This window comes from Peromyscus californicus, unplaced genomic scaffold (genome assembly GCF_007827085.1).
Source record: "Peromyscus californicus insignis strain IS unplaced genomic scaffold, ASM782708v3 Scaffold_10__1_contigs__length_136768540, whole genome shotgun sequence".
Taxonomy (NCBI): Eukaryota; Metazoa; Chordata; class Mammalia; order Rodentia; family Cricetidae; genus Peromyscus; species Peromyscus californicus.
In genome coordinates this window covers 23,328,432-23,472,610 of record NW_026294391.1, presented here as the reverse complement: position 1 = coordinate 23,472,610, position 144,179 = coordinate 23,328,432, and the positions used below count along the sequence as shown (strand labels likewise).

Here is a 144,179-nt window from a genome sequence, read left to right as displayed (position 1 = left end):
CATCTGCATTCCACAAAAGGTCAAGGCGGTTTCCGCTAAAAACCAATTCATTCAGGGACATGCTTTTCAGCTCTTTGTCCTCTGTGAGGGTGTAAATGCCATTGTAGCTCAGGTTTAACACCTTGAGGCTTATTAAGTTCTGGATAAATCCTAGACGGTGTGTTACCCCTGCAATACTGAAATAGTGTGCATTGTGACTCAGGTCAAGCACTTCTAGGTTGTGAAGTTCACTGAAAGCCTTGTTATCATCAAAGTCTAATCTGTTGTTGGATAAATCCAAATATTTGATGTGGGGCATGGCTGAGAATTCTGTGCCATTCAACACTTGATTGTTGGCATTGAAGGACAGATTTAAGCAGGCAATGTCCTGAAAACCTTCAAACTGATTTTTCCCAATAAAGAAAATATTGTTCAAACTTAAATCCAAGGCCTTTCCATAATTAGTACACTGCTTTTTTATTAAAGGTTTGGTGCTATGATAAAAATTCGAGTGTGGATCAAACTCAGGGACTGTTGAGCGAGGTTTAAGAATATGATTTGGCAAAGAGATGCTGTTTGTACAATCTGCTGGAGGTGATATACGGTTTCCTGACAAGTAAATAACTTTCAGGTTGCGAAAATCTTGGAAAACTTTAAAATCAATTTTTGTAATAAAGTTAATGCCCAAGTTGATAGTCGTTAAGTTTGGAAGACTCTGGAGGGGCTTGAAATGTTCCCGTTTAAGTTCTCGGAACACAAAGCCCTTTAAGTGCAATTTCTTGAGAGAATGAAGCATAGAGAAGTTTGGGGAAATAGTAATAGACTGTAAATGTTTTTCATGTTGAAAGTTGAAAGACAGATCAAGGATTTGTAAACTGGGTAGTTTTGTTAAGAATTCCCCTGAGGCAATTTCTTGCACTAAATAGTTGAATTCAAGATAGAGTTCCTTCAGATTTGTCAGATTGTCGAACCAGGTGGAAGGAATCGACTGGAGGGAAGTGCTGGAGAGGTTTAGATAGCGAAGTTGGGTGAGACTTCGAAAAGCAAGACGATGTATGTTGAGGGACGAGTTTATCCTGCAAGGTGTACAATTAAATGGGGCATTGAAACACATCGGACAGTTTCCACTCAAATCTAGTACTATTAATTGTTCCAGTCCCTTGAAGTCTTCCTCAGTTATATTCATGATCTTGGCATTGCTCAGAAAAAGTTTTGTTAGGGAGCTTGGTAGTTTGGGAGGCACGTGAACAAGACTGTTGAAAGATAATGAGAGCTCTTTCAAGTGTGTAAGGTTTTGAAATGCCCCATCTTCCACAATAAAGTTTTGATTACAATAAAAATAGCAGTTCCAACCCAAATAGAGTCTTTCCAAGTTCCTAAGCCCCAGAGTGTTGTTTTTAGTTACCATAATTATATTGTTTTGAATCAGGCTAAGTTCTGTCAAAGACTCAGGCAGGCCAGCAGGCATAGCATCTAACTGGTTGTCTTCAAGCAGTAACACCTTTAGATTACTTAGGTTAAGGAATGCCCCATCTGTAATATTCATACCATTTTTATTTTCATTTGGGTGCTGTTGATTGGCATTGCGGTTCAGATTTATTTTAGTGAGGTTTTGCAGCTCTTGAAAGGACTCGCTTGTTATGTGCGTGATGAAATTGTCAGACAAGTCTATTTCTGTCACGTATTTGCCTATAGTTTGGGGAACTTCTTGTAGTCGACGTTCATTGCATTCTGCAATCACAAGGGCCTTATGTCTTTTCTCATCACAGGGATAGCTTCTGGAATAATTTGCTTTGAAGAAGGACCCACTGGTTCCAGAGGTGAGCAGGCAAAAGTAGGTCAGAATCCATGGCTGAAGGGACATGTTCTAAGGAAAACCAAAAGCGGAAGTACAGTATTAGAGTGGCAACAGTTGCTAGGCATTTCTTGGTGAAATTAGCACTGCTCCATCATATTCATATGAGCTTTGGGGTGTGAAATGCTACTGATAGTTTAATACATTATATCAAATGAGTTTCAGAATATTTGTATTTTTTTACCTTCCAGGGGGCTAAAAACGTTAAAGATGAAACTCTTTGAGATATGACAGGAAACTTTTGAAGAGGTATTAATCAAGATGCCCCCACCACATTGGGTCTGAGATGAAGCATGGTTGTGGGTAATACAAAGTCTATAGCATGGCATGGCATATATTTTTTTAGCAACAAACTAGTGGTATAATCATTTTTTTGCATATGTAGTATGTATGCACGTGTGTGGGTGCATGTATGTGGACATGTGTGTATTAGTGTCCATGCATGCATGTGGAAGCCAGATATTGACACAAATTTTCTTCCTTTATCACTTCCCACTTTACTTACTGAAGTGAGATCTCTCATGAAACACAAAGCTTACTAATTTGACTAGTCTAGCTAGGCAGCTTGCCTCAGAGATCCAGTGTGTCTGTCTCCCGAGAGCTGGGATTACAGGTAGGCCACCACACTTGCTCAGCTTATATGTGGCTTCTGGGGGCTCGGAACTAGGGTCCTCACACTACACAGTAAGTGCTTTATCCACTGAATTGTTTCTCCAGCCCTATTTGGCATAACTCTTGATAAAACTTTGTCCAGTTCCCAAGAAGAACTCAAGTCTAGCATCCATAACAGTACCATCCAGGACACTTAAGTCGAAGTCATCACCTGCTTTCCATAGTTTTTTAGTTATTTCCTCTGCTGTTTTTGTTCATCTGTGGTGATGACACATATCATTTTTCATAGTTCTTTACATTGCTAGAAACAACAATTGCTAGAACAGCAATTTTCCTAACACTTTTCCCTGTTAAATTAATGATTTCATTTTCTCACATTAAAATAACTTACCCCACTAAAACTCTTTTGGCATTAAGTGTGAGAGGTAAACTCTTATTCTTTTCTTGTTTTGAGATAAGGTTTTTCTGTGTAGCCCTGGCTGTCTTGGAATTTGCTCTGTAGACCAGGTTGGCATTGAACTCAGAGATCCATCTGCCTCTGCTTCCCAAGTGCCAGGATTAAAGGCATGCGCCACCACCACTCGGCAAATTATTCTTCTCTAAATGGAGTGCCAGTTGTCTCAGAATCACTTGCTGAATCACCTGACCCCTGCTTTGCTATGCTCAATGTTCCACATACAACTTTCTTGCACATTTGGATCCGTTTCCAGACTCTCTGATCTGTTTCATCTGTCCATTTATATTAAAAACTAAAATGTGAGTAGGTGTTTATGTGTATAGACGTTTTATCTGCATGTATGTCTGTGCATCATGTGTGCCTGGTATCCTTAGAGGCCAGAAAAGGGTATTGGGCCCCCTGGAACTAGAGCTAGTGACAGTGGTGAGCCACCATGTAGGTGCTGGGAATTGAACCTGGGTGCTCTGGAAGAGTTCTGTCAACCACCGAGCCATCTCTCCCACCCTTGTGAATACTTCTTAAGCAGAGAAAAACATATTCAGCCTCACTCAAAAAATTACACTGATCCCAGTTTTAAACCAAATCTATTGTGCAGATGGACCTGTTATGAAACAGGAACTCTCATATTTTGCTGGTAGAAATACAAGTTAATGCTACCTCTAGGATGGACAGTAGTTTTTAACACCTTTCAAAAACTAGAAGTATATACCTGGAATCAGCAATTTCAATTCTAGAAGTAGATCCTGAAGACATAGCTACACATGCCAATGTCTACGTAGAAAGATGTTCTAAGCAAAACTTTATCAATAGCAAAAGATTGAAAACAATCTAAATTTCTATGGATAGAGGTCTGGTTGAAGTCCTATCACAGAATACTGTATAGAAATGGAAAAAATATATAACAATTTTTATATTCATTCATTCAGCAAATATTTATTGGGTGTGTATTTCATTTCAGGAACTGTTTTCAAACTCAACACTGAAAAAAAAATAATGCCTGCCTATTTGATGTCTATACTGAAAGTTAGAAAGTTAGGTAGAAGATTAGATGGAAGATAGTAAAGATGAGAAGGCAGAGGGATACGTAGAAGGTCCTTCAGTTGTACTTACATGACATTTTTGTTATGATTAGACTGAGGTTATAGGTTTTGGAAGAAAGACAACATTGAAATACAGTGTGTCATTCTAATAAGACTACATGCTATCAACATGACTTTCCCAGTTGATGCAGACCTTGATCATCTCACTGAGAGAGTTTTGGTAAGCTTCCTATTACAACTTGTAACTACAAAATTTAAAAAAACATTATTTTTTAAAGAGGACTATGGGAAACATGTGTCATGGTAAAATCGTATCCCAGACATTTTCCTTTGCAAACTAATAAAGCTTTTGATAGGTAACACATCCTTGGTGAATCAAGAGAACAGGCTCCATCTATTGTGGCCCCACTTCCTTCAAATTAAGATTTCCATACCTAGTTTCAAATACAGTTATCTATTTCATACAAAGCAGAGCAATTGAGCATGAAAAGCACTAGGAACCATTTGCCACCAACAGAGGAGTCTATGGAGAGTTGCTCAAAGTTCCTTCAGGATGAAACCAGTTTCTCACACAGTCTAAAGCAACTGGGTATGAGTTGTGGGTCATGGAAAAAAAGAACTGAGTAAATAGCCTGAAGTTTCTAACACTAGGTTCTCAAAAGGCACCGAGAAAAAACATGAGTGGACAAATTCCAAATAGCTGAAATTTGAAAAGTGCATCGAATGGTGAGCAGTGGAGAGCAAGAAAGTTGAGGAGAAATGGTTGATTGACCAGTTGATGCCTTGACACTCCACACAGGCCCTCACAGAGTTTCTGTTCATTGTTGTCTTAGTTACTGTCTCTTGCTGTGAAGAGAAACCATGACCAAGGCAGCCTATATAACAAAAGGCCATCTAGTTGGAGGCTTGCTTACAGTTTCAGAGGGTTGGTCCATGATTACCACAGTGAGGAGCATGGCAGCAGGCAGGCGGGCATGATCCTGGGGCAGTACAGTAGCTGAGAGCTTACATCTGATACAAAGTTGTAGGCAGAAATAGGGGGAGATTGGACCTGGTGCGGGCTTTTGAAACTTCAAAGTCCACCCCTAGAGACACACCACTTTCAAGAAGGCCACACCTCTTAATCCTTCCTAAATAGTTTACCAACTGGGAATCAAACATTCAAATTTATGAGGCTATGGGGCCTATTCTCATTCAAACCACCACAATTGCTAATTGCAAGGTACTCAGCTGAAGTCCAGGGAACATCATCAAATACTCCCTGGCAAAGCAGTACCATATCCATCTGGATTTTAGAGGGGCAGAGAGCATAGACACCAAAATAACCTAGCAAAGGCTGCATTTCTTCAGTAAAGTGTTACTGTAAGGGTAGCAAATGGAAGCTGAACACCAGATGAAGTAAGGTAGACTTCTTTTTCCTCTTCCTCCTTTCCTCTCTCTCCTCTCCTGTCCTCTTTCTCTCCTCCTTCCATCTTCCTTTTCTTCCTAGACTCTTTGATCCATTTCATCTGACTATTTGTGCTTGATATATACTTAGTATGTAGAGCCCTCTTATGAACACAGCCTAGTAGAACACGGACCAAAATCTATCTTCTTTTTCCTGTTCCTCTTCTTTCTCTCCTTATTCCCCTCACCTCTTTCCCTCCTTCAGTTCTCTTCTCTCTCTTCTTCTTCCTCCTTCTTCTCTTCTCTTCCTTAATCCTTTCTTCTCTCCTCTCCTCCTCACCCTTCACTCTCCTTCCCTCCTTGACATGTTAGAGATGGAATTTAGGACCTTACACATGCTGGGGCAAGTGCTCTACCACAAATTCATGTTCACCATAGTATAAAACACATATGAAATGATAACTATGAGAATAAAATAGAAAAGCAGCAACTTTTCCAATAAAACACAGAAATGCAATAATGAAAATAAAATATATAGAAGCAGACAGACAGAGACAGACACATACAGAGATGGGAAAATTCCATGGAATAATTTTCACCATAGAAACCTGGGAAGGTTTGGAAGCTGGGAAGCAAAGGTATCTCAGGGGAGGCAGACCAGTGGATTGGTTAAGAGTATGAATAAGAAGTTAGACTGGGGAGTGGAGAAAGGACCCAGTGGTTAAGAACACTGGCTGCTCTTCTAGAGGACCTGGGTTAAATACCCAGCACGCACATGGCAGCTTATAACTGTTTCTAACTCCAGTTGCAGGGGATCCAACACCCTCCTCTGGCTTCTATAGACACTGAATGGAAGTGATGGGCAGACATACAAGCAGGTATAACACCCCCATATAATATATATATATATATATATATATATATATATATATATATAATGTTATGTATATATTATGTCATGACATACATTTTATGTTAGATTGTCCTCATTCCACCCCTTACCAAGACTTACAGTCTGGAATGGTGAAATCCAGGAGTCTTAGACAGAAGTCAAGGCCAGTATGAGCTACTGGAGAGAGAACAGGAAGAGATAGAGGGTTAAAGAATGCTCTGCCAGTAGAGTACAGGACACCATACTCATTCCATGCTCAGCTCTGGGAACTCTGGCATCTGTCTCAGTGATGAACATCCACTTCAGCAGCCCGGGCAGGAAGCTGCATGGACTCACTTTGGGGAAGTAGGGTCTGGATCAAGATGAGGCTAGGGAGACACATGTCATAACTACAAAATGATAGGGAACCTTGAAAACAAAATGTGGTCAATGAAAATCCATGATGGACAAAAAAGCATCTTTAATAAGGGCAAGGCCTCATTTGCTCCCCTCACCTTGGCTCCAGTTCCAATAGAACATTCTACACACAAACAGGTATGGGTTGAGGGCTGAGGCTTGCTGAGATTTTTTATTTTCTTTTTTGTTTTGAGATAGGTTCTCAGTCTGTAGCCCAGACTGGCCTTGAACTCATGATCCTCCTTAGATTCATGAATGCCAGGATTACACGTGCATGTCATCACACCTGGTCTGATTTGTAATTTCTTTCTTTTTATGAAAGATTTGTTTTTATTTTAAATTGTGTATACGTGTGTGTGTGTGTGTGTGTGTGTGTGTGTGTGTGTGTGTGTGTCTGTCTGTCTGTCTGTCTGTGTGTGTCTGTGTGTGTCTGTGTGTCTGTGTGTGTGGGGGGTATGTGCATGTGAGTACAGGTGATCCTGGAGGCCAGAACAGAATATCAGATATCCTAGAACTCGTGTTACAGGTGGTTGTGAGCCACCCTACTTGGGTGCTGGGAACTGAACTCTCGATCCTCTACAAGAGCAATGCATGCTTTTAACTGCTGGTTTGTTTTTAATGATAGCACAAAGAGATTATTTATCTTGAATATTGAGCTTCCTGGTGCCCCGTCCTTTCTTAGAGTTCTCTTCAGAGCCCCCACAAAGGATTTCAGTCTGACTATATCACGTGGATTTTGGACTTGTGGTAAAATAGTGAAAGCATCTATTTCTGCTGTTTCAGCACTCACATTTGTGACACTTTGTTATACATTGAAGTGATAATGGGTAAAAAAAACCAAAAAAACAAAAAACCAGTGGTTCAGTGGACCCCACTACAGGATAACTGGTTCAAAAAGCTCTACACAGTCATGCTCTTGAGCTGACAGCCTAAAATCCCTGCAGAGGAGAACGGAGCCGCAAGGCTCAAAGGATTTACTGGGTGTTACCTTGGTCAACCAGAGAAAACCGAAACTCATTTATTTCAAGAACACCCATGAATCATAAACAGCAACCAAAAAAGTAACAACAGAAAGAAAGAAGACTGCTTAACTTCCTCCTGTCTACCGAAAAACAGCTGCCACCACTCTGGACGTAGTTTCATAGCTTTCTTTTTTTCTGTGCATGATCTGCACACTGATTGCATCCATGGTGCACAGCCTTCGGTTCTCTCGAAGCCATCAATCAACCCAAGGAGCTGTACCTCTGTCACCCCACACAAATCTTTCTTTTCCTCCTGTACCCTGATGGACACCTTTGGAAACACTGGTGTATGAAAAGAGCAGTTCAAAAAGTGCCCCCTAGCTGATTAGGGGTAGGCTGGGAGCCACCTTGTACCTGTTGGTCCAGTGGTCTTCAGACAGGAAAACTCTAGGTGCATGAATACTAGAACCATAGCACCTCTAGGTGAGGCAGAAATGAACCCCACACAATCCACAGTGCAGGTGGGCGGCAGGGTGTAGAGTTACATCCTTTTTGCTCGCCTCTTAGGGTTCAAGCAGTCATTTTACACAGATAACCCCTTCCTTTTCCCTCTTCAAGGCTCCTTCAAGACAAGTTTAGCTCATAGGCGAGGGAATTGTGAGGTCAAGACCAACCCGAGTCACCTGGTGAGATCCTGTCCTAAAAACTAAAAAATAAAAACCAAAACCAAACCAACAAACAAAACAAAAAAAGAATATGGTAATGTAGCTTAGCAGTTGAGTGTCCACCTAGCATGCCAGGGGTCCTGAATTCTTCCCTCTAGCAATGCAAGAAAAATAAGTTTGGTTTTCCTTTAACATGGTGTAATTTACCTTAGACCAGCTGTACCCCTTTCTGGAAATGGTCCTGCTTAGGCTTAGGACTTTAGGACCTTTAGGACTCCAAAGGGTCCAAAAATCCTATTGGTCATTATATACAAATTGAATCACTTAGCTATTCTGGCACCATGTGGATGGAATCAAGCAGTGCTGAAAATTTGCTAGCCTGAAGCTCTGCCTTACTTTTAATGGCTTCAGATTAGTTTTTATTTGATAATATTGATCACTGATTTGTTATGCCAGTTTACTAATTAAGGCATAGATATACAGGGGGCTTAAGAGATGGCTCAGTGCTTAAGAGCACCTACTGCTCTTGCAGAGGATCCTGATTCAGAGCAACCTGTAATTCCAGTTCCAGGGGATCTTACACTGTCTCCAATGGCACCAGCCATGCATGTGGTATGCTTCCATACATGCAGGCAAACACTTATATACACAAAATAAAATATAAATATTAAAAATAAATAGATATACAAATATTATTTACCTTCTTAGTTGAAATTAATAGTAGATTCTTCATTTTGTCTACCCTAAATCTGATGGATTCATGCACTGCTTTGGAGAACAAGAGAAAACCTGATGCCAATCAAATGTACTTGATGCTGAAGAGATGGCTCCTGACTCAACATATTTAAGGATATGCAAAAAATATGCCTTTTGGATTGTGGAGGGGTTTGCCATAAGGCGAGTACAGTGCATGTATCTGTTTATTTCATCCTCATAACAATCAGCAAGGTAAGTGGTATCATAAGCCTCTGTTGCCCAGACTTTGAACCTGATACTTTGAGAGGTTAATTTATTCAAGTTTGCCCCCATAGTAGGTAACCAAATGGAAACAGAGCATAAATATGCTCAGATGGTTTAATGAGCTAGGGCTGGAACCTAAGGAGCAAATTGACAATTGTCTGGTTACAGTGATGAGCACATCATAGCTAGGGGCTGGATAGATGGCTTAGTAGTTAAGAGGCTTATTGTCTTTGCAGAAGACCTGGGTTCTGTTCTCAGGACATATTTGTTGAGTCACAACCATCTATAACTCCAGCTCCGGGCAATCTGGCACCATTTTTTGACACCTATGGGTACCAGGCACACACATGGTATAATAAACACATGCAAGCAAAACAGTCAAACAAATAACAAATAAACAAGTCTCAAAAATAATAAACCATCATACATTTCAAATCTACATGATACAAACACTGGGGGCAGATATTCTTCTTTGCCTTTCTGTGCTGATTAGGCCACTACAGAGAGCATCCCTGACTTTACCGATCCTCTGAAATTCAATAGGATGACACCAAAGCTACTGAGGTTAGATAGAGGTATCAATGAGCAGCTTTCAAATCACCTGAAAAGAATGCACAACTTGGATTTGCTAATGCCCACCCAGAACCACAGGCTTTGTATTAAAATAAACACTTTGTTTATATTTCTGAATAATCATGTTTGCATCCATAGTTTAAAAATAGTAAAATCTCAGCCGAGGCTACACAGAAAACTCCTGTCTCAAAAAAAAAAATCTATAAAAAAAATAGTAAAAATCTGGCTGGGGATATGGCTCTGTTGATAAAATGCTTGCTTTGAAAGCACGGGGAACTGATTTTGACCTCCAGAACCACATTAGAAAGGAGTGGGGTCGGGGAGGAAGGAAGAAAAAGAATAGAAAAGAAAACCTAGGTACAGTTGCTGGAAAGGCAGGGATAGGTATATTAATGGGGCTCAGTGATCACCCACCATAGCCTATTTGGCAAGTTCCAGCCAAGCAAGGAACCCTGTTTGAAACATTAAACATTAAAGTGAACAGTCTAAAGGATGACACATATGCATTTCCTCCTGAACACACACGTGCATACACACACACACACACACACACACACACACACACACACACACGTAAAAACAGCAAACCTTTCAACTCCATTAAATATCCCAGTTAAACTCAGAAAGGCATTCCTTCAGAATGGCGATGTCCAGAATAGACCCAGTGGCTGTCATAACTGTGTACCTAGAGTTATTATTTAACTAATTATGGTTAATGACCTCCTCTGCCATGACATTCTCTCTGAGTCTGAGCTTCCCACAAGCCTGTCTTCTCTCCCATCAAATTCTGCTGGTTTTAGGATTATCAAGTGGAAAGATAAGAAGCAGTGATTGAAGGAGAAAGAACTCTATGGTGGACAACATAACTGTGTCATAAGAAAGTAGAATATAGAACAGTGAGAGAAAGTAGTCTTGTAAAACTACCTACCTCATTCCCTTTGATGACAAGTGGATGTCAAGGACCTCTTGTACAAGTAAGAATCATGGAGAGAATCTTGGGGGTCAGCATACTCAGGCTGAACTCCAGTCATAATACTAGTATCTTGGGTTGTATCTGGGTACTCAACTGCCATCATATTTATCCATGACCTCACCTTGTCAGAGAAGTAGATCTGGAACTTCTACTTTGCTCTGTGAAATCAAGCCATGGTGGCTAGTAAACAAGCTTCAGGGCTTTCCAGAATCTTCTCTCCCATTCCCAAGAAAATACTGTTCATTAATGGAGAGACCAAACCCTTCATTTGTCACAGAAAATGGTTTTTAACTGTGGCTTCACATTGGAGACACAAGGGGGCTTCAAAAGCTACCAGTGCCTAGTTAGACATAACCCTTTTATCCCCTTAAGATTCTCTCCATGGTTCTAATTTGTACCAAGAGGTTCTTGACTTCTACCTGTCACCAATGGAACTGAGGTGGGTAGTTGTAAAAGCTTACTTTGATTCTGTTACTAGTCTATACTCTACTTTCTAATGTCACAGCTATGTTGACCATCATAGCAATTTACCATCTGGAGACTGGACAAGTTCAATTGCAATGTCACATGTGCTATTGGTCTGTTTGAACCAATCTCATATAACCCACTGAAGTCATTTATAACATTTAATGCAAAATAAGTTGATATCCAAGATCCATAATGGACCTTAAGTGAGCATCAAAATTAACTTCTAATAAGTTAAATAAACATTAAATTATTGTCAAAAAGCACACCAAGGACTTTAATAAGCACTAATGGCTGGGGAAAACATATACGGTCAATTTTGGATAAGATTCTTTTCGGTTTTTTTTTTGTTGTTGTTGTTTTTTGTTTTTCGAGACAGGGTTTCTCTGTGTAGCTTTGCGCCTTTCCTGGGACTCACTTGGTAGCTCAGGCTGGGCTCGAACTCACAGAGATCCTCCTGGCTCTGCCTCCCAAATGCTGGGATTAAAGGCGTGCGCCGCCGCCGCCGCCACCACCACCACCACCCGGCGATTTTGGATAAGATTCTTTTCAAGTCAGACTTTCCAAGTGCTCTCCAAACTCCCCTGAATCTTCTACAAAATACATCATTCAGAAGGACTTGTAGTTTGTTTGCTTTTCAATCTGATACTTTTTGACACTGATGAAAGCAGACCACTTACTGTATCTAGACAATGTAGAGCAAGAGGGGCAGAGGCAGTGAGATGTGTGTTTTGAAGCTCCAAACAGGAAAAGTAGATGTTGCTACTGAAATTCAAGCTTTTAGGAGTTAAGTCCAGCCATCACTAAGCTGCAGAGACTGATCTGTGTCTGTAAAGCAGTGGTTCTCAACCTATGGGTTACAACCCTTTGTGGGTCACCTAAGACCGTTGGAAAACACAGATTTTTACATTACGATTCATAATAGTAGCAAAATTACACTTATGAAGTATCAACGAAAATAATTTTATGATTGGGGGAGTCACAACATGAGGAACTGTATTAAAGGGTCACAGCCTTAGGAAGGTTGAGAACCACTGCTGTAAAGGGAGGGAACTTACCATGTTCCACAGCCAAAGGAAGATAAAAACGTTTGTCTCCCTATCATCTCCAACCCTGTCATTCCAGAAGAAAATATGCTCTTTAGCAGGGCCAGAAAATAATAGACCAGCTCAAATTCTGTCTTGGAAGGGTCTTGCTTTCCTGTTTAAAATAATATGATTTTCACTGCATTGGGCTTTCAAAGTTTACTCTCTAATTAGTTTATACTAACATCCACACATGCTCATCAGACAGGTAATCCTCCCGACATGCAATGTGTGCTGCTGAATTCCTTTGGCTTCTGCCACTGCTTTGCTCAGTTAGTACTTTCTTTGTTCACATCAGTAGTCACCAACCCAGATTTCTAGGTAGGAAACCATGTTTTGCAGGAGATCGTTGAGACACGATCAGGCTCTGCTTACCTCTTTCTGGTTGCTGTCCCTTCACGGTTCTCTTTCAATAGCTTGCAGTAGCAGCAAGTGTGGTTCCTTGTGTACAGTAGGTGTGCAGAGAGAAGACATTGGCTAACTTCTGAAATTTGGTCTCTTTAGCATCAGCGGAACCTAGCATGGGATTTGCAGAAGTTTATATGGGAAGACAGGAACTTGTGATTTCCTAACTGTTGCCAAATCACTTATTGGCCGTACCTCAAAATTTCGCAACTTAAATCAGAGGAAAAGTCATTTATAAAATTATTTTCATATAACCCACACAGCATACTTTTGTGAGTTGATATGTATTTATGTCTATGGATATCTTAGGGTTTTGGAGAGCAGGATTGGGGGAAACAGGTGATAAAACACGGAGAAAATATCATTTCAGTGAAAAAAAGATGTCATGTATTCTTTAAAAACACTTTTGCCATGAATTAGTATTGAATTTGGAATTTCTGAAACTCATGTTTAGTTATTTAAGTCACAAATGCTTCTGCTTTGTTGCACACATTTTATGAAGGCTGCCACACTGTATAGGTGGCTAGGGGGTTGCTCACTGACCCATGGCTGGGGTCCTTCTACTTCATGTAGCACCTGGCATGCAATGTAAGCTCAATAAATGTTCATTCAAAGAATAAAATGAATGTTCATTGAGTGAATGAATGAGTGAGTAGACAATGAGCATTCTAAAAGCTGAGGATTTTTCCTTCTCGGATTTGGTTGGATAAATTTGGTCTTAAAGCTTCCAGGGCCAGGGCCGCATCAAGTTTTCCCCTGGAAAGGTGTCCACAAGTCCACAATCAAGAACCTTGGAACCAAATCTGGCCCAGAAGTCAAAATGAAATTTTACACAGGAACATTTGGCAATTTGACATGCTGATTAAGACTACCAGCTTTGATCTCTAATTATAAAAATATTATTGCGCTCAAAAAGTAATTTTATTTTTTCTCATCACTAAGTAGATAGTACAAAACTGCCCTCAACTGTTATTTGGTTTTGAATTTTGTAAATGAAATAGCTGTGGGAGATTGTTTTTCTGTCACTATATGAGGACATACATGATTTGCCTCTTGTCCTGAAAAGCCAACTCTTTCCAGAAAGAGCTTGCTGGCCTCTGGAGAAAAAAATAGGTCTGAGTGAGATGATTTGTCCTATAGTACCCTCTCCCACCAAATAAGAAGTAACCACACTGGGGTGACATTCATTTATGTGAACCATAGAAGGCCTGGTTATGAAGGAATGCCTTGCAAAGTCACAGAATGGCATGGGTGATCATTCCTAGACTGACCTCTGAGGACCAGTCCTTGAGGATTTCAAGATTTGGCCATGGCTGGGAAAAGCTTTCCAGGACCCAGGTCATCAAGGAACATAGATAGCGCAGGCATTTGTGACATAACCAGCCTTTTTTTTTTTTAAGAGAGGAAAGATTTATTTTTTGCTTTCATTTGCTTTCAGCCTGAGAAATGATACAGTCCATCAGCACAAGGAAAGCATGGCCTCAGGAGTACCAGTAAGGCCTCAGAAATCATAGACTTCATTTGTATACCTCTCACTTTCTTGGTTTCGCTTGAAACACTGTTTAGAAGTTCTAGCCAAGTAGGATGATGGACACTTGTAATCTGAGCACTTGCAATGTAGAGGTGGGATGATCACCACACATCTGAGAACAGCTTGGTCTCCATAGTGAGTTCCAGGTCAGCAACGGCTTCACACTGAGATCCTGTTTCAGAAAACCAACACTCTAAACAATAACAGCACCAATAGAAAAGCAGCAAGGTGGCTGAGCAGGATATCTTGGACTAGATACTAGACACTAGAATGTGACTCTTGTGGTCTGGGTTCAAAGGCTCAAAATACCAATGAATTATAGAACAGTTAATTGGAATCTTCTAAAATATGATTACACACACACACACACACACACACACACACACACACACACACACGCACATGCACAGGCTTTATCTGCCAGGCAAATGCATAAAATAATCTGTTACTGTTCCCAACCAATGATGAGAATGAAAAGAGAATCGACAGGAGGGCAGGTAGGACTCTGAAAAGAAGAACTTTCATCCAACACACAGAGTGGTCAGCTAATCCTGTCCTCTGGTCAAGCCCAAGAGTTAGCATTGGTAACTGTTGGGCTTTCTCTGCATTCCCTGCCTGCCCTGTCCTGTCCTGGCAGGTATAAAGCTATTGGGTACCTCCTGAACACATATTTCCCTTTTCTCTACCAAGCCATTTACCCTTGACTCATTCCCAGCCTCCGTGGTTGTTTTCCATTTGTATACCCATTCCTCACTTCAACTCCTAGCTCGAAGTATTTATCTATACAACTCCACAGTGCTCCTTAGGAACTGATGGGCTCTCTGGACAGACAAGTTAGCCAGAGGCACTCTTCTACATGAGTTGATATAGTTCCAAATCAGTGAACAGAGCTAGGTAAGAGGAAGGAGGGCTTAAATGACAGGCTTATTTGACCGTATGGTTGAGTAAGTAGGCTTGCAGAGGACAACCTTTGTAACTGTGCACAATAGTGCATTTGACCGTGATGGAGGGGCCTGTCTCCTTCCAATGGTTAGTATAACTGCACAGAAAGAGAAGGCAAGATCCCCACAGTCCTCTATAAGTTTTTTCTTGAGTTCTATAGCTAAAGAATAATTACCTGAAAACTCTGTTCTTCCCCCCAGTTCCCATTCTTTTCTGCATTTGCTTAAGCCAGACTTTTCCAAATACTGACCTGTAATCCCACAAGTAAGCAGAGAAGTTAAGAGCTAAAAAGGGTCCTCAAATCTTATGAGTAAGGGAACTGAACCCAAAGGCCAAGGGTTCAATAGTGGGAAAGCAGGTATCAAACTCTTACCACTCAAGTCCCACGCTAATGCATTTCAAAGTCTCTCTTCATGCATGTCCCAAATGAAAAGTTGGATGGCATCGAATATTCTGTCACTGTTTTGAGGAAAGGGTAGTAATGCATTTTCCATCTCTTTCAACCAGTGTCCTGTCCTTACTTCCTAGCTCTTTTATAAAAATCCCATCATAACCACCCAATTTCTCTGCTTTCATGTACAAATATTTTAGGATTTTAAAATTACACCTAGTACATTAGTATGTGTGTGTGTGTGTGTGTGTGTGTGTGTGTGTGTGTGTGTGTGTGTGTGTAGGATGCACTATGGCTTACATGTGGAGGTCAGAGGACAGCTTTCAGAGGTTGTTTGTTGTTTGTGTGGGTTCCAGGGTTCAAACTCCTGTCGTTAGGCTTGGCAGCAATGACCTTTACTCACTGAGTCATCTTGATGGCCCTATATAGAGATATTTCAAAATATTTGTTACTTTTGTTTGTGTGTGTACAATGTATATGTGTGCATGCATGTGGTTGTGTGTGTGTGTGTGTGTGTGTGTGTGTGTGTGTGTGTGTGTGTGTGTGTGTGAAGAAGATCTTATTCATGCCACGGTGCGTATGTGAAGGTTAGAATACAACCTTGGGTGTTGGTCCTTACTTTCCACGTTGTCTGGTACAGAGTTTCTTTGACTTTAGTCTAACTAGCCGATGAGCTCCTGGAGATTGTTCTAGCTCCACCTCCCATCTCCTGGTAAGAGGTCTGAGATTAAAGGTCCTTATGCCACCATGTTGTGCTTTTACATAGGTTCTGGTGGTTTCAACGCAGGCTCTCATGTTAGCATGGCAAGTGATTTTGCCCACTGAACCATCTCTCCAGCCCTCATCACAACCATCTAGTTCATTTCTCTAGTGACGGACTAGATATTTTTTTTTTCTGGTGATCATTTCTATGCTTCTGGGTCCACCAAAGAAAACTGAGGCGTGGATAAATATTCCCAACCTAAATGGATTTATGAATCTGACAATCATTATAGGGAGTCTACGTATGCCTCTAAGTATGCCCTCCACCATGATATCTCTAACTCCACAAATAGACTGCTGGGAGTAAGGTGGGACACTCAGTAGATTTAAACAAAAGAGAGCAATTTCTAAAGGTAGACACTATATGAAAACTATACAAGAAGTAATTAGTGTACCATTCCATAGGCAGGATGGATTGGCAATGCTCTGGAGAAAATGGGCTGCAAAGAGAAACAAAAGAGGGAAAGATCTGTTTTGTATCTCAACGGAGAGGTGGGCCAATGATTAGGAGTTCAAGATCAGAGGGAACTTAGAAACCCTGGGTAAGTTGTGAGACTCAGAACAAGAGGAACTGGTTACTTCACAGCCCATTTGAGTCTAAGAAACAATAGTATCTGGAATTTTCCTCACCACCACCGAGTGGGAGCAGAGAAGGCCCAAGATTGCTACTCCGGGTTGTCCTAAGTCCCAGAATATCATAACATGGACAGACTTTGGAGAAAGAGTAAAGGTTTGCTGCAAGATTGAATTCCAGATCCAGTCAGGTCAGGGACCTGTGAATGGCAGCAAGGACTGAGGGCCCCAGCAAATAGGCTGGTTGACAAAGCAAGGCCATTCGGTAGATTGTTGTTGTATCTGAAGTCATGTGGAAATGCTTTATAGCTTATTCCGTTTTAATCACCAGCTTTCATTATCCATAGGTAACGGGTGGGAGGAGATGTCTTTCTAGAGTTGAGAGGCACCAACAGCAAGTGCAGCCCACGGGGATCAGTGGCCACAGGACAGGGCCAGGGCTCCAGCATCAGGAGGCCATATGACCGGCAGTTCTGAGGGCCCTTTGGTCTGTGCTGGATTCTAACAGCCAGCCTGTTCCCCTGGGACTCTGCACATGTTAGGTGCTTGTAGACCATGCCTCCTCTTCCTCACAATGCCCCCTCAGGGAAGGCATTCCTCTTGGTTACATGGCCCTGACTCCTCACAGTTATTTCCTGTACATAAAACATTTCACAGGGGATTTTTGATATGTTTCTAAGTTCTAGATGACATGGACAAGAGGTGTTGACTCAGGATTTCCCTGGGAACCAAGATATGTGGCTTTTGCTTCTCACCTTCTTCATGGAAACTACATTTGGGGGTCAACATGAAGGATTGTTTACGGAAGGGTGATCACAGATAGGAAGGCTTCGGGGACAGGAATACATTCACGAACATGTTCACATGAAATTGAGTACTGGGTCAAAAAGTCTTCACCAGAGAAAGGGAGCCCTTCCTGTCAGCTGACTCTTGTCAGTTGTTCTTCTGGGCTATGATTCTGTTGTCATTGTCCTGGCCATTTGAAGTTCTTCTGGGTGCAATCACTGACACACCTACTGGAACAAATCAGAAAAGAAGGGATCGGGAGAAAAGGATACTTGCAGCTTGGCCCATAGGAAGGTCTGGTTCCTAAGAACTTGTCTTTTCACAGCATCTTCTATTTACTTGACTTGCTACTAGGAATACTGGGAAATGGTTGAGACTTCTAATTGTTTTGCAAGTCTATTTTTATTTTTTAATGAAATAAAATCTGCTATCCAAAAGAAAGAAAGAAATAATGAAAAGAAGAGGAAAAAATTGTTCTAACTAGAGTAAGATTCCAATGGCTAGAACTGGGGAAATACTTTAAAATATATGGGACTTCAGCCCAAAGTATGAAACAAACATCTATGATTTCATGCAGAGATAATATATGAATAAATGATTAAATACATGGGAGAGGAGAGACATCTTTCACATTTTAAAGAATTCCAAAGAGTTCATGGAGATTCCCACGCTGTCCCACCACCCAACTGCCTACTTCTTACATGGGCTGCAATTCATTTTCAAAGAGTACATCATGGAAGTGAGAGTGTTATTCACCATTGGGAATTCTAAGACAGCTGTGTGACCAACTGTGCCATGTCCAACTGGCAGCAGGTGCTTCTGATAAGTGTGATGTGGTGGTTTGAATGAGAATAGCCCTCATAGCCTCATATATTTCAGTGCTAGGTCCTTAGTTGGTGAAACTGTTTTAGGAAGGTTTAGGTGTGGCCTTGTTGGAGAAGGTGTATCACTAGAGATGAGCTTTGAAGTTTCAAAAACCCAATCTCTCTCTAACTTGAGTTTTTTTTCTGTACATGTAAGCTCTTAGCTTCTGCTTCTGTGCCATGTCTGCCTGCCTGTTGCCATGCTCTCCACCATGATGGTCATGGACTTGCCCTCTGAAACTGTAAGGAAGCCCCTAACTAAATGCTTTATTTTCTAAGTTGCCTTGGTCATGGTGACTCTTCACAGTAATAGAACAGTAACTAAGACATGTGGCGAATGACACTTTGAAGTGCGATCCTAGTTAGTCTTATGAGGGAGACCAGCTCCCCCCCCCCCCAGGGTACTCTTGAGCAGGGAGAAATAGGGAATATGTAGATAGAAATATATAGAGAGACAGTTAGAAACATAGGACAGCCTCGGGAGGGTCTGGGTCAAAACCCACCAGCCCCTTCTGTCTCTACTAAAGGGCTTTTAAAGTAATGCCAAGAGGTGGAGCAAAAGACCTCCCCCAGCACAGCCAGGTGTAGACCATCCCAGACACCTGATGACGATGCCCAGGGTGGCCTTGAACTTCTAATCTTCCTGCTTTCTCACCCCAAGTGCTGGGATTAAAGGTGGGTGCAACCATGACCTGGCCTCTATGGTTAACTAGTGGCTTGCTCTGCCCTCTGATCTGCAGGCAAGCTTCATTTGTCAGAACACAAACAAAATATAATACATGAGCACTTCACCTCTCTGTGGGTATCTCATCTCAAAAAACATCATGACCCCAGTCTAATCATGAGACAGTCATTATACAAAATCAAATTAAGGAGCATTCTACAGAACACCTTACCTGTACTCTTCAAAATCAAGGTCATCACCTGCCTAGGCTCAGTGTGCCAGGCTCTGCTGACTCCCCATGGGAGTCCTTGATTTGGGGGATGTGGGGATGTGGGGTCACTTGGGAGAGAGAGCTAGGGGGTGCGAGGAAGGACGAGGGGGGATCTGTGGGTGGTATGTGGAGTGAGTAGAAAATTTCTTAATAAAGAAAAATGAAAAAAAGAGAAATAAAAATCAAGGTCATCAAAAATAAGGAAAATCTGAGCAACTGTCATAGGAGCTTAAAGAGATGGGATGAGCAATATAATGTAATGTATCCAGGATATTATAAACAAGCTACTGCAGTCTGAATAAACTGTGATGTGTAATCAATGAAAATATATCAGTATCAGTTCATTAGTTGTGACTAATTTCTCATAGTAATGTAAGATACTAATAGTAAGAAAAACTGAGAGAAAAAAATAAAACTGATAGCAACATTTCTGAAAGTCTAAAATTATTCTAAAGTCACACAACTATTTACTCATTAAAAATAAAATAGATGAGTGCTGAGATATGGCTCAGTGGTTAAGAGTTCCTACTGCTCTCCTGAGGACCTGAGTTCAATATCTAACACCTACATCAAGTGACTCACAATTGCTTATAACTTCAGCTCCAGGACATCTGACATCTCTGCCCTCCAAGAGAACCCACATTCACTTGCCCATATCCCCACACAGACACACAATTAAAACTAAAATAAATCATTAAAAGTAACAATAAAATGAAATAGGTGGACAGGCCCGCCTGGCACAAAGTGTGTCAGGCAGGCAGAAGACACCTCAAGATCTGGGCTGCCTGAAGCATCCACAGGCTAGCCAGACACCACAAGGCACCAGGTGGTTGGGTGTCAATATGATGAACAAGTATATGGGGGTGAATTTGGAAAGAAAGAGAGGCAGAATGAGGTGGAATGGTCCATGTGCTGTTGTAAGAGGAAGTTCTTGAAGAAGGAGGATTGAGAGGAATGGGCTGATGTTGGTGGCCTGCTTGCCTCTCAGGATCAAGGTGACATCCAGGCCTGGGCTGCTGCCTCCAGTCATATCTGGGTCTACAACAGTCGGGGTCTATGTTGATGTCCATGACTCATGTTGCCACCAGGGCCTTAGGAATGCCTGGAGTGTGGGCTGGCACCTGTGGCCATTGTGTCCATGGGCTGTGCCACCACTGGGGGCATGTTGGTCTGGGTGGACTGCTGCCAGCCGGGGAAAATGATGACATCAGGCCTGGGTTGCTGCCAGGGGCCATGACTGGGTCCATTCACCTGCAGCAGCCAGGGTCTGTGTTGATGTCCAGGGCTTTGGTTATTATCGAAGGCTGTGCAGATAACTGGGTTCTGGTCAAACGCCTGAGTCCATGTTGGTCTCTAAGGGCCATGCTTCTGTTGGAGCCATGCTAATCTGGATGGCCTATGCTGACACCTGGGGCCATGTTGATATCTGACCCTAAGCTTCGTCGAGGGGTCACGTCTGGGTCCATGGCCCTACCACAGCCAGGGTGGTTCTGAGTCTATGTCTGTGGCTCCGGATACCATTGAAGGCTATGCTGAAGCCAGGGGTCTGGACCTCCACCTGGGTACATGGTGACATCCAAGCCCAGGCTGCTGCATGGAACCATGTCTGGGTCCATGGTCCTAACACAGTCAGGATCTGTGATGTATGTGGCCAGTGGTGCCACCAAAGGCTTACACAGACACACAGGCCCAGGCCCAGGCTCCTGCCATGGGCCATCTTTGGGCCAGTGGTCCAACAGCAGGGTCTGGACTGATGTCCATGGCTAGTGTTGCCACAGGGGGTCGTGGAACCTAGCGTGTTGAAATCCAAAAGCCGTGCTGAGCCAGCCGTGGCCCTCACTGGCCCTCACTGGACAGTATAACAGGAGAGCTGGTGCTGCCCCTGCCCTTATGAGAGAGCTGATCCCAGCACTTGAGAGAGATGCTCCCTCCCCCGAACCATAGACATGGGAGAGCTGGATCTGCCCCTCATCTGAGGGTGTGGTCCCAATGACACAGACAGACCAGCTCGATTACCACCCAGAGCCACATCCTGGGTCTTAGGTTGGCTCAAGTGTTGGTCCAGCTGCCTCATCTTTGACCTGCTGGACTGCACAAGTAGACTGGTCCTATAGAACAATAACCCCAGAATCTCCATGACTCGGGGCAACAACAGGATATCTGAGGGGAGTTTCATTGAGGGCCCAGCTCAGTGATGATGGAGTACCAGAAACCAGAGGCCTTGAGTCAGACCAATGACTCATTGAAATGAACGTTTTGTGGTGGGGTTGATTGGACAACAGGGGTACACTGCGTGCCACACCACAGCTCCCAATGCCACTAGGATGAATGAAGAGGTGTCAGAAAAATAGAGGAGTGAGGTGGGTTTTTAATTTTTTTCAGTTATTTTGTTTTTAATTAATTTGGAGGGGCATACTGCAGGGGTAAGGGATGAATATGGAGGGACTGGGAGGTGAGCAGGATTGGGGTGCATGATGTGAAATTTCCAAAAGATCAATAAAGAATTATGCTTAAAAACACACTCACAGAAATTTAAAATAAAATAAAACATATGATTTTGCAAACTGAGACTGAGAAAGGCAGTCATTATGAATATGTGTATGTATATGGAAGCATATATATATGTGTATGTATATATATAAAATAAAATGTGAATTGCCTTGCTTACAACAAATAACAGCAACAAAAATCATATGAGCTAGGAACAGAGTGCATACCTGCAATCATGGGCTTGGAGGGTAGAGGCAGAAGGATCAGAAGTTCAAGCTCATCCTCTGCTATATGGTGAGTTTAAGGTCAGCCTGGGTGACACAAGACCCTGTCTCAAAAAACAAAGCAAACCAAACCGAAAAGCAACAATATAAAGAGGAGACAGCTTTTTCCAGAGTCACAGACAGAAAATATGAATACTGGTGGCATGTGGAGAAAGCAATGGTCATAAAGGAGAGGAGCCTCTCTGTTCTTGCTGTATTCCTAGTTCTTTGCATGGGGTCTAGCATGTAGTAAGAGTTCCATGAAAATGAGCTTTATTTTCCTGGATTTATTTATCTTATTTTTTATGTGTTTGAGTGTTTCAACTACATGCATGCGTGTGCACCACATGTGTGCCTGTTTCCCTTAGAGGTCAGATCCCCTGGAACTGGAGTTGTAGATGGTTTTGAAATACCATGAGGGTGCTGGAAACCAAACCTAGGCCCTCTGCAAGAGCAACAAGTGCTCTTAACCACAGAACCATTTATCCAGTCCAAAATGAACTCCCCCACCAAGAGTCCAGGACCTGGCACTTGCTAGGCAAATGCTCTATCATTGAGCTAAATCCTCAGCCCCACAAATTTTAATGCAGTTTTAAAAATATAGTGTCTCAGGTATCATAGTCTAGCTTCAAACTCACTATGTGACTAAGGCTGTCCTCTTGACCTCCTGATTCTCTTGCTTCCACCTCCCAAGTGCAGGGATATAGGAATGGGCCACCGCTCCTGGCTTATGCGGTGCTGGAAAGCAAAGCCAACACTTTCATGTATGATAAGCAAGTGTTCTACCAACTGAGGCACAGTCCCAGCCCTGAAAATTCATTGTTGAATCAAAGTTATGGGAACAAAGCTGTCACAGGGGCCAGACAGAGCAACCCAGGGAAGAGGACAAACCAGGATTGAGCACAATGATGGGGCTGTGTTTTGTGATCACTCCATGATGCCATGACTTGCCTGGGCTTGCCTCACTCCTGGCTCTATTGAGGCTCCTGTTTTAGGATCTCAAGGGTCTAGTCATTCTCTGCTTCCTCCTTTCAAACTCTTATCACTCACTGATCAAACAGTGTGGAAGGCACTCTAGTTTCTCCAGGAAGGCAAATGCTGTCCATTTAACCCATTGCACTCAGCCCTGGTGGCTAAGTAGATATTTCTAGAATAGGGAGGGAAGAAAAGAGGAATTAAAAAGGAGAACCTGTGGTGGATAACTGTGACTATTTCCATTTCTTACAGGGAGGAACTTGTAAAGAAAAATTGGGTTATGCTGGCTCCTGAGTTTGTGCTCTTAACCATCATATAATAGTGCAATGATGCCCAGCAGTACAAGAAACTGTAGAAGTAGTTTGTCAAAGAGAATTTTACCCACGACAATCAAGAGAGTAGTTTTGACAGTGTGGAAGTAGAATCAAGTCTGGTTGTAGGTTAAACAAGAGCAGAACATGAGCAGATGTGGTAGCCCTTTCTGCTCACCACCAGCAACCATACAGTCCCTTCCACATTCCCAAGGTGCTGTGCAGGTTACTATCATTGCAGCCCACACACTGCCATATGAGTGGACTGGTGAGCTGCTAGTCAACTTTCCCTGCAATGGAGAGGTACTCTCTTCTTAACCATCCCTCACAATACTCCAGAATCTCAGTTCTTGTGGCCACCTGTGCTCCTTGATAACTCTCTAAGTCTTGGCCTGATTTCTATTTCTTGGACAGGTCTCTGGAGGCTTCCACTTGACCCTAGCTTTGTAAATCAGGGGGACTTTCATTCTGTGATCTTGTGAGTGTCTCTGGCCATGATCATTTGGGACACAGTCTATCACAGTTCTGTCCCCTTTACTGTCTTCTTCTAGTGGACATAGACTCTCTGAATTCTGTCTCCAAGTGCCCGTGGATTACTCAGTGGTGTCCATTGCACCCGCACCCATCTTTGACTGACTCTTCTCTTTCACAGCTCACATGCTTCTTTTCTTGTTATTAGAATCTCATTTTCAGAATAATATGAGCAGGCTTGCTGAGAATCAGTAATGTACCTATGCTTAGTTGCTAAGCTGGGATTTGAACTGAAAGCTCTCTGGCACTTTTCATTGTCCTAGATTTATTTTTGTAGTTCCACCTGACGTTCTGTAGCATATTGCAAAATGTTTTGAAAGGCTAGGGAGATGGTGGCTCAAAGAAGTAAGTGCAAGCATGAAGACCCAAGATTGACCCCTCAGACCCATTTAAAAAGCTGGACGTGGTCGTAGGCACCTGTAATATTCTGGACGGGGCAGTGACTGGCAGATCTCTGGGGCTCTCTGGCTAACCATCCTCACTTAATCAGTGAGCTCCAGGCCAATGAGAGACCCTGTCTTCAAAGGCAAAGTTGTTGGTTCTCAGAAACAAAACCTGGTGCTGACCTCTGGCATCCACCTACAGATACACAAATGTGCACATGTACAGGCACTCACAGACAAGTGTGCACACACACTCACCTGTTTTATTTTATTTTGAGAATAAGGGCTCTTTGAAGGTCAGGCTGGCTTCAAACTCACTTTATAGTCCTGACTGGCCTCAAATTTTCAATCCTCATTCCTCAGCCTCCAGAGTGCTGGGATTATAGGTGTGTAGGTACCACCAAGTCCAGCAAGACTGTAAAACATGAAACCAAAGAATATTGTATGTATCCAAGTCAGTCTCACTCAACTGTCAGTTGGTAAAATGAAACGGAGACATAGAGGATGGCATTGGTAGAATTGGTACATATATACATATGATTATATTATTATGCATATGTATTACAATATTATTCCCATGTGGTTCCAAACATTTGAATACAAGAATGGATGTTTGTTTTTCAGAGTTTTTAAAATATGTATCTTATCATATAACGGCATACAAAATTCTTTTGGGAAAATGGATCACAGGGGTCAGAGATGTGTCTTAGTGGGTAAAGGCACTTGCCACATAGCCTAACAGCTTCAGTTAAATCCCTAGAATCACACTGTAGAAGGAGAGAACTGATTCCTCCCACCCACAGCAAAAATAAATACGTATTTGAAAATGTGTTATTTTCTTATATTTTTGTAAGCTTAACACTTCTGTTTTGGATATAGATGTGTCTTCTGCTTTTTTAATTTAGTTAAACCCAGTTGTGGGTTTGGAAGGTTTGTTTTGTTTTGAAACAAGATCTCTGTCTAGAGCCTAGGCTAGCCTCAGACTCATAATCCCCCTGCCTTGAGCTCCTGCGTGCTGGGATTATAATCTGATTTTTAAAAATAATTAATTAAGAATGATACATTGATATGGGTGTAGCATTTTTCATGCGTCTCCTCTGGATCAACATTAGTGTTTCACATCCAGTTTTTGAAATCGCACACCATGTTAGAAGGAATTTAATTGGAAAACGAGGATGGTTCCTGTGAGGAGGAGAAGGCAGCACAATGGAGAAGAGTGATTCCCCAACAGATGAAGTAAAGGCAAAGAGCCAGTTTCAAGTGACAAGACCGAGTGACATGCACGGAGAGGGTATGGACCGGCTTTTAGAAAGGGGAAAGGTGCCTCTTCTCGAGGGCTGGGAAGGAAGGCAGACAGGCATGTGTGTGTGTGTGTGTGTGTGTGTGTGTGTGTGTGTGTGTGTGTGTGTGTGTGTGTGGTTGAGACCTCTGGTTTCTGTCAGATCCTGGGGAAGTTGGTGACAGGAGACCTTTTGCTGTAGGGGGGAGGGTATTTGAGGAAGTGCTTGTGTACTCTGGGAAAGGCTGCCTGGCTGGAAAGGTCGGTACCAGAAGCTAAAGACACGTGGGAAGATCCTGGGGCCGGTGAATGATTTCAAATACACTAGGACAGTCTGGAAAGTGAAAGAGCAAGTTTGAGACCCCGGACACGGTGTGGAGATGAGGATTTGTGAAGGGGACGTTTCTGTTAGTTTTCATTCTCTTCAAACTTTTCCTTTGCTTAAGGTCTCACACCTTCTAGGACCCCTGTTTCCCTTCTTTCGACATGTTTTTCTTTCCTCTTTCCTTCTAGTTCTCCTTTTGAAGTTTATAATTCTGGAGTGCCACATGTACTATTGGAGAAAGCCTCCTGTCAGAAATGAGTGGAAAACCCAACCAACTGCGAAAGAACCAATAATCATTCTGCCACGAGATGGCGCTCCCACCCAATAGTTCGGACATCTTAACCAGCTGCCTATCTGTGTCACCTCGCGAATAAAACTTTGGTCGCTTGGATTAAGACCATCTGGGTAGGTTTTTTTTTTTTTATTATTATTATTTAAAATATAGATAATCGAAGTCACATTCAGAGATACTAATCCGTAGGCACTGCAGCAGGACCTAGGAATGTGCCCAGGGTTTTTCCACCAGGTAACTCTGAGAACCACTGGACTAAGTAAACATGGTACTAAATGCATCCTCTGGCTAGTGGTTGTCAACGCTGTGACCCTTTAATACAGTTCCTCACGTTGTGCTGACCCCCAACCATAAAATAATTTTCATTGCTACTTCATAACTGTAGTTTTGCTACTATTATGAATCATAATGTACATAAATCTGCATTTTCCAATGGTCTTATAACTCCTGTGGAAGGGTCATTGAAACGCTGTGGGTCACGACCCACAGGTTGAGAACCACTGCTCTAGACCCAGTTCATCAGAGATGCAGATACCTGGGCTCTATCTCCAGACTTCTTTCCACTGGAAACAGAAATATGAGTATTAACAGGTGATGTTTTTTCTAGTACTGAGGGTCAAAATCAGGGCCTTGAGCTTTTCCAGTGAGTGCCATCCCTAGGCCTCTCAGATGACTTGGATGGCTGTTCATGTTGGAAAATCTGCTGCAATAAGATTGATTGGATCAGAAAGTAATGCTTCTTTCTCCTTTTGCTGATAGGAATCCACCTCATATTTTGAAATCCAAAGCTGAAACTTCAGTTTTAACCAATTAAATGAGAGCCCACATAGTGCTTTATTTGTCCCTTTTTTTAGCTGTCCAGGTAATTTCAAGGTGCAGTCAAACTTAAGATTTACTGTAAGCCAGGTGGTGGTGACACACACCTTTAATCCCAGCACTCTGGAGACAGAGACAGGTGGATCTCTGTGAGTTGCAGGACACTCTGGTCTACAGAACTAGCTCCAGGACAGCCAAGGCTACATAGAGAAACCCATTCCTGAAAATAAAATAAAAAAATTACTGTAAAAAGTGAGGGAATTATGTCTGAGGTTTACTGGGACTCTCACAATAAAGAAATACCCCTTGCTTGAATGTTATGGCTTTACACAATAAAACTTCTCATGGTTATAACCTTTGTTATGGATAAGACAGAGTTCTCTGCCACTTGGGTGCTTACCTGGGTTTTAAAAAATTGAAAGCCCCAAGTTGAGAACAACACAGTTCAGCTTCATTCCTGATGGTGTATGGAACAGTAGATATAATGATGAATTAAAATTAGATGTACAGAAAACTGGAAAGATATACATACATACATACATACATACATACATACATGTAAGCAAAACACTCACATACTTAAAATAAAAATTTAAAAAGTACAAGAAACTACTTCTCACTTCCTCTTCTATCAGGTTCAGTGTAACTGGATTTATGTTGATGTGGTGGTATTGTGTCCCCCAATATAGTGTGTACCCTAATAAACTTATCTGGAGTCAGAGAACAGAATAGCCACTAGATAGACATAGAGTTCAGAAAATGGTGGCACACACACCTTTAATCCTATCACATGGGAGGCAGACATCTGTCTGGATCTCTGTGAGTTCAAGGCAACACTGGGAACAGAGCCAGGCATGGTGATACATGCCTTTAATACCAGCACTAACCATAGAGGTCTGGAGGTCTGTACAGGCAGACAGGAAGTGGTAGAGCTGGGCAGGAAGATGAAATGATGTAGCTGGGCTGAGAGAGCAAATGAGAGAGCAGAATAGAAAGGCATATAGGTGTGGGTAGACATGAAGTAGCTCACTTTGGAAGCTGCGGAGTTGGTAAGGTGAGGTTAGCTGTGGCTTTTCTTATTCCTCTGATCTCTCTCAGGCTTTAACCCCAATTTCTCACTCAGAGGTTTTTTGTTTGTTTGTTTGTTTTTGTTTTTTTATTAATAAGAACGTTTAACAATTCATCTATGTGTTGAGGTCTTTGATCGACTTGGACTTGAGTTTTGAAGTAGCCTTGAATGTATTGGCACAGGAGACCACTTCCTAAATATAATACCAGTAGCATAGACACTGAGAGCAACAATTAATAAATGGGACCTCCTGAAACTGAGAGGCTTCTGTAAGGCAAAGGACAAGGTCAATAAGGCAAAACGACAGCCTACAGAATGGGAAAAGCTCTTCACTGACCCCACATCTCACAAAAGGCTAATCTCCAAAATATATAAAGAACTCAAGAAACTAGACACCAAAATATCAAATAATCCAATTTAAAAATGGGGTACAAATCTAAACAGAGAATTCTCAACAGAAGAATTTCAAATGGCCAAAAGGCATTTAAGGAATTGCTCAACATCCTTAGTTATCAGGAAAATGCAATTTAAAATGCCTCTGAGATACCATCTTACACCTGTCAGAATGGCTAAGATAAAAAACACCGATGACGGCTTATACTGGAGAGAATGTGGAGTAAGGGGAACACCCATCCACTGCTGGTGGGAGTGCAAACTTGTAAAGTCACTTTGGAAATCAGTATGGTGACTTCACAGAACATTGGGAATTAATCTACCTCAAGACCCAGCAATACCACTCTTGGGCATATACCCAAAGGATGCTCAATCATACCATAAGGACACTTGCTCAACTATATTCATACCAGCTTTATTTGTAATAGCCAGAACCTGGAAACAACCTAGATGCCCCTCAACCAAAGAATGGATAAAGAAAAATCTCGTACATTTATACAATGGAGTGTAAATGTAAAAAACAATGACATCATGAAATGTGCAAGCAAATGGAACTAGAAAAAAAATCATCCTGAGTAAGGTAATCCAGACCCAGAAAGACAAACATGGTATGCACTCACTCATAAGTGGATATTAGACGTAAAGCAAAGGATAACCAGGCTACAGTCCACAACTGCAGAGAAGCTAGGTAACAAGGAGGACCCTAAGAGGGACATACATGGATTGTCCTAGGAAAGGAAAAGAGATAAGATCTCCTGATTAAACTGGGAGGGGGAGATGGGGGTGGGGAATGAGAACATGAGGGAACAAGATGGTCGAGTTGGGGGAGGGACAGAGAGGGAGAGCACGGAAAGAGATACCTTGACCGAGGGAGCCATTATGGGGTTAGGGAAACTAGGTGCTAGGGAAATTCCCAGGAATCCACAAGGATGACCCCAGCTAAGACTCCAAGCAATAGTGGAGAGGGTGCCTGAACTGGCCTTCCCCTATAATCAGATTGATGACTACTCTAATTATCATCATAGAACCTTCATCCAGTAACTGATGGAAGCAGATGTAGAGATTCACAGCCAAGCATGGGGCTGAGCTCCTGGAGTCCAGTTGAAGAGAGGGAGGAGGGATTATATGATCAAGGGGGGTCAAGATCATGATGGGGAAACCCACAGAGACAGCTGACCTGAGCTAGTGGGAGCTCACTGACTCTGGACTGACAGCTGGGGAGCCTGCATGGGACCAAACTAGGCCCTCTGAATGTGAGTGACAGTTGTGTGGCTTGGGCCATTTGAGGGGCCCCTGGCAGCGGTACCAGGATTTATCCCTTGTGCATCAGCTGGCTTTTTGGAGCCCATTCCCTATGGAGAGATACCTTGCTCAGCCTTGATGCAGCAGGGAGCGGATTGGCCCTACCTTAACTAAATATGCCAGATTTTGTTGACTCCTCACGAAAGGCCTTACCCTTCTCTGAGGAGTGGGTAGGGGGTGGGGTGGAGTGGGGTGGGGTGGAGGGGGAACTGTTCTTGGTATGTAAAATAAAAAAAATTAAAGAAGAAAAAAGTACAAGAGGCTATAACAACTACCCCCCTCCTCCTGTCCCCTCCCCTCTCTGAAACAGGATCTTGCTTGGTACTGAAGGAACTTGTGATCCTCTTTCCTTTGTTTGCCAACTGCTAGGATTACAAGGCTCTATGCCACTATGTCAGGCTCAATATTCTACTTTCACGAACGCCAAACGGTTGTTAGTGGCTAGGTGAGGGAGGCACCCTTATAGGGGCCAACTCTTCCATTATTTCAGTGTGTGTGTCTTTCCATTTGGTTTCACCTAAAATCTTTTTGGGGGGGTAGGGGAAGGAAGGTGAACATGCCCAGTGGTATATTTCTGTCTACCATCTTGATAATACAGCCAATCATGCCCAGAAGTGTTTCTGTCTTCCATTTTTTTAACCTTTTCAATGTGTGCTCCATGGATTTCTTTCTCCATATCTTAAACCAAGTATACCCAGTAATACCCTACCCTCATTCCTTCTTCAACTATGACCTTAAACTGGGCATGCTTAGCAATGCACATCTTAAACTGGCCCCAATGTGCTTTCCTATATGAATATGTATATACCCCCTGAATAAAATCCTGGTGCTTCCTTTATCAAGGAATGATACCAGTATTCTTTTCCCTTTCTCTATTTTTTTTAAATCTTCTGGTTGTGCTTATTGACTTTTCAGTCACCAAGAGGAGACCTCACCATGACAGTCACAATTTCAAATGTGTTTGCATTTTTTCATAGGCGTTCATTGTCTGAATAAAAGTATCAACTATTGAGTATCTTTGAGACTTTAATAAAATTATAAAAAAGTACTCCCAGCTAGCATCTCAAAAATAGAAATGCAATCAGAGTTCTGATGTCTGAGTTTATAAATCACACATTTTCCTTTTTACAGAGCCAACATGTTCAACCGTATGTGAGCCTTTTAAATCTGTGGAGAGTAGCATATTTAAGGCACTCACGTGTTGCAAACCCATTGTATAAGGGCAGCTTCTTTCCTCCCCTAAACTAACCAGATTTCAAGAATTTCCCATTGGTTGAGTTTCCCAACACCTAATGTGTTTAGGAGTCATCTGGGAACTTCAGGCTCTTCTTTAGTGCAGATTATGACTCTAGGTTTGGGAATCTGCGTCTAAATTCTGATGCTGCTCTCTGAGGACCATATTAAATCCCGGGGAACTAACTCTCAGTCTCAGTTTCCACACCTCCTACTCCTTTTCCAACTGGACTTGAACTTCCCTCTTCTATGAACAGAGCTCATTGGGGGTAACAGGTAGCTTACATTCCTCTAGGTAAAGTAAGCATGCTACAGTTCACCTCTTCATTGGCAGCATCTACCTGTCTGTGGCCCCTTGAGCTTCTGTTCTTCTGGGACTCCTCCATCCTCCAGTCTCTTCTTTTGACCTTCCTTTCCAGGCTCATCCACAAACCATGGAAGATGAGGACAATTCCAAGCGCAGTTTTTTTTTTTAGTCATATTCCCCTCTTGTTCCCTACCCTGTGCCTATTCAGTTGTTGGCAGATCTCAGAGGAAGTTTTGTTGTACTGCCTAGGGGATATTTGACATTGTCGGGGAACATTTTGAGTTGTCACAATTTGGAGAGGTGGGGGATACTGCTAGATATCACAGAATGCACAAAAAAGTTCTTGTCCCACCACAACAATGAATTTTCTGCCAACAGTGTAGAGACAGAGGAATTCTACCATAAAGAGGTATAGACCTGCTTCCTAGGGTCTAGGGAGCACCTGAATTTATTGTTAACTTTTAGATTCTAATTTAGCTGATCTGTGGTGGAGCCTTAGATACTGTGCCACCTCTTCTCTACCCTTCGTGTGTGTGTGTGTGTGTGTGTGTGTGTGTGTGTGTGTGTGTGTGTGTGTGTGTTGTGCAACCTTGGGTGTCATCCAACACGATTCACCCTTTTTTTAGACAGGATCTCTGACTGCTTAGAGTTCATTGATTTGGCTAGGCTGACTGTCAGGAAACCTCAGAGATCCTGCTGTATCCACCTTCTCCCCTCTCCCTTGCCTTCCTAGGATGGCATGAGCATTCTACTCTCCCTGGCTTTCTTAAAATGAGGGTTCTGGCAATCAACCCCTCGCCCCCGTTTCTCATACTGATGAGACAAGTGCTTTACCAACTAAGCCACCTCCCCAGTTCTAGATACTGCATCTCTAACAAGCCTCCAGCAAAATACCAATGTTTCTGCTCCGAGGACCACAGTTTGAATAGCAAGGCCCTGCCCAAACGCCCATCTATCACCACCACTGTCACAGGAGACTCCAACAGCCTCTCTCTAATTCAACTCATTTTCTTAGACTTCATAGGCCACTAAAAATGACTGAATTAGCATCTCCAGTTTAGCTATTTGAGGGCTTCCTGTTGCACAAATCCTAATTGGTCTTATAATAAAAACCTGGAGCCAGATATCAGGGTGAATGCTGAAAGATCAGAGGAAACAAGCCACAGCCACTTCTCACCTGCCAACTCCTCAGTTGAATGTCTCTGAGTTCTCAGGTGAAAGGAGGGGGCTGAACTCCTGTCATCTCCTTCCTTATAGTCCCCTCTCTAAGCCCAGCTATATCACGTCTTGTCTCAACCTTCCTAGTGCTGGGATTAAAGGTGTTTGACTCCCAAGTAATGGGATTAAAGGTGTGTGCCACTGAAAAGGAAAAATCAGTAGTCATCTTGAGAGACGCTTCCCCCTCCCCTCCTCCAAAGATATTTGCTGACCAGCAGTTTTAGAAGTGATCAGAAATTGAACTTATAAGGCTGGGTTAATAAATCTATGTATCCTGGACTTGGCAAAACAAGATATGGGGAGTAATGGACTCAACTGACCAGAAGTTGACCTTAGAGGAGTATAGGACTGCAACAATAAATCTGAATGTGTCAACAAAAGCAGGACATAGGGAATAAAAATTTATATCTCTATAGATACCCTGAATCCTATCAGCAATTAGTAACCTTGTGCTACCTCACCCTTAGCCCCCTTGTTCAATACCAAGCTGCATGTAAACTTTTCCTATATAAACCCCTTAAAGTGAGTGCCCAGGGCCATTCTCCTCCACCCGTTGTGTTGGATGTTGGATGGCAGACCACGCTTGCTTGTTTTGTTAATAAGAACCTCTGCGTGCTTGCATTGGATAATGGCTCTGTGGTGGCCTAGCTCTGTTTCTCTTTTAGACTGGATTAATCTCATGTAGTCCAGGGTGGTTTTGAAGTCACAGAGATCCCTCTGCCTTTGCCTCCTGAGTGCTAGAATTAAAGGTGTGTGCCACCACTGCCTGGCCTTTATGGCTAACTCTATGGCTGGCTCTGTCCTCTGATCTTTAGACAAACTTAATTTGTTAGAGCGTATACCAAATATTACCACAGCTCCGAAATTTAATATTACTAAAACACATCATTATTTTCCACTTATTATCCCCGGCAAATATGGTCCTCTTTCACTCAAGTAGCCTTCCTTGGGGCAGTTTATCCCTCATACTTCTCACTCTCACTCAGTTCTTGAGAATTATATAGTCTTACCAAAACCTCTTCCTCTATTTCTTTTCTTTTTCTTTATGGCACTGGTCAGATTAACACTTTCTGAATAATCACAAGTAGCACCATGCTAGGCCCATGGTAGGCACACATTTGCTGACTGGCTGAAAGAATGAACGTAGTTGATAGCCTCCGGTCATTATAGCTATGTAATGCAGAACACAAATGTCATAGCTACATTCTACACCATCTCACAAATTCCTGTAGTAAGTAATAGAATCGAAAAGTAATAGAAGCCCACTGATAATAATGAGTCTTAGAAATTATAGCTTTAGCCTTCTGAAGGTAGATACATAGTGAAGAGAAACGTATAAGTTTCCTATCTGTTTGAAAGGGAAGGATCTTCCTCATTGAATGAATTCAAAAATAACACTGTGTTTTGCAGACTTCATTTTTAAAAAAACTTTTATTGATTCTTTGTAGATTCCACTTATCTCCTATCCTCTTGCATCTGCCCTGTGCCCTTGCAATCTCTCCCCACAAATCGAAACCAAATTTGAAAGAAAAATCAAACACCAAACAAAACAAAGAAAGAAAACAAAACAACACAAAAAAAGAAGACTCTTGTCATGGAAGCTGTAATGTGGCTGGTCAAGTCAAACAGTTTACCCTTAAGTCCATTCATCTTTCATCTTTACTTGCAAGTAAAGATTGCCTTGAGTCATTGGTCTGTCTCGAGGCCTCTGCTCTGGGCTATATAACACTGATAGTGGGCTCTCATTTGGGCTCCTTTTGGATATCCAGTTGTCCTGTGTCATAGAGATCCTGCTGTTTTGGATCTATAGGTTCATCCCTTTTGACTTCATTTATTTATAGAGACAACTTGGTTGTGAATTTATTGTTGATTCAGAATAGTAATTCAGAGGGCACTTTTTCTTCATTTCAACACAAATACCTGTGAGGAAGGATGGGTACTTCTCCCTGATTCACCCCTCCCCCATAATTCTTATGCTTCTCACGAGAGTTGAGAGGTAGAGTGACTTGTTCCATGGATGATAATGGGGAAATGGCCCTTTCATCTTTTCCCTACAATCCCCTGGCTTCAACTCTCCTGAGGCAGCCTGCCCAGAAGGAGAGTGCCTTGTATTTTCTTCTTCTGCACTAGATAAGCTCCAGGATCAGGAGCCTTCACTCTAGATGAAATGCTTGCATTTCGCCTTTTCCATGCATGACTGAGTGGGTCATCTCAATTGAGTGGAGAGATTGGAGATTTGCAAGATGACATTTCCAAGTAGTTTTTCAAATGTAAAGAATACTAGTGAAAGGACCGAGCAGATGCCATAGCAGGCTGCTCAGTCTTCTCTCAGAGATCAGGCCTCAATTTCAGTTTCCTGAGACTTGAGCAAGCAGTTTCTGCGAGGGCCATGAACAAAAGACATAGCCTTTGCAGTAGCTCCTTTTCTGCACATAGTCTGACTGCCCAAGAATCAGCCAGTTCTTTACTGTCTGGAACCCCTCACCAACTTAGAGCTATGTGCATGAGTCAAGAACAGAGCCTGGGCCACTGATTCAGCCCCCATAGTCAGTACGTGCTAGACCAGCCAGCTTCCATGGCAGCTCAAGGACAGAGCCTGGGACTTGTTCAGGTCTGCCTAAAAGTAATAACTGTAACCCCCAACCAGTAAATTCAAAGGTTACACACCCTCACCCAATCATATGATGCAAAGACTTGTACCACCCTGCTTGTGATTTTTCCCTTTAAAAACCCCTCACCCTGAGAGCTCAGGGCCGTCCTCCTCCACCCGTTGTGTGTCAGAGTGTTGGGCATGGACAGCTTGCTTGTTGTCAGTAAACTCCTTTGTGTTTTGCATAGGGTATTGGCTCTGTGGTGGTCTTGATCAGGGGTCTTGCAACACTGGTGAGCACAACACGAGCTTCTTTTTTGTCTGGTCAAGGCAAAACTTCATTCTTGATCAACAGGGGATGCTCAGAAAAGCGAACAGACTAAGAGTGGAAGTACATTTGGTATCACTCTAACTCGGGGCATCTGTATCTTTTCCTCACTGGCTGGGGTCTGACCTCACAGTCTTAAAGAGGCCAGTCCACAAAGAATTGACACACAGAAAATGAAGGAGGTCTGGGAAAGGTGTCACCACTCCAAAAGGGTCACTGCTTCAGGCCATCAATATGCAGCAGGGTGCCTTTGTGTAAACAAAGGTTTTCCTGGCTGGAGGGGATTAAAATTTTGCATTATAGTCTTACAAAGTGAGGAAAATAAAAAGATTTGAATACATTGTCCTAAAGACAAGTTTTACAGTATTTGGTAGAAAAGACTCTATTTAATTTCTTATAAATCCTTCCTCTTATTTTTCCTCAAACTCATTAAGAAGTCAGGCCTCCTTTTCATCCAATCTAATAGAGAGATAGTATCTTTTTAGTAATAGTTGACTCAATAACCAGAGCTAGGCCTCTACTACAAAGAAATAATTATTCTATTGCATTGCCATGGTTTTCAGTGAACAGGCTTCTAGGGATGGTTCCTTGGCCAGGAGATTGACCCTGACCCATTGGAATGTTAGGTCTACCCAGGCCAGAGATCCTATTCTTGATCAAGAAGAGTTTTCAAAGAATACTGACTCTTTACCTGACCCCAGCATGAAGTGTTTACCTAGAGAGTGGTGTGGGTAAGTAGCCCACTCAAACCCCAACAATGCGGAAAACCTCAGTCTTGCTAAGTAGAATTCCAAAGTGCCAAATAAGCTCCATTGAGACTAAACTTGGAACAAGCTTGGAGGCCAGCACCACCTCAAAGGATGTAAAGCTTGCCCATTACATTCTTGGAAGAAATCACTTCATATTTTTGTGTATGCACACCTTGACATGATGCCCCTCAATGTTGCATTTTAGATGAAGTTTTAAGAGAAAAGGCTACATCACAAGAACATAAACACACATATGACAACGAAGAAGACCACATATATCCAGAATCAGAGAAAATCTCAGGAATGGGACAGCGAGGGAAGAATAAGAAAAAGTCATTTCTCATTCTTTAGAGAAGGAATCATAAGCCAGCCTTGATGCAAAGGGAGGAGCTCTGTCCTGCCTCAAGGGCTGCTCATTTGGGAATAGAGACAGGGGAGCAGAGAGGGGGGAGTGGAGGCAAGGTGGGAGGAGGGGGATGAGAGAAGAAGAGGGAAGGGAAATTGCTGTCGGTATGTAAAATAAATGAAAAAAAAAGGTATTTAAATAAAATAAAATTAAAAGTTCATTTTTAAAAAAGAGTAAGGAACAATTGTGTTTTTACAAACCAACATTTGGCACTACTTCACACTTTTATATCTTCCTCCTCCTTCTCCCCCTTCTCTTCCTTCTCCTCTTTCCCCTCCCCCTCATTTGTGTGGAATCACAGGAACCACGAGAACTAGGGAAATCTGGGACCTTGGACCAAGAAAAGGGGACTTTCCTCATTTAAGCTTTCAGCAGGAAATGGTTGGCATTCTTTTTTTTTTTTTTTTGGTTTTTCGAGACAGGGTTTCTCTGTGTAGCTTTGCGCCTTTCCTGGAACTCACTTGGTAGCCCAGGCTGGCCTCGAACTCACAGAGATCCGCCTGGCTCTGCCTCCTGAGTGCTGGGATTAAAGGCGTGCACCACCACCACCGCCCGGCATGGTTGGCATTCTTATGGCAGAAGAAAGGTTATAGAAAATGAAAAATGTATTTAAGAGAAGAAAGTTTACAGAGATAATCTCTGGATATCTGGCAGAACTAAGACTATAAATAAAAAGCAAGACTGACCAAAACAAGCTTAAGAATATGTATTGAGAGCTGGATGGTGGTGGCACACACCTTTAATACTAGCACTCAAGAGGCAGAGGCAGGCAGATCTCTGAGTTTGAGGCCAGCCTGATCTATATAGTTCCAGGCTAGCCAGGGCTACACAATGAGATTGTGTCTTAAAAACAAAACAACAACAACAACAAAAGCAATATATCAATATATGTTGAATAGAAGAGCTAAGTAATTGTTGTCTTTTTAAATTTAGCATTTAGAGGCTGGAGAGATGGCTCACCAATTAAAAATAATAACTTCTGCTCTTGCAAAGGACTTAGGTTTGATTCTGTAACTCCAGTGCTAGAGGATCTGATATCTTCTACAAACACACAAGCAAAACACCTATACACATAAAATAAAAACAAAATCTCAAAAAATATAAATTTAGAATTTATATAATTTATCAATATACTATATAGCACTTTGTATACAGTAGCTATTATTAGTAAAAATCTTCCCAGTTATAGTCTGCTAAAAGAAAACAAATTTCAAAAATTCACCTCATGAGGAATATGAAATTTACCTCTTGAGATGACTAATTTGATCATAAATCCAAAACAATAGAATAAAATTAATAGTTAATACTTAACAAGGCATTTGGTAGATAATCAAGCCCTGTGCTGGATAGTTTCATAGATTATCTCACTTTGCCTCACAACTAACATATGTATAAGGTGGACTAGCCTTATCAGTATTTATAACACATGAACAGTAAGCATATACATACAAGCATACATGGGCATATATATATATATATATATATTTATGTATATGCAGAAGTACAGTGTGTGTGTGTGTGTGTGTGTGTGTGTGTGTGTGTGTGTGTGTGTGTGTGTGTATGGCATCATCTTTGACTCATTTTGACCTTTCTGGAAAGTAGGCATGGAGTATCCAAGAATCAGCCTATTCAGCAGTATTTTTTTATGAACTGATAGTCAAGCAAGGGGAAAGGATGGCTAATTCTCAAACTATGGAGTCACAGCAAGCTTCAAAGGCACCATTTCTAGACTGTGGATAGCTTGTGGTAGGAGAGGAAAGCTATTGGTTAGGTCAGACAGATGAGCGCTACAAAGTGGATGAAAAGAGAAAGGTGAAGAAGCAGTGTGTGTTCTTTTACTACTCAAATAGGGGCTACATTCTATGAAAACAGGAGAATATATTGCAGTGAAAAGAAGCATGCTCAGTTAGTTACTGCAGGGTTACTCATCTAATAGGTTTTCCCAGAAGGTCATGTATGACTCTAGCCCCACCTTGAAACATTAGGGAAAAACAATGGGCATAAGTGGTTGTGAGGGTTTATATTGATTGCCAACTTGACAGCATCTAGAATTGTTTAGGAGCCTTGTTTCTGGGCATGTCCATGAAGGATTTTCTAGAATGGGCTAACTGAAGAGGGATGACCTACCCTAAACATCGACATCATGAGGGGTCTTTTAAAAAAGTTACCTGAGCACCAACATTCATCATGCTCTGCTTTCTGACTACAGATACCATGTGACCAGCTGCTGTCCAGCTCTTGTTTCTGTGATTTCTCCACCACAATAGACTGTTCTCTGGATCTGCTGGCCAATAATCCCTTCCTTGCTTCCTTCTGTCACAGAAATCAAACAAGTAACCAATACAGTGGCAGAAACAGATTTGATACTCTGTGCTTCCATTTTTATGTTGCCCTTTTACCAGTAAACAATGCTTAACACACATCTGGCACATTGCTGCACGAATTCACTGGGTATGAAAAAAATGATAGCCACAAATATATGTTTTAAGGAGTTCTGTGAAACAATCCTTTTGTACACTATGAATATGTATTACTTTCATTGGCTAATAAAAGCTGATTGGCCAACAGCCAGGCAAAAAGTATAGATGCGGCGATCAAACTGAGGATACAGGGAGAAAGGAGGGTGGAGTAAGAGAGTTGAGAGGAGAAGCAGAGAAGCAAGAAGAATGTGCCACACTAAAAGAGTTACTGCCACGTGGCAGAGAGTAAATAAGGAATATGGGTTAATATAAAATGTAGGATCTAGGTAGTAATAAACCTGAACTACTGGCCAAGCATTTACAATTAATATAAGCCTCTGTGTGATAATTTGGAAGTGGCTCCTGGGACAAAAAAACTCTGCCTACAAAGGAGATGAGTATGTTTGTTTTTATGTGGTATTTTTGTTCCACTTTGGAGAACCAGCTAAGGAGCTCAGAAACAAGACATCAGCACCTAAGAGGGATCCCATGCTCCACTAGATGGCACTCTCCACCATCTAGATGGAACAACAGTTGGCGCCTAGGTGTTCAGGAAGCTATTAAGAGAATTATAGTAAATCTATCTCGCAACCCACACCCCCACATGCAATTTAAGTAGTCGTTTCATTGACCAGCTCTTCCAGGGCTAATATTCTTTTAGCTTAAATTTGTCCCAATGCTCTTGTTCATTTTTTTTTCATATCTTAGCCCTGAGCAGAATTGCCGCTTCCATATAAAGTCTATCTCCACCCACAAATGGTGCCTAGTGGGGAGCTCTATTTGTATGTTTAAGTATAGTTCCAGTCACTGGTAGTGGGATAAGAGAATCAAGGGTCATACTCAGAAGAGAAGGAGCTTTTATACACCTTGGGGTTTCAAGCTTTATTTGCTAAAGAGATCCACATATGAATAGCTACTGGTGTCCCTGAGGAAGATGTGGTTCCAAAGTTTCTCTGTGGGTCAGCTTCCTCACAAATGTCTGGGATCATTGTTGAAGTTCACATTCCTGGGCCCCAGAGACCAGAATTTCTGCTCTGGTATGGCCTAGAATGCACATTGTTTCCAAGCTCTTTGGGAAGATCTAGCCCCAGATAAAATGAAGATAACCAAGCAGACATGTTAGATAGAGATAATTCCATTTTGATGAGTCAGTTGTTTCCTCTGTAACCTTGAGCAGTCACCTTCACCTCTCTGATCACTCCTTCATTTCTGAGTTCTCCTGTTATCTTTAAGACAGAACCATTAACACTGATCTCAAAGACTTGATACAGTGGTTTAATGGAATAAATGAAGCACTTCATTTGCATTTGCTGCTTAATAGATGTAGCTTCTTTCTTTCTCTTCCACCCCACCATTGGAGAACAGAGTTGGGGTACCAGTGACTTCATCTTGTAGCCTTCTTCCTAAGATCCTAATCACTTTCTCTTAGCCTGTCAATCCCTTTTATGGTCCAACCTTCATGAACAGGAACAAAAATATAGAATATTTAAAAACACACTCTCCAAGAAGCAAGCATGGTGACACACATCTCTAATTCCAGAACTTAAGAGGCCGAGGAAGAAGGATTACTACAAACTTGAGGCCAGCCTGGGCTACATAGCAATATCTTATCTCAGAAAAGCAGAAACAAAATCAAAGCCCCAAATCTCTGGCCCAAACAAAATGCATCCTTCTCATTCATTAGTTAGCCTGACCTGGATTCTTCTCGAAGATTCTGTCATGATCTATTAATAAACAAGAACAATAACGTGTTAAAAACAGTTCCTTGTGGGTTATGTTACCCAGGAATTTCAGCCATGATACCCCAAACTAAAGGCTACATTGTGGGAAATGCAGACCTAAGAATAAGACATGAGCTTTAATCTGTCTTATTTAATTAGTATCACTGGGTAACTGTCTTGGTTATTGTTCTATTACTGTGAAGAGACACAGTGACCAAGAGAGAAGAAAGGAAAGCATTTTGCTGGGCGTTTGTTACAGTTTCAGAGAGTTAGTCCATGGCCATGATGGTGGGGAGCATGGCAACAGGTTGACAGGACAGGCATGGACACTGAAGCTGTAGCTGACCAGAAAGTTGGAAGCTGAGAACAAGAGACTAGGCCTGGCATGGGCTTGTGAAACCTCGAAGCCCAGCCCCAGTAACATACCTCCTCCCACAAGGCCATACCCTTAGTCCTTCCCAAGCACTCCTCCAAGTGAGAACCAACATTCAAATGTATGAGTCTATGGGGGCTATTTTCATTCAAACCACCATAGTACCTATGCCCTGTATGCTGGGTATCCATCTGGACCTTTCCCGAGAATGTTGTTCACTGTGACTGCAGGAGAGCAACCAAGTCCCAATTAGTCACAGAGCTCAGGGGATCTTTATACCAGAGTTGTCCTCTTGGATAATGGGCCACAAATATGGGCTCATGTAGCTGAATTTCCCCCCCCCCCCCCCCCCCCCCCCCCCGCAACACACACACAAGATGTCAACTTTTGCAGTTTGCTGCTACGTGAGTCCCTGGAATGTTCATTCCATTGCATTGCCTCTGATGGCGATATCATGTGCTATGTTGGGCTGACAAAAGCAATACAGTGTTCTGGTTATGCACCTCTGACTATCCTTAGCCTTGGGAGCTGCATCCAGCTGAAAGAACACTCAAAGTACTTTTCTGTCTGTGGAGGCAACTGCCTGCTTCCCACTGGCAGCTGCTAGGTTTGAGGATGTCGTCTACAAGGCCACGAGGATTTCCTCTTTCCCTGCAGATCCTATCAGATGAGTTCTGGAGAGTGTTCATTTTGAGACCCAAACCTCTTCAGTCATTTTAAGTCTGTGAGCTTTTCTAAAAGTTTCAATTAATATAAATCATCAAGAAGGGGCAGAGATGAGCATGCAAAGAAATGCAGTCACTGGAATGTCATCCAAATGTGTTAGAGATGAACTAGTACCTGAAATTCAGGGAACCTTCAAGGCAGCATACCTGGTTGTGGCCAGTGTCTTAACTCCTGTGGTTGGAAGTTGAGATAAGGAGAAAGAATCTGAGCCAGGTGGTGGCTGTGCATGTCTTTAGAGGCAGAGATAGCCGGATCTCTGTGAGCTTGAGGCCAGCCTGGTCTACAGAGAGCTAGTTCCAGGACAGCCAGAGCTACACAAAGAAACTCTGTCTAAAAAAAACCAAACAGCAAACCAAAAAAAGAAAGAAGAAAAGAAAGAGGAAAGAACCTTCACTTGAATGTGGTAGAGCAAGATATCACTAAGCCAATTATAGACAATCATGCTCACTAAAGTAGGTATGCGAAATAGGTTTTATCCTCACAGTCCACACATAGATAATTGGCAAATGAAGAGTCCACTTACAACCCTGACTACCTTCTCTTTCTCAGGAATTCCTAGAGGCTTTCTATGGCCTTCTAAAACCAAAAGGAAACTGAGAGCAATGGAGGGAAAGAAAGAAATCCACCTGTGGGGCGTGGGGAGAGGATTAAGTCCCAAGTGAATGTGTGTTATTGACACGTGCATGGCCATGTCAAGGCCTCCAATGCCTCAGACCCATGGCAATGGCAAGGCCTTTTCTGTGTGGAAGTATGAATGGATATTGATGGTATGTGTAAAAAGTATGAAGCAAAGCTTCTTCCTCCTGGATGACTGCAGCTTGAGATTGCCCAGAGAAATTCTCTACTGGGATCAGCTAATCCACCTCCTCCTCCTTTGTGCTGTGTATAATAAATACACTGAGTTTCTCTGTTGCTGGTGTGTCTCCATCAGGATGCACAGCCCACCAAATCCCAGCTTTTCTATATGTGTGTCTGTTATGTCTTCATTCTCTTCATTGTCCCAGTTAGCTTTATCTCAACAATAGATCATGGCAGAAATGAGGGTATGAAACTGTCCTGTCGTAATTTCAATCTCACTAGAACCTTAGCCTCTCCTATGCTCACCAGTGATCTCCACACCATCTCATCAAGAGTCCGGCACTTTTTCTCCTTTCCACCTTCACCCTTCTCTGTAGTGGTTTGTTTCACATTATCTTCATCACATTGGTCTTTTGGTTGTTTCCTTCTCACACTCTGGCTGGCTATTTGGCCTTCAGTTTGAACAAATAAGTTCCCAACATTCCTTAGGGCCAAGGGCTCAACTTTCGATCAGATACAACTGTCAGTGCACTCATAATTGTTGATAACATCCTAGAGCCTGACAACCCAAAGCTCCAAGAAGAAATGAATAATCCTGCTCAGTTGCAGTGCCTAGGAACCGTAACACTGACCAGCATGGCACAATTACCCCAATGTTGCAATAGTGGCATTCATGTCCTGGTGCTAACTTTGGTCTCTGCTTGGACCTAAGGCCCATTCAACATGAGAGAAATCATTCCTGGTACTAGAAACCTGGCCAACTACCCACAGCTAGTGAGGTCATAGAGTTTAGAGGAGAATCTACTATTAAACCAGCACAATTACTAACCCCACTCTAAATATTTATCCTCATATGCACAGATGAATATACCTCGTACCCCTCATTAAAGAAACTTCTGTTTGTAACAGACAAGAGACCATTACAGAAAAAAAAAACCACCACAACTGGTCAAAATGCAGAGAACAAGTGATTGTGTGGTGCCCAGTCAAAATTGATACATCCGTAACACTACTTCTGCACCTAAGGCTCTGGGGAAATCTGGGAAGAGGAAGTAGAAATATTGTAAAAAGCCAAAGGACCCAGGAATCCGCTCTGAGATTTCGTTTCCTCGAAATGACAGGGAAGCTTTACCCTCAACAATATGGCTGCCTAAAGGAGGTCTGAACAGAGCACAATACCGACATGCTGACAGGAAGTGGAAAATTTCACAGGGCTTCACCTTAGACAAAGATCTGCAGGCAACTAAAGAGTCCTGAGAATGAGAGGGAGAGGGATAGTTCTTTCCCTGGAGTGAGTCCCCAGACTGGTTATCTAACACCAAGTGGTTATCTCTGAAATTGTATATATATATATATATATATATATATATATATATATATATATATATATATATATATATATACACATACATACACACACACACACACACATATATATATATATATATATACACACACACATATACACAAGTAATGCTAAATGGATCGATCAGGTTGTGTGTGTGTGAGAGAGAGAAATAACAATAATAATAATAATAATAATAATAATAATAATAATAATAATTAAAGAAAAGAGGCTATGACTTTGAGAGGGAGCAAGGAGGGATACACAGGAGGGATTAGAGGGAAGAAAGGGAAAGGAAAATTTATGTAATTATATTTTGATTTTTGGAAAAAGATTTGTTTTGTTATATTTTATGTGTATGGGTGTTTGTCTGGATGTATGTCTGTGCTCCACATTTGTGCAGCACCAGTGTGGCCAGAAGAGAGCACTGGAACTGTATGTAGTTAGGGATGGCTGTGAGCCACCTTGTGGATGCTGGGGCTTGAACCAGGGTTCTTCGGAAGAGCAGTCCATGCTTTCAACAACTCATAACCCTCTCTCCAGTTCTAAAAGGCTTGTTCTAAGATTGGAGAACAGGTTTTACCCCCAAAGAAGTATGTGTCCTCATTACCCTCATCATAGCTTCTTTTGTGATGATTCAAAATGCTCATATTCCCAGATCACTGCATTCCTTTATGTACTCCATATTCCTTGACTATTTTAGGAGACCTAAAAATGTTCAGGTAGATAGAGCTGCAAGTATTGGGATGCTGGACCCAGAGAACCTGAGTCAGGAATAGCGTGCTACATCACATAAATCTTTTCTCTCCACTACAAACTGAAGATGTCCACTTTGTCTTTTTCTCAGCCATATCATGTGCTCTGCCCAATGCCCCATGTCCAGGATCATTAGAAATATCCAAATCTTTGCAAGGGTACAATATCTATCTAAGACCAAAAGACATAACCTCATCAGGGCTGAGGTTGCAAGCAGTTAGAAGCCAAATATTGATGGTGGAGTGAGATTAATGGAGAATCTTCAAGTCTTTCCTGGGACATAGCCATCACATCAACAGAGAAAGTCCTTGTTCAGAGCTTTCTATGGAACCAGGGAGTAAAGTTCTCATGGTAGTCAGACGTGGTAGCTTTGATCAGTGCACTCTATGGACAACTCCTCTCCTATTGACCCTCACAGAGAGCCGTTAGGTCATTAAAAGAGTGACTCCTCGTTACAATAAAGGTATGCAACAATAAACGTCTGTTGGTGTGTTCTGAGTCGTTTTCCCCCCATCAAACCGCTGTACCTAATGTCATGTGGAAATATACTGGTTCATGAGTTGTGGCATTTTTAGTTTCCCTTCCTCTTAATGCTTTTCAGAAGATACTTAAGTTGTTTCAAAGTGATTTATGCTTTATAAATCACCAAGATAGCGTAAACTTTATGAATTTAGGTGTGTTAGTAGAAGAAAATATATAGCATCGAAGGGCTGATTTTTGTGCCGTTATCTGTGTTTTCGAGGAAGAGCATCATCTATTAAACACAATGAAGCTCAGAGAAATTGAGAAATGTCTGGCTCTAGTAACTTTAATTGCTTCTCTGTGGTTCCAGAGGTTATTTTGGAAATTTGCAAAACTTCTTAATTGTTTCCTTTGGAAACAATTTATGTACTATTTCTTCCCAGATACACCTAAAGTAAAACTTTTGGTATTTCCACATATGAAGAAAATACACTTCCCCTAAGTGAACACTTCAGGTTTGGAAAACTATACACATTATTTTCCAAATGGCAAGTTGGTCATATTTCAAACTTTGAACTCAGGTAAATATATATCAAATTTATTTTAATATCTGAGTTCTTTCTGTTATCTTTGAATATGAAAGCTGAAATTAAAATTGATGTTTTCAGGTTGGGGGGATGGCTCAGTCAGTAAAGCCCTTGCTTTGCAAGCACGAGGGCCCGAGTTTTATTTCCAGAACTTATGTAAAAACGCCAAATTTCGTTACAGACACTCTAAGCTCTGAGTCAGAGACAGGCAGATCCCCAGGGTTTACTGCTCAGTCGGTGCAGCTTAATTGCTGAGTTCCAGGTCAATAGGAGACATTGTCTTAAAAGAAGTGGATATCATTCCTGAGGAGGACACCTGAGATTGTCCTGTGGCTGGAACGTGCGCGCGTGCACACACAAACAGACAGACAGACAGACAGACAGACAGACACACACACGCACACGCACACAGACACACACACACACATGCACACAGACACACAGACACACACACACGCACACAGACACACAGACACATGCACACAGACACACAGACACACACACAAATGCACACAGACACACAGACACACACAGACACACAGACACACACACACACACACACACACACAGACACACAGACACACACACAGACACACACACAGACACACACACATGCACACACAGACACACAGTCACACACAGACACACACACACAGACACACACACACACACGCGCACACAGACACAGACACACACACACACACACACACGCACACAGACACACAGACATACACACAGACACACACACAAAGACACACACATAGATACACACACAGACACACAGACACACAGACAGACACACAGACACACACACAAAGACACACACACAGACACACACAGACACAGACACACAGACACACAGACACACAGACACACACACACATGCACACACACACACACACACACACGCACACACACACGCACACACACAGACACACAGACACACACACAGACACACAGAAAAACACACACACACGCACATGCGTGTACACACTCACACACATAGACACAGACACACGCACACACACACAACCCCCCTGATGATTGCCCTGTGCTAAGCTCATCTATCGTCTGTGTCATTCCATTACAAACAGAAATAAAGTGAGACAATTGACATCCATCTAATTTGTCATCCCTGATAACCCTAAATACATATTCTTTCAATCCCCCTTTTGGGTTTGTCATGGAAGCCATCTAATCAATATGCACCATGGTTGCAGATACTTACAAATATTGGCACGAGTTCACAAAATAACATTAATTAACACAGTCATTTTAGAGAACATTTTACTTTGGAAACAGTATTTGCCACACACATAGCATATTTCAGCAGATAGTTATCATCAAATGCAAAGAACGTAATTTTGCCTGAGGGGATATCATTCTCGTTTTTTTTTTTCCATTTATAAATTGACCATGTCCATGGATGGCAAAAACGTTTCTCTATTTCCCCACAGAACCCATCAGTAGACCCAGAGAAATGAGTAGGAAGCACTGAAGCAGCTACCAACTGTCCAGTACCATCATTTGGTGTGTACCGCAGGGGATGCTCTATGGTAGTGACCCAATTTGCTGAGAACTTCTCTCAGTTTAGTATCAGAGAAAAGAGCTTGAGTATTTTTTTACCTATTATTGAAAATACTAGTACTTCTTAAGGGCAGATGCAGGGTTCTTCTCAATTGCATGAAGATGAGTCAGAGCCTTACGTTTCCTCCTAGCCACCCTTCTTCAAAAAATATTTTATAGATGAGCTGGGGGAGATATTGAAATATGGATGGTGACACAAAGAAAGAAGAAATGTTTGTCTATCAATCCCCTCTCCCTAATTTCTTTGTCATACATTGATGATTTCCCACTAATTTGAGCAATGGCAGCTGTTAGGAAATTTTCCGACATTCTTTTATTGAAAGCTTTATGAAAGATTCAGGCAACCAGGCCTGTTGCCATATATGATCACATTCTGCAAAGAACTAGACTGTTTCCTTGAACATGCGACTGTAAGCCACGTGATTGTCTGTGGTCAGAGCATTTTTCAGGCACTGCCAAAAGTATGGCTGAGCCTGTGGATTTGAAGGCCACTCCAGGACGGAACTCCCACAGAGCCTCTTTCGGAGCTGAAGAAACTTGGACTTCTGCAGAGGCTTCTCCAAGAATATCAAGATAATCACATCCACTTTTTCCTCCATGAGCCTCTGATGGGACAAATAAAACGCCACCTTAAAACTCTCTGTCTTGGCATAGTTCTGTGTCATCACAAACACTGTCTTTTTGCTGAGCTGTATGCTCTGGGAAAGGTTTTCTAGAATTGGCTGCCCTGGTAGCCAATCCCTTTCTTCTAGACACAAATTAAAATGTTTCTCTCTTGGATCTTCCAATTTAGCCACCAGCTCCTGTAAAACCCATTCTGTCACAGCCGAGTTTTTAGTGTCGTACACAATAAAAGCATCATAGCAAGACTCCATAGATTGCAGGCGTTGGTATCCCTTTATCTTGGCTTTCCAGAAATAGTAAATGTACCACATATCCCAGAAAAAGAGGTGACTTGCTGTCATAACTACCATCAGAAAGAGAACTGAAGATATGGAAATGGAGAATAGAATTAGGTTAGTGAGATCTAATTCACACGTATATAGATCCAGGGATACGACACTCTGGCCTTTGTGTGCTCCTGGCCCTGCACAAGTCACTTCAGTGGCCAGGTAAGGAATGTCAACATCTGTATGATTAACCCACCAGACAAACCAGACAGCATCACAGTTGCACAGAAAGCGATTGTGATGTAAAAGCAACCTATCTAGATTGTTGAGGACGTTTTCTGGGAAGCTAGTCTTCTGAATGACCTGGATCCTATTTGAACTGAGGTCTAGATAGCGCAACTGGAAAGCATCTTCTAGAAAGTAATTTGCCAAGTGCCTGATTTGATTATGCTTAAGAATCAGTTTCATGAGACTTTTGGAATAGTTGGCTAATCTCTCAGGGACAGTCTTCAGCTGGTTATGGCTGAGGTCTAAATTTTTCAGATGTTTCAGTAATGTGAGTTTATCCCAAGAGAAATTTTTGAGTCCATTTTCAGCCAAGTAGAGAGTCTCTAGATTTGGTGGCATACCCTCAAACACCCCATGAGGCAAGGAACTCAGGGAATTTCGGGAGATATCTAATACCTCTAAGTTGAACAAATTCTTGAAGAAGTCCAAGTATCTGTTATCACCATCTCGCCATAAAACATCTAAATGGTTGCCTCTGAATTCCAGCACTTTAAGAGAGTCACTTTCCATGGTCCTGCTAGCAGAGGTGGAGATGTCATTGTCATTCATCATGAGTTTCTTCAGAGACCGTAATTTCTTGGTAAAGTTTAGCATGTGAGTAATTCCTTCTGCTTGAAAATAGTGGCTGTTACTACTTAAATCCAGAACTTCCAGTTTGTGGAGCTCTTCAAAGGCTGTTGAATACAATAAATCAAGCCGGTTGTTGGAGAAATCTAAGTAGCGCAGCTCTTTTAGTGGCTGGAATTCACTGCCATTAAGAGTTTGGCCAATGGTGTTTCCTGACAAGTTGAGGCATTTGAGGAATGAAAGATGCTGAAAATCAGAGGGCTTGATAAAAAATATATTATTTCTGCTTAGGTCTAAGGTCTGCCCATATGCATGGCAGTCTGCATTCAAAGGTAAGAAAGTAGGCAACTCTCTGGTTTTGAACCTACAGCTCCGTGCATATTCATCATATCGGAAATAATGTAAGGTCTCTAGGACCTGGGGCCCATGCCGGTCTACAGAAGTTCTGGCATTAAAACAGGAACTAACTTCTCTTGGCTCTTCTGAAGGGGATATTTTATTCATCGAAAGGTCTATGAGGCTGAGGTTTTCAAACTGTTTGAAAATGTTGAGGTCAACAATTTTGATGAAGTTAGTGCCAAGGTCAAGAACTTCAAGACTGGGAAGCTTGTGCAATGCAGAAAGGCTCGAGTTGTTCAGCTCTTTAAAAACATATCCCTTGATATGCAGAATTTTCAAGTTTCTCAGTGAAGAGAGTGAATGTGGTAAAGTTATAGATGCATGGTAGACCTGCAGCTCATAATTAAAGGACAGATCCAACTGGACAAGATTAGGGAGAAAATTCAAAAATTTGGCCTCCTCAATTTCTCTGGCCAAGTAGTTTTGGGAGAGGTCTAGTTCTTGGAGACTTCTCATGTTTTTAAACCATGTGTGGGGCACATGCTGAAGAGAGTTACTGTGTAGACGTAAAACTTTTAATTCTGTCAATGAATTGAAAGCATTGTCATGGATCTGTAAGGGGGAATTATTTTCACATGGTGTGCACACATATGGGACATTATAACAGCGAGGGCAATTGCCACTTAGGTCGAGAATTTGCAATTGGTTGAGGTTATTAAAATCGTCTTCTTGGATTTTCGTAATGATGTTGTTATAAAGATAGAGTTCTATTAAATTAGATGGCAAAATGGTGGGGACAGCTGTGACATTGTTATCCTTCAGTGAGAGAACCTTTAAATTTCTCATAACAAGGAAAGCATCTTTTTCAATTGAATAGGAAACATTGCAAGGATTTCGATAATAACAATTTTGACCCAGGTAGAGTGCTTCAATGTTGGCCAGTTCTGTTAGATTCTCCTTTGTGATGGAGAAGATATTGTTGGCCTCCAGGCTCAGAAGCTGTAAGCTGGATGGGAGATCCTGGGGTATCTCTAGAAGTTGGTTTCCATCCAGATAAAGGGCTTTCAAGTCAGAGAGCCCACTAAAGCTTCCAGGTCCAATCTGCAGCCTTTTGGTACACACATTGGCTTTGGACCCCAGTAGAACTGGTACACAGTTGCATCTGAAATCTATCTCTTCCAGGTGATTCAGCCTACGAAAGGAGTCTGGAGAGATGCTTGGTATGTGGTTGATGGTAAGGGTGAGGTTGGTGGTATTAGTGGGAATGCCCTCAGGGATTTCTGTCAAATGCTTGTCTGTGCAGTCCACGATCACATGGGTCTTTTCAAGATCTAGCTTGACATCACAAGGTAGAGTTTTAGGAAACCATCGAGACCCAAGGACTCTAGAAACTAAGGTCATATTTAAAAAGATGAAAATTTGTCTCTTCAATGTCCATATTGGAAATACCTGAAAATAAAAGGAAGAATAAATTATTGTTATAAAATATACCGAGGAACAGTTCAAAAGTCCCATTTGCTTCCTCTCTCTCAGTAAATTATAAAAATAAACAACATAAGTTTTTTTTTTTTATAATAGTGTCAACAGCACCTCTGGTCCTGTGACTGTACTTGTCAACCACTGATGTTTTTGATAAATTGCCTTTATGTTTTGCTTGTAGAATCTCAGCTTTCTAACAAAATATCTTAAAGAATCTTTTACATTTATTTATTTATCTTTTGTGAGTATGCATGCGTGTGTATGCATGTGGGTATGCATATAGCAAGACAAGATTGTGGAGGTCTGAGGACAACTTGTGAAAGTCTGTTCTCTTCTTCCACCTTGTGGGTCCCGCAGATCAAACTCAGGTCATCAGGCTTCTTGGCAAGTAGCCTTACTGTCTTAGTTACTGTTCTATTGCTGTGATAAAACACCATGACCAAGACAACGTATAAAAGGAAACATTCAGTCAGGTTCTTGTTTATAGTTTCAGAGGGTGAGTCCATGATCATCATGGCAGGTAAGCATGACACTGGAGCAGGAGCTGAGAGTTCACATGTGATATGCAAATTGCAGTCAGACTGGGACTGGCATGGAAGTTTGAAACCTCAAAGCCCAGCCCCAGTGACACACCTCTTTCAGCAAGGCTACACCTCCTCCAGCAAAGCCATACCTCCTAATTGTTCCCCAAAGATCCCTTAACTGGGAGCCAAGTATTCAGACATTAGCCTACGGTGCCGTTCTCATTCATACCACCATACTTACCCCCACCGAGTCATCTTCCTTGCTGCCCCAAACAGTTTTGAAGATTCAGAAGCAGCATTGTCTATTAGTTGTTACATAGAGTACTACAACAGAGAGGCACTAAACTACAAAATTTGCGGGCTAAGGAATGCTAAAAATATATACACTTGCGAGGAACAATGCATTAAGACTCCAGGATAATTAATGTTTTCTTGCTAAACCTTCCTTTGAACATATGCAAAAATCTTTCATGATTGTCAAGTCCCATAATATTCTAAGGACAAAAATTTTTTAAAAAGATCCATTCTCTATTATAACTTAAGACACAGCTCAGCAATAGTAACTGGTTTTCCAAATGGCATTCGATTATTAAACACGTGTTTCTGCCATTCTGTAATCTAGGTCTCCCCTTGGATTGTTTTTGGAAGTCACTGCAGAAATCACCTCCACGATGATTTGCCATGCTTTCCCTGTACACTGGGTTTTGTTAGCTTTTAGTGTTTGAGATACCTAGTTGGGGGAGAAAACACAGAGTTACACCAACCTTGAGGCAAATTGTTGCTTCAAGCTGACAATGCATCAGGATTTGAAGGAGAGCATTACCCTGCTTGGGGAGAGTGGAGCCTGATCTTTGAAGGGTCTTTGTGAGAGAGTAGGAAGAGAGGAAGGTGTTGGACCATTGGGATAGGGTCCAAGGTTTACTGACATCACCATGTTAGATTAGAGACTCTTTCTCCTTTTGAAAAAAGAAGGTGTTTCTGAGGAGGGTATTTGAAAAGTCTCAAGGGTATTCTTGGAAAAGGAGCTTCTGGAAAAATAATAGGTCTAGTTAGTATGTGATGTATCCAGTGGTCACGTTTCCTGCCTATTAGCTAGACTCCTTTTAGGGCTTTGCCATCTGGAAGAGCCCATTCCCAGGAAGCTGAGGAGGGAAGAAATGTGAGGGGAGGGAGGATACAGCTGGGTGTGGCCTGTCAGCTTCCGATAGCGGCTGGGCTGATTACGAAAGAGATTGCACCTGGAGGGTGTGGAATGTACTATGTAACTTTGGAAAGGTATGAGTAGTATCATCAGGGCACTGCCTCGGTGAGCCATACTCACATCAGCCACACTACTGGTAGAATGAGATGTCTAATAGGACTGAAGGAGACCATAGTTAATCGTTGTGCTAAGACTAAATAAACCAAGGACCTCTCAAGAAAAATGGAATATATAGGCACCCATTTCTAAAGGCAATACTTATAAACATCTAAGTGTACCATAGGAGGCTTTCCAGTGATAAGTGAGAGACACTGAAGAGGTCTGTTTACCCACTGGCACCAAGGCAGAGTGTCTTAAAGCACGGGCTTGCTCTTATGTTTCAGGAGTCTGTTAGTAGTCTACTCCAGAACTCTCTTTCAGATTCACTAATACTTGTACATGGGATGATCCAGCCTGCTTTTCTATGACAGACTTCTAGTTCAACTATTGATTATGTCCTAGCATTGACTGAGTCTGACAATGTATTATTGGTGCTATCTAATAAACCAAATGTTTACATTCCTTAATTCCTTTAATAGGGGATAAGCAAGCCACAAAATTTTCTCCATCTTTCTCTTCCTTAACACAGGATCAGTGGTTCTCAACCTATTGGGTAGAGATCCATCCAGGGGTCATTTATCACATATTTATATTACTGTTTATAACAGTAGCAAAATTACAGTTATGAAGTAGCAACAAAATAATTTTATGGTGGAGGTCACCACACCATGAGGAACTGTATTGAAGATTCACAGCATTAGGAAGGTTCAGAACCACTGCACAATCTATCTCTTAAGGATCTCATAGGGCTTTTTTTGTTGTGGTTGTGGTAGTGTTTTTTGTTTGTTTTGATTTGCTTTGTTTTTACTGATCTTCACATACCTAAAGTTTGTGCAAAATTGTCTCCCCTCCTTCTCTTACAGTGCCCTCTATGTTTTTTTCCCTATGATTAAAATTGTTCACGGAAAGGCTGGAGAGATGGCGCCATTGATAATGTGCTTGACACAAGCTTGAGGACCTGAATTTAGGACAGAGGCTGATGCTTGGAGCTCACTGGCTAGTCAGTCAGTCTAGCCAGTCAGTGAGTTCTGGATTCAGTAAGAGACCTTTTCTCAGTCAATAATGTGGAGAGCAACAGAGTAAGACAGTGTTGATCTCTGGCCTTGACAGGGATATACCTGTTCATGGACAATTGTACACACATGCACACACACACACACACACACACACACACACACACACACACACACACAGTGAATTTGGATGAATTCAACATCCTTTGTGCTTTCTCGTTTTTAGAGTATTTATCTTATTTTTTTATTTTATATATATGGGTGTTTGGGCTACATATATGTTTGAATACCATGGATGTGCCTGATGCCTGCAGAAACTGGAGAGAAAAAGAGTTGTGAATCATCATGTAGGTGCTGTAAATTAAACCTGGGTCCTCTGGAAGAGCAGCCAGTGTTCTTAACCACTAAGCCATCTCTCTAGCCCATGCTTTCCCATTTTTGCTGACACAGTATCAGCTATGACTATTCCAAAATGTTGTCTCTAGGATCTTATTCTTTTAACCCACATTATCCAATAAGCTTTCCAGCCTTCAATCATTATCCTACTATAGAGTGTTTCAAATGGTTCTTTTTTTTATAATATGAACTTAAGCTTTTTATCTATTACCAAAATCTTGCCTGTATAGGTTAATTTTTTTAAAGATTTCTCGCTGGATGATGGTGCACACCTTTAATCCCAGCACTTGGGAGGCAGAGGCAGGCAGATCTCTGTGAGTTGGAGGCCAGCCTGGTCTACAAATCAAGATCCAGGACAGCTAGGACTGTTACACAGAGAAACCCTGTCTCAAAAAATAAAAAAAAAAATTTCTGTCTCTGTCTCTGTCTGTCTCTGTTTCTGTCTCTCTCTATGTGTGTGTGTGTGTGTGTGTGTGTGTGTGTGTGTGTGTGAGAGAGAGAGAGAGAGAGAGAGAGAGAGACAGAGACAGAGACAGAGACAGAGACAGAGACAGAGACAGAGAATCAGTCTGTGTTTCTCTCTGTGTGAATTACATGTCTATTCAGGTGCAGAGTCCAGAAGAAGGCATTGGATTGATTCCCTGGAGCTGTTTCAGGTAGCTGTGAGCCTCTTGACACGAGTGCTGGGAACTGAACTCCTGTCCTCTGAAAGAGCAGCAAGCACTTTTAACTGCTGAGACATTTTTCCATCCTCTGCTTAAAGTATTTTCCCCCATCATGTTCACCAACCAGAATTCTACTTATCCTTTTAAATAAGTAATATTTAGCTGATTATTTTGAGAATTTCATAGTGTATTTTAATCATATTCACCTCCCTCCACTCTTCCCATATCCATCCTCTCTACCCTCATTTTTCTACCCATGCAACCTTGAGTTTCTTTCTTCTTTCTCTTCTACTGAGTCTAGTTTGTGCTACCGAACTACTTGGGAGTGGAGCCTGCCTTGGAGTGTGATCAACCTACCAGGTGCCATGTCATTACAGAAAATGGACTCTCCTTCTCCCAGCCCCTATCACATGCTAATCACCCCTCAACTAGTAGTAGGATTCCATACCTACCTCCCATTTCTGTGGTGGTATTTTACTTGTACTGAAATGTGATTTTAATTGCATGTTAATAAATAAAGTTGTCTGGGGGTCAGAGCTATTAGAGCCATAGCAAGTGCGTGGCGGCGGTGGCGCACGCCTTTAAGGACCTGGAGGGCAGTACATTCAGGCAGTGATGAGGCAGTCACATGTTTGGGTTTACAACCAATGAGAAGGCAGAACAGCTAGAGTATATAAAGACATACACACAGGAAGTAGGCCCCTTTTTTCGGAGAGCTCTCTTGGCTGAAGAGGATCCCTGAATCAGGAAGGGTGAGGCTCTTAGCTCTGACCTCTTGGCTTTCTTCTCTGAATTGGCTCTGTGTTTCTTATTTAATAAGACCATTGGTTACATCTACATTTGGTGCCCAACGTGGGGCAAGAGTTTCCACCTAAAAACTGAGAAAAAAGATTCTAAAACGGAGCTAAAAACAGCTTCTTAATTGTCTCTCTCAAATGAGCGGCAGCTGCCGGTTTGAGCTACTAGCGGGTTCCTATCGTGCGTGCATGCTCAACCTGCAGTATGGTGGGAATGAGGCCTCTGCAAGTGGCACATTAAGCTGTGTGGTGGATTTAGCCTTTGCTAGTACAAAACAAAAAAAAAGAGGTTTCTGGGCTACACGCTGCTTTGATAGAAGCATAGACCCACTATTTCTGAGAGTTGATGGCTCCCAGAGCTGGCGGAAAACGTACCACCTCCACGTTGGGAAGCTAAAGTGGGCTGAGCCAGCAGCGCCAGCACTGTTTCAGGCTTAGAAGGCTGCAGTTCAAAGTAATAGGCTCAAGCTAATATGAAAAAATAAGCCATGTAAAGATGACTACCATACAGAGAATCTGGATTATGTTCTCTTTGATATCCATAACTGAAGAAAAACATTTGATTACAAAAGCTGTTGAGTTATGCCAAAATGTATGTTTTAAAGGTACCTAGACTTCAAAATTTGGATGTAAGGATATGTTGCTTTGGAAAGGAGGCTCTGCGTTTGTTTCCACAGAAAGCCAGAGGCTATGGATTTGTTCCAGATTAAGATACATCAGGTTTGACCAGCCAAGACCCCCTGAAAGGTCTCCGATGACACCATGGCCCAGATGATCCAACATCCAGAACCGTTTCAAGGCAACTGGCTCAGATGATACACCCTCATGGACTACTCCATAATCCTAAAGTATTCTTTGTGTCCCCATAAGATACAGCGCCCCCCTCCAGCAGGAAGTAGTAAGAGAAGCTACGCCCAAATTCCCAAATATACCAAGCTGACTTTGGAGATGTATAAAGGTTAAAACCTTCCTTTTTAAGAAAAGAAAAGGGGAAGTGCTGTGGGATGGTCTGTATGTCAAATGTGTTGCTGATTGGTCAATAAAAAAATCACTGATTGGCCAGTGGCCAGGCAGGAAGTATAGGCGGGACTAAGAGAGAGGAGAATTGAGAGAACAGGAAGCTGGGTGAGGGAGACACTGCCAGCTGCCGTCAGGACAAGGAAGATGTAAAGTACCGGTAAACCACAAGCCACATGGCAAGGTATAGATTAATAGAAATGGTTTAATTTAAGCTGTAAGAACAGTTAGCAAGAAGCCTGCCATGGCCATACAGTTTGTAACCAATATAAGTCTCCGTGTTTATTTGGTTGGGTCTGAGTGGCTATGGGACTGGCGGGTGTCAGAGATTTGTCCTGACTGTGGGCCAGGCAGGAAAACTTTAGCTACACATTTCCATGCTGGAATTTTCTCTGTCATGAGCTTGCTTACTTGCACATGCTGTTACAATTGCTGTGAGTTTGTTTGTGCATCTGCCCTGTTATGACTGAGAAACTATTTCTTTGAAGTCATCCTCCATCACTGGCTCTTACAATCTTTCTGCCCCTTCTTCTGCAAACTTCCCTGAGCTTCGAGGTATGGGTTACCCATTGTCCAGTCATGAGTATCTGTGTTAATTGTCATCTACTATAAGAAGAAGCTTCTCTGATGAGGGATGAGAGATGCACTGATCTTTGGTTATAGTGGTAAGTCATTAGGAATCATTTTAGTACTGCATTCACTTAGCAGAATAATAGTATTAAGTTCTCCCCTAGGGCCCACGACCTATCTACCTACAACCCTTTAGCTCTTTTAATCTAGTTACCCTTCAAAGTTATATTTGTCCAACTGGAACACTCAGAGATACCTGGATTGCATGGCAGTAGGCCAGGAGCTACAAAAAGCCCTTAGATAAATATGGTGATAGATATGGACATCCTCCTAAAATATCAGTATAGAGATTTAGGGGAAATGTTCACTACAGTTAAATGAGAGAGTCAAGACAGGAGAATGGACCTTAGAAGAGAGAAGCAGAGTATACTCTTAGTGAGGATCCTAGACCCTGGGTCTCAACCACACCAATGCTTCTGACAGAAGATGTGATGCATGTAGGGTGGAAGACATGATAATTGTGCAACCAGAATACAATGTATTGCTGAGTGTGATAGTGTGGACCAGAGAGGTGAGCTGTATTCCAGAAGAGGCCAATACAGATAAAGGACAATGGTCAGGGGCTCAGTGGTGAGGAGCACTTGCTGCTCTTCCTGATGATCCGAGTTTGATGCTCAGCACCCAAGTAAGGTGGCTCACAACCACTTGTGATTCTGGCTTCAGGGGATCTGGTTCCCCCTTCTGTCCTCCACAGGCACCAGAACTCATGTGCACATTCATATAAATGTACATGTAATTAGAAACTAAAATATATTTTTAAAAAGGACAATGGTTCATTGGGTACTCTCTTCCCATGAGACCTGTTGAAGAAGTGGGACATCCCCAAGTTAACTGATTTAAGAGAGGGAAGTGGTAGAGTAACCAGCAAACTAAGTTTCCCCAAATGTTCCTAACTTTGATATTTCATCTAACCCCAGTTAAAATGGCCAAGATCAACAAAACATCTGACAACAAATGCTGGCGAGGCTGCAGAGGAAGAGGAACCTTCATTCACTGTTTTTGGGAATGCGAATTGATGCAGTCACTCTGTCAATCAGTATGGAGAATGCTCTAAAACTTAAAAACACATCTACCGTATGACCCAGCTACACCACTCTTGGGCATATGCCCAAAGGACTCGACATCCTGCTCCACAGACACTTGCTCAGCCATGTTCATCGCTATCTTAGTCACAATAGCCAGAAAATGGAAACAACCTAAATGCCCTTCAACACATGAATGGGTAAGGAAAATGTGAACAAATACACAATGGAATGCTATTCAGCTGCAAATAGAAAGGAAATCATGAACTTTTCAGGTACATGGGTAGATCTAGAAAAGATTATGTTGAGTGAGATAACCCAGACCCAGAAAGACAAATGCCACATGTTCTCTCTCTCTCATCTGAGGTTCTTAGCTCCAAATCTTCAGATGTGAATATACAACATGGAGTAACCACAGAAAAAGGGACCATAGGTGGGGGTGGGTGGGAGGGAAGTACTAGGATACAGGTGATATGAAGTGACAAACTGAATAATGGGGAGGTACTTCTACCGGGGAAGAAAGAAGGTCAGTACAGAAGAAGTGATGAATAATATCATGCTATGAGAAAGGCTCAAGAAATCATATTATTTTATATTTACCTGAAGTTATATACTATACATATATATATATATATATATATATATATATGTGTGTGTGTGTGTGTGTGTGTGTGTGTGTGTGTGCGTGCGTGTGTGTGTACATATATAAATATATACAGACAGACACATGTGCATATATATCTTAAAGAAAGTTAAGCTACTTGGGCTGACAGTGTTCCCATGATATCTATAGACAAAAAAACAAAAACAAAAACAAAAACAAAACAACAACCCAGTACCAGGCACAAGAAACCTCCTTTCAAATGTTGGTCAGGGTAGTCTAAAGGATACAGGTTATTGATGTAACCCTTGGTTGCTTTTTCAGGGGTTGAAGGGGGACCCTATTGCTGAAGATACCACATACTTAGGACACATGATTCAGATGACTGGAGCTAGATCTGACATTAAAGTCTCTTTTCTGCAGTCTAGCTTCCATGGGACCAGAAAATACTATGCAAACTGCCAAGAGAAGGAAGCAATTAAACATCCCGACCCAGCTGTAATGCCTATGAACCATGACAATGACCAGCATGGCGAGACATGCATAAAGGTGCAATAAGTGGCAATTACATATTAATGGCAACCAACAGCTATATATTTAGACTTATGGCCCACTTGACCAGAGGGAAATCATGCCTGGTGCTGAAAACCTAGTTGACTTCCCAGGGATAGCAAAGTCATGGATCTTAGAAAAAAATCTATTACCACCACTTATAGCTAGACCAGCACAATTCCTTACAATATTCTGAATCTTATCCTTATACCATCAAATATTAGATAATTGTAGCTATCACCCCTTATCAGAGAAGCTTCTCTTCACAGCAAACTGAGCCCATCATGGAAAACCAAAACTGGACACAATGCAGAGATCACCAGATGACTGGGAGTCCTGCCCAAACTGATACATCTACATGACAGCTCCTGCATCTACGGCTCAGGGAACACTTCAGAAGAGAGAGCAGAAAGACTGTAAGAGTCAGAATACTTGGGAAGTCTGCTGTGTATTAATCTTTCTTAGAAATAGCTGCATAGAAATAGAAACAACCAGAACAAAGGCAACATCAATGGGAATGTTAACATGGAAGAGGGAAAATTTCACAGGGTCTCACCCCTAGACAAAGAACTACAGACAGCTATGGATTACTGGGAGAAGGAGAATTAGCCTCTCCCAGGGCTGAGCCCCTTATTGATTGTTTAGTGTAAAGTCATCAGCTTGCAACCCATAAACACACAAACAACAAAAATCGACTCCACAGGTTGTATTTTTATGTATTTATGCGTACACATATGTACACAACAAATATAATCAAAGAAAAAGTAGCTATCTGCTTGAGAGTGGGAGAGCATGGGAAGGGTTTGAGGGAGGGTAGTTGGGAGGGCCTGGAGGAGGAAAAGAGGAGGAAGGGGCATAGGCCTATTTTAAATAAATCCATTTTTAAAAAAGAAAAATGAAGACTCTAAGGAAGCTTAATCACAGGCAAATGAAGTCAGGATTTAACTAGTGGTGGACGGGTGTTTAACAACCAGCTCCCCCCACCACAAAAAACTCTCACTTGTTAAGTCTTGATTTGTCAGCACTCTCAATTTCTTTTTTAAAAAAAGAATTATTTTTATTTTATGTATGTGCATGTCTACACCATGTTTGTAAGTGCAGCATGTGCTTGAAGTATCCATAGAACTCAGGAGATGGTGCTGGATCCCTGGGACCTGAGATACAGACAGTTGAGAGCTGCCATGTGGGTGCTGTGACCTGAATCCGGGTCCTCTGGAAGAGCAGCCATTGCTCTTAACTGCTGTGCCATCTCTCTAGCCAAGCGTTTTTAATTTCAGTTGTGTAAATATTGCCACCTGGCCAATTTTGAGCTACAAGTATGATGTCACTGAGTGAACAGTTGGGGATGGATGCATAGAATTGCTCCTGTAATCCAGTATTTGTTGAGTCTAGCAACCACTAGGCTTAAAACACACAGAGACGACTGTGAAACGCACCACATTTACACACTGACATACTACAAATTAAGTTCAAATTTAATCAGAAAGCCTTTCCTCCCTCATTTCTCAATTCTCTCTACCACCTGCCCACTCTTCTAGTCTGCTACTACCTCCCTTCTCCAATTAGTCATTTGCTCTCATGTGGCCTCTGCAATGGCTTCCAAACTCATCTTCCTGCTTCCCCCCTTCTCTAGTATTCGTTTATCAAAAAGCATCAGAGCATTCAACATGAACCAGATCAACTAGAGTGATTTTTAACTACTCATTGAATAGAACACAGAGTCTTTCTCATTGTTTACATTGTTCAGGGCCTGAGTCTAGTAGCCTTCTCTGACCTTGAATCATCTCTTCCCTTTCATCACATACCAGCCATCTGGTCTGCTTTCTGTTCCACATTCAAGCCAAGCTGATCACCATGTCACTCTTGCCACCTGCTGTTTCTGACATTGGCTTTCTCCTCTTCCCATGGTCAGGTCATTTCTACCTCTTTGCTATCTGCTCAAGTGACACATCTTCAGAGAAGGAGGGCTTCCCTGACCAATAATTTATGTACCCTCCCATGTCATAATAGTGATATGTATAGTACTAGTAGTTGAGTTAGACAGCACTTACCACAAGCTAGGCACCATTGAAGTGTTTTGATCTTTACAATGCCAGCTAAGGATATCTATAAGTCTTCAGTCTTTTATTCAAAGTGATTAAGAGCTGAAAGATTTTGGATTTTTTAAGACTCTGGAAAGTAACCCACATACACCTGGTATTGCATGATACCTATTGGGTCCTGGGAGTGGCAACTCCTAATTAAAAACACAAACATTTCTGCAATAGTACACAGGGTTTTCTACTCTGGGTGGGATTTAAACAAAGAATAAGTAGCTTTCTAGTTTAGGTCAAGATTGTCCTTCACATGCATTCAGTTGTGTCATGTTGCTATCAACTAGGTTAGGATGAAGTGATTGGGGACTTTCTGCAGACCCATGGTATCTCTATTTTATGGATAAGTCAACTGAGACACAGAGGGGTGTGTATGTTCTGTACTAGACTTAATAGCACTCAGTATAATGAGACTTTCTTGTGCTTGACTAGTGCTCCATTGTGTTGCTAAATACACAAGTGAAATGGTGACTACATGAAGAAATTAATGAATATCAAAGTAAACAAAATGCCTTAAAAATCATATCTCATGGTGTTGGAAAGATGGCTCAATGATTAGAATCACCGATTGCTCTACCAGAGGATCCAGGCTTAATTCCCAGCATCCCCATAGCAGCTCACAGTTATCTGTAACTCCAGTGCCAGGTAATCCTTTACTCTCTTCTATCTTCTGTGGGCACTGCACACGTGATGCACAGACATACATGAAGACAAAACGCCCATACAAATAAAATAGAGTAAAAAAGTGTCTCCTTAGAGAAATTCCTCAGGCTATACTCCCACACTCAACATAGGTTTCCTCCATCTCTTCTGTCTGCCCAAGTCGTTCTTGTGGAAAAATGTTAAGAAGTCCTGCTATCAAAATGCCCAGCTCAAACCCATCTTCTCATGTCCTGCTGTGCTGAGTCTGCATGGAGCTGTAGAGGGAGTGCTGGATTATGAATGAGAAGAACTGGCTCCTAGTCCTGGTTTGGTTGTTCATCACCTGTCTCTGAGCCAGATCCTTTGCCTAGGAGACCTCCCACAAGAGAATGACAGACCCAGGAACAACATAGTGCACACCATGTACCCAGCCTACATCTCACAACCAACACAATAGACACCAGACTAGGCTGTGCCCCAACTGTTCCTTAGCTAGTGATTGTACCATGTACCCAGCGAGAAAAAAATTATGAGCAAATATCAGAATTCTACCTTATTAGTTACTTTTAAAAAATCACTGTGACAAAAATCCCAACTAGGACAACTGAAGGGAGGAGGGATTTATTTGGGCTTGTAATGACCATGGATTACAGATCATCACAGCATTGAGTGCATCTCAGTCCATGATGGTGGTAGTATGAGGTCACTAGTCATATTGTGTTTGTAGGCAGGAATTAGAGGGGAAAGAAGTGCAGTGGGTCTATAAAATCTCAAAGCCCACCTCCTAGGGGACCTACTTTCTCCAGCAAGGCTCTACCTCCCTAAGGTTGTGCAACCTCCCAAACAGCACCATCAGCTAGGGACCAAGTGTTCAAACCCATGAATTTGTGATAGACAATTCATACCCAAACTATACTATCCATTGACTCACATGCATTCTCTCATTGGTGGTTATGCATTAATTAATAGAAAATACACGGTTTGTGCACTTAAGGACCTTAAAATGTTATAAAGGAAGGAAAAACTATACAAATCTAAAATACAATGTAAAACTATTAGTTTTTCCAGACAACATGCTGACCCTTCTATTATAGTTTAAATACATGTTGTTCTTATTCTATGGAATATTTTTTCATACTGTCATTCTTTTAATTATTCTCAAAATCTGAAGGTATCTTTTCCCACTTTTCCATCTGACAGTGACAAAAATTAGCATATAAATGTTTTACTTTCTCATAAATATCCAGAAATCAGTAATTCAGAGCCACTATTCCAGCTCCACTCTGTGAGGTCCCAAAAGGATGGCTTTAGATGTTCTGGATCATTCACTCTGTTGTTATACAACCCCCAAACACATTTTCCTCATTTGTACCCTCAAAGATGACTGCTAGCAACAATGTCCACATTAAAAGAAATCCTGTGGAAGTACATGGAAAGGAAGGGGACTATCTCCACTGTTTAAGGACAGGTTTCAGAAGTTGACTGTCTGCCTTCCTCTAATATCCTGTTGACAAGAGCTTGGTCACATGACCACATTTATCTGCAACAGAGTATGGAAATACAGTCATCTTTCAAAGTGGTGTTTGCTCAACTAACAGTAATTGAATTCTCCTTGCACACATGAAAACCTAATTTTAAACTATAGGATTTAGAAATAGGTTGTGAACCGTGAGAAAGCTTGAATCATGTAATGTTGACTTTGTAAGGCTGTGGGCAAGAAAGACTCCGATATTGGAGGTTGAAAAGCTGGTGGCTCACTTATCCTGCCATGCATGGACACTTGACAAATAGCTGTGCTGTGTTGGAAGACAGAATATGTGCAGAGAAAGTTTACTCTTAGGGGAAATGGTTCAGCAATGTTCTCAACAACGGGACATGTCAGAGGCTTTCTTGCTGTGGTTTAGCAGTTTTGTGTGTGAAATGAACTAAGACAGAAGTCAGCCAGTCTTCAACAGGGCTGGAAAGAAATATAGTTTTGTGCAGAGTGATTTTGTTTGTCTGCTGCCCTGAGTGCAGAGTTGATGAAGACTTGCTTTAATTTGGAGCGTGGTCAAGTGGCAAAAGCCAAGTACTTTACCACAAACAAAGGCAGCCATGATAGGCAAAGAAAGTAGCGCCTTAGAGGAAATAAATGTCTGCCCACATACATTGTTTTCAAGTGCTTTCCATTAAGCATTTGCTCACAGACAATGAAAGCCAGTTCAGGGCAGAAATCTGATTAAGAACGTTGTCTTGCATTTGACTCATACAGCCTCAGGACGGATGATCCATTTGAGAGAGAAACAGAGAGCACAGAAAGAAGACAGGACATGGAGTCCTTAGGCTGCAAACAGTCTGGAACTGCTCTAATGTGATAGCCACAAGTCACTTTGTGGCTATTTCATTTTAAGTTGATTAAAATTCAGTTTCACAGTCACACTAACTGTAATTGAAATGCCCCTAAAGCTCTTCCAGGCCTATGGCTATAGGAAACAGATGTGAGACATCTTCATCATTACAGAAGGTTCTGTGAGACATTGATCTAGACCAAGAGTTGGCAAACATTTTACATGGAAGCAAATATTTTTGTGAGTTCTGAGTCAGCCTAGGGTATGGTGTGAGACCTTGTCTCAAAGAAACAAGCGCAAAAGTAAATTACTTGACAATAGTCTCATTGTGTATATACTTAAACAACCACTTAGTGTATAACAGATCAGAATTACAAGATCCAGTGATAACAAGAACAGGTCACGGAACAGATTGAACCTATGGGTCATAGTCTTCAGACCCCCAGCATGACATTAACTCTAAGCACATTCAATCCAAGTTCACCACGGATAAAAAGAAATGATATCTCTGGCAAAGCCTGTAAATCTATACATGTTACTGATTTCAAAATGATGTCCACCTCCCAGTTCCAAGGAGTGGATTCATTTCCAAGAAAGAGAGTGAAAAGCAGACATGATGTAAGGTGTACAAGGTGGGATCCAGGTGACCAAGACCCAGAGCTTGCTCTCCTGGCTGTTTATTATACTATCCCTATGTCTCCATATTGGCGAGGAACAAACACCTTTAAGTCCCCAAACTATGTTTTGTCTTTACATATACTTCATTGTAATAATGTCAGCCAACCACATGATGAGTACAAGTCAAACATTTGCTAAGAAAATCAAAACTTTTAACTTTCTCAAAATCCTACAGAAGCTCCACATTCCATTATCATAACTAGTAAGGCTTTTGCCCCGAACAACAGATTTTTTTTTTTTTTGTGGAATGGTGGCCCAAAGTGCTTCATTAAGGCTGCTCACAGGAGTGTGCGTGAGGGGTTATTAACAGGCACATGGGAAACTTACCAGTCTCCACACCACTAAGGAAAATGTCTCCCCTTTCCCCACCAACTACCAACTGCCTATCAATTCTTGGGGTGCGGGGAGCAGGGATTGAACCTTTTCTGCCTCCAGGAGGGACTATTTATGGGCCTAATCTTGTGCAGATTGAGGATCAGACTCTATCAAGAGTACAAGGAGGGCTGGAGAGATGGCTCAGAGCTTAAGAGCACTGGCTGTTCTTCCAGAAGTCCTGAGTTCAATTCCCAGCAACCACATGGTGGCTCACAACCATCTATGAGATTTGGTGCCTTCTTCTGGCATATAGGCATACATGCCAGAACATTGTATACATAATAAATAAATATTAAAAAAAGTACAAGGAGACACTAAGGAGTCAAGCCTCTAAAGGAAGGGTTGAAGCGCAGCTCAGAAGTGTCATGGAAGGGCATGAAAGTAGATCTCTGTTAGGACTCTGTCATTATCCTTGCTTCCAGCTCTATCTTTTTGAAGCTGAAAAAGTGAGAGCACAGAGTTCAGCTGTGTCATCTGGGAACAGGTACAGCCAAGCAAAGGCTACCAGTACACATGTCCTATGCTCAGTGGTTGAGCTCAAGCAGAACTGGCCCTTAGAACATTATAAAGCCTGAGAAACTTCTCTTAGCTTTCTGTGCAGGGTGCATTGCAAGCCTGGTGGTACTTGGAGGTACCTGCAAAGCTGGCACTCAGACGCCTGCCAGCAGGAACCTGAACTGCAGTGTGAAAGCTGGGCTCTGTGTGAGCAGCAGCGGGGCGGAAGTGCACTGTCTGGACAGAGCCTTTCTAAATTTGGTATTAAAGGGAAACTATGATTTCCTGAGGCTGCACAATTCAAAAAGATCTTTTGGAAAGCACGGCTTAAAAAATAAAAAAAATATTCCTTTATTCTCATGGCAATTTTACCTCTTAAAACACTGGGAAGTATTTGTTTAAAAAATGTTAGTTTCAATTAACGTTGTTTTAAAATATAAAGACAAATCTCTCTCTCTGTGTGTGTATGTGTTAGAAATCATCCACATTATTTATTTTGCTTGCTTTGGGGAGAGGGGACAATGAATACCTAAAGACATACATCTTTCAGTAATTTGATTTATAAAATGGCATAGTACACTGTGACATAGGCCTGGCTTTGATAATGAATCACAACTAATTACACATGTGAATGTTCTGGGTAAATTTAGATGCTTAATTAGTGAGGTAATTATGGTCAAAATGGAAATATGCAATTTTCTATGCACAGGTGTTTCTATTCTCTCAGTAAATCACCTCATTTGCTAAAATGGAAAATGCAGAATTCATGTGGAGCAGTCACAAATCATTTGTATGCGTATGAACACGCTCTTTCTAGTGGTTGCCTTTTATTCTTAGCATGTGCCAGTTGTTAAAATAGACATACCATTTGGATAACATCATTAACTCTTCATACTGAAATTGAAAAGGCACAGAAGTATGCCTGTTTACTGAGGATGAAGCAGAAACCTGAGAGGCAGTTGCAACCTCAGGTGCCAACTCACTTATGATCGATCACCTTCAAGTTGCATCCTGTAGTTACAGTAAACACACTCAATACAACTTGTGCTTGTGTTTTTTGTTAATTTCCTTTTGGATTAAATGATTCACAGTACTCTAATGTCTCAGGTTGGTTCTATTTACTATTGTCTGGGGGAAAGAAGGAGGAGACCTTTTCATGCGAACAGTTTACACGTATTAGAAAAGTATTCAAGTCAGGCCTGGTAATGCAGGGCTGTAATCCTACTGCTTGGGAGGCTGAGGTAGGAAGATCACGAGTTCGAGTCCAGCCTAACAAACTTAGCGAGACCCTGTCTCAAAACAAAGCACAGAGTAGAAAGCTGTGGATGTGGATCTGTGGGAGAGTTTGCCTAGCATGGGTGAGTCCCTGGGTTCAATTTTCAGTACCAGAAAGAAATTAAAACAAATTATAGAAAGTATTCTTACATTTTGGATGAGGCTGGATTGAAGGGGAAAAAGGAGAAATACTTCTTGGCTTCAGCATTTCTTAGGAATTTCATTATCTGCCCAGAAATGCTGCCCTTAGGCATTTTATGAATTTATGAACTAAAATTCACTTTCTTAGAAGGGAATGCTATAATAATGTTCTCATTCAACAAATGCTACTTGTCAGTGCTAGACAACATGGGGGAATGGTGGAGAAAATGAGTCAGGCCTTCGTCTCTACCCAGTTAGGAAGCAAAGGCCTCCACTGCTGTCTTGCCCAAAGCCCATCTGTTTTCTAAAGAAAAAAATCATATGTTAATGATACATAATAATGGGTTTCATTATGACATTTTCTGCCTTATGTAATTATTTGGATTGTTTTTGCCTCGCCTCCTCCCAGTGATCCACTAGTCCTTCTACTTTCATGCCTATTTAGTTATGTATGTATGGAGAGAGCTGGCGACATCTTATGCACAGAGCTCTCTCTGCCTCAGGGAAATTCATGTGAGGGGAAAATAAGAGGTTATGGCACAAAGGCTGCCAGGTCTGCATGCGCTGCTGCTTGGCCACCCTTGAAACAGAAGCTAGAACAAACAAGTCTTCAAAGTTGCAACAACTCCACTCAGGTGCATTTTTTTTTAAATTGTAATTGTTTTTTATTCTTGGGAATTTCATATATGAATACAATGAAATATGATCATATCCATCCCTAGTTCCCTCCTTGAACTCTATCACATCCCTTCCAACATGCCCCCTCCTAATTTAATGGAACTTTTTAAATCCAGTCAGTCCAGTTAATACTGCCTATATGTTCACAGTGCCAGAATATGCTACATTAGCTGCCATAGGAGAAAAGATCTAAATGATCTTCCCCAACACTATACTCTGTATGCCACAACACCAACCTTCCAGGTAAGATGTGTAATAGTGGCATAACTGTTATGGGGCAACTGTTTTTAGATTGGATTTGAGACCTCCACATGAGGTAATTTCATGCCTGATACTGTTACTGTGGTCTAAAGCTCATGGCTGGGGAGGTCATAATCTCTTGTGTAGAAGCTGCTATTTTTGTTTTCCAAAATGGTCATGCTGCCAAATTGCCTTGTGAATATTTATGTTTCTACTCATAGACTGGTGTTGCTCTCAGCCTAGGGTAGAGAGGCTTCCATTTGCAGTGGGCAGCAATCAATTCAGAGGTGGATGATTGGTTAAAGTGATGAGACCAAGAGAACAGATGCATAGCTTCAGTGGTGGGACTCAAGCTTGAATTCAGATCTGTACTGGCTGGTTTTGTGTGCCAATTTGACACAAGCTAGAGTCATCAGAGCGGAAGGAGCCTCAGTTGAGGAAATGCCTCCATGAGATCTAGGTGTAAGATATTTTCTCAAATAGTGATTGATGTGGGAGGGCTCAGCCCACTGTGGGTGATGCCACCCCTGAACTGGTGGTCCTGGGTTCTATAAGAAAGCAGACTGAGCAAGCCAGGGGAAGCAAGCCAGTAAGCAACACCCCTCCATGGCCTCTGCATCAGCTCCTGCCTCCAAGATCCTGTCCTGTTTGAGTTCCTGTCCTGACTTCCTTCAGTGATGAACAGCAATGTGGAAGTGTAAACCAAATAAACCCTTTCCTCCCCAACTGGCTTTTTGGTCATGGTGTTTCATAATAGCAATAAAAACCCTAACTCAGACAAGACCCAAACCCTCCTGATTTTAGACTACCATTAGATTCCCACTCAATATCCATAAGCATAGATATATGACTAGTAATTGGAAGCCACAGTTACCAAACTGTACCCAAGTTCATGCTTTGCAAATAGTTATTTTTATCTTCCAAACATTGTTCATGCGTGAGGTGTGGTTATAATCTGAGGTGCAAGGAGGAGATGTATGTTACTGGGAACTATTTGATGGTGAAATATGAGGAAGTAGAGCTCAGTGGTTTGTGTCTCTGTGGCTTAGGCTTGCTTGTAACTCACTGTACATTCCAGGATGATCTCAAACTCCTGGTAGCCATCATATTTTTGCCTCTTGAAGCAACATGGATTTCCTGATACCATCAATAGGTCAAGAGCTCTTCTTGGGGTTTGGAGTGAATTTTACTCTTTTGGAGATGAAGTTCTCTAGACACAGAAAAATGCATCTCTTCCAAGTTGGAAGTTAGATGGTAAGTTTTGTAGAGAAAAAAAATACAGTCTATTATAAAGGAGATCAGGAATGTATGGGGTGGAAATGTGACCATAAATATAAAAAATGAACATTTAAATCAATATTTGTGAAAGGATGAAGCTGCCCACATGGATATTAAAAGGAAAAGCATTCAAGACAGAGGGAAGCACCTTCTACAAACATCCCAGAGTGCAGACATCATGGAATAGTCACAAAATGGTCAAAGGAGAAGTGTAAGGAAAATAGAAGATAAAGTCAGAGAGGTAGTCCAAGCATGCAGGGCCATGTCCACCATTCTTGGAATGTTGGTCTCTCGTGAGTGGGGTTCAGAGCCATTACATGTTTTCAAGATGACTGAAAGCAGATGTTAATCTTTTACAGTGGTGTAGAGAACAGAGAATAAACAGTTTCTGCAAATGGCAAATACGGAGACAAGTGCAGAGGCTGTTAAAGAGGTCAAGCAAAGACCAAAATGGCAATGTTGGAAGTGATGAGAACTGGCTGTGTATCCAAGGTCCTTTGATTTCTAAGTACCTAGAGGAATGTTAGAAGTATTGAGCAGCACACATATTCCAAGGGGTTTCCTGTCAAGAGGAACAAAGACATAGCCTGTAGAGTTTCTCTCTTTCCCACACTCTTTCTCTCCCTCTCCCCCTTTCTCCCCACTTTGGAGTCTAGTAAAAAGCCTTCCTATAGTACCGATACCATATTACAGAGATCACAAGGAGAGAGGCACTTGAGGAGCCCCCAATGCTCTGGACCCCAGACTCTCAAGGCTCCTATGTGATTCAGACCACAATCTCTAACTTCCACTGCAGAAGAAAGTCAGTATGAGACTTACCCAGACAAATCAGGCAACCCCTGACTCATGACAGGAAGTAGTATAGAACTATCCTGTTTGAAGCTTTTCCATTTGGAGGTGATCTATGGCTCAGGGATAGGTAATGGAACAGAGTCAGAGAGGACCTGAGAGTGAGGATGTCCTAGACAGGTCCACGAAGGGGAGATGTAGAAAAGTTCTCTTCTAATTGCTTTGTTTCCTTAGTGAAATGGGAGGCAAGGTAAACAACTAAGAGTGAGGTGTTGGGAGATGAGATGCTCAGTGTTTGGAGAGAGAGGAGAGAGTGTAGAGTTGGCCTACGGATCATGAGTTGAACATAGGAAAAAGTATATCATAAAGGACAACTTAGAAAAACCGACATTTTGGTGCATTAAACCCCATTTTAGTCTCTCTCTCTCTCTCTCTCTCTCTCTCTCTCTCTCTCTCACACACACACACACACACACAGAGCTTTTACACAGCTATTACAGATTAAATGAATGGATTATTTTCATAAAATATTACAGAATGGAATTAATGTTGATATTCACAATTCTCTTTTTTCTCCCTCTCTTTCTCTCTCCTTTGCTCCCTCCCTCCCTCTCTCCTCTTCTTCCTCCCTCCTTATTACTTATTACTTTCTCTCTCTCCCTCTTTACTTTTTTACCCACCCACTCAATCAACTTACAAGAAAGCCAGCACAGTGGGTCTCCTCTAGTCTACTGCATGTCAGTCTTCAGAGCATGGGTTTCCTTAATTCAACTACTTCTGCAATCTCCTTTCAAAATCTCAGAGCAGAACAAATCCAAGTTGCCTGTGTCTAAAGTGAGTGTTGGAATTTACTTTCAGGGAGGGGTGAAGGAAGCAGGGAAAGGAGTGAGGGAGCTCAGTGAAGCTGTGGAAGGAAGCCTAAGGAAGTTACATCCTGTTGGGGAACCTGTGGCTGGATGGGCCTGGGACATCCAGAGGTGATGGCAGCCTGCCTGGAGAAGAGAAGAGAGGCACATGAAAGACAGGAGGAGTGAGTCATTGCTGGAAGCCCTTGAGTTTGAATTGGACCTTTGGCTAAGTTGATATGATACCAAATAGTGTGGTAATGAGATGTGTAATAAGTAAATCTCCCTAGGAGTGGACCAAGCGCTGTGAATAAGGGAAGTTGCTGTTTATAGACTGAGTCCTTGCTAGAAATTTCCTTAGTAGGAGGAGGGGCTTGAACCTGCCCCAACTGAATGTACCAGGCTCTGCTACCTCCCCATGGGAAACCTTCCTTTGGAAGAGGTGGGAATGGGGGTGGTTTTGGGGGGGAAGGCTGGGGGTGGGAGGAGGGAAGACAGGAGAAACTGTGGTTGGTATGTAAAATGAATAGAAAAAAAGAAACACAAATTACCTACACATAAAAAAAAGAAATTTCCCTAGTAGATTTATGACTCAATATCTTCTTTTCATGAATTTTGAAATATTTCTGATCATAGACTAATCTCTGCAAAATGTAGATTCCATAGATATCAACCTCCCATTGCATAACAAAAATTGCAGTTCAAGTCCAAGGATGTAACCCACTTTTTAAAAAAGCACACTTTTTTTTTAATCATAGACTCTCTACCACTTCAGCTTCAGGTTTGAAACTAAGAGAATGAAATGATGTACAGTCTTCAGTATATAGGCACTCAGCAACTACCATCTTTTACAGTCATCAAAGATCACAAGGCATTAAACTGTACGCGACCTTCAATTTTATTATCTCCTTTATTTCCATAAACCACAGAGTGGAGAACAGTCTCTGCAAAGAGCGTTTTAGACTCTGTAGGTCATACAGCTTCTGTCACCATTCACTTCACTGACTAGTTGACCATCATAGTCCCAAAACAGCTATAGACACAAATAAGAATACTATTTTGTGAGCATGTAAACTTGAATTTAACTTTAAGGTATAGTAGATTAAAATTTTTCCCTTGATATGTTTCAGTTATTTATGTATTTGTTTAGCAGCATTGAGGATTGAACCTAATGCCTTGTACATGCCAAGCAAGTATGCCACCACTGAACTGCATTAATCTCTAGTAAATAACCTCCCACCCATTCTCATGTGAAGGACCCTGACTAAGTGGGTTGCACATAGAACAGAAGATATGCAAGAAGGAAGGGGACTTGAGGAGATGAGTTCCACTGGAGAGGGAGGGAGATGAGAGAGGGTGATAGAGGGGTGAAAATGACTACAAGTCATTATAGACATGTATGAAACCATCAAGAATTGCAAAAACACAGAGAACATTCTTAGCTTTGGGGATTTACAAAAATGACAGCTTGGGATATGGCCGCAGATTATTCAATCTCAGCCATAAACTTTTGTGAGATTAGAGATAGAAATAATCTATTCTTGGGATGCAAAGAGGCTGCCTGATTCATCTGGAGTGATGTTTTTAATTCCACCAAGAGCTTACAATTTTTAAAATAATTGCATTTAATTAATGTAGTAAATGCCTTATTGTCCCTTTATTTAGCCATGAAAAACAACAGCTGTAGTTAAAAGTAAAATGTTTCACTTTTAAAACTGTTTCACCACTGTAAAAAGTTTGGTATTTTTCTTTCTAGTATTGATCAATCTACCATGTATCTCATGTAGTGAGGAATGTGTTAGTAATAGCCAGGGCTTTGCCAGAGGAAAGATTTGGTTTTAAATCCTTAGTCTGCCATGTAAGAACTCTGACTTTCTGGTATCACTTTACCTATAACTGCCCACTTATAAAACAGTTATAATGGAAGCTGAAGAAATGGCTCAGCTGTTAAGAGCACTTACTGCAGAGTTCAGTTCCCAGCACCCATACCAGATGGCTCACAACTACCTATATCTCCAATTCCAGTGGGTACCACAGTCTGTTCTTGCCTCAACAGGCCCCTGCATGCACATAATACACATAGACTCACACACGTCCACACACACTCACATAAATAAATAATACTTAAATAAAATAAGTCCGTAGAATAATTATAATTCAGGGCTGTTTTGTGAAATTAAAGTATATAATACGCTTATTTGTATAAACCATAACCATAGATTTTCCAGTGTTTGGTAAATGCACATCCAGCACTTGTCTAGTGTGTGCGTTAAAAATATCAGAAAACACACAGCCCATACTGATTTCTACTTTGCTTTTTCTTTCAATTTACATTACACTATACCTTTTTAAACACTCTTTCTTCAAAACATGACTCGATGGTTCTGTGACATTTCACTTACTAAGTATCCCACAATGAACAAACCTTTCCCTCTCATGGGACATGAGACATTTCCTTTGTCTTGTTCCATGTACTGTTTTGGCAAATAGTTCACCACCCCACGTGGTCATCTTTAACTAGAGATTCTTGAAGTGGAATTTCCAGATTAAGACATATGACATGACTATTGCCAAGACTGGATATTTTCTCTGTTCTCTTGGGCCTTTTGTATTTCTTTTGAAAATTGCTTTTACGATTTTTCTTGTCCAAGTACACTGATTTCCCCTTAGTTCTTAAACAGAATGATATCACAATGAAGCTCATGTTTGTTGAGTGTTAGCTGGATGAAAGCATGTGTCAGGCTTGGCTTGGAAGAACAGAGCAGTCTTAGAGGCCCAGCTTCAGGAGTTGGTCTGCAGGGACCATGTCCTCAAGCTCTTTAACCTCTCAAGCCCCAGTTTCTTTTTCTGCACTTCAGACCAGCTTTGGAGCCAAAATAGAAGCGTGAGACTTGACTTACATAAGTGGCCAATGAATTCGCCTCTCTTTTTCACCATCCTCCTAGCATGCCATCGTTAGGGGGCAAAGACAGATGTGGGCATGTGTGTGCATTAAAATAGACATCTGGGTTTCTAGGAAATGAAACTCAAAACAGTTGCTTCCTTTGTAGTAGTGTGGTCCCGTGGGTAATGCTTCAGTAGACCTTAGAAATTGAGCTTGGGGCCAACGTGATGATCTGGAAATCACAGTGTGCTGCTAACACACTCCTTTATAGAGTCTAGCGTGGGTGAAAAAAATCATTTTCAAAAGAAACTTTTCCTGATTTGGTTTTGGTCTACCTCATTACCACTTGCAAAGGTTTTGCGCAAATGTATGGTTATTTCCCCATGGCTCTGTAAGATGACTATAAAGATAGCATAACGCTCACATGGTCAAAGAAAGTGCGTTCCAGCAGACTGAGGTGCAATGTACATAATCTCTCAGCTAGGCGTGGTCGGACGCGCTTTGACAGTGTTTCAGTTAGGCTTCTCTAAGCCCTAGGCCTCGGTGTGGGCCTTTGTGTCCATCTTTGCTTTGCCTTGAGCAGGGATCTTGCTAAGTCATTGTGTTGAGAATCCTACCTTGGTTTAGGATCATCCCCCACCCCCAACCTCCCTACATCTTCCATGCCCCAGCCCCCATTGTCTCTCATGTCATTCCTCACCCTACTCATTCTCCAGGAAATGGTGCACCATCCAGGCCTAACTCCAACAAGAACTCCGTCAGGCTACTTTAGCTAGGATCCCCCACATGCCTGAAGTTTCCTCTTAGTAATTTGCCATCCACTGACTGCCACCCACCCTTTGCTTTAAAAGCCTCCTTCTTCTGGCTGTGTTCAGAATTGAGTTCCGGTACATCCTGAAGCCTCTTCCCCTGGTGTGCTAATCCTGATCATCCCATTTCACCCAATCACAAACTCTGGGCATCTTCGACAGCAGTAGAGCATGGGGTCCCCTAAATCCGAGTTATATGTGTCTCCTGGCTCCACCCTTTCTCTACAGTCACTCAGATATGGGACAGTCACAGCATATAGTAGGAAAAGCATTGCATTAAGTTACTTCAGCGACCTAGATGTCTTTACAGATCAAACTGGAGAACCAAAAACTGAAATCCTCAATTCCAACATCTACTTTTGCTTGCTACAGTATGTATTTAACTTGTATAGGAAGTAGGACAGGGCAAGCAATGACTAATCTGAAATTATGAAATACTACCTTGATTCATCTTGCTTCTGAAATATCACAAAGCAGTTTCTCCTAGGAAAGGACTCTCTGGGGAGGGAATCTAGGGGAGTGTGTACTCTTGGCAAGCGTTTCACTGCTGAGCTCCATCTCCACCCCTGAACAATTCTCAAATATTATTCTCCCCAACTGATTTCAGTTCTTACCACAAAGATTACCAATGACAAATTAGGGCTCCATTAGCTGTTCTTACCATTTTCAGTTTTCTTTCAAAATGTGGAGGAGAGCAGAGTCTGAGCTAGACCAGGAACAGCCTGAGAGGGACCCAGTGGCATCAGCTGCGAGAAACAGAGACATCAAACGTGACATTTCAAAGGCAGCAAGAAATATAGTAGCTTAAAGATATGCTGGGTACATTGTTTTATAAATGTGATGCTGAGAATACTTAGAGTATTTATTTCATTGAAGTTAGATACAAGGACGGACTCCAGGAGACCGTTTCCAATCTTACTAAGTCTGTCTTTAAGGAATCAACATTTTAGACTACAATATTAGTTTCTTTAATTCTAAAACGGTTTTTGCATATGACTTGGCTTCCTTCCCTCCCCTTCCCCACTCCCTTGCAATAGTACATACGTCTACTTACTTGAATTATCCAAATGTATCCCAATGCTTAAAATACCTTTCTTGGTGGCATGGAGTGGTTCTGTATGTGGAGTTCTCTGAGACAGAGAGAAGGCAACAGGAAGCTCAGACTGACAGAACCTCTGACCTGCAGGTCCTGGGATTACCAAGTATGAAATTGAGCCTGGGTAGCAGGAGGGGGACAGGAAGGAGCATGACTTTTTAAGCCACCCCACACATGAGGTTTGCAGAAACAGTAGGTTCCTCTTATTTCTATCACCAGACTTGGGGCAACATCTCTAAATCCAAACAACCTTTTATACAAATCTTTCTCTTCTTTTATAACAGGGATTTTCAACTTTGCCACTGTTGATTGATTTGCGTGTGTGTGTGTGTGTGTGTGTGTGTGTGTGTGTGTGTGTGTGTGTGTGTGTGTTAATGTATGTGTGAAAGTACAGATCCATGAAGAGGCCAGGGGAGGACTTCAAGTGTCCCACTCCATCACTCTCTACCTCACCTTCTTGAGACAGTCTCTTACGGAATCCAAAGCTAGGCTGGGGTCAGCTAATCCTAGAAATCCTCCTGTCCCCACCCCCACAATGCTGAGATTAGAGAAGTTATGCCATAATCACCATATTAATAGGGTTCTGGAAATTCAAATTCAGGTCCTTAGGCTTGTGCTGCAAGTGGTCTTATCCACTGAGCCATCTCCCCAGCTGGATATTGACATTTTTGACTGAATCATTCTTTGTTACATTGTAGGCTATTTGGTGGCATTTTGCCTTCTCTCACTTGATACCACTTGTGAAAATCACAGATCTCTTCAGAGATTGTAGAGTATGCCCCAGCAGGCTGTGTGTTTCGGGTTGAGAAACATTGCTTTATAGATATCTTCAAAACAAGTCTAAATTTGTCTTGCTTTGTCTTTGGCCAGTTTGAAGGGATACTGGTAGAAAGGCTACCAGTTGGGTAACTCACTTTAGTTTCCAAAGGTCAGCCATACTTGCAGTAAGAGTCATTTAAAGAAAGACTTGCTTCTCAAAGTGTGGTCCCCAAGAGAAATATTTCCTTTTTTACTGTTTATGGGAGCCTTTTGTGGACACACTTAAATTATTGTAGCTGTGTTTAAAGTTATTTAATATACCTTTTTCATCAAGAAAGAAGATGCAGAGATTAACATTCGAGAATCAGCTAATAATGTCCAGGGTTAATATGCTGGCCTGCATTAGTACCCCAAGTTAGCTGAGAAAACATTAAGTACAAGTAGACCACATTTGCTGAGGGATCATTATATCAAAACATGCAGTTGGAATTGGTTCATATTTCTGTCATTAAGTACTGAAAATAATGATGCAAATGTCTTTAATTTTTATTTATTTATTTATTTACTACGTATTATTGTTTTGCTCAAATGCATTGTCTGTATATGATGTGCATGCCTGCTACTTGAGGAACTCAGAAGAGGACATTGAATCCTTTGTCACTATAGTTGTCCTCACAGGTGGTGATGAGCAGCCAAGTTGTATTGTTCAAGCTACTGGGACAAGAAGCTGAGATCTTGAGACTGAGGGTTTAATATACAAATTCTGATTTCTGGTAAGGCTACTGGTTTCTTCTTCATTTTCTGTAGCATGCCTATAGAATCATAAATAAATTTACCACGGAAACAACCCAGAGGGCACCCTCTGCTTCTGTTTTTCATGAACAATGATGGAAATTAAGAGAATGTGAAGGGATTAAAATTTTCTTTAGGTGACTGTGACTCCTAACAAGGGGTCAGAGGAAGGCTACACTTGATTGCTTCCAATTATTCTGAATTACTGAGAAGTAGAGTAGGCACTGGAAGGGAGAATCAACTAGTCCATATTCATTTGGATGATAAGTACTTTATAATCTGTCCAGGGTATCTTCCTCTGATCCACTTTCTAATTTGTGGTTATAAAAAACTGATAAATCAACTTCCAAATCCCAGGCAACCAATAATGCCTGCAAAACAGTAGACCTTGTCAACTGAGACAAGTAGTAATAATCCCCTAAAACTGGAGTTATGGACAGTTGTGAGCTGCCACGTGGGTGCTGGTAATCAAAACCCATGTATGCTGGGAATCAAACCCTGATCTCCTTCAAGTACTTTTAACCACTGAGCCGTCTCTCCAATCCTTGAAGCAAAGTCCTCATTGCCTATTTCATTGGACTTGATTCAGATCATACAGCAAGTGATAACCATGCATGCAATATGAAGTAAATGCCCCCTTATTCAAGCACTCTGCTAGAAAACAATACATAAAAATTAACAGCTGTCTCACATAGAAACAGTAACTGATCTGAACTGGTTCTGGAAGGGGGAAGCCATTGAAACAGTAGAATCTAAAGTGGGTGAGGAAAAAAAAATTGACAGGAAATGCAAGGGACTCAGGTGGTGTGACAAAGTGCTTACCACAATATATACTTACCATAATGTTTATTTACCCTGCACCCCCAGTATAGTCTCCCAGCCTTTCTATCTGGCTTTGGGGAGTTGGAGCCTGGGCTATACAAATAACATCACCTTGCTAGCTGATGCCTTCTGGTTGGGTTTGGGCATAGAGAGGCCCTGGTTGTGCACAGGAGGGTAGAGTCTTTCTCCCTGTGGCTTCCTCCCTCTGTTTGGCTGGCATTGGTTGTAACTCTTATCTACTGATGCTCTGGTCCCTCTGGTGGTATTGTCCCCACTGAATTCTAGTAATTGTTCCCTTCCCTTGCCCCTTTGGGCTCAAACTGTGGAATGCTCTTCCCTGAAGTGCTGTGTCATCCCTTTGATTTCCTTAAATCCAGTCCAAATATACACTCACTATGCTGAACTCATCAGTTTCTAAGATGAACGTGGTATCTGTTTCCTGTCAGGGCTGTGGAAGCTGAAAACACTTACGTGACATGAAATATATTGGTGTTGGAGACAGTGGTGACAGCACTGTAAAAAAAAATGTAAGTTTTGTTTAAATTGATTTGTAGTTGCTATGCAACCTCAGTTAAATACCAACAGGGTTTCATGAGAAACTTGCCAGATTGACTTGAAATGGGGACATTTGGGAAATCAAGCCTCTTTATTTATTCAATAATATGGGGCAGCATTATCCATGAATGTCATCTGCTTTTGAATAATGAAGGGCATATTACCGAGCGCTCTGCATTGAATCTGATAGGGTAAGATCACTTTTGCGAACAGCCAGGTAATTGTGAATGAAAAAGGGTCAAGGCAAAAGCTTCTCCCCTAGATCTATGAATGTATTTCCATAATGCTGCAGTCCTGAAGCAGCATGACACCAAACTTAGCAAGGAAACAGAAAAGTCAGAATTAGGTAAAAACACTCATAGGGATATGAAAGTCACTTCAGTGGCAAAAGGGATAATTCAAATAATCTTGGGCAACTGGCTTGGAGTTTAGAAAACAGTAAAGATATTTATCACATTCAAATTACTTTCTTAGAATCCAAAACATAAGACACAGCACACTGAGAGTGCTGAAAGAAACCATAGGGAGGGCTGGAGAGTTGGCTCAGTGATTCAATGCACTGGCTGCTCTTTCAGGGGTCCTGGGTTTGATTCTCAGTAATCATATGGCAGCTCACAACCATCTGTAACTCCAGTCCCAGGGCATCCAGAGTGCTTTTCTCTTACCTATTCAGGCACCAGACATGCATGTGGTACACATATGTGCATGCCGGCAAAACACTCATACACATAAAATAATAAAATAAAATGAAAATGAAACCAGAGAGAAATTATAATTTTAAAGTGTGAAAGTTCTTCTCCAGTGTCTTAATGAGAACATGGAGTGGCCGGACATTGGTGGCACATTCCTGTAATCTTGGCACTTAGGAGGCAGGGGCAGGAGGATCAAGAGTTCTAGGCCAACTAGAGCTACATAACAAAGATGTGTCTCAAAAAAGAAAGGCATGTTGGAAGGAAGGAGAGAGGAAGGCAGGAGGGGAGGGAGGGAGGAAAAGAGGAAGGAAGAAAGGAAGGAAGGAAGAAAAGAAGGAAGGAAAAATGACTCCATAAATGACTAAAAATCAAATCTAATTCCTTATCCACAAAGGGAAGGATAATGTCATACAATCAGAAAAGATGTTAAGGACTTACATGCCAAGGTCATGAGAGATTATGATATTATATTCTGCTTTCTTGTATTGCTATTTCTCCTTGATTCACATCTCTTAGTTAACCAAATGGCATTGCAGAACCCCAAATCTGTTCATTGTGGGTACTTAAGAACTTTCTCTTTATTGATGATGGAAGTGACCGTGAAAATCAAAACAATTCAATTAATTAGGTGAATTTTGAGAAGAAGAGCATTAGGCAGATTCATTGATTGAAGTGGCCAGTAATCTTCTTGGAGTCACTACCTGATTGAATTAACTAGTTGAGTCAAGTGCAGCCTTATGACTCAGTCATAATCAGTAAGGCCTCTATTTTCTTCTTCACTTCTGGTGCAAGTGTGTAAGGTACTTTGATCATACTCACACTCACCCTCCATCACCCTCCCCTTTCTCCTTCCTCCCCCTCCTGTTATTCCCCTTGTTCCTCAGGTAGTTTCACTTCTACATTTCAGTCATCTGTACACTTGCAATTTTGTGTGTCCATAAAGTCTAGGACCCACACGGGAGAGAAAACAAGCAATAATAGTCTTTCTGAGGCTGATATAATTTTCTTAATATGGTGATCTCCAGTTGCATCCAGTTTCCTGCAAATAACATAACTCCATTCTTCTTTATGATTGAAAAAATTCCACTGTGCATATATACCATGCTTCCTTTACCCATTCACTCCTCTATTGTTGGACATGTTGATTGATTCTGTAACTTGGCCATTATGAACAGTAATGCAGTAAGCCCTGATGTTCAAGTATCTCCATAATATGTTGACTTGAAGTCTTTTGGCTAAATATGGAGTGAGTGGTATAGCTGGGCCCCATGATAGTTCTAGTTAGTGTATTTTGAGAAATCTCCATAGTGACTACCATAGTGATTGTATTAGTTTACATCCCCGTCAGCAGTATATAATGGTTCCCTTTTGCTCTTCTTCTCCCTACTATTTGCTCTTATTTGTTTTCTTGCTAATCGCTGTTCTGGCAGGCGTGAGATGGGATCCCATGTGTTTTTTTTGGGGGGTGGGGTTGGTGGCTAGCAAAGGTTAGCACTTTTTCAAAAAATACGTTGATTGGCTGTTTGCACCCCAGTTCTTAAGAACTGTATTCTCATTTAATTAGTGCACTTATTTCGTGGCTTGTTTGAGTTCTTGTTTTATGTGTATTCTGGATAGTAATCCTCTGTCAGATGTTTAGCTTGCAAAGATTTCTCCCTGTTCTATGGGCTGTCTTGTCTTTTCATTCTTTCATTTGCTGTGCAGTTTTTTTTTAATTCCACAAGTTCCTGTTTATCAGTTGTTGGCTCTATTTCTTGATCAACTGGGATTCTACTCAGAAAGGTCTTTTTTAAACAATTATTTATTTTTATTGTATGTATATAAGTGTCTTGTCTACCTACATGTCTGTATACTTCATGCATGCCTGGTGGCCACAAAGTCTAGAAGAGAGTGTCAGATTCCCCTAGATTGGAGTTACGGCTGGTTGTGAGCTGCCATGTGGGTGTTGGGAATTGAATCTGGGTCCTCTGAAAGCCCAGCCAGTGCTCTGAACCACTCTGTCATTTTCTTGACCACAAAGATGTTTTAAGCTGGGCGGTGGTGGTATACACCTTTAATCCCAGCTCTTGGGAGGCTGAGGCAGGCAGATCTCTGAGTTCAAGGCCAGCCTGGTCTACAGAGTGAGTTCCAGGACAACCAGGACTTTTACACAGAGAAACCCTATCTCAAAAATCAAAACAAACAAACAAATAAGATGTTTTAATCCCTTTTCCCTCCCTTTTTTTGTCTACCAGTTTTAATTTTTGCTCTTACGTGAAGGTCTTTGGCTCATTTGGAGTTGATTTTTGCACAAGGTGAGAGATAGAGATCTAGCTTTCCCAGCACCATCTGTGGGAGAGGTATTTTTTAACCATATATATTTGGTATATTTGTCCAAAATCAGGTGGTTGTAGCTGTGTGGCTTTATTTCTGAGTCTCCCATTCTATTCTATTGGTCTGTGTCTGTTTTAATAGAAAATAGTCATAAAAACTCTTTTATAGTAAATACATCAATTAAATATTTAAGTAAATAAACAATAAAAAGGAAATGAGAGACAGAGAGACAGAAAGAATACTAGATTGAATGGGACCTTTTGGCAAAAAAGAAGGCAATGACCTTTTTCACAGAGGCCAGACCAGGACACGGGCTGTTATCCTCAGTTTCCCTTTGCCATATCTCCCTGAGATAAGGCACTGAACCTGAAGCTCACCATTTCTGCTTATCAGGCTGGCCAGGGAGCTCTTGGAACCTGCCTGTCTCTGTCGCATATTTCTGCAGGTATGGGCATGCACAGCCATGCCTGAATTTTTACGTAGGTGATGGAGATTCAAGCTCATGTCCTCGTGTTTGCAGAGCAAGCACTCTTACCCACTGAACCATCTCTCCAGCCCCTCAGATGTATTCATAGCTCCATTTCTCCTAGAAACCGTATTTGTTAATACATACTTTTTTCTGTTCTTGGCTTTGTAGTTGAAGCTCCTTTCATACTTCAATCTGGAGAGCATCTATACTGCAAATTTTATACAGCCTTTCCTCACAGCCACCAAATATTCCTTGGCGTGAATAGTCCATGGTATAATTCATGTTTTCTCTAGAATGGCCATATGGGTAGTGTTCTAGTTAACTTTGACTATCAACTTGACACCCTGGAGTTATCTGAGAAGGGAGTTTCTACTGATTTTTTTTTTTTAGATAAGATTGTCTTGTGGGCATGTCTGTGGAATATTGCCTTCATTATTAATTGATGTTTGAGGGACCAGGACACTGTAAGCAGCACCCTTCCCTGGGCATGTGGTCCTGGGCTAATATAAGAAAGCTAGCTACAAGCCTCTGAGAGCACAGCAAGCAGCATTCTTGCATGGTTTCTGCTTCAAATACTTACTTGAGTTCCTCCCCTGTCATCCTTCAGTGATGGATTGTGGTCTGGAAGTTTAAGCCAAATAAACCCTGTCCTCCCCTAACTCACTATTGGTCACAATGTTTTATCACAGCAACAGAAAAGGAGCTAGAGCAGATAGTTAATTATCATTGGTATTACAAATCACATAGTACAACTATTGCATGACTTTTCCTGGGGAGCTAGGCACAAAAGTTTAGCCACTCCAGATAGGGCACTGATGTCAGACCAAAACAACCACTGAACTCAAGTCCACCCTGGTGAATGAATAAGTGTAATGGGTTACATATAGCAACACGAGTTAGGAGTTTCTTACTAGAGCACAGGCAACTTCTAGTTACACTACTGAAGAAGTGTTTGGTGCCAAAACATGGGACCTAGAACCTGAGAAACCTTTAAAAAGATTCTAAAACAGAGCTAAACACGGCTTCCTAGTTGTGTCTCTCAGGCCAGCCATGAGCTACAGTATGGTGGGTTCACAGTGGCGTGTGGGCTTGAGTGCAGCATGATGGATTTCTGCCATGGTACACAGTGGCGTCTCCAAGCTGCACAGTGTGCTGCATTGTGAAAGATTTAGCTTTTGCTAGTACAGAAAAAAAAAAAGAAAAAAGAAGATGTTTCTGGGCTACACGCTGCTGGATGGAAGCATAGACCCACTGCATCCCATAGTCAGCTGTGAGCCTGGTTGCCAGAGCTGGTGGTAAACTAGTTCTGCCATGTTGGAAAGCTGAGGTAAGTGGAGCCAGCAGCCACAGCTGCCATTTCAGTACTAGTAATACTGCAGTTCAAAGCAATGAGTTCACAATAAGACAGATTCAGATGGGATAGTTTACAGTGTATGTAAAAATGTACGTAGGCTTGGAAGAGAGAAGAAAATAAATAAAGACAGTTATATAAAGAAATAGTTTTAAAAAATAAAGTCTTTAAAGAGGCAGTAAAGATATTATAAAAAATAAGCCACATAAAGATGGAAATCACACAGAGAGTCTGGATTATATTGTCTTTGGGATTTTTAACTACAGAGAGACATTTGATTGTAAAGCCTCCTTAGTTAAACCAATATGTATATTTTAAAAATATCTTGACTTCAAAATTTCGATCTAAGGATATATTGCTTTGGAAAGGAGGCTCTGCTTTTGTTTCCACAGGAAGCCAGAGGCTATGGATTTGTTCCAGATTAAGATGAATCAGGTTTGACCAGCCAAGCCCCCCGAAAGGTCTTTGATGACACCATAGCCCAGATGATCCAACATCCAGAATGGTTTCAAGGCAACTGGCTCAGAGAACACAGGCTCACAGACTATTCCAGTCAGTACTTGACCAAAATTCTTAATTTTCTCAGGATCCCCATAAGACTACCAGCACCTTCTATCAGCAGAAAATAGTCTAGAAAACTATGCCTATACCCCACCCAAAAAAATAGATTATGGATGTTTGTCTTTGTTTAAGTTGTTGGTTACAAATTGTTATTGGTCACAAAGAAAGGGGGATATGATTTGAAAATATAGGATATAGATATGATAGGATAAAAGGGTGGATTGTTGAACCTACATTTAAAGAGCAATTTATTTAAAATGTTTTACATTGGTATAGATTTTAGTTTATTGATACAAATTTAAAGTTAATTTTGTTATACTGTTTGTATATTTCTACTCTTGTTTAAAATATTTTCTTTGTGCAACTCATTTGAAATTGTAGTGTATAGTTGAGAAATAAAGATTAATAATTAGTCATCTATGATAATCAAACTTATAGTCATATTAGTTAAGTTTTCTAGATACATAGATAGATTTCAATTAGGTAGGTAGTCTTCAAACACTTCAAAGACCTACAGAATATGGCATTTAAAATGTTTTAAAAACTTAGACTTTCCTGGACAATGAGACATGTCTGCTCCTGGCAGCACCGATTTACTTCAGAGAGAAAGATACACATCAAAAACACTCTATATGGACTTTATCATCTTCTTGTCAAAAACAGCCATTTGGGCAAGAAACTGTTCTTGCCTGGACTGCTTGAAAAACTGTTGCATCAATTGTACATGCAGGAACCATAGAAAGGTGACCACTGAAATTTGCAAGGCAAAATGGTCCTTCAGGTTTTTGCTTCACAGAAGAAACTGCCAGACATTCTACAGGACACAGAGAAAAGTGACTGAGAGACTTTAGGCCTATGGGCTGAAGATGGATGCCCCAATACTTCAGAGGAACTTTGGATGACTGTCTAGGCAGGCAGCTGTCTCTGTGGTTTGCAGAGTTTTGGAAGTTGCTTACAATGCTCTTCCTGTTTACTTAAGTAATATTATATCCTTCTGAGGTCTTAGATATAGTTGAAGACTAGATAGGTATAATTATGGTTTTCCTTGGTTATGATAAGAGATAAGGGGCTGGAGAGATGGCTCAGCGGTTAAGAGCACTGGCTGTTCTTCCAGAGGTCCTGAGTTCAATTCCCAGCAACCACATGGTGGCTCACAACCATCCGTAATGAGATCTGGTGCCCTCTTCTGGCCTGCAAGCATACATGCAGGCAGAGTACTGTATACATAATAAATAAATTTAAAAAAAAGAGATAAGGTAGATATGAAACCTTGGACTCACAAATATATGATAAATACAATATATTTTTTAATTTTGACAAATATAAAGAGACTAGATATTATAACTGTAATTCTTGCTTGATAACTGTTTTGTTATATATAATTTTACTATGTTAAAGTTAAAACTTTCCTTTTTAATTAAATAGAAAAGGGGAAATGCTGTAGGATAATGCTTTTGTACACGGGTTTAATAAAATGCTGATTGGCCAGTATCCAGGCAGGAAGTATAGGCGGGATAAGCAGACAAGGAAAATTATGGGAAGAGGAAGGCTGAGTCAGTAGATGCCATCCTGCCATCCAGGGAACAGCATGTAATGGCACACAGGTAAATCCATGGAAACACATGGTGACATATAGATGAACAGAAATGGGCTGAGGTTAAGTGTAAGAGCTAGTCAGTAATTAGCCTGAGCTAATGGCTGAGCAGTTTTAATTAATATAAGCCTCTGTGTGCTTACTTGGGTCTGAGCAGCTGTGGACTGGGTGGGACACAGAAAATTTCCAGCTACAGTGTCTCCCCTCCTCCAGCAATTGTTAATCACTTACAGGTCCTTGAGGAAGATAGTGCCTTGTGTACCTCATGAACCCTCCTCTCTGATGAGGGAATTACAATGGATTTAGTCTTCTGAGAACCTCATGTGGGTATTTATATGTGCTCTGATTTCAAGACAGCAGCAGACATGTCATGCCTGGAAGACAGAGTTCACAGCAGCAACAAAAATCCTAGGCATGAGGAAGGCCTTCTGGAGAGTGAACTGCTACCCCTAGTTTGAATGATGATGGGTTCTGTATCATTGGCTGAGTCCTCTGCAGTGAAGTTAACTCAAAAGAAGCCATTGGATGGAAAAGAGAGAGATGAAAATAAGTCCCAAACAACGATGATACCAATAGACATGCTAATATGGAAAGGAGAAAACTTGGAGCCTCAACCCTAGGTCAAAAACTATGGGCAACTGGGGAATGCTAAGAGTGGGAAAAATGATCTTCCCCAGGGAAAAACCTCCTAATTGGTTATTCAATACCAAGTGGCTAGCCCTGAGATTATATACTTAGAGGTAACATTATAGACTGAGCAGGTTGTATTTACGTATTTAGGTATATATGTAACAAGAATTTTAAATAGACTCTGCATCTGAGAGAAAACAAGAGGGGGTTCATGGAGGAGATGGAGGGAGGAAAGGGAAGGAGGAAATGTTGTATAATATAATCAAAAATTATTTTGAAAAAGAAAGAAAAGAGCTACCATGATACATGCTTTCTTAAAGCTAGAGAAATTCTTTACTGATGGTGAACTACATAAATTTGCTAATTGAATTGCTCAAGTTCATTCAGTGCTGTGGTCTAATGTATAGGAGACCTCTCTCTCTCTCTCTCTCTCTCTCTCTCTCTCTCTCTCTCTCTCTCTCTCTCTCTCACACACACACACACACACACACACACACACAAACACACACACTCCTTGCCTGATTTGGGAAAGCCTGTGAGAGGCAGGTAACATTCTTAATGATCTCCCATTCCTGCAGTTGTTTCTACTCTCTGATGATATAAGCCAGATGTTTGTCGACAAATATCAGACCTGGGCATGATGATGCTCTCCTCTAATTTCAACATAGTGTGCTCAAGCCAGCCTGAGTTTCAATGTGAGGGTCTATCTACAACAACAAACAAAAGCACACATCACAGTGCTTTTAAAACAGTTCCAGAGTTTTGACCTCTTTAGTTAGATATAACTTTGGACATTTAAAACATAACAATCTTCTATGTGATATATTTGCAGATACCTTGAGCATTCTCTTTGCAGCTGGCATATGGAAAAAAACACAAACTATGAAAGTCTTTGTGTATAATGCATTTTTAGCATTGTAAAGCCCCACTGTCATAATTAACTTTTTCTTTTGTTTTTCATTCCCCCTTTAAACTGAAATATGAAATACCCTGCTGCTTAGTTTTTCTGTAAGTTTCATTTTACTAAGAAATGAAAGTGCTGTGAAGACAACTGTGGCAGAGCATGCAAATTAATGTGACACACATCTTCTTTAGGGCTGAAGGCTGGTCCAAAATACACACTGGAGTTCACCATATGAGTCTGACGGGGCAAATGTTTGGAAAGAAGGCCCCTGATCCAAATCATAGGGTAGATGACTTGGTTTCAAAGAAAGGAAAGGCCATTTTGAGATGAAATTACAAACAGGTGAAACTTAGCTGCCAGTTTTTGAAAATGCATATATTAAAGAAAATCAGGGACTATGGCCATAGCTCAGTGACAGAGCAATTGTCTAACATGAACATGGATGTGGATTAGATTGATCAGAGCCACAATCCCCAAACTCAGAACTTAAGTTCATACAGTCAGAAGTAGTCAACACATTTCTAATTAATGCAAGGGCTTGCTAACGCATTCTTATAAGCAGTCAACCATTTGCTTCCCTTTCCTTTGGTGGCCATCCTGTAGAAGGTCCGTCTTTTCTTTGTGTTTCCTCAGCAGAGTTCCTGTATGGTTATATTTTATTTGTGCTGAAATGTGATTTTATTTGTATGTTAATAAATAAAGTTGCCTGGGGGTCAGAGGTCATAGTAAGCCATAAGCAGAGTCAGGCGGTGGTAGCACACACCCTTAATCCGATCACATGGCAGGCAGAGTCTCTGTGTGGTCAAGGACACAGTCAAGTGTGGTGACAAGAACCTTTAATCCCAGTACCAACCATGGAGACCTGGAGGTCTGTATAGACAGGCAGTGCTGAGGAAGTCATGTGGTTGGGTTTAGAGCCAATGAGAAGGCAGAACAGAAAGGCAATAAAAAGACAAGTCAGACAGGAAGAAGCTCTCTCTCTGGGGAAGCTATTGCTGGTGGTAAGACAAGGTAGTCGTGGCTCTTGCTCTGATCTCTTTGGCTATTACCCCTGTATCTGGCTCTGTGTTTCTTATTTACTAATACTGTTTAGAAATTCATCTACATTCCTGAGTCACTTTGGTTTGGAGCTTCTGATGAACAAAGTCTTGTTTGGTGACATAAACACTTTGAAAATTTTGTTATGCCTCAGTTTGCCTTTTAAGCAATGTGTTTATTCTGTTGACAACTCCATAGAATTAGAGGTACCTCATCACCTATGTAAATCTAACAACAGAATACCTGGGAGGCAGCCATATTAAACTTAATTTACCCACAAGGGAGCTAACCCTTGAAGAATCATATATTTATTAATAAGTCAGACTCCTGGCTTTTTAAATTTTATTTATTTATTTGTTTATTTGTTTTGAGACAGGGTTGTCTGTGTAACAGCCCTGGCTCTCTTGGAACTCACTCTGTAGACCAGGCTGGCTTTGAACTCATAAAGATCTGCCTGCCTCTGCCTCCGCAGGACTGGGATTAAAGATGTGTGCCACCATGCCCGGCTTCTTTTTTATTTTTAAATATGTGTATATATGAATATATGTCAAGTTTGTGCACGTGAGTGCAGTATGTGTGAAGGCCAGGAGAGATCATTTGATCCCCTGGAAGTGGAGTTACATGTGGTTGTGAGCCACCCAGCCAAGACCCTCTGCAAGACCATATGTGCTCTTCAGTGTTGAGCCATCTCTCCAGGACCTCAAGTCTTGATTAACTTCTCACCCTCATATTTTACTATAAGTTATGAAATCAGCCAGGATTTTTAGCAACTTGACATATCCTGAGTTATGAGTTTAAGGATTTCTGCCCCATATTTGATGTTTCTACTCATATTAGATACTGTCATCTTTTGCTTATCTATTGCTGTGTAAAAAACCAACACAAACCTTAGTGTCTTTAACACAGCACCAGTTTGCTGTTAATCCCACAGGGTTGGCTGCAGTTCTGCTGGGGAGCTTCTCAGTTGTTCACATCTGTGGTCTTTCAGGAGACCCTCTCCCACAAGGCTGTCAATCAGATGGTTTTGCTTCTATTTATTGCCTCTTGCAGGAATTTGAGAAGCAAGGAGATGGGCTTGGTGGGGCAGACCTGAAGTTCCAGCTATTTGCGTTTGAGGCCTGCTTGGGCTACATGATCACTTTTCTTTTTTCCATGTGATTCAACTGGACTTCTTTTTATGGTGGCTAGATCCTAACAGCAAGCATTTCAAGAGAAACCATCTCCGGTAGACCAGTACATACTGTCTTTGCTTGCCTCGTTCTTGCTGGTGTTTCATTTGTTGCCCAAGGCTAAACTCACCATGGAAAGGCAGTCCACAATGACATGAATACTGAGAAGCATAGTCCATTAGGAGACATGCAGGTAATAGCATATCTCTTGGAGTTACTACAATGTCCTTGTAAAGGAATCAGTAGGTCAAGATCTGTTGTTTCTGATTCTTTTGTTTGTTTGTTTGCTTGTTTCTGATTCTTTGAATGATGTTGGATTGCAAACATCATGAAGCCTGGGCTGGGCAGAGACAAGAAGTTCACTAGTCCACATCTAGCCTCGACTACATAGTGAGACCTTTTCTCAGGAAACAAAATAAAGCAGAAGAATACTGTGGAGGGACTGGACAGATTGCTTGTTGGTTAAGAGCACTTGCTGAAGATCTGGGTGTAACTTCCAGCACCCATATCAGGCAGCTCAAAACTGCCCCTCACTCCAGTTCCAGGGGATCTGATGAGCTCTTCTGGCCTCCAAGGCCATCAGGCAGCTGTTGCACACACATATTTGCAGGCACTCACACATACACAAAAAATTGAACTTTTTTATTTTTTGGAGACTGGGTCTTTCTATGTAGCCCTGGCTATCCTGGAACTTGCTATGTAGATTTTTTTTTCTTTTTAAGAATACTACAGTTCTAAATATTGTGTTACTAGAATTTTTTTTGAGACAAGGTTTCATGTAGTCCGGGCTTACCTCAAACTTCCTATGTAAGTAAAAATGACCTTGAACTTAACCCCCTTATTAGCCTCCTAAGTGCTGTGATTAAAAGCATTTCCCATGTCCTTTTGTACCTGATTGTGCAGTTATAGAGATTGAACCCAGGGCTTTATGCATGTTAGGCAAATACCTACCAACTGAACAATACTACAGTCCATAGTTTTAGAATATTAAATGGCATTAAAAAGCATAATATGCTAAGAAAGAAAAAGCTCTAGAACAATTATTCATCTCAATATAAATCTTTTTGTCACTGCTAGTATTGCTCATTTATTACATTACTTTTCCTCAAATTTATTAAAATATGATTACTGAAAGCTATTTCAGTTACTATTTTATTGCTGTGAAGAGACATCATGATCAAGGCGTCTTGTAGAAGAAAGTATTTAATGGGAGCCTACAAGTCCAGAGGTGAGTCCATGACCATTATGAAGGAAGGAGAGAGAGGGAGAGAGAGAGAGAGAGAGAGAGAGAGAGAGAGAGAGAGAGAGAGAGAGAGAGAGAGAGAGAGAGAGAGAGAGAGAGATTTTCTTCTTTTCTAAGCAGTTCCACCACCTGGGGACCAAGCATTCAAATACATAAGCCTATGGGGGCCATTCTCATTCAAACCACCACGAGGCCTACTACTGAGCCATGCAAACATAGGAGAGTTTGGTGACCTCAGACTCCTTTTTCAAATTGAGTCACACACACACACACACACACACACACACACACACACACACACACACACACACTCACTCCTTGTAACTGCGCATTTGACAACCTAATTCCTTCACTTGCATGTGCTGTGCACATATATCCTCCTCCAACCAATGCACCTAGCAACTTTAGAATCCCCTCCAGCTTCCATCTGCATCAGCTACATGTACTTCCATATTTGAACAATAGGGCTGGGAGTCCATGACTTCCTGCCTTAGAAGACAGCGAACTATGGTTATCCCTGGTTGCTCAGGATTGAAGAAGAGTTTCCAGAGGTCAGACCTCCATTTTTCTTTCTTTTTGAGACAGAGTTTCTCTGTGTAGCTCTGGCTGTCCTAGAACTTGCTCTGTAGACCAGGCTGGCCTCAAACTCACAGAGATTCACCTGCCTCTGCCTCCTGAGTGCTGGAATTAAAGGCTTGCACCACCACCGCCCGGCTCAGACCTCCATTTTTGAGACTAAGAATAAATTTCAGTTGCTGGGCAGAGGCAGGTGAATCTCTGTGAGTTTAAGGCCAGCCTGGTCTACAAAGCAAATTCCAGGAAAGGCACAAAGCTACACAGAGTAACCCTGTCTCGAAAAACCAAAATAAGTTGGCCACTCAATAGAGGAAGATAGACAAGCAACTTTCTATTATTCCTTCATTGGAACCACAGTCAACAATGGGTCCAACTATTTCAGGTAAATATAGAAAGATAAAATTGCTGGAACATTGATAGCCTGTTGTGGGATATTATTTTAACTAGTGAAAGGTGTGTTATATTTGTTTATGCTGTGGAATATTACTTTAACTGTGGAAAGATGTGCTATATTTGTTTCTGTTGCATTTTGCTTAATTATGAAAAGATGTGTTGCATTTGTTTCACCTTGCCTGCCTAAGGCACCTGATTGGTCTAATAAAGAGCTGAACGGCCAATAGCTAGGCAGGAGAGGGATAGGTGGGGCTGCCAAGCAGAGAGAATAAGTAGGAGGGTAAATCTAGGCAGAGAGAAGAAAGGAGAAGAGAATGAGGGAGAAAGAAGCCAGGCATGGAGACAGCAGGAATGTAAGATATACAGAAGGAAAGAAAAATAAAAAGCCCTGAGGCAAAACATAGATAAAAAGAAACAGATTAAAATAAGAGCTAAGCTAAGGCCAAGGATTCAAAACTAATAATACATTTCTGTGACATGATTTGGGCACGGGTTGGTGGCCCAAAAGGAAAAGCCTGGTACAGTAACTATTTTCTCTTATGTGAATTTTGCAGAGACATTTACATCTCACAGAAGTACAGACATTTGTCACGAGGTCACAATGTGCTTATAGCATGTCAGGACCAGACTCCAGATTGCCACATTCCTGATTGAGGGCACTTCCCACTGCTTTCCATTTTGGGGCATTCTCATTTCCCATTTTATCATGCCCTTAAAATTTAAAATGACTTCAGCTGGTTTATCTTTTGGCCACAGAACTCAACTGGGCACCACTTTCAACTATACTTCTGATGGGACTGTGGTGGAGGGCTGGAGCCCAACAAGGCCTCAGTGGAGCAACATCTCCATGGCCATGAGGCATTCATTCCTACCTGCCATTTCTGCAGCCCACTTCGGAGTATGTCCTACATGCATCTGTGTGTTATTGCCTCAGTGCTACCTTTGACTCAGGCATGTGCGAAGAACATGTACTTACTCCTTCTACAGTAGTAGGCAAAGAGGTTGTATCCCCCTTAAGGCTGAACACCTGCAAAACTCATGACTGTCTTGTGTCTTCTGGCTTACATCCATTTGAAAGGCATACTTAAAATGGCTGCTCTAAGATTTAAAGTTGACATATAAGCTGATCATTTGTGGTGTGTGTGTGTGTGTGTGTGTGTGTGTGTGTGTGTGTGTGAGAGAGAGAGAGAGAGAGAGAGAGAGAGAGAGATCAAGTGTCCTGCTGTATCATTCTTCTTTATTACAGACAGTGTCTCTCACTGAATCTGGAGCTAGAGCTAGGCCGGCAGGCAGCAAGCCCCACCAACCCTCCTGTATCCATTCCTCAGAGTGCTGGGGTTACAGACATGTGAACAGTCACCTCTGACTTTTAATATATGAGCTGGGAATTTGAACTTGGGTTTTTGTTTGCCTAGCACCAGTTTTCCCTGCTGAGCCATCTCCCTAGCCCCAAAAGCCCCACAAGTGATCAGTTCTAGGTATCCTGATGATTTATGAACACAATTTAGATGAAGGATATGGTGATGTTTCTATCCCGATCCCCCATCTACACTGACTACCCTCCTTCTAACATATGATGGACCAAAAAGTATGTGCTGGAGGATGGCTGTTACATTCTGGAAAATTCTGTGGTGAATTATCACCTCTAGCAGTGGTCCCTTCACTAAGCTCTTTGTGGGCTCCTGTGGATTCAATGCTCTGAATTTCTCAGCCTTCATCTTTCATCTTTCTCTTCTCCACTTGGCCTGGTGCGTGTAGTTCATGGGTGGATTAGAGGTGACATACATGAGAAAAGAACCACTTTCAAGAGGGGATAGCATTATCAGGTGCCACCGTAAAGCTGGTGTGTTGTTTGTACTTCTCCTTTGCTCCACTCCTCCTTTCAAGTAATCCCATCATTCCTATCGTGTTCTTCCTCTGTTTCCTCAGACACATTGAAGTTCTTGACATTGCACGGTGTTTTTTTCTGTGTGTGTGTGTGCGTGTCTGTGTGTGTGTGAGACCAGGTTCCACTGTGTAGCTCTGGCTGGAGCTTACTATGTACACTAAGCTGGCCTTAAACTTTAGAGATCCACATGCGTTTGTCTCCTGAGTGCCAGAACTAAGGGCATGTGCCACCATGCCTGGCTGCACGGGGATTTTAAGGCCTTTGGTTGTCACTCTCACGCAGTGTTTTCCATACTTTAAAGCTGAGCTTCACTACAAGAGAATAATTGTGGATATATATCTTGTTCTGGGGCTAAAGAAGTAGCTCAGCCTGTAAAGTTCTTGCTGCTCCAAAGCATTAAGACCTAAGTTTGTGTTTCCAGGACCCACATAAAAAGTGGGGCATGGCAGCAGTTGCTTGTAATCCCAGTGCTGGGGAGATGGAGACAGGAAGATCCCTGAAGCTCATTGACCAGCTAGTCCCACCAAACCAGTGAGTTCCAGGTTCAGTGAGAGATGCTATCTCAAAAACAAAACAAAACAAAAACCACCAAACCAACCAACCAACCAACCAACCAAACAAACAAACAATGAGGCAGAGAACAACTGAAGATACCCAGTGTAAACCTCTGGTGTTCACATCCATGCTCACACACACTCGCACAACACAGACATGCAGTTATTTTGTTCCCACAAGCATAATTTAAACCATCACTGAAGCGGATGAGGTGTTCTAAAGGGACAGGAACCCTTTCTGGCATTCTTTAAAACAAAGCACGTGGACAACTTCTATGTAGCCTGTACTTGTTTGGACTGCTCCAATACATGGGTACTGAATTTCACTACTTTGATGCATAATACATTGTCATGATTATGGGTATGCATGTAGGGGTAGATGTTTGCACACCACAGTTTGCATGTGGTGGTCAGAGGACAATTCTCTCTTTCCACCATGTGGCTCCCAGGGATTGAATTCAGGTCGCTTGGTGGCACTTACCATCTCACCAATCTTGGTTTTTACTTTGAAAGGTTAATATCTAGAATGATCATTATGCAGAGGAGCTATGATGCTTTTTCTGAAAGAAGATAGCTAATGAGTCCTTCTCAAAGCAAAGCCTTCAAAATGGTGAAGACTACACTTTAATTAGCTTCTGGCTTTCCTTTAATTTTGCAAACCCGGTCTTAATGATATAGTAACACACATTCTCAGCTACTTCATCAACAGGTCACTTCGTCAAAAAACAAATTATTCTAAAATCATGATAGGAACTATGAAACAAAGTAGTCAGCATGATTTTATTGAAATGCCTTAGTAAATATCACAGGATCTCAAAATTCTCTAGTCTCTAAAACCAGGGCAAGCACTGCAAAGAACAGACTCCTGAACTTAGTTGACATTGTCTCTAACAAAGGAAAGTCAGCATATTAACATCTACCAGTTGACTAAGAAAATTTTAGATGGAGGCTAAACAACTTTGGTATATTCCTGTTTCCCTAACTCCCCTTTCTGGCCCGCCCTCCTGTCGTAGAGCTGGACGGAGCTGATCTGGTGGTGATTTCCCCTTCGTTTCCTTACTGCAAGCAGCAAGGAACAGGGAAGTCCTGGGTCTAGACTGCTCATGAGTCAGCTTTCATCATTTTGGCCAAACTGGAACAATCACAAATTTAAAATCTGTATTTCCATTGTATAAGGCTCAATTCAGTCTAATCAGTTCATTAGTGTATTCAGAGGTCCTTTAAAACACCTCCTCAGGAAAGTAAAGCCAGAAACCATCAGTTCTCAATTCAGAGGACAGCCAGGCAGACTTTTATATAGGGGATTAAATCTGAAGATCATTATTGTAAGATCCACTGTACACACTCCTAATCTTTAAATACCTTAGATAAAATGATTACCAACTGACTTTTATCATGCCAATGCTTTGAGACATGTGCACACACATATCAAGCTGTCTCCATGTGGATGTGCACAGGGATGTCTTCATTCAGCACAGACATGAACCCCAAGAAATACATATGTCACACATTTATCAAAAATAACAGTTGCATAGTGTCAAATAGGGTTTTTACACATGTCTAGTCAAGACTTTACAGTTTGTACCATAGATCCGAGCATCCCAGGTGATTGGACCACTTTCTTTAGAACAGTTACAAATAAAGTATTGTCAAAATGCTAGTTTCCATAATAACGTAACTGATACTTTCTAACATTGATTTGGCTTCTGCTGCCCTGAAGTTTGATATTCTAGAGTGCTGGTCAAGTATGTTGCTCAGATGGATCGGATTTTTCTACCCAAAAAATTTAGGGCTAGGAATTTATCTACCACTTTTAAGATTCAGCAAGGGAGAGAGATTGTTTAGCATTCCAAATCTTTAGTTACACAGGCAAATCCTTTTCTTTGGGGTCAGGCAAATTTGATAGGTTGTCCACCAACATGCATATAATCAGTCAGTGAATGGGTGACCTTTGTCACTTTAAATGATGCCTTTTTTAAAGACTGCCTTTTGTTTGTTTTTGTTTCATGACACATGGGCTCAGGTTGAGTTTGAACTCACTATGTAGCCTAGGCTGGCCTCAAACTTGTGGTAATCTTCCTGCTTCAGTTTTCTGAGTGCTGGGATTATAGGCATGAACCTCTAAACCTTGCTAAAAGACAATTTTATCAAGAATACCACGTTCAGTGAAATTCTTCTTCACGATGCTTTTTGAACCATTTTTTCAAGAGGCTCCTATTTACTTTTGCATCTGTTGATTTGCAGGTCTCTTCTATCTCTACATTTTAACAACTTTAGAGATGATAATCAGCCATTAGAGATTTAGTACTTCTGCTTACAAAGGGCCAAGAACATTTAATCCAAGCTCATTAAACAGTGTTTGAATAAATACATTTGGTGGCACTCTTAAAACTTCCCCATTTTATTTATGTGAAAAACCAAAAAAATAAACAGTCTAAAAAATGTGAGGGGATTTCAAGGAGTTTTTCTTTTGGTGGATATCTACACCAAGAAATTATTGGAAAAAATGAAAAGTAAAAGCTAGTGCTAAAAGTCTGGGAATAAGATGATAGGACATGAGGTGCATCCTAAATAATAATAATTCCTCTGGGATAAACAAAGACGCACATCAATGTGACCATGAACTCACTGACTACATCCTGAAGTGGTATCCAAATCACAGTGATCACAGATCATCATTTGGGAGTTTCAGGTAAGTTAACAGTTATGCCATATCCTCAAAGTGGAAATTAAAAGTGATAGCCTTATGTTGTCTTCAATATGTCTAATGTTTACTATGAAAAGTCAATATATCAGTGACCATCTTAGGTTCAATAAAATTTAGTCCCAATTAAGGGCAATAATAAAATAAACTCAGTTATCATTTTTTCCCTAAAAAAACAAGAAACAAAAATTCAAAATGCATGATAGCATAAATTTTCTGAGGTTCACTCTGACGTAAAGGCTATTTAGGATTTTACCCAAATGTCCACAGGCATTATCATTATATATTTACACAGAAGGCTTTCATTTGAAGTCACCTTTCACAACCTCAAAATATATATATGACAAATTTCCACAATGGGATTTTAGGCTTAAAAGTTGCTACCTCAAAGTACTAAAAAGAATGAGGGAGAATACTAGTGCTCATTGACCACAGTTCACTTAAAGACCAAGTAACCACCACCTTCCCCTGCCCCCAAAAAACTGAGAAAAAGTAGTCATGAACTTTAGAAGGGGAGACAAGGAATCTCAGAGTGTACATAGATCGGATGCTTTTGCCAGTGATCATCCTAGAATTGCTGAGTCCTAACACTAAAACAGCAGGCAGACAAAGACAGTAGGAAGTTGGAGGAGGCTTGCTCCACCTTCAGTATTCCAATCCGGACTACAGTGGGACGTGGCTGAACAAGTAGGACACCGATTCCCCATTGTGGGTTCTTCGAATGGCTTCAGCCAGGATCATTGAAATGTCAATCACCTGAATAGCAAAGGGAAAACACAAAAGGCAGCAGTGAGTTCTAGTTCTCTAAAAGCCAAAAAGCTAGAAAGCCTACAAATGTTTTCTCCAGCACACATACAGTATGTTTTGGTCAAACCTCCTCCAGCCATTTCTTTGGGAGTGTCCACACTGAAAATCTTCAGCTGTTTGTGGACTTTAGCTTTACAGACATCACAACCACCTGAGGTGACTACGATCAGTTCCTAGGAAGATTTTCATGGATACTCAGGGCTGCTGTTGCCCACAGATGGTCCCTTCTTGGGACACTGGTTGTTTAATTAGTTTTCTTTATTCATTGGCAGAAGTTTTTCCCTATTTAGAAAAGATAGCGACTATAATCTTTTTTTTTTTAAGTTACAGCTTTCATTTTACTTCTAAAGTTTTTGCTATAATCCAAGCATCCATTTATAAAACATGGCAATGTTTTTCATAAAATATTATAAGGCAAATCCTATATGACCTATCTTTCTATTTGGCTACATTTCAATTTGGAATGCCAACCCAATATGATTTTAAAAACTATTTTATTTATTATTATTATTATTATTATTATTATTATTATTATTATTATTATTATAGTGTGTGTGTGTGTGTGTGTGTGTGTGTGTGTGTGTATGTGTTTGTGTTTGTGTGATGTGTGGGTAAGCACACATGTGCCATGGCATATATATGGAGGTCAGAAGACAGCTTTGTGGATTCAGGTTTTCTCCTTCTACCTTTAGGTGAGTGGGTTTCAGGGATGGAACTCAGATCACCAAACTTGTGCAATAAGTGCGTACCTACTGAGTCATCTCACTGACCCCAAGAATTTTAAAAACATTGAGTGTCTGTCATGGTAAAAGCATATCCATGATCATTTTACCTTGGGGTCAGCAAACTATTTTTCCTGTAGAATATCAGAAAGTTAAAAGTTTGGAGTTATCTCTGTATCAAATACTCAATTCTGCATTGTGGTATAAAAACAGTCATGGGCAACATAGGAATGAAACATGAGTATGTGTCAATAAAACTTTATTTAAAATATAGAGGTGGGCTAGACTTGGCCTTTGGATGGCAGCTACTACACTACTGTTAATCATGCATAAAAACATAAGGGATGACTACTCTGATAATTTTCAAACTTGTCTCCTTGTGCTCAAATAACCTCTTTTTTCTCTCATCTGGATCAGAAATCATGAAAAGCACTACTGTGTTCCACATTCATGCTTAATGAGGGAACCAGGGCTTCCTCTTAAGACCACAGTGACTGGCCAGGGGTCACTGACAGATCAATTCAAAACCGAAGCTGCAGTTGTGTCAAGTGTCTACCATCAGCTCTCTGGGAGCCTATGGGAATATAGTCAGGAGGGACATGAAGAAGTAGGTCCCCAAATATGCTTAGAGCCTTCTGCCTCCCCCACTCCATTTTAGGAGATTATAGATGCAGGAGTGGAGTGTGCTACATAGTAATTCTGTGTTTAACTTTGTTTTTCAGTGTTGAGTACACTAGGCAAGTGCTATACCAAGCTATTTCCCCAATGCTCTTAATGCTTTATATTGTGATTTTATTCATTTGCTACTTCTTTTGTTTCCCTCCTTCTACCCACTGAGCCATCTCATGGGTGCTATTTGCGCTTTCTTTTTGTTTGTTTGTGAGACAAGATTACATGCAGCTTGGGCTAGTTTCCTCATGATACTCCTGCTTCTACCTTCCAAGTACCATACATAGATCATTTCCTGTTTTTTTTTTTTTTTAAATCCTCTTTTGAGATACTGTCTCATCCTACCTAGGATGGCTTTGAATTTGAAGATGACCATGAGTGCTTGATCTTCTTGCATCTACCTCATCAAGTACAGGAATTATAGGTATGTACCATGACTAATTATTCAGTACTGGGGCTGGAACCCCCAGACTCATGCATGTTATACAAGCACTCTACCAACAGCATTACATCCCTAGCATCCTTCTCTATCCTCCATTTTCTTCCTTCCTTCCTTCCTTCCTTCCTTCCTTCCTTCCTTGCTTCCTTCCTTCCTTCCTTCCTTCCTTCCTTTTTTGCTATTTCCCAATAGTGACCACTGACCTCTTAATCCTGGCCTTTCTCATGGAGCTAATATGACTGATAGCCCTTCTGTAACGAGAAGCTTCAGTCTCTATTAGCATCTGCCTTAGCAAACAGAAAGCTAGATACTCTGTTAAGGGTCTGAAGCAGGTGCCTTGATGCATGGTTCTGCCTGTGGTATATAGATAGTACCTGAATCTTGGAGCAATGTTTCATTTTGTCCTCTTGTGGAATTGTGTTGGTGACAACAACAGCTTCAAAGGCAGCATTATTTATTCTGGAAATAGCTGGCCCAGAGAAGATTCCATGGGTAAGGATAGCATAAACTTTGGTGGCACCAGCTGAGAGCAACCTTCAAAACAGAAGACAAAAAGTTATGAGTGGCATTGCATACCTGTAACCCTAGCACTCGGAAGACTGTGAGTTAAAAACAAGACAGATTCAAGGATACTTTGTTGTCCAGTGGCTAACTTTTGAATCAACTGCTGACAAAATGGACAAACAGGACATGAAACAAAGGACTACTGATTCTTGCCAAAACGAGTGTGGTTATGGCTTTATCAAAAGGCATCTTCTGAGGCCAGGACAATATGGCACCATCCCTGAAGTGGCCTTCGCAATTTGGAAAAGGTACAGTGCCCTTTTCTTCGAAGGCAGCTGAATAGGCAGTGGGCCGATGGCTTCTGATGTGCAATGGAACAGCAGCTGAAACAGTTATTCTTGAAGAGTAACTAAGCTCACGCCTCGCAATAGTAAACTGGCATTTGACAGAGGGATGTGGAGAAGAACGGGATGTTAAGATGAAGCCATATATACACAGCCAAGAATGGACAGCTGAATTAAAAAATCAACAACAATTTCCAGAATTTAAAATCCTGAGTCATGACATGACACTAGTGGAATTCAGGTGTTTCTGGTACATGGACTGCTCTCACCCAATGTGAGGTTGAACTGTCGACCTTGTGTACATCCTACCTCACAAATGAGTCTGTCAGATATGCTAAGCCTATAGGCTGAAGATGATGCCCCAACACTGTGGAGAAACCTCAGGTGACTGTCCAGGCAGCTGGCTGTTTCTGTCAACTCACAAATTTTTTGGAAGTTGCTTGCATGCACTTTCTGTTTTTATTTTTGTTAGCTAATATTATTTCCTTCTTGGGTCTCTGAGGGAGTTGAAGATTAGTTAGTTATAGTTGAAGGTTAGTTAGTTATAGTTGAAGATTAATTAGGATAGAAAGTGAATTAGATACATTTTGGACTTAACAAAATAGGATAGATAATGAAATTATTTTCTCTGAATTTGTCAAATACAAATGGACTAGACATTGTTTAGACATTTATTACTTGTATATATTGTATATAGTCATTGTACTTTTGTATATAATTTTTCTTTTGTTAGTTATAACCTTTTTCTTTTTTTTCCTTTTTATTAAAATAGAAAAGGGGAAAAAAAAATAAATAAATTTTAAGATTGAAAAAAAAAAAAAAAAAAAAAAAAAAAAAAAAAAAACAAGACAGAGCTACTGAGTAAAGTCCTGTCTCAAAAAAAAAATTAAGTGCCCACAAATATTCAAATATTCTTGAAATACTCTACATTACTAGTGAGAAGTTTGACCTATAAAAAAATGGGACAAAATCCATTTGCATTTATTAGCCCAAACTAGGGTCTTTTAAATGTATGTGTTAGCAAAATGCTCTGTGTTCCATTAAATCAGGATTATCAACCCTGATATTTGGATCTATATAATTCTTTGTCATATGGGCTATCTTGTCTATCATGGGAAAGTTCAGTAGCATCCCTGGTTCACACACTAGCAACACTCTCATGTTCTTAATTGTGACAAGCAATGATATTTTTAGACAATGTCAAACACTGTCTAGGAAAAGAACTGTTTGTGTTGAGAACCACTGATTTCAACCAATAGTGCCAAAACATGTGATGTGTAATCAAGTCAGAACATTACCAGTGAGAATGAGAGCATCTCCAATTGTATTCCACAGCTATGTGTGGCAAGGGAGTGGGTGGGGTGCTCCTATCCTGCCAAGTATAGCCTATGGAAAGCCACATGAGTTATGAGGCTAACCCAAACGTTGAGCTGTAAGAAGCAAGGGTACAAACAAACAAAATCCCTGTCTTTCTGGGCCGAGTTTCTAGGGAAACACCTTCTCCGATCCTCTTAAAAATGACCTGAAAGTCCAACCTAGAAAATGAAAATGCCCATGGATTGGTGGTTTTGTTTTTCCTACCGGGGAAAGAGGACTGAGAAAAAAAAAATGAGCCTAGAGTCTCCTGTGGCCTAAAACTCTACTGTCAACTCCTCAGCAATAATTAAGAAAATAGGTTAAATTTCAAATAATAGATGCCCCATGGGTAAATGCACTTGCCACCAATCTGACAAGCTGAGTTCAATCCCTGTGACTCATAGTGGAAAGGGAGAATTGAGGCACGAAAGTTGTCTTCTGACCTCCACTACTGTACCATAGCATGCATGCCTCAACTTGTGTGCGCATGCGTGTACACATGCACACGTGCGCGTACACACACACACACACACACACACACACACACACACACACAAATAAATACAATAAAATTTTACATGGATGATTTTTTTTTTCCTGAGATGTTTTCTTGTCCTTCCTGGGATCACTTACTTATCTGCAGCATGGCAGATGGTACCACATGTGTCAGCCATGTCATCTACCAGGATGGCCACACGGTCCTTCACATCGCCCACCAGAACCATCCGGTCCACTTCATTTGCTTTCTTTCTCTCTTTGTGAATCAAGGCAAATTCCACATTCAGCCTGTCTGCAATTGATGTAACCCTGTGGAAAGATGCAAAGGAACATGCCAACACCATCCATCTAAGAATTTATTATTGGGCACCAGGCTGGGGAAATAGCTCAATTTTTCATTGTTTGCCTTGGAAGAATAAGAACCTGTTCAATCCCTAGAACCCCAGTTAAAAAAAAAAAGCCAGGAGTGATGGTACAGGCTTATAATCCTAGCCTTTGGGAGGCAGAAATAAGGAGATTACTGGGTCTTGCTGGCTAGCATGTCAGCCTATTTAGTGAACTCCAGGCAGGCCCTCAGTGAGAAACCCTGTCATAGACTGTTCCCTAGCAAGTATGTGCCCCAAAGTTTCATCTCTAGCACTGCAAAAATAATAAAATCTGTATTTGAAAAAATATTTTAGGAATGCAGGATACTCAAGATAATGAAATTAGAATCAGGAACTCACTGAAAAGGATTAGGTCACACTTGTGACACCAGGCATAGTCGAGACTATACACTGCATAATCCATGTGGAAAAAGACACCAATGATGACCTCTGCCTCTGTTATAGCTTGCCACAAATGTCAAGGCACCCTGGCAGTTGACTAAGACTGCTGGTTAAGAAACTGATCCTCGATCTGTTAGGATTTGGGAGTCCATTTAAAACTCACAGGCACAACTTAAGACAAGTTACTCAGGACTTAACTATTTACTTGGTTTCTGGAATGAAGGTAGGGACAAAAGTCTTTGTTAGCATATCCACGCAATTTGTAGGCTTGTGAGGAGGGGCTTCATTGAGGCATAAGGAGACTCTGTCCAGGTGTGCTCAACCTGAAGTTTGTAGGCTGCATGTTTCCAAGGACAACTATGAATATGGCCCAACACAAAATTGTAGACTTACTCAAAACATGAGATTTAAAAAGAAGGTTTATTTATTTTTGTTCCATACGGATGTTTTGCCTGGTGTAGCATGTGTATACAGTGCCTATGGAGTCCAGAAGAGGGTGCTAGAGCTCCTGGAACTCATAGATGGTTATGAGCTACCATGTGGGTTCTGGGAAAAGAACCCGGGTCCTCTGGAAGAGAAACCAGTATTCTTAACAGCTAAGCCATCTCTCAAGTCTGAGATATTTTTTAAGAGCACATGAAGTTGGGAGGGGAAAGTGGTGGGAGAAATGGGGCAGGAATTGGAGGTGAGGGGAGTGAGGATTTGATCAAAACCTTATATGCATGTGTGGAATTATCAAACACTACAAAAATGAGATTTAAAAATAATCTTCCATTGCACAGTTCTTAAGTGTAAACTTTCTATATGACAATGAGGTACTATAATGTCAGAAGGCTGGCCACGCCCACCTAAATCTAGTTCCTCTGCCATCTAATGTGACTGTTCATTGTTGCCAACTCAGGAGAATCTGAGTATACAAGAGAAAGAGAAGTGATAGTGAGTGAGCCCATGGGATTTTGGATTTGTCGGTGAAAAATAAACTTTGATGATGAAGCTTCTTTTAAAACAATGCATAAATACAATGTGACATTAAATAATAATAATCAGTCACAAGACAATTCAGGCTAAAAAAAATGGAAGAACTAACATAAATACACCCTAACTTAGGAAGCAGTGCATGGAGGATATCCTTTTAATATAGGGCTATTCATCATGTCATCCTCAGATGACAACCAAGAAAGGAGTGTGGACTTGCATCAGGACAAAGTAAGTGGATAACTGTCTGAGAAAAGCCATGTTCTGTCACTGAGAAGGCAGCATGAAGCAGACATAGTTGGTACTCCATCCAGGTCACCATGCCCCAAGTCTGAAGACTTTCAACATGGCAAGTAGTTCAGAAAATTGTAAAATACATATAACATAGACTTTACCTTTTAAACCACTTAAAGTGTACAATTTCATGGCACTAAGTGTATTTACAATCATACACAGCTCTGTCTAGTTCCAGAACATGCCACAAAACCAATTAACTCGTGCTGCTATGCCCTGAGTGTCTTCCTTCAAATCTTTTGAGCATTAATCTGAGAGTAGAATTGCTTGAACATACGGAACTCTACACAACTTATTCAGTCAATATTTTCACAGCCTCAAGATACTTTTTACTCAATATGACCAAAGAAAATGAGACAACCTCTTTTTGCTTGTGTGTGTGTGTGTGTGTGTGTGTGTGTGTGTGTGTGTATGTGTATGTGTGTGTGTAAATGTATGTAGGTGCACGTGCTCATGCATGTGCAGAGGCCAGAAAAGGATATGGAGTGTCCTGTTCTACCATTCTCCACTGTATCACTTTGAGACAGAGTTCTCATTAAACCTAGAGCTTGCCACTTTGGCTAGGATACCTGGCTCGCAACTTCCTCGGAGCTGCCTGTTTCTATTTCCTAGTGCTGAGATTACAGACAGGTGCAGCCAGGCCCAACTTTTACTTGGGTGCTAAGGATGTAAACTCAGGTCTCCATACATTTGGGGCTGCATTTTGGCCCTCTGGAAGATTAGGCAGCTTGACTATCCTTCCTAATGGAAAGAACCACAAAGGTAGATGATGCAGGAATTTGAGGGAACTATCATTACAAATGTATCCCGAAGCTGAAATGGTAGAACAAAACAGTTGTGGCAGAGATGGGAGAAGCAGGTGACCACTGAAGCTCTCCTAGGAGACTTAGTAGTCTTTAAACAAGTGTGTGTGTGTGTGTGTGTGTGTGTGTGTGTGTGTGTGTGTGTGTGTACACACGCACGCACTCATGCACACAGGTGCTCACAGGTGCCAACATTCGACATCAGATCCCCTGAAGTTGGAGTTACGGGTGGTTGTGAGCTGCCTGACATGAGTGAGTACTGGGAATCCAGCTCTGGTTCTCTACCAGGTAAGAATGGCAAGTGCTTTCTAACCGCTGAGCCATCTCTCCAGGCCCCTAACAATCTTAAACTTCTGCTTCACTGCTGGGATTGTTGGGGTGGTGGTGTTGAGAGAATAAACCTAGGACCAGGTGAAACAAGAATCTAACAGGAAAGTCTCGTGTAATACAGGGGTGCCACCTATTTTCCATCCAGCATAGCAAGCAATGAAATCCCATCCTGCTACCCCAGTGGGAACAGGAAGGACATTAGCCCTGCCTCATTTCTGATTCTGGGTGGTCAGTTCTTTTTAGAACACTCTAAACCACATCTCCACTCTCCTGACGGTTGCTTATTTCAGTTCCCATTATACATATGATGAAAACCCTCAAGCAGAGGGGTAGTTCTCCAAGGGAACCAAAAGAAATATGTGCAAGTCCTCTCAGGATTACAAAGAAATTTCTGCAAAAAAGGGGGACATAAGACATCCAAGAATATTAAAACACAGTAGCTAACAAAATGAAAATATCTAAGATAGAGTAGATTAAAGATGAGATGAAGTTATAGTCCAAGAATATTAAAACACAGTAGCTAACAAAATGAAAATATCTAAGATAGAGTAGATTAAAGATGAGATGAAGTTATAGTCCAGAACGTAACACACACACACACACACACACACACACACACCAAAACAAACAAACAAACAAACAAAAAACAAAACAAAAGAGGAAGGAAACATGTAAACGGAGCTCAAAGTCATGAACAGCAGAGTGACAATGTGGCAGGAGTAGCTGTAGTCTGTCAAGAGAAAAAAAGGAGGCCGCGGAGATGGCTTAGTTGGTAAAGTGCTTGCCATGTACACACAAAGACCCGAATTTGAGCCCCGGCAGCTGCCTAAAAGGTGGATGTGGTGGTGTGTGCTTGTTATCCCAGTTCTGGGGGAGGTAGAGATGAGGATCCCTGGGGCTCACTGGTCAGGCAGGCTGACTAACTGGTAACTCCTGGTCACAGTGAAAAAGCCTATCTCTAAAAACAAAACAAAACAAAAAAAACAAAACAAGGCGGATAGCTACTAAAGAATGACACTGCAGATAGCTACTAAAGAGTGACACTGCGGATAGCTACTAATGAATGACACTCAAGGCTGACCTCAAGTGCGCGTGTGCGCGCGTGCACACACACACACATATACACACACTTCAAGAAAACAACACCTGAGAAATTTCCATAACTACTAGAAGACATGCTACGCTGACCAATAAATAAATGCAGTAAATGAATTCCCAAGTAATTGTAATAACAGAAGAACAGACATCTTAAAAGAGTTAAAATTGGTCCCCTTGAAAGGAATAGCTGTCAGACTAGCAGCCAAATTCTCAGCATCTACCACGAAGTCAGGCTATGAGTTTATAGACATTAAAATTGTACTTCACTGTAAAGGCAGCATGAAGATATATTCAGGTAAACTATACAGCCTGAAAACTCAATTCTAAAAGTCCACAGTAGGAACCAAAACTCTAGTCATCCCAGCAGACATCCTTCCTTTCTCAAGGTGTCCATCTACCAACAGTTTCCTTACTTAAACAGTTGCTTGGAAGAAGAAACCTATAATTTGAAGGCAGGCAAAAATTTTGCTCCATAATCATCTTCAAGTATATACTATGCACATGCCAATTTCATGATAAACCTTTTAAACTCGGATTAGGGAAAGGTGGTCTCTCAGAACACAAGACAGCATTTTTTTAAAAAGGCACTTGAGCAGATTCTGTAAAATGTAGATACTGAGTAATTCGTATTTATTTCATAAGGAACAGGAAGGGCCCTGGCCCACAGTATAGAAATGGGAGATACTACCATTTGTGGCTGAAGTTCTAAGCCCATGAAGTCCAGGTATAAGTTCAGAATCCCACTGCAAATAGGCAGGCAGAAAGACAGAGAGGCCAGGGAAAGAAAGTGAGCTATGTGGCTCTTGGCACTGAGGCACATGGACATCGGATCTGGGTGGAGTTCCAGCCATGTAGGTTAGTTGCTGGTTCATGTAGCATAAGAGAAAGGGAAAGATTCCAGCCCTCAATCCCGTGGGTCACTGTAATATTATCATTTCCTGAGATAGCTACATGTAACTAATTGCATACACACAATGGAGACTCAATACATGCCCCTAATAAGTTAATACAACAAATCACACTGAAATCTTACGTGGAAAGAGTTAGGATAAACATTATGTTTGATTGGTGCATGTATGTGTGGAAGCTAGAGGTTGGTGTTGGGTATGTCTTCCTTTGTCATTCTCTACCTTATCATTGCAGACAGGGTTCTCACTGAACCTGGAGTTCACTGTTTTGGCTAGACAGCCTGACCAGCAAGCCCTTGGAATCTGTGTGTCTCTGCCTTACTAGTGTTAGAGACACACACTGCTGTACCTAAGCTTTTATGTTGGTGCCAGGGATACAAACTCAGGGAAATATGCTTACACAGCATGTTCATTCACGGAGTAATCTTTCCATATACATATTTAAATGTTATTTATTAGTAGTATGAGTGTGAATACAGGCATGTACAGATCACTCTATGCCTGTGGAGGTCAGAGGACAACTCTTGGAAGTTGTGGATTCTGGGGATTGAACTCAGGTCACTAGACTTGCATGGCAAGCACTTTTATCTGTTGAGCCATTTCACTACCATTTCCAGACCCGTATATGTAGTTTTGATTTCTAGTCATGTATTTCTACTCTTTTCTCTTTGTGTGTGCATATGAATTTTCAGGATAGATATTACACTAAATTCTTCATACTTGTGTCCCTAAGGTTATAAAGTAGTTAAATTGTTTTTTCCTTCCAACTCTAAATTTTTATAGCACATGATCAAAGAGCACATAATTAGAAAAAGTTTACATATTAAGCACCCAGTAGTACAACTAACTGTAAAGTGATGTAGAAAGTGGACGAAACTGGGTGCTTAATACATAAATATATATATATATAATATATATATAATATATATATATATATATATATATATGGGATGCTTCTTTCTTATTGGTCTATGCTTTATAGGTGATCAACTCAATAAAGCTCCAAAGACTACCCAAGAGTGACCTCCTGTGGCAAGACAAAGCTTTACTTGAAAAGAATTTGGCCCCAAAGCTTTCTTTAAAACATCAGCCTTAGATTTCCCAGATAGACGATATTTTCTCTAGTGAAATATGACTTTTTGCATTAGGCAAAGAAACCAAAGATATCATCCACTATATATATATATATATATATATCACACACTACCTGCCAGGGTGTTCCAGCAGGACTGTCAGTTGGAGAATAGCTCATTCCAAAATAGGATGATGACAAAGAAGTATAGCAGACACTTAAGGTAAAGAAAAAGGAGGTGACCCAAATTCCCTCCTAAAGAACTGGTCTTTCCCAGCAGAGGGAGCAGGGGTGGCCCGATGAGAATGCTCTGGGAAGTTGTAAACAAAAGAGCATTTTAAACTTGTTCACTTACTTACACTTATTTACTCTGGTCTAGTCTCTCTCTCTCTCTCTCTCTCTCTCTCTCTCTCTCTCTCTCTCTCTCTATGGGTGTGTGTGTGTGTGTGATGTAATGTACATATACATGCCTAGTGCTTAGAGAAAGCCATCAAATTTATTGCTCTATCAATTCCTACCTTATATTTTGAGGCAGGGTCTCTCGCTGAACCTGGAGCTAGGCTGACAACCAGCAACTCCAGTGATTATTTATTCTCTACCCCTCACATGCTAAGGTTACAGGGGGATGCAGCCATGCCTGGATTTTTAGACAGGCATTGGGAACTTAAACTTAGGTCCTCATGCTTGAGCAGAAAGAGTGCTTACCCACTAAGCATCTCCCAAGCCCTCTTCTGTGATTTTTGAAAGGAGGAATTATCAAGTAAATAGAAGAACTTGGTATATAATAAAAGATGTTGTTTTAAACCAACAGAGAAAGGATGGATAATTTAATAGTTCTTGAATGACTAGATAGCTGGTAGAGGAGAGGGGAATTAGATTTTTATTTTACTTTTTATTTCTCAATAAATGTCAAATGCAAGAAAAATCAGAACATTAAAAGAGAAAAAGAGGTCTTTAAAAATATCCAAAATCACAAGAGAAGACAAATTTTAAGAGAAAGCCAAGTGCTTCATAAGCCCAGAAGCGAGAATGTGAAGAAAGCATAACTGTAAGATGATTTTCAAAGTCCTTCAGGGAATAAGAATATAAAAGGGGAAGGACATTAAAACTCTGAGAAAATATCTGAGACATTCATGAAAAACGGAGCTCCTAATCTCCTACTTTTGCCAATCCACAGGTAAAAGTCGCCAGTCAAGACAAGGACAGTTGTCATGGAAAACCCATTATTCCAGAAAGGATGCCTGCTCTCACTTCCAACAACCTGAGCTCACAGGAAGATATACCACAGGTAGCCTGCCTGATATATCAAATGAAACTAATAATACACTAAGTGAGCAAAGCTGGGTACCAAGATACTGGCAGCCATATTGAATAATACCATCTGGAATATCATTTCTGAAAGACCTGCTTTTGGCATTGTCCATCAAAATTCAAATGGCTTGTCTATTTGGATTGGCAGTTCTACTTCTAGGAGTGTATCTTACTTAGATAAGTGTGCAAAATGTCCAAGCAAGTATGTTGCCTCTGGACTTCACAAACTACAGTGCCTGTGAATGAGTAGCAAGAAATGATGAGAATGATGATACACACACACACACAAGAGACTATTACATAGCTATAAAAACAACCATGTAACCCTGAGTGCAGGCAGCACCATCCCATGGAGTGGTTTCTTTCGCTGAATACAAAGGAGAAGGAATATTAGGACCCAGCATTTATGTCTGTTTCATGACCAAGAATGCAATGTGACTAGCTGCTTTACATGCCTGCTGCCATGCCTTCCTGGCCATAATAGGTTGTACCTTCAAATCACAAGCCAAACTAAATCACTCCTCCCTTAAAAAATCATCAAGAATATCTGTTATATAACTATGGGATTGCTGCTAAAATATAGCAAGTACCCTTGTTAAAAAACCCAGTGGGGAAGTGTGTACAGCATTTGTGTGACTTTTCCTGGTGTGATCAAATGCCCAAAAGAAAACAACTCAAAGAGGAGAGGCTTCACTTTGGCTCATTGTTTGAGGAAATAAAGCACATCATGGTGGGAAATGGCTAGTAGCAGGCAGCCTCTTGGTGGCAGGTGCAGGTGGCTCATATTTGCCACATCTTAGAGGAACAGGAAGCAGAGAACCAAGCAGAAGCTGATCTGGGCTATAAACTACAGGGCCCACCCCACAATGACCCACTTCTTCTAGTCTCACGCTACCTCCCAAAGCAGCTGGAGAGCAAGTGTGCAGACACAGGAGGCTATGGGAAACATTCCATGTTCAAACCATAGCAGCGCATTATCATCTGTGTCTATGAAACAGGGGCGATCTGTGTTTGAACGCCATCCTAACACTGGAAGGAACAACAGTGCTTAACAAAGCTGAGTCATGTTTTGTACTATTCCTTCAATTTGTTTTAATTTTTGTATTACTGTGTGCATACGTGTGTGCATGTTTGTGTATGAACATGCACAAATGCCAGGGTCCATGTATGGCCATCAGAGAATAAGTTGAAGTCAGGTCTCTCCTCTTACCATGAGGGTCCCAGGTATCAAACTCTTGTAGTCAGGCTTGGATGCAGGGACTTTTAGCTGCTGGGCCATTTCACTTAATCCTACTTTGATTTTTTTTTTTCTGAAAGCATGAATGATATTTTTGACTGTATATAGAGAGAGTTGGGGTAAGAAAAAGGAAATGGCCAAAAGAACTCTATGGAATCTATTATTCTTTAGATTTACTTGGACCAAAGTTCTATTTTTTTTTCTTAATGCCAGACAAAATGGTCACTCACTGTATGATCAATTGATATGAAAATGTCTCTAACAGCAGTCTCATACAAGTAAACTGGTGTAGCCAAAGGTTGATTCGGGAACATGGCTGGCAACTGCTAATGGGCATGGGGTTTCCTCTTCATGTGATGAAAATATTCTGGAGATGGATAATGGTGAGAGTTGCAAACATCTGAGAATATACTGAAAACCACTGAGCTTTGTACTTTACATGGGTGAACTATAGTCATATGAATTACAACCTACACCTGATATTATAACCCAAGGTATCTAATACTCCTGGACCCCTTGGCCTAGGAGACATCTGATAGATGTAAATGTATGTTCCACCTCATGACTTTGGGAAGCTTTCATATTAACTGCAAGCATTTCTGGAAGAAGTGACTCTGCAATGTCACTCACACTGTTAAAAAGACAACATCACATGGGCAAGCCTCAATGTGTTGCCCAAGGTCACAACTGTGGGCTAGATAATGCAGTGCTGCTCCAAGCCCATCCCTGCCTAGCTGGGGACTTGATAACCTAACTGCTACTGTCTTTTGTGTGTCTCCGTCCTGTGCAGAGACACTTCCGGTTTCCGTCAGAGGCCCCTCTCCAGTTACTGGCCCTCTTTCCTCCTCCTCTTCTGTGCAGGGAGCCAAAGTGGCTACTGGACAGCAGCCGAGAGCACCACAAACGTGCTCTTCTGAGAACCAGGGCCTGCACTGTTCTGGATGGACTTTGGGACTGCTTTGTGGGCCACTCCTAAGTTTTTAAGGACTGTGACTCTAGGTCTGCAGCTGAGTTGCAGGTGGATGAAGATATCAAAAAATGGGGAGAAGCTACATGCATGCGCGTGTGTGTGTGTGTGTGTGTGTGTGTGTGTGTGTGTGTGTGTGTGTGTGTGTATGTCTATACTCAAGTGTGTCTGTGTCGCACTGGGGATGGGACCCAGGGCAGTAGGCATGCCTAGCAATGTCCCACCCCTGAGCCACAGCCAAGGTCACTGCATTTTTAAGTCCTTCTGAAGCCTGAGGGTGACCCTTGACCCTGGATTCAAGCAGTTGACTCACATTTACTCTCTTTTACTTTAGCTGATGGGTAGAGGTCTTGCTTACCTTTCCCTCCCTTGGCAATAAAACTCCACTCTACTACGTTTTGTCTTCCCACATAGCAGCTGGTAAGTTCTACAAGGTTCAGGGTCTTTAGCCTCAGTTTGCAGAATGCAGTGAGTCAGGTCAGCACAACCTTCTTATTCTTGTTGCAGCCTCAACACCACGTGCTCTAATGGCTCGCACATTCCTTGAAGCTGGTCCATAGAGCTTCGTGACTTGGCCACTCAGCGCTACTTTCTTAGGCTGCCATTACGGCACCGGCCAGTTTGTCTGTAAACTTGCTCATTTGTCAGTCATTCTGCCACTCCTAAGTACTGGCTAGCTGTGCCCTGATGGCTATACAGAACGGAGTCTGGGCATATCAGGCCCTCAGGGCTGGCTGGCATTGGATGATCAGATGTCAGGTCACATGGTTCAGTGACTGCTCCCTGACCAACTCAAACTGTGGACGTCTTTCTCCATAGGGGAACTGTAGACTGGGACTAATGTTTGCATTAATTTTCTTCGTCCAGGGAGTCCAGTACCCCAGGGACACTTCATATTCACCCGCCTGTGGCATGGCTTGTGGCTGGATTTCTCACGGGTGACTACTTTCTCCCTCATCCAAAGGCTCTGCTTATTGGCCAGGGTCTGGATTTTAGCACCCTGCTTTATGGAGGCCCCTGCATAGGTGGGAGAGGCCACGCTGCCAGCCCTTCCCCATCCCAGCCCCATCCCCTAGACCATCAGAGTACAGCTCTCAGTACTGTCTGTATGCAGGCAGGCTTTAGCTAGCTCCCATTCTTGTCGTTCCACATTCACGTATTTCTTTTGAAAAACTGAGTTCTATTCTGGCTACTCCAGTCAAGTGTTGGGATTTAGAAGGACAAACTCAGTCAATTGTGTTAATTAAAACGCTTTTTACAGAGAGTGCATATGTGTGTTCATTTTTTATTTTCACGAATGATGTGAAATGCTGAGAGAGTGATGGGCTTCTGTGCTGAAGGCAAAGCCTGAGACCTACTTAGTGGCTCATTTGCATAGTACAGTGTTATATAATTAAAAGCAAGCTTTCTGGGGGCAGGGATATAGCTCAATGGTACTGTACTTGCTTACCATCTAGGAGGCATTGAGTACTATCCTCAGCAACACACACACATACACACATACACACACAGACACACACACCCAGAGCATGCATTTTTCTTTTTTCTTTTTGGTTTTTCGAGACAGGGTTTCTCCGTGTAGTTTTGGTGCCTGTCCTGAATCTCACTCTGTAGACCAGGCTAGCCTTGAACTCACAGAGATCCACCTGGTTCTGCCTCCTGAGTTCTGGGATTAAAGGCATGCACCACCACCACCTGGCCAGAGCACACTTTTATAAAAAGTTCTTCATATGTGGTGTGCACATATACGTGGAGGTCCCGGGTTAATGTCAGTAGTGTTCCTTGACTGTTCTTTTACCTTATTCATTGAGGAAGTGTCTCTCAATTAAACCCTGAGTTAGTCAGATAGCTCTGAGGATTCCCGACTCTGCCTTCCAAGGCTGAAATCACAGGCAGACCATTGAGCACACTCGGCACTTACATAAGTTCTGCAGACTCAACTCTGGCCCTTATGCTTGCGGGGCAACAGCTTTAACCACTGATCTATCTCACCAGTGCACAAAGCATGCTTTCTCCTTTGAGACATAGAGAAATACAGAAAGCAGGAAAGCAGTAGGGAAAGAGAGAAATCTGCATGGTATTGTTTGTATGGTACCTTTTGGCTCCTCCAGCATCTGGGGAAACGATGATACAGTTTTTCCATTCAGTGATGTTTTCCCGAATCCACTGAAGAACTGCAGGCTCTGCATACAAATTATCCACAGGAATATCAAAGAATCCCTAAGGAGAGAAATCAATGTCACTTTGCAGGTTTGTTTTCTGACTGAGTATGAGATTTATTAGAGTACATGATTGGTGGGGTCAGTGGTTCAGCACAGTGGAAACCCCCAGGAGTGCAGGAACCATCACATGTCTGAAGGACCATGATTGGAGAAGTATTTGGCCCACATTCATGGAGGAAAAGCTGCTTCTCAGCTACTATGCTTTCCAATTCATCTGCATTAAACGTGGTGAAGTCTCAATTCTTCGAGATGTGAATTTTCCAGCAGCCAGGGAACTTGAACTTGACCCTGTGCAGGGTCTCAATCACATGTTCCTTTTTGTGCAGGTTGGTACAGATAGACATGATGGCCTGGCCACTGTGCCCTGGAGCTTCTCTAAGGTGATACATATACCCATCTGAAGCCTGGACTAGAGATAACAGACATGACTATCTACCAGAAAATTCTGTTTCTAAGGTCCCTTAGAGAAACCCATACAAGCAGCCTCCCAGGTAGGATGCTATTTGCAGCCAGGGCACACCAGGCCCCAAAAGGAAAGGAACTTAGCTTAATTGGATGCAGATTTTTAAAAAGATAATTGCAATCTCTAAATAATACTTGACTTATTTATCCAAAAGATACCTTTCTATAACAGTCTCCCCTTGGCTACTTGTAACAGAATTAAATCTAATGATACAGAGGTCATAAGACATCTTTTGGTCCAATCCATTTTCTGGGTATACTGATATTTACGTGATGGCCAGTGCCCTGAAGGAAAGAATGGCACTGCAGGACAGAGGGGAAAGCAGGTGGCTTTGTTGCTGTTGTTGTCCTAGCACTTACCACAAATCAAATACTTCACATTCATAATATATCGTAAGTAGGCACCATGAAATGTGGCCTGTTTTAGTGACAAAAGAAGGAAGTTATGAAGAAATTAGAAATGTGTATTGCAGGAACAGAGGAATGGCTCAGTGTGTGAATATATAAAGTACTTGCTGTACAAGCATGATGTCCTGAATTGGAATCCCCAAAAGCCATGTAAAAGCTGGGTATGATAGTGCACATTCTATAACACCAGTGCCGAGGAAGATCCCTGGAGCTCATTAGTCAGCCAACCTACCTGAATTGATGAGCTCTGGGTTCAGTGAGAGATCCTGTCACAAAAACTAAGGTGGAGAGTGATTGAGGAAGGCATCCAGTGTTGACCCCTGGCCTTCACCTCTTTGTGCACACAAACACACACAATGCATACTACAATGCTACCATTTCAACTATTTTACAGAAGTTTAGATGGAATCACAAAGCACATAAAAAAAAGCATTCCTGTTTCTCTGAAATGAATTGGAGGCAAAGTGTGATAGGGAATGGAGGCATCAGCAGGAAAGACAAACAGTCCAGAGAAGAGCTGTGCAGACTCAAACCTTTCAAAATTAGTTACAGAGAGTTAGGACCTAACCATGGGCAGAGTAACAGTGCTGGTACCTGGATCTGAGAGGCATGCAGGTCCATGGTGATGATGTGATCAGCCCCAGCAACTGACAGCATGTTAGCCACAAGTTTAGCAGAAATTGGAGCACGACTCTAAAAAATAGAAACAAGGATTTAATATCAGAAAAAGATGGAAACTGTTAGATTCCTCTCACAAAGATATACATGAGGAAACCAAATCATGGATGGAACCAATAAGGAAAATTACAAGTTATGAGAACAAAAGATATATTAAATGCATTTGGTTCTAAATATTTACTATTGGTTGGCATTGTTTGTTTCTAAGCCTGGATCTCATAAAGCCCAGATTGGTCTCAAGCTCACTTATATAGCCAAGGATGACCTTGGACTCCTGATCTTCTTGCCTCCATCTTCTGAATGTTAAGATTATAGGCATGTGCCACCATGTTCAATTTCTGTGGTAGTACGGCTGGATCCCAGAGCTTCCTGTATCCTAGGCAAGCATTCTACCAACTAAACTACATCTCTAGCCTTATGTAACCTACTGTGAGGCCATGTACCTGACACTACAGTATAATGCAAATATCAAAGGAATAAAGTCAAACTGTGTACACGTGACGTCACAATTTCTATGATTCAAATAGTAAGAAAGCATGAAGAGGTTCAACAAGATGGTTTAAGAGATCACTTTTAAGGCAAGGCCAGCCAATGCTAGCAGAAGAGTGTTCTAGAAGGAAACAATGAAAACAACTCATCTAAGGCCCCAAAGAAGTCCAGCTACAAAAGAAGTGCCATGCCCTGACAGATGAAAGCTAACCCTGCTACAAATTCAACAGCAACAACAACAACAACAACAACAACAACAAAAAGCCAATAAAGAAAGAACACTTACAGGTGATTGAGAATTCAACATTCATCGAAACAAGTTCATTGTCGTTACTGTCATTATGATTTTTCTAAAGTTACCTAACTTCTTTATAGCTTTAATTTCCACATCATAAATCACAGGCAATGAAAAAGCCCACATGAAAGCAGCCAAAGAGACTACACAGATATCATTAGCCATAGTTCAGACATGACGTTGGTGGAGATCAATTATTAACAGCATTGCATTCTTATAAACAAGCCACAAAAAGAAAGTACAATCTTAAAATTAAATGAAAATATTATTACATTTATTTCCTTTCAAACACCATTTTGTTTTTTAAAAAATACATATCACCTTATAATAAATATATATAAAATTTATACATTTATAAATATAATCAATAAATATTAATAGTATGTTATTAATATATAAACATTCATTTATATATTAATTTTACATTAATTACACACACATAAAGAATCAGAAAAAACATTCCTAACATTACCAGCAGATTTCTTAGAAAGTGAAACTATGGGGAAGTATTTCTTGCCTTTTTTTCTAAGTTAGAGTCTCGCTAGGGAGCCCAAGCTGTACTGGAATTCGCTTTGTAGAACAAGCTGGCCTTGAACTAACAGAAACCCACCTGGGAATGCCTCCAGAGTGCTGGGGTTACAGGGGGAAGCGTTTTTGTTTTGTTGTTCTCTTTCTTCTTTTTTAAATTTTAGGTGTGTGCGTTTTTTGCCTGTATGTATGTCTGAGCACCATGTGCGTGCAGTGCCTTCAGAGGCCAGAAGAGGGCGTTAGGTTCCCTGGAACTAGAGTTACAGATGACTGTGAACCACCGTGTGTGCTAGGAACTGAACCCAGGTCCTCTGCAACAGCAGCCTGTGCTCTTTATCATTGAGCCATCTCTCCAGCCTCTATTTTCTTATTTTTTTTCGAGACAGGGTTTCTCTGTGTAGCTTTGTGCCTCTCCTGGATCTCGCTCTGTAGACCAGGCTGGCCTCGAACTCACAGAGATCCGCCTGGCTCTGCCTCCCGAGTGCTGGGATTAAAGGCGTGCGCCACCACCGCCCGGCTTCTTTTTCTTATTTTTAAAAGGTGGCTTTTTTGTTTTTCTCTATACTAACTATACATCATAACTTACAATTTTGGTTCTTTTTTAACTCCCCTGTATGGTATTTCATGTTACCTTTGGAAAAGAGTCAAATTTTCTCATCTTTAATATCCAAATGACTCTGGTCAATCCGGCTATAGCCAATTCCTAACTCTTCTCCCTTGCCTCTGCTCCTGTGCCCTTCCCTGCAGAGAAGACTGGGTCTGTTCACTCTCTCTAGAGACTACCATAGCCTTGTGTTACAAACTCAACTGCCCCTATCTCACTCCATCTATACCTGTGTGTTTGATCGTTCAAGGTCTGGCTCAAATATTGCAATTTTGAGTGCCCATAAGAATTACAGAAATAATCCCTCTCTTCTAAGGTGACACTTGGTTGATCAAGAACCTTTGACTAGATAGCCCAAAAGAAAAATATGTAGTGATAAAATGACTCCTAATGATATTCTGCTGCACTCATAGATCAGTTCCTTGTTCAGTCATCATCAGAAAAGTTTCCTCCTGCAGCAGATGGGAACAAATACAGAGACCCACAGCCAGTCGTTATGCAGAGAGAGAGAGAGAAACCTTGGAACATTCAGCCCTAAATGGAATGTCATCTCTATAAACTCTTTCCCCTTAGAGCTCAGGGAAACCTGTGGAAGAGGAGGCAGAGAGAGTGTTAGGAGCCAGAGGGGACACCAAGAAAACAAGGCCCTCTAAATCAACATGAGCAAAGCTCATATGAATTCATGGAGACTTAAGCATGCACAGGGCCAACATGAGTCTGCACCAGGTCCTCAGCATATATATATATGGCTTCCAAGCGAACTTCTAAGAGAAAGCATTTAATTGGCAGATTGCTAACAATTTCAGAGGTGAGTCCATGACCATCATGGTGAGGAGCATGGTAGCAGGTGGGAGGTGTGGTGCTAGAGCAGTGTTGAGAGCTTACCTCCCCCACAATCAGGAGGTATAGAGAGACTGGGCCTGGCCTGACATGAGCTTTTAAAGCCTCCAAGTCCATGCCCAGCAACTCACCTCCTCCAACAAGGTCACATTTCCTAATCCTTCCCAAACAGTTCCACCAACTGCAGAACAAGCATTCAAACATAAGAGCCTACAGGGGCCATTCTCATTTAAACCATCACAAGTCTATATAGAAAAAAAAATCAGTGTGGCATTTAAAGAGCAGATAAAGTGCTTACCTTGCAAGCATGAGTACATGAGCTCAAGCACAGAGTCCACATCAAAATGTTGTGGTGTGGTGATAGGTGCTTGTAGTCCCTGTGCTGGGGAGGCGGGGACTGACATATACCCTGGGGCTCACTGGCCATCCTAGTCTATCTGACTAGTTTCAGGCCAGTGAGAAACCTCATCGAAACAAAAATAAAAACAAAAACAAACAAACCAAACCAAAACAAAACAAAATGCAAAAAGATAGACAGCACTGAACGCCAGAATTATGACATCTGAGCTTGTGCACTTACTCATGCACACAGAAATGTACAGGACTTGCACACATACATGTTCCCCCAAGCACAAACACACATATACATACAAAGATTACAAGATTACAGAGACTTGTATCAATTACTTTATCATTCAAATATGAACATGGCCTTACAAATGATTCTGAAAAAAAGAAGAAAAAAAATGCAAGTTGACAGCCCTTCACTCTCTCAGAAGTAATTATGCCCTGCCTGGCTCATAACCCACTGTTCTCTCCAGGGAAGAGAACTAGCAATTACTGAGTGTCTACTACAGGAGCCAGCAAACGTCAGCTCATGGGCTAGACTTGCCTGATACCCGGTTTGGAGCTAGGGATGGTCTCCACACTTAGAAAAGCATTGGGAAAAAGACAAAAATAAGATTTTGTAGCATTTGCAGATGACATAAAATCCATACTTCAGTGAGCATAAATAAAGCACCATTGGAACATAATCATACCCATTTGTTTGCATATTGACTATGGCAGTTTCTACACTAAAATGGTAGAAGTTGAGCTGTCACAACAACCATCCAATTGGGCTACGAAGCCCAAAATATTAACACTTGGTTCTTTTCAGAAAGCTCGTCCTCTTGTGTATGAAAGGCCAGGATCTTCATCCACAGTAGCTCAGACGGTCCTTAGTATACAGGTGAGGACATTGAAGGTGCAGAGTTTAAGGAGCTTTTACAAAGGGCAAACTGGGTGAATCATGGTGTTGGAATTCAAAGCTGAGCCTGCTTCATTGTAAAGCTGCAACTCCAGGGCTTACATCACGCCTTGGACAATTACAGTGACATCATCGTCACTTTCCTGTGTGAATATTCCATTGTGTTAAGTGGTCATTTATGAAACAGTTTCTTTCCTGTGAGAAGCTGCCCTTGGCTTCTGGTACTTACAAATCAAAGCTAAATAAACTGTTCCACATACACAGGGCAAAGGGTAAAAATACATGAAACAAGTTTGGAAGATGGTTTAAAGCCCCAAGATTTTTCTGGACTTTTTCAGCAGGTACTTCTTGGTAGAGGCAATTACACAGAATTTCTCTGTGCCATTAGAGCTTATGGGCAATACAGTCCCAAAGGAAGAGAAAAGAACAATAGGCAGCCTGGGAGGGCTGCCCAGAGCTCCTCCTGTAGCCAACAAGAATGCTCTGTCTAGCTCCAGAGACTAACTGAAGCACATGGCTTTCTATGACATTCAAACACCCCCTAGCTTTCTGTCTGCCTAAGTGAAGAAAAAAAAATAGAAGTACCTTCCTCCATCTCAAATTATCAAAGCTAAGCTGCATGGCCCAAGGGAAGAAGTGAATTGTTAGAACACTACAGAATGCAAATGGTACACCTTAAATGACAGGTGAACAGATTAAACCGGAAGAGAGAACAAAATTGTTTCCTCACGATAGTTTGAGTCATACTGACTACACAGATTCATCTGAAGTCATGGCTGTAGGGCCCAGCCAGGTAGCTCAGCTGGTGAAGGTGTTTGCTATGCAAGCCTGAGCTGGACCCAAATAAAGGTGGAAATAGAAACTGACTCCACAAAGGTGCCTGCTGACATCCACATGTGTGCCATGGCATGGACACACACACACACACACACACACACACACACACACACACACACACACACACACACAAATAAAAAGTAAGATTAAAAATAAAGGAAGTCATGGCTCCAGAACAATCCATGGGTCTTGGCCTCCTTAAAGGTCAGTTTAGGCTACATACTTATACAAGAGTGGTCATGTATCAGACTTGCTGAGAACAGTGTGAGGAGTGGATACTTGTTTTCTGGCACAATCAGCCTTGGGCTTCCTTTTAATCTCTGGAGCAGTGGTTCTCAACCTATGGGTTGCTACACCCCCCCTACCCCGGGGTCAAATAACGCTTTCACAGGGGTCACTAGGGCCATCCTGCATGTCAGATATTTACATTATGATTCATAACTGTAGCAAAATGACAGTTATGAAGCAGCAACGGAAATAATTTTACGGTTAGGGGTCATCACAACATATTAAAGGGCTGCAGCATTAGGAAGGTTGAGAACCACTGCTCTAGCGTGTCCTGTCTGAAGTGATCAATGATAGGAAACCTATACTATGTCAAAGCTTAACCAAGCCTGAAAAATGTTCACCCCATCCATCAGCGACTTCATTTAATACCCATTGGTGTAGCTGGAATGTTGGTGCCTGATTTGGGACTGTTGAACTTCAGAGTTAAAAGAAAATACACTGCTGCTTTTTAAAGCCATTCTTGTTTGTAGTCATTTATTGCAGGGGTGTGAAGAAATAAAACACTGCTGTGGTTGTTTCTCGTCTCTAACAGAAAGTGTCAGTTTCCAGAGCTGTACCCATCGTCTCTCAAATGTCATCATATCCCCACCTCTTGATGACGGTCTTATTAGCAGCTAAGTTTGGAAAGGCATGGGACACATGCTCAAAATGGCCCCATATGGAAAACATAGCTAAATGCCTAACAACAGGGAAACTGGTAGCTAGTTGGTCACACAATGCAGTTCTGAAAAACAGAGCCCCTGGGGGTGGGAGAAGGTGGGGTGAGGTGATTTAGTTGGTAAAGGTGCTTGCCACCAAACCTGATGATGTGTTCTTTCAATCCCTGGGACTCACATGTTGGAGGAGAAAATCAATGCCCACAAGTTTTCCTACTTTCACATATGCACGCAAACACCCAAACACAAGCAAACCTACCCCCCACACGAAATATAATAAAATATAACAAAGTTATTGATGTACTGAGAAACTCATAGAGCTCTTTTTGCTGGCATAGTGGATGGCAGTCAGGGGACAGAGACCAAAAGACCAACACATCTCTTGTAATGCCAGGGGCAGGTGGCAGGCAGAACTAGATTCTCTATCGTAAGTTGGGAATAAAAGTAAGAAGAGAAATTAGTAAATACCACTTTAGAAAATGCGATCATGTATCAGTTATGTCAACAACCACCACCGAATGTGTCTCAATATTTGTATTCCTTAAAGAAGAATCTGGAGTTCCAATAAATGCTACCCCTCCAAGTGGACAGGACCCTTGAAAGGAAAAAAAAAAAAAAACTAAAGAAAATACTGAAGAAGATACAACATAACACTATCTCCTGAGCCAAACACAAAACGTAAAACCTACAAGACATGAACTTGATTCAAATTAATTACACTGACAAACGCCTTGCCAGTCAGTTTCTTTTCTGTTGCTGTGCTAAAACAAAGACAACTTAAAGGAGAAAGGGTTTAATTGCCTCACAATTCTAGGATACAGTCCATCATCCTGGAAAACTTGAGGGGGCAGGGACTTCAAGCAGCTAGTCACATCCCCAGTCAAGAACAGAGAAAATGAATGCATGAATCCTTATAGTCAGCTCACTTTTCTTTTATTCAACCCAGAACCCAAGTCAGAGGAATGGTGCTGCCCACTTTCACACTGGGTCTTCCGACATGAATTAATGTAACCAAGATAATTCCCAAAGACAAGCCCACAGAGGAACCTGACCTAGACAATCCGCCATTAGGTTTTTCTTCTCAGGTGATTCAAGGTTGTGTCAAGTTGACAAATAAAATTAACCATTTCAGTGAGCAACTTCCTACAAGAGTGGGTTGTTATAAAAGAATGAAGCTGGCCCATTCCCAGTCTCTTGTTCCTTGCTCATACATAGCCCTTCTACATGTGACTAGTTCCTTTCTCTGCCATATTGTGAATACCTGCCAGGATGCCAGAGTTGAGTTGTTTGGATGTTCCAGCCTAACTAAATGAACCCCTTTATTTTATAAGTTACTCAGCACAGATCCTTTAGTTACAGTAACATAAAACTGACTGTAAAACTAAGCAGTACTCCAATGCAAAGTGTGACTTGTTAGACTAAAACCAAACCTGCTACATGTCTGGGTGCTACTTATGAGCTATTAAGTCTCTTTTGCATGTTTAAATGATTGGGAGGAAATGAAAATAGTATTTCATGGCATATAAAATAGTAAGTCACATGTGTCTACACATTTTAATTCTGATTTGTTTCACAGTTTCACAATGCATGCTTTACATACTGACCACTCTCACCTTGAAACCTACCCCACCACGGGTGTCCACCCTCCTCCTCCCTGTATCTGTCACTTATATATTGTCCTCGATCTCTGTTTGTGAGGTACACAGTTGGGTAGCTGGAATAAAAATCAGTCATTCACAGAAAAAATTGGCTGACTCTTTCTATCCATATATGGTAAATCATGTCTTGAGTGCTGAATGTAATTCTTCATATCACATTTTAATGAGCACTGAGTGACTAGCTGTGTTCGGTATAGACTCTGGAAACCATTCCTAAAGATGATGGGATTAAAATTCAAGGAGAGCTTAGGACATGAATTCATGTTTATACAGGTTATTATTTTATTTTTATTTTTCAAATCCATGGGAATCCTGAGTGCTTTTTTGAAACAATAGCTTCAAGTCATCACTGTCATGAAGTGAATGATATTGTCTCCCCAAATTCATACCTGCCTACAAGTCTGGAATGGGACCTCATTGTAGCAAGATCTTCACAGATGCTACTAATGTAAAGAAAAGGAGATGAGGTCATTTTGGATAAGAGTGGCCCCAGATCCAATGATAGTGTCCTTGTAGAGGATAGAAGTGGAAACACAGAACTGGAGGAGAAGCCATGGCATGGAAGACACAGGCAGAGGCTGAGATATGTAGCCAGAATGAAGGGATGCCTAAAGCTCCCAGTGAAGTGGGCAACGTGGGGAAGATTCTCCCCTAGGGTCTTAGAGGAAGCTAGATGAAATTGTGGTAGACTGAGTGGAGACCTGCAAAAAGTATGTCCATGTCCTGACTCTCAGAACCAATTAATGCCACTTGGAAGTAGCATCTTTGCAGATGTAATTAGTAAAGGATCATGAGATAAGATCATCTTGAATGATGATGGCCTTAAATGTAGTGACAGTGTCACACATAGAGAGAAGTGTCTTGAAGACAAAGGCAAAGACTGAAACAATGGGGCCACTGGCCAAGAGAAGCCTGAATGCCCGGAGAGTTGCAGGAGGCAGGAAGGATTCCCCCCTAGAACAAGCATGGCACTGACACATCTTAACCTCAGACATCTGGCCTGTGAACTTATAAAAAATAATTTCCTGCTCTGTAAATCTGTCCAGCTCATGGTAATTTGTGATATTGCCCCTAACCAACCAAGATAAGTTCCTTCAATGCTTGTTTCAATTCCAACTTTTCTAATGTGTCATAAAGGCTCAGAACAACTGTATTTTCTTCAACTTCTCCTAGAAACTTACAGAGCCTCCACTAATGGGAATTTTGCTAAAATAATAAGCAATATTAATGCTGTTCTCCTTACAAGGCTAAAAAGAGATAGAAGATTGATTTTAATTAAACTTTAAGGGGCACTGTGGATTCACATGCAGTTGGAGGCAACAATGCAGATGTCCTTATGGCCCCTTGCCTTACAATGGAAGCCACTTGCAAGAACATAATATTGAAACTGAAGTCCTCACCTTGATGCAAAGCTGTGAGTTAATTTGGATGGTCTTCAGTTCACCTGTACTCATTGAGGGGGTGTGTGTGTGTGTGTGTGTGTGTGTGTGTGTGTGTGTGTGTGTGTGAATGTGTATATTTAGCTCTATCTACCACCTTACAAAACTCCATCATGACAAGGATAATGGTATTTGAATGCCTTGAAAACATACATTGCCTATGTTGATACATATGGTGAGTTCAATGACAGATCTGAAATAGACAAAGTGAGGGCACATATTTACATGATCATTGAGGAGGAAAACCAATATTTCTAGTTAGTCTAATGAAGGTAGTAGTAAAGAAACTGTGGTGAGCACAGCAGGTTTCTAGGGCAAGACACACCTCGCCTACCTTGTCCTTTTTATCTTGCCGGGCATACGGGAAGCAGGGTATCACAGCAGTTACCCTAGATGAGGATGCAATCTTGCACGCGTTGATCATGATGAGTAGCTCCATCAGGTTGTCATTAATTTCCCCACAGCCACTCTGGATGATATAGACATCTTCCCCTCTCACACTTTCACCAATCTCAACGCTACAAAAGAACAACGCCATCTTAGTTTTCTTTGCCTGTTGTTTAAAAACACTCTAGAAAGGTGACTTAAGGAATGGGGGCTTATTTTGGCTCATAGTTCAAGGTACATCCCATTATGGCTGATGTTAAAATGGAGGGACCTCAAAGCAGTTGTGCATACTGCATTCTTCAATCGGAAAGCAGAGAATATGAACTTATGTTGCTTTTCAGCTCCTTTCCCACTTAGAGAGTCCAGGGCCCAGTCCGGGGAAGGGCGCTACACAGTGGGTGGGCCTTTCTGCCTCAGTTAACACAATTAAGATAATTTCCCACAAGCTGGCTCACAGGCCCATCTCCCAGGTGATCCTAGATTCTGTCAAGTTGACAATGAACAATCAGACATCACAACATTGGTTAATGTCAACATCTCTAAGACTCCCTGAGACCCACCTCCAACTTCAGCAATCCAGCGGGTCCAATTATGGGACTCAGCACAGAGTCTCTATCCTGACTGTGACTTATGAGATGGCATGAACACAGAACAAAATCAGCAAAGGGAAAAGTACACAAGGGAATCCAGGTGTGAACTTCCAGGCATTCTCCCCCAGGGGAGTCACAGAAGTTCAGCTCAAAGTCTCCAGCAATGAACTGTGACAACTGGAAAGGAAGGGTTACTTACTAGGGTGGACATAGAGACTTAGAGCCCAGGCTTTTTATTGGAAGCTGGTCAATGTAGTCACCCACTGCCTAATGCATACCAAAATGCTAGCTTTGCACCAGGCGGGCGGGAGCTCAGTGCAAGCCACATTGTTTCCTGGTCATTAATAGTTCACATCCAACGAGCCATTCTTACCAAAGAATGGTGTGGGAATCCCTGTAAGAGCTAAGTTCCCATAGGCCAGCCAAGAATTGACCTTGCAAGGAACCTTTCTAAGTGCCAGGCCTTCTCTGAGAATTCCTTGCGGTAATTTTTCTATTATTAAAGTTAAGCATGGATAATTCAAATCACAGGGGCTGAAGAGATAGCTCAGTTGGTAATTTGCCTACCGGCACAAGTATAGAGGACCTGAGTTTGGCTCCCTAGAACCAACACTTAAAAAAAAAAAAAAAAGGCCAGGTGCAGTGGCACACACATCTATAACCCCAGCTCTGCGGGAGCAGAGACAGCAGATCCCTGGAGCTCGTTGGCTGGCCAGCCAGGCAGCTGAATAAATGAGCTTCAGGTTCAGTGAGAGTCCTATGTCAAGGAGTAAAGCAGAGATGGATGGAGGAAGTCATCTGATACTGACCTCTGACCTCTGGACTCTACATGTACATGACCACGGAATCATGTACATATACCACATACACAATCAAATCATGATCAAAGTATGATTCAGCCTGTAATCTCAGGAGGCTGAGATAAGAGGATTCCTGAATTCCAGGCCAGCCTGGACTACAGAGGGAGAACTAGTCTCTGTCTCTCTGTCTCTGTCTCTCTCTAAGGCTTATAACAGTTAAACAGCCTGGAGACAACCAATTTCAATCTTTGGTGGCTTTTTAGATAGAGATTTATTTTCAAGTCTCCAGCTACCATGTGAGACTTGAGTCTTGATTTTTCATGAGGCATCAGGTATTGACTTCTCACTATGGAAGATGAGGATTTAACATCCCTTCATTGATACTCCATCACACAGATGAATGCTTCCAACCTCACCATCATGTCAATACAGATCAGTATTCAAGCTAAAGATTGATTGCTACATTTGAACTCTGTCCATGATCAGAGCTGAGCTGTGAAGTAAACTAAAACAAACATTCATATTTTTTTTTATGCACAGGTTTCGATGAGTGCATGTATCTTTTACCTTAGCCTTCCTCTGGTGAATTTTCTATTTACTACACAATCACATTTCACTCCACATAGTCCACTAACAATTTCAATCTCCTAGTGTCAGTCTTCAAGTCCATCTCCACTTTTCCATTTTGCCAATATCCTACCCACAGCTGGATGACTTGAATGGCCCAGATGCCATAGGGATTCTCTCCACCTTTTGGCCGCACTCTGTTGGTCATTTTCTGTATCCTATTATGGTATACTTCCTTGTTTTGCTAGTTGTCATCCTGTACTCCTGGAGAGTTAGCAGTAGCCAACTTTGATATATTTGGGACACTATGTACATCATGTGAATTTTGTTTCTGTGTAACTTATCTTAAGATAGGATTCAGAAAACTGGGGCTATGAATGGTAGAGTATTTGCATAAACAAACATGAAACCCTGGGTTCCACCCCCTATACTGGAAAAACGAATATAGAAAACTTCACTGTGCCCACCTGAATACAGCTACTTAAAAGTACATCATCAGAATCTGGTGTGATGGCACACACTTAGAGTTCCAGCCAAGATGACTTTGAACTCTTCTTCTAGGCTCCATCTTCTAAGTGCTAGAATTACAGGCATGTGCCACCATGCTGGGCTCTGAAAATGAGTTTTGATAATTTTACACAGTCCTCCTGCATAAGGCTCTCTGTTATGGATGTTAACAGTGCACTGTAAACCCAGAATGAAGGGAACAGAAAGAAACTGAAATCTATCTCCTTATTTTGAGTGCTAAAGAATGAACACAATTCTTGGGCCAATGAGGTGGCTTAGTAGATAAAAGCAGATGCTACCCAAGCCTGACAACCTGTGTTCAGTCCCTGAAATCCACATAAGAAGCTGAATGTTCCAACTATTGGATTAACACAATTGCTTCAAGTATAGAGCTAATTTAATTTGGCATGTATCTGCAACCCCAGAACTCCTCCTACACAGAGGTACTACTTCTACAAGTGCAAGGAGAGAACTGATTCCTCAGTGTGTCGTGGCATTCATGTGAACATACATACATACAAATAACTTAAAATGTAACACAATTACATCAAGTGTAGGACTAATTTTGTTTGGAAAGCAAGTATTACCTAGCTCAGGGGCTGACAGAATACAGCACACCACCTCTTTTTGTATAGCCCCCACACATAATAAGAATGGTTTGGTAGTCCCAGTAATGAATACCCCTAAAGACATCTATACCCGAATCCTTTGAATATCATAGATTATATGGCAAGTGGGATGTATATATGCAGATGGAATCAAGCATGCTAATCAGCTGATCTTAAAACAGAAAGGTTATAGTGGACTATTTAAATTTGTCCCAGGTGATCAGAGCTGACCTTCAAATTGGAAGAGGAAGACTATGAGAGTGAAGAAGGGATATGATGACTAAAGCAAACCAGAGAGATCCTCTACTGCCGAAGGTCTCCAGATCCCAGGGCTCTGGGGTGCCTACAAAACTGAAAAGGGGACTGGGCCTCTAGCTTGCTAGAGTGCTTGCCCAATATGCATGAAGCCTTGAGTTGGGTCCCCACCAGTAGGTAAAACAGGTATGGTGACACACTCCTGTGATCCTGGTACTTGGGGGTTAGAGACAGGAGGATCGGAAGTCCAAGGTCCTCATCAGCAATATTGAGAGTGTTCAGGGCTAGCCTAGGCTACATGTGACTGTAAGCAAAAGAACAGAAAGCTGGAAAAGGCAAGGGAATAAATAGAGTTTCCCATGAAGTTTCAGGAGGAAAGGCAGCCCTGTTGACCTATGCAGGACTTGTAGTGGATAGACATGTAAGACAGAGCAGTAACAGGGACGGCATGTGGCCAGCAATGCCTAAAATATTTACGATCTGGCTCTTTACAGAAAGTCTCTGATCTCCTGGTCTTATGACTGTCTATCCCCACAAGATCACATTCTTTGGCCTGCTTTTCCTCACCAAGGCACTGCAATCCTATGACTAGCAGTCCAGGGGAGCACAGAAAACACCATGGCAACATTTCTTCCAAAGCCAGTTCTGCTTCTGCTTACAATGAAGACATCCCCACCCCAATCTGTAGTGCAGATCTCTAATGGGTTGCGTGGATCAGCTCAAGGACAAGAGACCCTCAGCCAAGAAGACTGAAGCAATGCTGAATGGCCATAGCAACTTAAATGGTGGCTGTGTATTTTATAACATTTCTTTCTATTGTGACATAGGATTTAAGTCTCTTCCCTAGAATCTAAACGCCTTCCCTAGACCTAAGAAGGCTTTGACCAATACAATGTTATAGAAGTGATGATACGCCAGCTTCAAAGGCCAGGCCTTAACTGACTGGTACTTAACTACTTCCTGTCTTTTGAAACTCTCCCTCTTGGAACACAGCTTCTGTGCTAGGAGGGAACCTAAGCAGCCCTGTGGAGTGGTTCTTAGCCAAGCATCCAGGCAAAAGCTAGCCAAACTTCTCAGCCACATGAGTGAGCTATCTTCAAAACTGGGTCCTAAGGTCCCAGTGCCCACCCTAGCTGCCACCACTGGAGACAGAAACAAACCTTCTTTGCTCTGACCTGCACGAATTTCAGGTCTGGGAACCAAATAAACAGATTGCTTTAAGCCATTGAGTTCTGGGTGATCTGTTAAATGTCAGCAACCAGAATATTGGGTCCCATGGTACAGGTAAGGACCCTGACAGCAGTAAATTAACCAGGGTAAAATACTGCAAGAGACCTGAGATACCATCATGAACACTGCCCTCCAAGTCATGGAGGGTTTACTGGGGTATACTTCTCCCTGAAAAATGGAAGCAATTCAGAGATGAGAAGGTAAAAGTGGAAGCGTGCCTGTCTCATTAAGTAGCATTTAAGAAAACTAGGAATCCAGGTACTGAGGGCCAGGGCACAGCATCCGGACTTCTGCTCTTTACTCAGCAAGAGGCACTGAGGAAACAGTACCTTACATAAATTGAGTCCATTTTCTCTTGTTTTTGCCCTTTGTTTTCTCATCTCTACAGCCAATTTGAGGACTGTGTGTAAAAATCAACCTCTGTCCCGTTGTAGTTCATGAAAAGAATTAGCACATTAACCTTGTAAATTCTTCTAGGTGACAGAAACATAAAATGTAGCTAGGTGTTGTGCATGTCTGTAATCCCAGCACTTGGGAGGTGAAGGCAGGAGGATCAGGAATTCAAGGCTAGACTCACTCAGTGAGCTCTGGACCAGGCTAGACTACATGAGGCCTTGACTCAAAGAAAGCAAAAGCAAACAAAACAACCACAACAAACAAAACAAAAACCCAGCCCAACCAACAAAACACAAGAAACATAACATGGAGCTGAGGGGTCTTGGACACTTTATAATTTTTAATGGCCAAACATGGTTAAAAGAGAACCCAAATGAAATAAAAACAAGTCTGCTTTCCATTTCAAATAAATGTATGAACAATTACACTTGAACATCCCAGTGAGTTTCACCCAACAGCCCATATAGGACTTGTAGCAGAAATCCAATACTAACCCAGCAATGAACTTCACCTAGATTAGCTATGCTCTGCAGCAAAGAATTGTTCTGCACCAAGATAACAAGGAAGAGTTGTTTTACTTACTTTCAAAACCCACAAGGTCCAGAATTGTCTCCTTTATTTACATGACAACACCTTGTGGACAAAGACTCTTATTCTACTGGTGTTCTCTTAGCTTGGACAGGACTGAGAAAATTCTGCAATCGTCAAACCGAGATCTATTCTTCTCCAAAGTCCTAGAGCACCCTCCATATATTAAGCTCTACAAAGGGAGCTGTGGATGTAGTTTAGTAGTCGAGTCTACTTGTCTAGCATGCACAAGGACCTGAGATCCATCCTCAGTACTGAAAACAAAGGCAAAGTGACCTTTAAAAAAAAGACATTGTTTTATATTTAGCTAAGCTGGCCTCAAACTTCCTATGTAGCCAGGGATGCTCTTGAATTCCTGCTTCTCTTGCTTGTTCCTCCCAAGTGTTGGGGTTGTAGTGTATGCGACTATATCCTGTTTTGATGTGGTACAGGGGACCAAACCCAGGGCTTTATTCATGCTTGGCAAGCAACTCTAGCAACGGAGCTACATCTCCAACCCCAAAGGGGCATTCTTAGCCTGAACTGTGTGTACAGTAATACTATCTGCCATCTGTTTCTCCTGTTATCATCCAAGGTGTGTAAATGGAGTTTACCACCTAGAAAAGGTCACATGGGATGCACATAGCCTTTAGAAAAATAATCTTTGTCATCGACATTAACCTAACTCTTAGCTGGGTCTGGTGACACCTGTAATTCTAATACTTTCAAGGTAGGGGTGGGTACTCCTGTGAGTTTGAGGCCTGCCTGGGCTACACAATGACTTCAATAAGATCCTAGATACTATAGACAAATCCTGTCTCAGAAAACCAAAATAAAACAACAAAAAGAAAAAAAAAATGACCTTAACTTCACAAATTCTCGATTGACTCAAAGTTGTCAAGATTTTCTGCTTTCTTCTGAAAATTTAAAAGTTTTAGATTTGACATTTCTGTCTATGATCCATTTCAAGTTAATTTTTGTGAATATGGAGAAGGGTCGATAATCCCCCCCCCCCCCCCGAAACTTTTTGGATGAATTGCAACCCTGCCGAACGTAGAATGGTTATCTGTCACTGTGCACTGTGTAGCTGGTTAAATAGACTAAACAGAATGAGGACAAGTAATTGGCCTCGGGCAAGTGGGATAAGGAGCGCTCCCAGTCCAATTTCAGAGGAGGGCTACCTCCTGCCTGGCTGCACTGAATGCTGGTGACCACCTCTTGCTCCCAAGAGAAATGGGTAGAATTTTTGCCAAACTAGGCTCTTGCGGCTGTGCGCAGCTGAGCTCCATAAACACAAAGAAGCTATTAGTTCGCAATATTCGATGCAGCGAAGTTAAAGAAAGCCCAGGAGCGCTCAACACGTGCGTCCAGCTTCCCAGGCTCTTTGCAACTCGCACACAAACCCACCCTTCTGGATAAGGCAGTACTCAACACCCAAGCTGCTGGGAAGAGTCACCTGAGCAGCTGGCAGCACTCTGATCGCCAGCCGCTGGAAGTAGCATTCGAAAGTTCCCCAAGTAAACCCAGTGCCCGGGACCTGTACAGAACCTTTCCGACCACGCTTGAGTCTGGGTTTCCGCCTGGTAGAGACTCGGAAACTGGGGCGGGCGGATCCACAGATGTCTCCCTACCCCCACCATTCCAGGCACCAATGTGATGCCCACAAGCTTCGCCCACTCTCTCAGACGCGCAGTGACTGCACCGATGTCGCCCTTCCGGACTGAGGACACCAGGCAAGGCGGTGCAAAAAGAGGGGCCTGGGGTGCCTAGGGATCGATAGGTCGCCGAAGTCCGGGTGCTGGAGGCCCAGCCACCAGAGGGACAACAGCGCGCAAAGACTCCAGGGTGACTGGGGGGGGGGGGGGGGTTGGGGGGCTCCCTTGCTGCACTTCTTTCTCCCCGGGCGCAGCCGCGGTGGCTCCGAAGCCGCGTTGCTGCCGTCCCGCCCCGGAAGGGAGAGCACAGCGCCCTCGGAGGTTGCCCAGGCAAGCGTTGGCTCCTGCCTCAACCCTGGTGTGGCTCCCACCTGGTCTCCTGGTTGCTAAACTTCTTGGTGACCACCTTGCCCAGCTCCAGGCCCAGGCGATCGGCCACGCGCTGCGACAGGTCCTGGTGAGAGCTGCCGCTGAAGAGCACGATGTTGGGCATGGTGACGCACGGTGGCTGAGGGGCGCGCTGCGAAGGAGAAAGTGATAGCGACGCAGACTGCTGCTGCTGCTGCCGCTGCCGCTGCCGCTGCCGCTGCCGCTGCCGCTACCGCTACCGCTGCCGCTGCCGCTGCCGCTGCCGCTACTGCTGCCGCTGCCGCTGCCGCTGCCACTACCGCTGCCACTACCGCTGTTGCTGCGGTGCCCGCTGCTGCTGGTGGAGCGGGAAAACGCGGCGGCGGGACTTAGGGGGAGGGGAGGAGCTGGGGGAGGAGCCAGAGAGAGAGCAAGGCAGCCAGAGAGGAGGAGCAGCCGACTAGTTGCTGGAGGGTGCTGGGTAGCGGCTGCTGCCCACGCAGGCTGGGCAGCAGGTTGTGAAGCTCTGGGTGGTCCAGAAACACCCAGGTGCGGTTGCTCGGTAGGGGAGCTCGATGCTCCACACTTGACCTCTCTGACTGGGGAGGTCAACGAACCAGATGGAGTGGACAGAGAGAGAGCAAGCGATTGCGGGAAGGGGCCATAGGGGTGCCTCGCAGCCAAGAGCCGCCTTTCAACCCGGAAGCTCAGAACTCAGAGGTGATACTTGGGGTTCAAGTGCACCCAGCGTCCATGTGGGAGAGACCCACACAGCTACCTGCATTTGCACCCGAGTGTGAAGCATGTTTCACTTCATGTGATGGTATACATTACCTTTGAAGCTGGACTAGGAAAAAGGTTTTCCCACCAACGAGAATTCCTTATCTCTCATACATTTAGATGTGTATTTTGAAAAATAAGCTCAAGTATTATTTTGTTTTTGATTTTTTTCAGTAGTAGCTGAATATTCGTTTTCTTTCTTATTATATAAATGCCTACACATACTTCTCTTTTGCCTCTTGGTCCACAAACCCTGAAAATTTGAGCGTCTGGTTCTTAATAGTTAAGTGTGCTGCTCGTAAAGAAACCACTGATGTGAGCCACCATTTGAACCGTAAGCTCAAGTGCAAGGGGGAAAGCCTGTTCTCAGGTGGCCCATTGACTCTACCCAATGGGCTCTGAGTCCTCATTTTTATGTAGATAGGCTAGTCCTCTGGCTCCTTTCACAACACTGTCTCTTGGATTCTCATGAGCCTAACTCCTCAAAAGCTGAGGTCCAGGCTAGGGGGAAAAAGCTAATGCACTATCAGAGCCAATCAATGGGCACAAACCAAAACCAAATGTAAGGAAAGGAGATGCATCCTGAGCTCATGGAGGAGTGGGGCACTGGTGATCCTGATTACCGTTTTTTAAAAGCCTGGAGAGACAGATTAACCTTGTCAGATAAATAGCTGGGCTCTGTAATGTCCACCGAGAATTGGCTTGCCATCCACAGCCAAGGTCACTTGCTGCTGAACTGGAATTGTAGCCTACTCTAAAGGTACATCCTGTGTTACTGGGATTAGGGAGATTGTTCAAATCCTTGTTTTTGTTTTTGTTTTCATTTGGGTCCTTCCTTGTACTTTGTAAATTAGATGTCTGCTTTAGTGATGCAAGCTTTTAATCTCAGCACTCTGGAGGCAGATACTGGTGGATCTCTGTGAATTCAAGGCTAGCCTGGTCTAGTGGAACCTTGTCTTTCAGAACTCCTACCGCCACTCCTCCCCACCACCCCCCTCAGCAAACCGAAGCAAATTAGATTTCCAAAAGAGTTTCTTTTGAAACTCCAATGACCTGCTTACCAAAAAGTTCTCCAAAGCACCATTACAGTTAATTTCTGTCCCCTTTCATTCTGCTGACAAAAGTGTATATGTCCTATTGTATTTTTTTAAAAAGCCAAGGTGATGGTGATATAAGTAATCACATCTATTGGGAAGTTAAGATGGAGATCAAGAATCCCAGGCCAGCCTGTGCTACATAGTGAGACTTTGTCTCAAAAACAACTGCAGCAATAATAATCTACCTACAGTGGGTTTTAAGCTACACCCAGTCATGTGCTGCATAAAGATTCAGATGACAGACCACACCATTAAGATTATATCGTTTAATGATGTAACAGCTGTCTTGGTTCATTTATGTACACTCTACTATGCTTACAGGAGCATGAATTCACTTCATGATGTATTTCTCGAAACATTCCACATGGTAAGTGGCATATGACTGTATTCCATAATAAATTAAACTTGTATAATAAATTGCCATCGAAATGAGATTTATACTCATACTCAACCATATGTCTAAAAATTTTATTGAATGAATCTGCTAACATAATTATACTTAAACTCACCTAATAAAATTTACTACCAGCAATGTTACTGTAATTTTTCTGTCCTTAAATATTTGTCTCATAGACAAAATTTATTAATCATGACATGTCTCTAAATAAATACATGCTATCAGGGGGAAAGTAGTTTCTGATCAGTGTGGGGTCCTAGGATTCTTTGATAACAAAACTGACGGAGCATAAAATAATATGTTGAAGTTCCCAATCTCTAGGTTAATTCATAGATGAGATTCTAGAAGCTAAGATTAAGTTGTAACCTTGATAATAGCATGAGATGAAATATCTGTGTTGGCATGACAAGGAAAATGCTTGTTAATAGACTATGCTTGAGTGTTGAATGTACAGGGGGCACACTGTGCTTACAATTGATGAGGATACTAATGGGAGTTAGCAAAAACCATCCTAAGAAGCAGGCTGTGCACAAAACCATCACTGAGGAATGTACAGGCTTAAGAAAACACCTATAGAAAGAAAACACTTTCTTTCCCAAGCACCTTTGTCTTTGATCCACAGGAGGCTGATTGTGGAAAAACGTTCATCTACAACTGTCTCTCAACTTCAGCACAACTGACAGACTGGGTGATTCTTTGTTGTGGGGCTTTCCTGTCTATATAGGATACTCAGAAGCATCCTGCCCTGGTCTCAACCTATGATAAACCAGTAGCCCCTCTCTACCTGTTGGGACAACTAAAGTGTCTCCAGGAACAATTAAATATCCCCTGGCAGGGCAAAATGACCCCAGGTTAAGAACCAGTTGTCTGAGTGAGCCCCTGGACCTTTCCTCATCCATGTGGACTTTTCCTGGTGGTCATTCAGGCTTCCTCACAATGTAGCTTCAGAGTTACAAGAAAGAGTCATCCGAAAAGACAATCCTCAATAATAAATGAATAAATGAATACATGAATGGAACTGTACTGAGATTCATCTTGTACTCTACCATCAAATTAATTAAAAATAAGATAATCCGTGTGAGCAAGCACTAATACTCTGCTTGTATCTTGCTTGCTGATATCCTGCTGCCCAAAGCAAGTCACATGGTCAAGATCAGAGTCAGTGTGGTGTGAATGAACAAAAGAGTTGCACGTTATGTCCACCAAAGATCCACCACAATCATCTTCATTCCTGTCGGGAGAGGGGCTCCAGGAAAGCACAGCCTCTGCTACTGTTTAAATTTAGAAGCAAAGACTACATACTCTGTGCATATGGGCTTTTAGTCCTTACCCATATTGCACAACGTTTACTATTTTAAGATCGATATATTCTCGGGAAAAATTAAAATGGTGAGAATTCCCATTGCTAGTATGTGACTTCACTTGTGAATGGAGAGGACTGAAATGGGAAAAGAATCAAATGTTCAAACTTAGGGACAGGTTTATAACTTGTATTTTCTACTTCATTTATCTGATTTCTTTTCATGTAGTGAGTTTTCTGCATGTTTGCTGAATGAATTTATTTCTCACCTAGGATGAGAAATATATGTATGTAATGTATGGAATAAATATCTCAAAGGTGCATGGCTATTCAAAGTTAGCAAAGGAATCAGAATGTGAGTGTTCTAGCACATTCTTTTTCACTTTAGAACAGTGTTGCCCCAAGTGCATATACTACAAGCTTCATAGATAATTCACATTTTGCAAATAGCACAAAGAAACTGGTGACGTCATTTTAATAATACACATTATTTAATACAAAATATTCAGACTAGTATTACTGTAACATGTAATTAACAAGAAGGAATTAATGAGATGTTCATTTCATTGTCTTGTTGGTTGCAATCCCTCAAACTCTGATGTATATATTATACCTATAAATTACACATTGCAATGTGGAATGTGACTTTCCCACACCTGAACTGCCAGACATCCAGGGATGGCTAGCAGCTGCTACCTTTCAGTTATGATTTCTAAGAGTAATCAAAGCCAAGTTTCCCTGACAAGTCTATTCTCTTAGCAAAGAATGCACAGCTAACTATAAAACACTGAAGCTTATCTACAATTACTTCTCAAAATAACCTAAAGTGGGGCCTCAGAAGATGGCCCAGTTGGTAAGAGAGCTTGCTGAGTATGCTTGAAGACATGAGTTTGGATCTGCAGCACCCCATGTATAAAGGCCAGGTAGAAGCCTAATATATCCACATGCCTATTACCCAGTTCTGGGAGTTGGGTGAGTGGGGAAAAGAGGAGCTCTGGGGCTTGTTGGCTGCCAGTCAAGCTCCAGGCTCAATTAGAGACCATGTCTCAATGGGAGAAAGAGGAGATGACAGACCAGGACATCTTAAGTTCTCCTCTGTACACATATATGCACACCACATATGAGCACTTGCACACACACCCCTGCATATCTCCCGGATATCCTAAAGGGGGCTCAACTTTTCAGCTTTATTGCTCTATTAGTGACATTTTCATTTGGAATCCAGTGCTTTTCTGATTTTAATTTCTACGTATTTACTTTTCACCTACTACTTACAGATTGTTTTCAATGGAGTTTTTAAATCTATCCACCACATATAGCTTTTGGAACTGTTAAAGTTGTTGCCATATTTTCTTCCAGCTGCTTCAGATGTTCACCTATTTCTTCTAATCTTTAATTAGTGTATGTAAAAAGGATAAGACCATCAAACCATACACACTTGTCCAAAATAGATAAAAGACCTCAACGGAAGAGGTAAAATTATAAAACCCTTGGAAGAAGACCTGTACAAGTCTTCATGACTGTGGCTCAAGAAATGGTTTCTTTGATGACATGACAATTATGTGGTGATACACTGTGTACCCCAATAGAGCTTACCTGGGGATCAGAGGACAGAGCCAGCCACTAAATTAGACATAGAGGCCAGACAGTGGTGGCACACACCCTTAATCTTATCACTCGGAGGCAGATATCCCTCTGGATCTCTGTGAGTTCAAGGCCACACTGGGCTACATGAGAGAAACAGAACCAGGCAGTGGTGACACATGCCTTTAATCCCAGGAAGTAATATGGCAGGACACAGAAAGGTGTATAAGGTGTGAACAAACAGGAACTCACTCTCTTGAGGCTGAGGATTTTGTAGAGGTGAGAACTAGTGGCTGACTGTTCTGCTTCTCTGATCTTTCAGCTTTCACCCCAGTATCTGGCTCTGGGCTTTTTATTGTAAGACCTTTTAAGATTCATGTTACATAACTATAAGCAGCTGCCACTATAAAAATGTATAAACTGGACATCAAAACTGAAATAAAGAAGAATTTGTGCTTTAAAAGATAGCATCAAGGAGGCACAAGAGAACTCAAAGTGTGATAGAAAATGTTTACAAATCCTGTATCTCATGAGAAATTTGTATCTAGAAGGTGGTATGGAAAAATGACCACAACTCAATAACAAAAACAGAAGTCAGTTTAAAATGGGCAAAGGAGCCTGCACATGGATTTTTTCAAAAGTTTTGTTCTTTTATTTCACTTGATAAAACTCAGAAACATCTAAGATACTCTTCAGTAGGTGAAAGACTAAGCAAATTATGATATGTCCGGGTGATGGAATACCATTTGTGGATAAAGGGAAATAGATTATCAAACTATGAAAAGACATGGAGGACAGGGTTGAGGATGCAGCTCAGTTGGTGGAGAGCTTGTCTGGCAAGCATGAAGCCCTGAGTTCCATCCTCAACATCACACAAATAGGGTGTGGTATGGAATACCTATAATCCCAACACTTGGGAGAAGGAGGCACCAAGATCGGAAGTTCACCACCTGGTTTGGCTACATAGTGAGACAGAAATCAGTGTGTAATGCATGAGAACTGTATTGAAAAATTAGTCATGGAGGAAATTCAAATGCATATCACCAAGTGAATATCATCAATGTGCATGACTCCAACTGCATGACAATCTCAAAAAGACAAAACTATAAATACAGTAAGAGGAAAATCAGGATCTGCCTGGGGTTTTTGAGAAAAGAAGGATGAATGAACAGAGGATTGTTTTTAGGTGGGGAAACTATTTCTTACAGTGGATATGTGTCTGTGTAAATTTGTTAAATCCACAGAAGGTACAGCATCAAGAGTGGATTTTAACATCAACTCTGACCATGATATGCCACAGAAGTACATATCATGAAGTGGGAGTATTGGGTATGGTGAAGGCTGTGCATATGTGAGAGCAAGGGGTCTACTTTTTTATTTCATTTTGGTGTGGACATAAAACTTCTCTAAAATAAGCTCCATTAAACAATGGGAAAATACATAGGCAAAAGACCTGATTATATATGTCTCAGAAAACAACAGCTGCAAATGACTATTAAGCTACCAGTAGGGTAGCAATCATCAAAAAGACAGTTAATCTCAAATGTTGGTGAGAATGTGGAACAACTGGAGCCCTGCTATACAGCTGGCAGGGATGTAAAAAAGTTCATCTGCTTTGGGAAACAGTCTTGCTACTCCTTCAGCATTGAGCACAGAGTTACTGTATGAGCTAGCAATCCCATTTATTGGGATATACCCAGAATAATTGAAAGCAGGCACTCCAACACTTTACATGAATACTCTCAGCAGCATGATTCAAATACAAAAATACAAAAAAAGTGGAAAGTAACCCAAGTGACCATCATGAACATATAAATGAAATGTCATGTAACCATTTGTGATAGTTTGAATGTAATTGGTCCCCATCAGCTTAAGGGAGTGATGCTATTAGGAGGTGTGGCTTTGTTGGAGTGGGTATGGCCTTGTTAGAAGAAGTGTGTCACTGTGGGGGTGGGCTTTGAGGTTTCCTATGCTCAGGATACTGCCCAGTGTCTCAGTTGACTTCCTGTTGCTCTCAAGGTGTAGCAGTCTCAACTCCAGCACCATGTCTACCTGTGTGCCACCATGCTTCCCATCATGATGATAATGGACTAAACCTCTGAAGCTGTAAACAAGCCACCCGAATTAAATATTTTCCTTTAGAAGAGTTGCCGTGGTCATGGTGTCTCTTCACAGCAATAGAAACCCTAATTAAGACACCATTCAATATACTATTCTTCAGCAATAAATATAAATGAAAAGCTAGAGGGATAAGTCAGTGAAGGGATTGCCACGTAAGCATGAGAACCAAAGTTGGAATCAGCCTAGACTTCCATCATTTGGTGGATGAAGATGTGATACATATATACAGTCAATTTGGTTAAGACCTTAAAAAATTACTAAATCAGAAAGGAAGTGGATGAGACCAGAAAATATTATATTAAGTGAGGTAACTCAGGCTCAGAAAGTAGTGCTTGTTCTCTGTCATATGCAGATTGTAGTTTCTATTTTCTTTTCATCTGTATTTGTGTAGGAATGGGTGTGTATAGAACTCAGGAAATGAAACAGCGATTCATGAAAGGAGAAGAAAGATGCTTCCACGAAGAGTGGTGAGATAATAGAATCCTGACATAAATTTGGAAGGGGAATAGGATAGGAAGGATTTAAGCAGGGATGAGGAGCAGGGAGATGGGAGAAGCCTGGGCGGGGGGAGGGGTCAACCAAAACTAAGTATGTATGAGAATGCCATAAAGAAATATGCTGCTTTGCAGGCTAGTTAAAAAAAAGTCATGCATGGTGACACATGATCCCAGTACTGAGAAGGTAGAGGCAGATAGATCCCTAGGCCTGGCTGGCCAGCCAACCTAGACTAACTGTCAAATTCTAGGTCAAGTGAGGACTCCTGTCTCATCAAACTGATCAAAACAACAACAAGAACAAAATCCAAGTTGGATGGTACCTCAAGAATGACACTAGAGATTGTCAAGTGGCCATCAGGTACCTCCATGGACACAAGTGCAAGCAATGCACATGTCCAATAAAGAAATAAAGTTCCAATACATGCTACAGTATGGGTTAACTCCAAAATCAGGTGAGCAAAAAAGATCCAGACACCAAAGACTGCATACTGCATGATCTCATTTACATCAAATGTTTAGAATTTACAAATGTATGGAAAGAAAGTAAATAAGAGGTTACCTAGGATTGGGAGCCTGGCAAGATCGAGGAAGGTGGAACTATAGCAAAGGGATATGAGTACTTGGTGAGGTGTAAAGAAAGTGTTCTGACATTGATCATGGTGCCAACTCTGCAAATAGGCTAACAGCCATCAAATTTTACATGTTAGTTGGGTAAATTGGACAGGAAATGAATTGTATCTCATTAAAGTTGTTAAAAGCAAAGATACTTGTGGTAGTTTGAATGAAAATAGTCCTCATAAGATCGAGTGTTTGAATAAATGGTCCCCAGTTGGTAGAAGTGTTTAGAGAGATTTAAGAGGTATGGCCTTCAAGGAAGTGTGTCACTAGGGATGGGAAAAGCCCACATCATTTCTTCTCTGTGCCTTGTACTGTACTTGTGGATCAAGATGTAAGCTCTCAGCTAGTACTTCCATGCCATGCCTGCCTGCCTGCCTGAGGCCATACTCCCAGCTATCATAGTCATGGACTCTAATCCTATAGAACCATGTACCCCCAATTAAACTATTTCTTTTATAAGTTGCCATGGTCATGGTGTCTTATCACAGCAATAGAAAAGTAATTAAGACAGAATAAACATTATTTTTGTCTCCAACACCATTGATCACAAAGAGTATAACACATGAAACTCTCCTGCAGTTACAGACAGTGAAATTCATTGCTGGTTTTCATGTAACAACAACAAGTTTCTTTCCATTGTAAAGGTGTTTTGAACCTTACCCCCACAGTGCAAACTTTCTAATCTTGCCATTCCTTCCTATCTATGGGTATTAGCTGGAACTGCTCAGCAAGGTGCTTCCCTTTCTCTTCTAGTGACAGTTGATTACCCTAATATTTGATTTGGATTAGAAAGGCACAATGCAGGTTTACTTTTTAACCCAGCAAGGTTTATATGCTCTCCTTAAAGGAATATGCTTTCTTTGGAAATCTGGTTGATTCAAGTTCTGGGGCAGGAATGGATGGGATGTGAACCAGGACATATTTTGTTAGCTATCTCAAAGAAAAGAAATAGATCAAAAGGATGAAAATGCCAGTTTATGTCAGTTACTATGATTCAAAAGTAAGAAAATGTGAGCAAAGATAAATTCAAGTGTATCCATGTATGACATTTTCAAAGAGTAAAAAAATTAAGTTGCAATTGCTTAAAACATACCAAATATATAAAAACCAAAAAAGCCAAAGTGCAGTCACTCAAACAAAAACGTGAACAAACTAAGTGGAGATTTTCATTAGATTCAAGTGATACCTAGTTTTGTTACTTTCAAACTAATCGATTTTCATGAAAATTGTTCATTAAAGCCTGTTTTCTTGAGAGACAATGTGAAGGTGGAATGACACCAGTATCTCTGGTTGTTCCACGAAATCGGATGGTATTAATGAGACTGTCATTTTCATGTGAGCTGTGTCAGGCACTTCTGGAAATAAGGTCAAACACAAGGAGTCTGGTGGCCTCTTTTGGCTGCAGATAGCTGGATACAGGATGGCAGTATGCATAATTCACACAGAGGAGCGGAGGCAAGACAAGTAGTATAGAAATTTACAATCTGCATACAAACGGGAGTATAAGCAACATGTATAACAGCCAAGGTAGAAGGTTCTTGCAGGGAATCTCTCACCAGTTTGTGTGTTGGAAGTTTGGTCCCCAGTATGGCAGTGTTGGGAAACTGTGGAAACATGAAGAGGCAGAGCCTTGTGGTTGGTCATTGCAGCAATGTTCTGGGAAGAGGAAGGTGGTTCTTGTGAGACCCTGAGTTGGCTTTCCTGCCACATGGGCTCACTTCAATATGATGCTATCTGCCCTGAGCTTAGTGCAGACCACCTGGTCAAATTTAACTTTAGTGTGAGACAAATGAACAGAGAAGTGGAGGGTCTAAGGTAAGTGAGAACCAATAAAAACAAACTGTCTCAAATCTTTTCTAGAATAAAGTGGATTTTAAGAGGAGGAACAATTAAGAGCCTTGTGATGTCAGAGAGCTCTCCTCCTTCACTTCCTGTAAGTACAAGCAACAGAAGCAATTTGACATCATTGAGATAAAAAAAAGGATTTCTCATTCCTCACAGCAGTGGACTCAGCTTCTAAATAATCTTAATAATTCAATGTGTGTGTGTGTGTGTGTGTGTGTGTGTGTGTGTGTGTGTGTGTGTGTGTGTGTGTGTGTATGTGTGTGTTGTGCTATATTTGGATGCTCATGTGGATGCATGTGTGTACACATGTGTGTTGAGGCCAGAGGTCAAGCATGGCTGTTTTTCCTCAGGCTCCATTCACTTTTTTTCTTTTTTAAGACAGTCTCTTACTGTCCTCAGCCTCAATGATTAGATGATTAGCCTGAGTTGGCCCACCAAGAATGGGTAGGGATCCATCTATCTCAGCTTCCCAGCTCCCACATCTGGCTTCTTTACATAAATTCTGAGGTTAGAACTCAGGTCCTTATGCTTGAATCCAAAGCACTTTCCCTACTGAGATATCTTCCCAGTCCTCAATGATACAGTTTGGATGAAGATTGCCTTACAAGCCAAGAAATGCTGGAAAGTGTTTCAACACGCTGCTTTGCTCACCCCCGTTTACTGCCCCCTCTCGAGTTCTGGTGATGGAACCTAGGGCTTCATGCATGCTAGACAGGTGCTCCACACCATCCACACTGCCAATTAGCCTTGGTTTTTTAAATTTTGCTCCTTTACAGACTCTTTGATGCCATCAAAGCCCATTACTTAATCCTGATGATTTACTTGTTTATGTCCCTAGCTTACAACTTTTCTCTGAAGGTTACAGTTGAACATACAACTATACTCACAAGGGCTAGCAAACTATGGCCCAAGAGCCAGATCCTGCCTCTACCTTGTGTTTTTTTTTGTTTTTGTTTTTGTAAACCGAGTTTTACACAGGTGT

General features: G+C 41.6%; 3 protein-coding genes and 1 pseudogene across 6 annotated transcripts in view; all 4 read right to left on the bottom strand.

The window, feature by feature from the left end:
- Nucleotides 1–1,843, bottom strand: part of Tlr8 (toll like receptor 8) — a 3,090-nt gene extending 1,247 nt beyond the window's left edge. The window contains exon 1 of the mRNA XM_052744685.1: nucleotides 1–1,843. This exon is cut by the window's left edge and continues 1,247 nt beyond it. Within this exon, the coding sequence (XP_052600645.1) occupies nucleotides 1–1,843 (1,843 nt within the window).
- Nucleotides 1,844–47,244: 45,401 nt separating this feature from the next.
- Nucleotides 47,245–76,410, bottom strand: Tlr7 (toll like receptor 7). 2 transcript variants are annotated; one of them, XM_052715280.1, is made up of 3 exons: nucleotides 76,246–76,410; nucleotides 75,853–75,937; nucleotides 47,245–51,095 (listed from the first exon to the last, which is right to left on the bottom strand). In XM_052715280.1, exons 2-3 carry the CDS (start codon nucleotides 75,853–75,855, stop codon nucleotides 47,946–47,948), a joined length of 3,153 nt encoding a protein of 1,050 aa, XP_052571240.1. In that variant the 5' UTR covers nucleotides 75,856–75,937; nucleotides 76,246–76,410; the 3' UTR covers nucleotides 47,245–47,945. The 2 variants fall into 2 exon arrangements, with proteins under 2 accessions (XP_052571240.1, XP_052571313.1); XM_052715353.1 differs by having other exon boundaries at nucleotides 76,282–76,409.
- An 18,941-nt stretch (nucleotides 76,411–95,351) lies between these two features.
- Nucleotides 95,352–133,368, bottom strand: Prps2 (phosphoribosyl pyrophosphate synthetase 2). 3 transcript variants are annotated; one of them, XM_052714993.1, is made up of 7 exons: nucleotides 132,982–133,368; nucleotides 125,374–125,566; nucleotides 116,082–116,180; nucleotides 114,491–114,615; nucleotides 102,769–102,942; nucleotides 100,306–100,465; nucleotides 95,352–98,050 (listed from the first exon to the last, which is right to left on the bottom strand). In XM_052714993.1, exons 1-7 carry the CDS (start codon nucleotides 133,101–133,103, stop codon nucleotides 97,958–97,960), a joined length of 966 nt encoding a protein of 321 aa, XP_052570953.1. In that variant the 5' UTR covers nucleotides 133,104–133,368; the 3' UTR covers nucleotides 95,352–97,957. The 3 variants fall into 3 exon arrangements, with proteins under 3 accessions (XP_052570953.1, XP_052571040.1, XP_052571123.1); XM_052715080.1 differs by having other exon boundaries at nucleotides 125,383–125,566; nucleotides 132,982–133,363; XM_052715163.1 differs by lacking the exon at nucleotides 132,982–133,368 and adding an exon at nucleotides 132,412–132,805.
- On the bottom strand, nucleotides 115,061–115,178 carry LOC128118088 (uncharacterized; annotated as a pseudogene).
- Nucleotides 133,369–144,179: the final 10,811 nt, after the last annotated feature.

Coding starts and splice junctions, on each gene's coding strand:
- Prps2 (XM_052714993.1), bottom strand. CDS start 133,103: ATGCCCAACATCGTGCTCTTCAGCGGCAGCTCTCACCAGGACCTGTCG. Junction 125,567..132,981: donor TTTAGCAACCAGGAGACCAG/GTGGGAGCCACA, acceptor GTTCTTTTGTAG/CGTTGAGATTGGTGAAAGTG. Junction 114,616..116,081: donor TGCATGCCTCTCAGATCCAG/GTACCAGCACTG, acceptor TTCTCTCCTTAG/GGATTCTTTGATATTCCTGT.